Source organism: Dreissena polymorpha, chromosome 11 (genome assembly GCF_020536995.1).
Source record: "Dreissena polymorpha isolate Duluth1 chromosome 11, UMN_Dpol_1.0, whole genome shotgun sequence".
NCBI lineage: Eukaryota > Metazoa > Mollusca > Bivalvia > Myida > Dreissenidae > Dreissena > Dreissena polymorpha.
In genome coordinates, this window is record NC_068365.1 from 30,351,311 (window position 1) to 30,452,245 (window position 100,935).

Here is a 100,935-nt window from a genome sequence, read left to right on the forward strand (position 1 = left end):
CGTGATATTCTATTAGTATTAAACAATTTATTAAATTCAATTAAAAATGACTTTGTAAATGGAAATAATATTAAGAAAATGATGACATATTATAATGTTAAAGTCGTAAGACAAAATTAAACATCTTAACTGCGATAATTTCCATTTATTAACTTGACAGCTTACGCACAAAGTGGTGCTTGGGCAACAATCAATTATTGACACCCGCCTTCGATTGTCAATAAATAAACAAATCAGTTTTCTTTTAAAGTGCTCCCTAAATGGATATTTGATTAACAGTCTGAACAGGTGTTATAAACATGCCATTCAATGCGGACAGCTTATCTGTTAGAACATTGCCGCTAATCCGATGTTGTTGCGTAATGTTATTTTAACTATCAGATAAAGATCGTCGTGTATTCGCTTCACAGTAAAAATTATTTTATAAAATGTCGTTTTTTAGGGTTATTATTATTATTTATTTATTTATAATGAAATGATAACTCAACTTGTTCTATTATGTACTTGATTTACTCATAAAACGATATACATTTACTAATTATAAAAAAGTTATTATATAATCCATCACTACCTGCGTGCTTGCGGAAAACTATACGGACCGCCAGACATGGAGTAATGTACGCTGTCGAACTCACCTATCTGCGTGCCTGCGGAAAACTACTGAAATATCGAATGTGTTCATCGCGTTGTTTTAAATTGTTATTTTATGCCAAATAAATAAACAAATAGACTCTACGGACATTTCTTCGTGTTGTCATACGCTGTAATGTTAATGTACTTCATAAAATATATAAATAAAGAATGCTTTCATTGTCGTTTTAGGTAACTAAACTACTGAATTATCGTATGTGTTCATCGCGATGTTTTACACTGTTATTCTACGTTATTTTATGCCAAATAAATAAACAAATAGACTCTACGGACTTTTCTTTGTGTTGCTTATACGCTGTTGTGTTTATGTACTTCATAAAATATATAAATAAAGAATGCTTTCATTGCTTATATGTACTTCATAAAATATATAAATAAAGAATGCTTTCATTGTCGTTTTAGGTAACTAAACTACTGAAATATCGTATGTGTTCATCACGTTGTTTTACACTGTTATTCTACGTTATTGTATGTCAAATGAATAAATAGGTCAGAAAAATTATTTCTTTTTAGTTTTTTGTTACTACTCTAGAGTCTAGATTATAAGTTTAATCATTGACGTGATAAATATCCTCTTATTAAAAATTATATAATGGTCACCAATTAAACTACTCAACTAGTGTTCCGCTAGTATGGGGGCGAAACGACCAGGTGCGAAACGACCAGGGCGGAAACGTCTTGGGGGCGAAATAACTAGGGTGCGAAAAAACTTGGGCGCGAAACGTCTGTAAATCTGTAAAATGCAACCCTGCGCATGTTGTGAGAATGTGAAAATATCAAAAGAAATGTGCATGTCTATATTTGCTATGGGGAGAAAGTGGCTGACTTCAGTACATTGCTTAGTGCGCTACCTATATAAGAACCACTTTCTTATATTAAATCTTAATATAATAAAAAATTGAGAAACAAAACAAAACACAATGACTCTTTATTGATAAACTTGTTTTGTAACGGAACATTTTATAATATTAGAAAACTACCATACCTTTTAGATTCGCATAATATATTTGTAGTCCATTGTGAACAATTTATACAGACGATACTGTCATTTCGGCATAAAATGTGTTTAAAATGCCACCATGAACAATAAGTCTTCCGACAACGCATTGCCCTGAACGTAATTGATTGCCATGAACTATGTCGTACACAACTGTCATGTCAAATCTTTTTTTTTTACTGGGGTCTATTTACGCTAGCTTTCTAAGCTCACTGTTGATCCCAATTTCTTTCGATAATCTGTACATCGTGGAAATAAACAAGCAGTCGTTAGTCAATTTGGCTTTTTTTCTAAATAAAGGGAATGACCACTCATCATCGTTATATCTTCGCCTGTGGTCCCATCTGGGCCGCCAACCAGCTTCTTCCAGGCATCTGGGTTCTGGGCGAGTCTCTCACGCTGCTCCCATGTGTGGCCCATCTGTTTAGCATCTGCATACAAGGCACGGTGCCAGGTGTTTCTAGGCCGCCCTCTCTTCCTTTTCCCTTATGGGTTCCATGTGAGAGATTGCATTTTCGTATTGGATGCAGGCTTGCGAAGGGTGTGGCCTATCCACCGCCAACGTCTCTGAAGGATGTCTTTTTCAACTGGCTGCTGTTCTGTTCTTCTCCATAATTCTTCGTTGGAGATCTTGTTCTTTCGATAATCTGTACATCGTGGAAATAAACAAGCAGTCGTTAGTCAATTTGGCTTTTTTTCTAAATAAAGGGAATGACCACTCATCATCGTTATATCTTCGCTTGTGGTCCCATCTGGGCCGCCAACCAGCTTCTTCCAGGCATCTGGGTTCTGGGCGAGTCTCTCACGCTGCTCCCATGTGTGGCCCATCTGTTTAGCATCTGCATACAAGGCACGGTGCCAGGTGTTTCTAGGCCGCCCTCTCTTCCTTTTCCCTTATGGGTTCCATGTGAGAGATTGCATTTTCGTATTGGATGCAGGCTTGCGAAGGGTGTGGCCTATCCACCGCCAACGTCTCTGAAGGATGTCTTTTTCAACTGGCTGCTGTTCTGTTCTTCTCCATAATTCTTCGTTGGAGATCTTGTTTGGCCAGCGGATCTTGAGGATCTTCCTGAGGCAGGTGTTGATGAATGACCACTACTGAACTATGTCTAACGCCTCTAAACAAGTGCTGCATATTTCCAAAAGGTTAAACACCATAATAAAACACATTGAAACGATGGGTATACGATATAACATGAAAGCGATTAGTTATCTTGTTCAACAATTGGCCTTTTTGAAAATGAAATATAATATAATTGTTCCAATTGAATTTTTTGACCGTGTTTGCCTTATTCGATTGGCACACTTGACCTGTTGAGTGAAAATTGTGAAAGCAAGATATACATGCAAAACGTGCTCCACGTACGTTTTTAAAATATCAGTGGTTTGCAGCAAAACACGTGGTTTAAGAATTGTGGGACACTTCCGGCAAATTTTCACGATGGCGGACGCAGGGTTTTTCAAAGTATTGATTCGTGTTGTTCTTTTGTTTAGACGAACACTAAATTCAGTTCATTTTGTGATTATTGTCTACATAATTATCATGTATTTAATAAGGGTAATGCTGACTTATGACATAACAATGCTAACAATCACCAGAGGCAGAGTTTTCAATCATCAAATTTCCTTGCGAACTTTCGATTTACCACTGGACTCGTAGTCGTAACACATATCGTCGTTCCCGTGCATTACTTTTCATATAGATATATACTGAATGTTAAGTCACATTTGTATTTGAATCTTTTTAAGTAGCATGTAAAACATTGTTACACACTTTGAGATCATGAGTACTCACTCCATAACACCACTGGGAGTCCATATGCACCCCTTCATAAACACAACTGCCTTTCTCTGCAGCTGATCAATGGGACATCTTTAAACGGTTTACGGAGGTTTCGTCACATTGAATTTTCTGTAGAAAACGGGTAGAGGGTTCATCACAATGGTAATATATAGGTGTGAATAATACCGGGAAACTTTAGCACCTTTGATTGACACCTTTCTTCTGTTATCAATCAACATGTTTTTTTTCTTTTCTGATAAATTCAATACATTGAAGTATTTAGTTAGTATACACATGCAATAAAATGACATTATACAATGTTGATTATGATTCACAAAAACCATTAATTCAAATACAACACAATATTACACAATACATTAACATAAAAATCTCCTTAATGAACGGTATAATAATATACAGCCTAACAGGGGACAAAAATTCCACTCGTCCGCTCGTATTGACAAGTGAAATCTTGAAAGGACGAGTGCATTTCCCTAAAGCTCTCGTTCTACAGGACGAGTGAAAAAAAGCTGATGTTAAAAAATAAATTTTCTGACCAGTAAGACTATTTTCCATTTAATAAAATCATTTTCTAAAAGCATATCTATTCCGAAAGTAGAATGCGAATGAACCGGAAATTGTAATTGTAAATTTTATACAGCAGGTGCGCGTTGTTATGCGAGACTTGTGTCCTGAGTAAATATTGGCTTTTTGGTGTAAGCTTTGCGCCTACATGTTGACAGGGAACCATGCGACTGCAGTCACTGTTAGTATTGACTTTTAAAGAATTATTTAAGCGCGAAGTACGGTTTTAAACCAGATTTAAACCAGTCTGAATTTCGTTTGAAAAATGTCTGACATACGATCGTTCTTAAAAGGGGGCGGGGGCGATGTTCAAACGTCCGAAACGGAAAGCACGCGAGCATTAGAAAAAATTATTTATTTTGTGTTCCTCATAAATAAAGTAACTTATTTCACTGCTTAGCAGTGATATACTTTAGGAAATTTTATAAGTCATATCAGCCCTTTGCAATCTTTATTTCACACATATTTGAAGGACGAGTGCGTGTGTTTGCTGGACGAGTGAAAATTTTAATGCACTCGTCCTGCAGGCAAGTGCAGTTTATGAATATTTTTGTCCCCTGATATACTTACCTTTACACAACACATACATTTATTTGCAAGCAATATTACACACACAAAAAATTGCATATAAAACAAAAAGATACAATCAAATACAAATCTACTCAATAAACGGTATAATAATATACTTACCTTTACACAACACACATTTATTTGCAAGCAATATTACACCAAAAATAAATATTTGCATATAAAACATAAAGATGCAATCAAAAACAAATCAACTCAATAAATGGTATAATAATATACATACCTTTACACAACACATACATTTATTTCCAATCAATATTACACCAAGCATAAATATTTTCATATAAAACATAATTAAATACAAATTTACTCAATAAACGGTACAATAATATACTTACCTTTACGCACCACATACATTTATTTCCAAACAATATTACACCAAAAATAAATATTTAATATTTCACAGATCCCAGCGGCAGGAAGTACAGCGTCAGAAACAATGTTGATTGCAAATCATCCAATGTTGTGTACGCGGTCAACTGTCGTAGCTGTCGCAGGTTGGTGTATGTGGGAGAGACCGGCCAGGGTTTTTTTTCCTTCTTTGGAACCCGCCGAAAATCGGCCCTTTCCCCTCGGATTTTTTTTCCCCTCAGCTGGTTAATTTTCCCCTAGATTTCATTTTCCCCTAAAAAAAAAAAAAAAAAAAAAAAATTTTTTTTTTTTTTACCTTTAAATATATAAGTTAACCTGATCCACTGTAGAAAATAGAAAAATCTTGCATATTTAAATTATCTGTTGCCTTGAATTTGTTTTAAAAACAGTAAAATATGTTAAATGGATTATTTTAGACTTTCCTTATTTTCCCCAAAATCCAGCTTTTCGCACAATTTTTTCCCCAAAAATTCGATGTTTCGCGCGATTTTTTTCCCCTCAAAAAAGGCCAGGCCCTTTCCCCAAAATCAGATAAAAACCCCTGCCGGCGGAACTCTGTACCAGCGACATCTATTGAATCTGTCGCGTGTTCGCACACAGCACAGTGACCCGGTAGCTGAACATTTCTACACCGACGGACATTCCATGGTTGATTTCTAAATAATGGGACTCGAAAAACTCAGCGGGTCGGACGAGTACCGCAAAACCATGGAACAATTGTGGAAGTCAAAACTAAGGACATACCGACCATATGGCATCAACGTGCAAGAATAAACATTAATAAAAGGGCGCGTAAACAACGTTGACGCCGGAAATGCACGACGTCATTTCCGTTCATAATAAAACATCTGAAAATAAAAAATGGCCGCTGATGAAGACCGTGAGGTCGAAAGCTTCGGCAAAAAATAATACAGCGTTTTTGTTTAAATACAACAAGGCTCATAGAGACTATATATATATATAACAGAATTACATCAATTGTTCTTTGAATAAAAGCATATCTTCAACATCGTTGTTAGTCCTAACTGTTTGTCTATAGACGCTCCAGTTCTCCAGCTTCCACATGAATCCACGTGTGCTCAACGTTAGTGACGACATTCAGAAGAATAAGCCAACCTGGAATAAGCAAAATTTATGACATATGCGTAAAGAACCTTTTAGTTATTGTATTTTTAACCAGGTTTTCCGAAGGAAAAAACTGGTTATTAGATTGGCGAATGCGGGCTGGCTGGCTGGCGGGCGGGCGGAACAAGCTTGTCCGGGCCATAACTATGTCGTTCATTGTCAGATTTTAAAATCATTTGGCACATTTGTTCACCATCATTGGACGGTGTGTCGCGCGAAATAATTACATCAATATCTCCAAGGTCAAGGTCACACTTTGAGTTCAAAGGTCAAAAATGGCCATAAATGAGCTTGTCCTGGCCATAACTATGTCATTCATTGTGAGATTTTAAAATCATTTGGCACATTTGTTCACCATCATGGGACGGTGTGTCGCACAAAAGAATCACGTCAATATCTCCAATGTCAAGGTCGCCACGACTAAAAATAGATTTTTTTAAAAACAAACTTACAAAGGGGGTTAATTTTGTTTTGTTCAATTCAAAAGTTCAGTTTCAGTTTTCTCCCTTTATCAGATTTTTTTTTCACAATGAAAACCTGGTTTTGTGACAATTTTGTCCTTTGTTTATAATATATAATGTTATTAACAATAGAAGACCATTGAAAATATGTGTATACCGTAAATAATTATGAGGTAAGTAATAATTATTATTAGTACCTCTTCAGCCTGTAGCATCGTCTGTTCGATTCGCCGTGCCGTATTCTGAAGCCTTGATTGGATTTTGTGGTTGCAATGAAACAACTCCCCTATTATATACTCTTGTTTAACAGACGTTATTTACTCTATATCAGGGTCTTCCCCAGGCCATTTAAGCGCCCCTTGCCGGGGCGCTTGAATTTCGAAATCAGAGTCCCCGGGGCGCTTGAAATTTTCCGATCAGTGTATTCTTCAGTAAAAGAAAGTGGAGATTGTCCAAAAAAATCAAGGTTTCCCTATCAGTGTATCAATATTCCCTGTTTTAAAAGAGCACTCGGTACCTACTTTCACAAGTAATCGCCATAAACACCACATGGGGTAATGGATAATCCACTGATAAGAGAATAGCATGACGCGCGTATCGATTATTCTAACATTACACGGTCATTTAAATGCTGACAAGGATGTATCATGTAACTTTCCAGTCGTCAAACTGTGAAGTTCATCGTCCAATCGGTTACGCGAATGCTTATGGGGGCGGGGTTTACTATCGACCATTATTTTTGATTGACGTCGGGCATGAAATAAGAGTTTATCGCAGCTTGATTAGCAAATAGTTGTACCATTTGAGTAATATAAAACCGGTAATTAATACAGTGCACAACATTAAAGACGGTTTCGGGCATCATCATCACACCTTTTTACTGTAAACAAGTGTTACCTATGACTCATAATTAATACGAGAAATTAATTGCAAGTGGTAAACAATTAATTATTATAGCGGTTACAATTATGTGATAACAATTTATTTAATTCCAGAACATGTATATTTCAACATGTCCATTTATAGAACTGATTCACCTCGTTTTTTTTACATTTATTCGACACGTAATGCGCTTTAACAAATTTTCGTTGAATTAATTACGCACACTTGTAAATGTTTCGTCCGATAATCGATAGTAAGAAGACTGATGATGGCAACCGGCCGTGATCCTCGTGGACAACGTGAATTTCATGCATAATTCCGTCAAAACATTTATTCGACTCGTAAAGTGTGTAAACAAATTATCGTTGAATTTATAACGCAACGGTTAATATTTGTTGAAATCTCAAATGGGAATAATTAAATTTGTAATCCGAAACCCATTACCGTAAGTCGATGTTAACGCGTTTTTAATCCGAAACACACTTCCGAATGTAAATGTTACCGCAACGTTAAATGTTTTTGCTTCAAATAAGCAGTGCAAATTTATTTTGTGTCGAATCTTTTTCTCAATTAAAAAGAGCGCGAAAATTATGCAGCATGTACAACGTCGCGTCTATTGCATACAAATGACGTGTATTGAGCGTTTTAACAAGCACACAACAGTTCAGGGGATTGACGCATATTCAGAGGCAATATTTCATCAAATCTATAAATAGTCACTTAAAAAATGGCAAGGTTTGTGTTAAAGAAATAACTGAAAGCTTTTATCGTAAATATTTACCAGAAAGAGATTGATAAAAACGGAATAAACGGGATTATCGGGTAATAAATAGAAACTTGAAAAATAGTAAGTATACAGTAATAGAGTCGGGTTGAAACGGATGTATTGGGGAATCGTTCGAGTCGGGATTTTACTATTTGTGCGGAAAAGTTTTAAAACAATTAAACAATAAAAAAAAATATTTTTAAATGACTGGGGGATTTTTTTGAAGAGTCATAGTGCACCAAATGACGTCTTTTGACGCTGTTTTTCTTTGAGTTATAACGCACCACAGAACGTGAATTGACACGTTAAATTAAAAAAAAATCAACGTCCGGAGGGGACACCCCTCCCGAACCCACCCCCGGGGCGCCTGAACAAATTCCTGGGGAAGGCACTGTATATGTATACAGTGCCTTCCCCAGGAATTTTTTCAGGCGCCCCGGGGCCAAGCGGGGGTGGGTTCAGGAGTGGTGTCCCCTCCTGACGTTGATTTTTATTTTAAATTTAACGTGTCAATTCACGTTCTGTGGTGTGTTATAACTTAAAGAAAAACAGAGTCAAAAGACATCATTTGGTGCGCTATGACTTTTCAAAAAAATCCCCCAGTCATTTAAAAAAAAATAATTTTATATTGTTTAATTGTTTTAAAAACTTTTCCGCACAGATAGTAAAATCCCGACTCGAACGATTCCCCAATACATCCGTTTCAACCCAACTCTATTACTGTATACTTACTTTTTCAAGTTTCTATTTATTACCCGATAATCCCGTTTACTCCGTTTTTATCAGTTTACTCCGTTTTTATCAATCTCTTTCTGGTAAATATTTACGATAAAAGCTTTCAGTTATTTCTTTAACACAAACCTTGCCATTTTTTAAGTGACTATTTATAGATTTGATGAAATATTGCCTCTGAATATGCGTCAATCCCCTGACCTGTTGTGCGCTTGTTAAAACGCTCGATACACGCCATTTGTATGCAATAGACGCGACGTTGTACATGCTGCATAATTTTTGCACTCTTTTTAATTGAGAAAGATTCGACACAAAATAAATTTGCACTGCTAATTTGAAGCAAAAATATTTAACGTTGCAGTAACATTTATATTCGGAAGTGTGTTTCGGATTAAAAACGCGCTAACATCGACTTACGGGAATGGGTTTTGGATTACAAATTTAATTATTCCCATTTGAGATTTCAACAAATATTAACCGTTGCGTTATAAATTCAACGATAATTTGTTTAAACACTTTACGAGTCGAATAAATGTTTTGACGGAATTATGCATGAAATTCACGTTGTCCACGAGGATAAGGCCGGTTGCCATCATCAGTCTTCTAACTATCGATTATCGGACGAAACATTTACAAGTGTGCGTAATTAATTCAACGAAAATTTGTTAAAGCGCATAACGTGTCGAATAAATGTCAGAAAAACGAGGTGAATCAGTTCTTTAAATGGACATGTTGAAATATACATGTACTGGAATTTAATAAATTGTTATCACATAATTGTAACCGGGAGTCATTTGCACAACTTACTCGCTATAATAATTAATTGTTTACCACTTGCAATTAATTTCTCGTATTAATTATGAGTCATAGGTAACACTTGTTTACTGTAAAAAGGTGTGATGATGATGCCCGAAACCGTCTTTAATGTTCTGTACTGTACTAATTACCGGTTTTATATTACTCAAATGGTACAACTTCTTGCTAATCAAGCTGCCATAAACTCTTACCTATACTTCATGCCCGACGTCAATCAAAAATAATGGTGGATAGTTAACCCCGCCCTCATAAGCATTCGCGTAACCGATTGGACGATGAACTTCACAGTTTGACGACTGGAAAGTTACCAGATACATCCTTTTCAGCATTTAAATGACCGTGTAATGTGGCTAGAATAATCGATACGCGCGTCATGCTATTCTCTTATCAGTGGATTATCCATTACCCCATGTGGTGTTTATGGCGATTACTTGTGAAAGTAGGTACCGAGTGCTCTTTTAAAACAGGGAATATTGATACACTGATAGGGAAACCTTGATTTTTTTGGACAATCTCCACTTTCTTTTACTGAAAAATATACTGATCGGAAAATTTCAAGCGCCCCGGGGACTCTGATTTCGAAATTCAAGCGCCCCGGCAAGGGGCGCTTAAATGCCTGGGGAAGACCCTGGTATAAATACACACAGTTTGTATAATCCACGCCGCCAATTTAAGCCAACTTCTTTAATTGCCAATTAAAGGCGTGTGTCGCTAATTGATTGTTTGCAATGCACTAATTAATATGTTAGCACTATCAAGTAATCAATAATTGAAATATCTTATAATCGTAGATTGGTAGTCAATAGGGTGTGGACGTGTTTTCATGTGCTCCACAAATATGTGTTTTATTCATATATTACGCGCACAGAAAAAGTTGATATTATGGTAGAAAAAAGGATAATATGCAAAGTGTAATGCAAGTGTTACATTTTTCGCATAAAATCAGCAGTAAAGACAAAAAAGTTACTTTTTAAAGCATATTTATTAAAATCATAGGACATTAATTATTGCCTGTTACATGTGAATATATTTCTATTTAACTATAAAATAACACTGACAAAATTTTACAGTTTTAGCTGGTACTACAACTACTAAAATAAATACGCTTCATTATAACAAACAGTACGCTGTTTAACCTAAGTCAAACATAAATCATTTAAATAATATATACAATTAAAACCATCATTTGTTACAAAACTCAACTCAATAACGCTAAAAAATAACATAAAGAATCATATATCCCAATATATTTATTTACAACATCATATTCAATTGCAATATCATTTTAATCTATACAATATATCAGTGTGACGAAACCTCCACTGCCCTCCTTCATAATATCAGTGTGACGAAACTGCATTGTGACGAAACCTCCATCACCCTCTTTAAACAGACGTCGTTTAAGACAAATTGAGGAAAAGAAAATGAATAAATTTCATAAACACAGGACCTGAATGGCAACGTACGGACGTTACCTTTGCATGCACCTTAAAAAACATGACTAAATTTCAACACACTAATTCTTGTAACCATTTTTATGCTGAAAATGTTCAGCAGTGTTTTGACTTGGGCTACATCACAAATTAGATGTGCAAGAGATGTGTGTACTGCGACCTTACCCATAGTGACTCTCTAAAGCGATTGTTTTGCCCAATTGGGAAAAATACCGGTACCAGCCTAATTGGGTAAAGTTAGCTTGAGAAAAGTGGGAAATTTGCGTCGTGAAGTCTTTGATTTAGAAATTGGTGTTTTTGATTTATATAAAGATCAAAATCTACTTAAAAACGCACAATCAATGATTTGTTGGTTTTTCAAGTCTACCAAATTATGTCTCTCTTTTTCATGTGTTGAACAAATTTCAATTATCTTTGATTTGTGTTGTTCACAGAGATGTCTACAAACCTCTTGGCACAGCAGAATTAAAGATGCTGATGTGTGATGGGAAAGACTGCTTCTGTTTGTTGTACAAAGATTGTTTGTGTAGCAAAACTTTGTCATTGGAATGCATCTTTGTGACTGAATACCAGAGTTCCCTCTGGGCTTTAAAAAGTTGTCGCTACTTACTTTCGCCAAATTTAAAAAGTTGTCGCCACACTAGGGCTACATTTGGGCAATGAAGATCATGTTATTATAATACAAACAAAAACTGAGCAATTTACAGTATGTTAAATGAACTGATTTAATAGCAGTATTATTAATAATAACAACACATTTAACATTGATCATTTAATAAAGGCACATTCAATCAGTTGTAAGTCTTGTTGATTGACACCTTCTTAGCAGCCTGAATATGTTACCACAGTTTGGGTGCTTCAGCAGCTTTCTGGTGATCTGAAAATTCAAAAAAGAAAAAATATAATACTAATAATAATCAATTAATGTGTAGCATATAAATAATATAAATGTGTGCTAGCATATGACCTACTACATAGAGCCCAAAGCACAACAGTCAAATAAAATAAGCATGTGTGTACATCAAATGTGTCAAATTGATTTTCATGTGCTTTACTATTTTTATCTTTTTTAAAACAGTACATGTAAATCCGGTAGTGAATGATTTGATTAGTTTTGAGGATATGAAGAGTTCACACAGCATAGATTGTGTGTTGGAAATCATATTGAAGGAATGGAAATTCTGATTAACAACTGTCTTTGTTTTGTTTTTGTTTGTTTGCAGGTGAATGTTAACGGGGGAACGTTTGCATTTTTGAATGAGTCTCAACATAATCAGAATTTAACATTCACTTTCTAAAAGTCTTTATACACTCTAAACTTGCCATTTAGACGAGTAAAACAGAAATATCATGTCATGTTTAAATAGAACCAATACATGTTAAATGTTTAATTATTTTCAATATTACTATAATTACACCGATTTTTCTAAAAAACAATCAATACTTAATACCTTTTTGATTGTCAACGTAACGGTCTTGAATAGACTTCAAACACTGTGACAAACACTTCACATTTAAGCGCAAAGTCGTTATATTTCAATGTTGTCTTATCTCTGAAGCAATAAAACTGCCGGCCAATTAAGATAACTTGTAACAACACCCCAGATAATCACCATTGCATGCCACTTTGCGACAGTCGCATGCTCCGTTGATTTCAGCAGTGTGGCTTACATCACGGAAATCGATTGCATAACGACTGCCATAAAGCGGCTTGTAAACAGAGCGTCTTATGTCATTTGGAGGAAATATAAAGCAGAAAAAATTAGGATTTTCAAAAAATCGCCATTTGTGAAAATTAGTGGCCAGAATATTTATTTTGGCGCCAATGGCGATCGACAGCGGGAACCCTGGATGACCACTTCAGTGCTCACACTGGCCTTCAGAAAATAATAGCCATAATTTTTTTCCTTTAAAAAAATAATAGCCAAAACAGACGCGGACTTTTCCGCAAAATGGTACTGAAGGCAAAAATAAAAAAAACAATGAATCTCATTTTATCTTTATTTTATCAAATGTATATCTCTTGGATTTAATTTATAATATATACTTAAAACAAGCATAATATCGGTGTCATTTTCTTATAAAATATTATCATGGCTTTACAATAAAGAATACAATCAAGGTTGTGGGTGTGACTTAACAAACCAGACATCAGCTACAGTTACATACAAATATACTTTAAAACAAAAAGATAAATACTTTTATTAAAGTACTATTAATAAAATAAAAACTGCCTTTTCAAATTGTTCAATTTTTAAAGACCGTCTAGGAGCAAGTTCTGGTTAGTACATGTACCAAACAAAATATTGTCAACCAGACCATTGGTAACACCGCATATGTATTCGTCATTCTATACAAAAAATGTTATAAAGAACGCCGAAAATAAATAAAAATGGACAAACAGTACCGTATCCGAAAACGCCTGTGTCCGAAAACATGTCGAGATACCTCTTTTGCACATGCAAATAAACTGACTGCAGAAAATAAAAACCCGTAACCTTGCAAATATGCAATCAATATAGGTCGAAATACTCATTTGTACATAATTTAAAATTTCGAGAAGGTGGACATTTAATTTGCAACATACGTAGAATGGTACGGTTTTCAAAAAGTAGCGAAAACGTGAATAATTGCAACATTGCAAAACTCAAGTTTACTTAATACCTTTGAGAAGTGTGGAATGTTTTTAACGTTAATTAGTATTTTGAGCGACAAAAACACATTAAAGAAAAATAACAAAATTGGCTTCTTTATAATAATTAAAGCAGACGACAATAAGCGCCCGCTGACTAAAGCAATGACTGTATCATTTGAGCAACGTAAACAAAATAATTACAAAAAAAAATTGAAATCATTATCACACATCAAGAAATATTGATGCAGACAAGAGATAGCGGTAATGACGGGGATAATAAGTTGATGTTGATTAAACAATTATTTTATCAAGAAATGTTCAACGTAATCTAATTGCAGAAAAAAAAACGGCGTGAAAAACTAAACCAGCCGACATTATTTGCAGTGATTTTCAATAATGACGCTTAAATAATAATTGGCAAAAAAATAACGAAAATCTAACAGTTACCGATAATTTGTAAAGAACTGGGAGATTAAAGACGTTTTTTTTCCGAAATATATCACTTCTGTTGGACACTGATTCAGAAAAATGCTCTAGGTGATGTCACGGAGGATATTGACACGCGTATGACTGTACACCGGGTCGAGTGTGTACACAGGTAATCGCGTTATCGATTTTTCCTGCTTGATGGCCCGATTTACAGGCGTTTCGTATCGCCGATAAACTTGTAAAGGCAAATTTATTTTTGATGTAAAAGATTAAATAATCGTCATTTTTTCTAGACAATTTTAAGAAATAATAGCCAGTTGGGTTAAATAATCGCCATTGGCAATAATGTCTGGCAGCAGCGTGAGCACTGACTTTTATTTTTTTTCATGTAGTATTTTACTATTTAACAGTCTTTTCTATACCGTTGGTCCTTGGATTTTTCTGGTTATAATTTGGGAAATCTGGATATTATACTTATATTGCAGGACCTTGTTGCCGGTAATAAAATTATGGCGAAAATGGAATTCCGTAAGCTATTTGCAGAAACGTTTCAACGTTTGTAAAGTCAAGTTTTTAAAGCTTCATTTCGAACCCATAGATAATCATGGGCAGCAAACAGCATAAAACCTGAACAGGCTGTGAGTTATTCACAGGCTGTTCTGGCTTTATGCTGGTTGCAAAAGCCATTTTCACTTTGCTTCTGATGGGGAAAGGGTTTAATAGTTTATTTACAATAAAATATTGTTAAAAAATACATTTTTGTCTTAAATGATCATTTTTAGCTCATCTATTTTTTGAAAAAAAATTATGAGCTATTGTCATCACCTTGGCGTCGGCGTCGGCGTTGGCGTTGGCGTTGGCGTCGGCGTCCGGTTAAGTTTTGCGTTTAGGTCCACTTTTCTCAGAAAGTATCAATGCTATTGCATTCAAACTTGGTACACTTACTTACTATCATGAGGGGACTAGGCAGGCAAAGTTAGATAACTCTGGCGTGCATTTTGACAGAATTATGTGCCCTTTTTATACTTAAAAAATGGAAAATTTTGGTTAAGTTTTGCGTTTAGTTCCACTTTTCTCAGTAAGTATCAATGCTATTGCATTCAAACTTGGTACACTTACTTACTATCATGAGGGGACTGGGCAGGCAAAGTTAGATAACTCTGGCATGCATTTTGACAGAATTATGTGCCCTTTTTATACTTAGAAAATTGACAATTTTGGTTAAGTTTTGTGTTTAGGTCCATTTTATTCCTTAAGCATCAAAGCTATTGCTTTCATACTTGCAACACTTACTAACTATCATAAGGGGACTGTGCAGGCAAAGTAATGTAACTCTGACTGGCATTTTGACAGAATTATGTGCCCTTTTTATACTTAGAAAATCGAAAATATGATTAAGTTTTGTGTTTAGGTCCACTTTATTCCTACAGTATCAAAGCTATTGCTTTCATACTTGCAAGATTTATGAACTATCATAAGGGGACGGTGCAGGCAAAGTTATGTAACTCTGACTGGCATTTGGACGGAATTATGGGCCCTTTATACTTAGAAAATTGAAAATTTGGTTAAGATTTATGTTTTGGTCACTTTACCCCTAAAGTATCATAGATACTGCTTTCATACTTGGAACACTCACAAACTATCATAAGGGTACAGTAAAAGGACAAGTTGCATAACTCTGGTTGTCATTGTTACGGAATTATGGCCCTTTTTTGACTTAGTAACTTTTAATATATGGTTAAATTTTGTGTTTCGATCCACTCGAAGTATCAAGGCTATTGCTTTCAAACTTCAAATACTTACATGCTATCATGAGGTTACTGTACCTGGCAACTTGAATTTTACTTTGACCTTTGAATGACCTTGACTCTCAAGGTCAAATTATTAAATTTTGCTAAAATTGCCATAACTTCTTTATTTATGATTAGATTTGATTGATACTTTGATGAAACTACTCTTACCTGACATACCACTATAGACTTCACCCAAACCATCCCCCGTGCCCTCCCCCCCCCCTCCCCCCCTCCCCCCCCCCCAATTTTTTTTAATTTTTTTTTTTTTTTTTTTTTAAGATCATCTCACAAATGACCACCACACCCTCACACTATACCCCCACCCCACCCCCCCACCCCACCCCACCCCCCAAATTTTTTTTTTTGATTCTTTTTATTTTTTTTTTTTTTAAGATCATCTCACAAATTATCACCACACCCTCACACTATACCCCCCCCCCCCCCCCCCCCGATTTTTTTTTTTTTTTTTTTTTTTTTTTTTTTTCGCTTTTTTGGAAGATAATGTAATAAATGTCCACAACCCCACACTATACACCCCTCTTCACTCCACTCCTCCCTCCTTTGTGATTGAAAATGAGAGTCCCTTCACCTTTAAAAAGAAAATAGATGAGCGGTCTGCACCCGCAAGGCGGTGCTCTTGTTCTTTTTGGGCTGGAAATGATCATGAGTCAGGGCCGGCAAAGACTGCATGATTATAGGATCTCCTGGCTGGAAATAAATTTTAATTTTAGGAAGGACTGGTATTACTATCATGACTCATTTTAGTTAAAACAATAATCGGGTTAGAAAACGAGAACTGAAATCAATTGTAAAATACACCTGAAACGGAAACAGTTCTATTGATTGAATGTGCTGTTTAAAAAAAAATGGAACTAATTATGCGCTTGGTTACACACAACTAACTGATTTGAACTGTTCACTCGCTTTGAGTTTGATTTTAGACCTAAACCGTGGCAACTTACCTTCACTTTAGGAATTTCTTCTGACACAAAGTGAGAGATTTAGCATTGCTTGATTGGGAAAGTACTGTTTACTGGTACTCAATAAGGACATAGAAGAAAATGCTGCATGATTAGTGTATGTCTTTTCTGATTTTTTCCTGTTTGCTTGTAAAACATAGTAATTATTTTTCAGGGCACAAGTGCAGACCAAGACAACAGATTTGCTGACAAGAAGAAGAAGTTAATGAAACAGATGAAATTTTCAGAAAATGTTGAAACAAAGGTTGGTAAAATTGACAATTTTTTACTTTTTTACTCTGCAGGGCTGTTTACAGAACTATTTGAGATGTGGCAACACATGGATATTTTTTGATATAGCACTGAAGACTCCCACCTAAACATTTAAGTTACGGAAAAAACAATATTTTAAAACACTTCTCTTTGTCTGACTTTGGATTGTTAATACTGTTTGTTATCTCACAGCCTGCAACATGTATGCTTTCATAAGCCTCTGTTTCCTTTACAAGTAAGTTTAGTTATGATTGCTGTTAATTTTTCAACTGCTACCTGTGAGTAACTTTAATACTTTTATTTGGAGTTTGAAAAGGATTTCACCTAAAGAAAGTCAGAAGGTGTTGTCAGCAAAGAATGGTAGTGGTCGAATCTGACCTACAGGAGCCGTTTATAGTGTTAATTAAACAAAAGTCTGTCTCATTTCGAGTGCAAATACAATATCTTAACTCTACATATTCTCTGCCATCTGTTAGATGAAGGTTTAAAGGTTAAAGAGGTTGATTTTGATCTCTTGCTTAAATGCATGTATTAAAGATCATAAAGCGCAAGCATAAATCATTAAATATTAGTACAATTTTTAATGTTACAAAGTTTTCTATAGTAATGTCATCAGTAAACAATTATTTTGGTTATTAAGTAATATTTATTTCTTAATATGGTTTAAAAAGATTTGTTTGTGTTGTTGATGACATTCCATGTGGTAACTCATAGCACTTGCATTTTATTGCGTTGGCACTGAACTTAAATAAGCCTCTGCAATGTATGTTGCGTGAACAGGTTGACATGACCAAGGTGAATGTGGACACCATGAAGCCATGGATTGCCACAAGAGTGACAGAACTTCTAGCTGCGGAAGACGATGTGGTCGTCGAGTTTGTTTATAACCAGCTGGAAGCAAGGGTAATACAATATAGTCCTGTTGCTTAAAGTTTTTAGTCACTTATGATTTGTGAGATATGAAACTGTGTGCATTTAAGTGAATGTTGTTGTTCATACTTACTGGTATATTTTATGCTTCATGAAATTGCTTGGTGAAGTACATTTTAATAGGAAAAGACAAATTTTGCAGATGTATTTAAGATATTTTTTTTACAAATTCTTGTTTATGTTTCTGTATATGTGCAAATACATGTACATTGTATTTGCAAGTATGTAACAATATATGTAGTTAGTTATGAAGATGTAGAGTACATGTTTCAGACTTTGTTTGCTCAGATTTCTCTGTTGATATCTGCCAGAAAATTGTGCTTATGATCAGATGCTGTTTCCCTAATAAGAATTTCTAAAGATTGAGCACCTTGTAGTGAGTTAACATTGGAATTTTAAATGGTTTTATTCTTTGCGCATAAATGAACCATTGTCGGTCAGTATAGTATTTTTCAATGTGAATTCAATAGAAACATTATATTATATTCCAAATCTTTCTATTTGTGCCTACAGTGACTTTCAATAATTGTGTTGCTAACTTGCAACAATATATTAGGTTGAAAAAAAGAATAGAAACAGGTTTATTGTGCAGTGTGTCTATTAATACTTACTAAAGAAAATATATTGATATCATAAAACAATTGTAAAATTTGTAATTTTAACAACTGACATTTGTAGAATTGAAATATTTTGTAACTCTTTCATGGACCTTGTACTTATTTTTGACTATTTCCTTTAATATCAGAGCTGATCTTTAATAATCGATCGCCTTGATGAATTTCGAGCCCATGGAACATTGATCAAAAGCAAGGTCCAGATAAAATGAAATATCAAATTTGGAGCATCGCTTGAATGCCACCCTTTCGTTGGTTTGTATTCACTTTATTAAATTTATTTTCTGTAATCGTGTCTTCTGTTGTAGTGAAAGTGTGTTTGACAAATTGAAGGCAACGGGATTGGGAAATTGGGAAACTTCTATATTAGAGGGCATTCACTCTTGTCTCCTGAACAGCTGTTTTAATTGAAAAGAATATCTAAGAAATATCTTATTTGAAAATCTTTCGACAATAAGTGCGAAAATATGGAGAATAAAAACAAACATACAAGTGTCTTATATAAGTAGTGTAAACTTTAATTACTCCTTATTGTCTGGTATTTGTTTTAAAAGGTTGTGGCCCTAGAATTGTTGTGGTGATGTGCATCTAGGGTCTTCAAGCATGAGGTAAGACTTGAGGAACGATGCCTTTCTATGGGCATCATTTGCCCATTGTTTGGTGGAAAATGTGACGCTTATTTTGATTTGACTGTATAGGAATATAAATATGCTGCATCGTAACAAAACTGTCAAATTTGGTGTGTGATTTTCATGTATCTCTTTATATAAAAATGAAATAAGTAAAGGAACAAAAACATTAATTTGCTCTCAATTTCTCTCAACCATTTAAGCATTTTTTGGGAAAAATGGTAAATGTATGCTTATATTGATAATTATGCTTTTGTTCAGACTAATCTGTCAAAACGATTGCTCTTATCAAGTTATTTGATGTTTGGGTTTGCTAGCTATTTGTATTCTCACAGTACAAACCTGGTCAATTGGTTGATTATGTTTTACCTTTAACAGTTGTCTCTAAAAACACTTTCTTAGCCTTTAGCTCCAAAGAAAAGGCCAACCTGTTGCCATTACAGTTACTTATGCATGCCATCTTCCCATGTTTCGTTGTAGTTTCCCAATGCAAAGGAGATGCAGATAAACCTGACGGGTTTCCTGAATGCCAAAAATGCAAGGATTTTCATGGGCGAATTGTGGGAGCTGCTGTGCAGCGCGCAGGAGAACATTGGCGGTATCCCAGCAAAGTTTGTCGAGCAGAAAAAGGAGGAGATTAAAAAGAGACAGGTTGATTTCAATGTTATTGAACAACTCTTGCAGTGTATCTTACGCCCTAGTTTGAAGATGCATAAGCATATGAACCATACTGTATTGACTATTTGATGGTAACCTTATGCTCTGTCTTCCCTTTTGTTTGTCTCGGGTTTGCAGCTTAATGCATGTACATATAGTGTTGACCCTGATTAGCCTGTGCAGTCCTCACAGGCTTATATCAGGGATGACACTTTCTGCTTTATGCAGGGCTTGCACTAAGCGGCGTACGGCCGTATATTACGCCCGATAATTGTTTCCATACGCCGATAAAAAAAAGCCATGACGTCCACTGTACTTCCTTAAAATTGGTCATACGCCGAAAATAGCAACTCGTGACGTAAGCTGTCGATTAAAATAACACTTCAATCAACACTTCTTTCTGCCGACTCAATGTGTTTTGCACACGTCTCGATCAGTCTAAACTCCGCCTCCTTATATTTGCTACCGCCCGCAGGTGATTAGCAAGTTTATTGTTTATCTAACGGTTACACAATTTACCCCCCGCGCGGATCGCAAATTGACCGTGTCAAAGCAGTCGCTTAAAATTGGTTGCTTTAACAACACACTCGTGTCTCTTCGCGTGTCATATGTTGTCTAATGATTAGGAGATAATTGCTGGTTTTGGGCAGACGGTACGGTAAAAGAAAGACGGCAAAAATAATTAAAGAAAAACAAAATTGATCAAAGTTTAATTAATTACGTAGATTCACTACCGTAGGTCCCGCGAGTTTTCACAGTTTGTTAATCCACCGATAATTACGAGTAATAACCATCTTATATAAACTGGAATCACAGTTCATTTTCTATACTAACAAGTCATTTTACTAGTAAGAAACATTCAGAAAACACATTTCCTTGATTAGATATAAATTATCCGAGTAGAATTAAATTGCTACGTCATGATTTTCGACATTGCAAATGGCTGACCTGTTGTAACATTCAACCTGCGTTCAGTTCAAAGCTGGCGATTCAAATTACAAGTAATGTTGGTTCAATAATGGAGAAAACATTAAATGGATTTACAAAATGTAACAAATAGTTGATAAGGTTTGTTAAACCAGATAACAACAAGGAAAGTTTGGATTATTGAAGTTTAACTGGTAAGGCATTTATTAAGTGTACATATTTCGGACATATATAGTATTCGGATAAACAGTAATTGATATACTCATTACTAGATGCTCCATCATGACCATTCATTAAGATTCATCATTGTGTTTTGTTGCAAATGCAGTCATAGGAATGAGGATAATAAAATGACAATAAATATGTGATGAAAATGTGCAACCGCACATATCTCAAATTACTTAAATGTGTTGAATGACTTAAATGTGTTATGATTACATAGATTTTAATGAGAATTTATTGTTTTTACAAATGAACATAGTAAAATGATGGAAATAATCAAAGTTTTGAAATTAACATGTTTTGTTTTTTAAGTCGATATTGTTTGCACAAACTTATACCCTGATTTTCCAAACTTCTCCCTATTTTTAAAGCCTAGGGTAGTCTCCGCCTTGTTGTAAGATATACATGTATCTAGTTACTTCCACAGATGTACAGTGACCCAAAATGGATGGGAAGAGTTTGTGATCATTTACGCAGTTGACATTCCGTTAACATCAACATTAAAGTTGTTTGGACTTCCAACATTTTTGAGTGGGACTTCCATAATTAAAGGGCAGGAAGTCAGGACTTCCAAAATTTATTTCTTAGTGCAAGCCCTGTTTATGGATTTTTTTGTTTAAAAGAAGTTTTATCTAAGTGGAAATCCAGTTCGAGCAAAAGGGTTTTTCCTGCTTTGCCTGTGCAGTCGCCTAATTACTATTTAATCAAGACCAGTCTTATGTCAAGAAGAGCTTAGCGTCAGCCAGGATCTTATATCAGATGCAATTCATAATAGTGTTATAGTTTTTATGGCCCCCAAGGAGGGCATATAGTGATCGCACTGTCCATCCGTCTGTCCTTCTGTCTGTCACACTTTGCGTTTAAGTTTTGTAAAATGTTCATAACTTCTATATCGCTTCAGATGTAACATTCATATTTGGTATGCATGTGTATATGTACAAGGCCTTTCCAAACGCACACAAGTTTTGACCCCTTGGACCTTGAAGTTAGGGTCCGCGTTTAGGTTTCGAAATATGCGTTTAAGTTTTGAAAAATGCTCATAACTTCTATCAAAGCGTTTATTGGGGGCATATGTCATCCTATGTAGACAGCTCTTGTTTATAGTGATTTTATGGGTTGACAAGTGATTTATGTATTATTGCAGAGCTTAAATTTGTTGTCCTTTATTTTCACATTTTTACTGATAAAAACGAAGGCAGGGTAGCACGAAGAGCAGCAGGGCGTATCCATAATGAGAACCGGTGTTACACCCTGCTTTTTACAGCTAGCTGGAGAAATGATATTCTTATTTAGATTGTGCTATTATGTTCAGAGAAATATTTTAGTTGTTGTTGTTCTTCACCTCTCAAATATTCTTTCAACTTGCTCACCCTTACATAATTGAACAAATGTTATCTAGGAAGTTTTTGAATTTCCATAGTTTCAATTTTGAAAGAGTTGTAGTCAAAACTAGCCCTAAATTTGGCCTAAGTGTCTTTTAATGCAGTACCCCCTTCTTGTGTACATTTCAGGAGGAGCAGGAGAGGATTACAGCCAGTCTGAAGGTCTCCGAGGAACAGATCAGAGCTGCCATCATGAGAGAGAGGGAGAATGCTGAGAAAAGGTATTCAGCACTTACTGGCCTCTATTGTCAAGATTTCTTTGATGTTTGTAAAGGGGGGGGGGTATGCAACAGATTTATCTGGATAGGAGCTGTGATTTAACGGCACTGTAGTAAACTTGAATTAATGTTATGACCACACCAAGGATTGCTATTGAAATATACTGTGTCAGTGTGTTTTTATTATAGAAAATTCCTCTAAAGAGAATACCTGTGCACAAACTTCAATTGTGATGTAAAATATTCTGTTCTTGTGTAATTTGGCTTGTATAGTGAAAGTTGATGTAAAATTTGACCTTTATAGTTGTATTGTGCTTTTAAAGATTATGTGAACAAAGCATTGAACCCCAATATGATGATACTTATGAAATGAGGTCGGTTGCTGGTGGCCCAAGATATGAGCTTTACTTTGCAAAAACAGGTTTAAATGCATGTGTATATTGTGTTGTCCGAGAAAAGCCTGTGCAGTCTCCATAGGCTTACCAGGGACGGCACGTTTGGCTTGTACGGTATTTTTCGTTAAAAGGAAGTCTTTTTGATTGAAGTGAAAACCCAGCTGAAACGTAAAGTGTTGTCCCTGACACAGGCTTACCAGGGACAACACTACGCAAAAGAATTAAAACCCGTTTTCCCTGAGCAAGACTCGTGACCTTACTTAAACTATTTTTTGGTTCAATCAATACAATTTAAAATTATTTTCTTCTCCAGGGAGGGTGAAGGTGGCCGCAGGGAGAGGTCTAGATCCCCTAGACGGAGCAGATTTGACAAAAGTGCATCCAGATCTCCTAGGTCTGTGTGGCATGACTTCTATTATAGTACATTTATTATTGTATAGTGGCTGAAATAGTAATAAGGCTAAAATGTGCTAAAAAATAATAGTGCTGAAAAAATTGTGAGTGCCAAGAAATAATGCCAAATAGATTTTTAATTGTACTGGCTCAAATTGTGTGCAGAATGGTTTATATGCATGTTCACTATCCTGAAAAAAAGGGGATGATACATGTTCTTGTTATGATAAATGCTTACAAAAGTGTGTACATGTGGCAAACATAATTCTTACATCAGAAACAGTGAGCACTGCCAGTTTCCCCTTTTCAGACGAGAGTCAAAGAAGAATGGTGCAGGTGATGGGAACACTATAGACGGACACACTGCTGTACCACTAGTACCTCTACAAGACAAAGAAGTTTCCTCCAATGCTGAACAACTGCCCACAGGCGGAGAGGAAAGAGTGAAAAATGGCGAAAATGATGCCAGCATGGAACGTAGCAAGGAGGGCATAACCAACAGACCATCGAAAGAGAGGGACGACAAAAAGAGGCGTTCTGGTTCTCGGGACCGACGCAAGAGGTCAAGGTCAGGGGATAGAGATAGAAAAAGGTCAAGGTCACGAGATCGAGACCAAAGAAGAGATGGTGAAAGAGACAGAAAGCATGGCAGACGATCAAGGTTGGTGTAAAGGCCAAATGTTGCGAGCAGATTGCATGACATAAGTGTGCGTAAAGTTTATTTGTATAAATATTGAAAAGTTCCAGAGAGTAGTAGGTAAGACAACCAATTAATTTATCCTGCAAGGACAGTGACAGAAAAACGTATTTCTATGATGTGATGTTTAAAGTTATGATTTTAACAGCTTGGCTAGCGCCTTTGTTTTTATGCCCACCTTGAAGTAGGCATCATATAGCAGTCACATATTTCTGTGGGAAATTATTTGTCTCAGTCATAATTGTCCCCTACCGGTTTCACCGGAGGGGACTTATGGTTTGCGCTGTGTGTGTCTGTGAGTCTGTCTGTCACACTTTTCTGGATCCTGCGATAACTTTAAAAGTTCTTCATATTTTTTCATGAAACATGGATAGATGGCAATATGGACATAATGCACATCATTTCATTTTGTTCCTACGTCAAAAATTCTGGTTGCTATGGCAACAAATAGACTAGAAATACTGCTGAAAATGGTGTTTTTCTGGATCCTGTGATAACTTTAAAAGTTCTTCATTTTTTTTCATGAAACTTGAAACATGGATAGATGGCAATATGGAAATTATGCACGTCATTTCATTTTGTTCCTATGTCAAAAATTCTGGTTGCTATGGCAACAATGATTTTTTTTTTAATCCAACAATGGTGGAATTTCTGACAATGGTGGAGCCGGTAGGGGACATTTATTGCTTGGCAATAGTCTTGTTTTGAAATGTTTTGCTGACTTCCATATACAGTCCACTCTAGTTATCTCGAAATCGGCGGGAACAAGAACAAATATCGAGATAACGAGAGTTCAAGATATCTGATTTGGCGTTTTCAAAGAAAAAATGAGACGAAAATTTAATTTGTTTTTAACATCTATATACCTGCTAAGTGGTATAACTAAAGCCGGCACTGTTTGGCATAATACTCTCTACTACCCTATCTATTACCTAATATCTTATACCTAATATATACGCGTTTTTATGAGACATGATTAAATAAATGCTTACAATGACGTTTTAAGTGTTACAGAATTGCATGAACACATGCGGTTATCATTTTTCTAAACTGTCGAGTAAACATCTAGTGTTTTTTCCAGGCCATTTTAGCGTGGCGAAAAGCCACACCGCCCTCCTGGATCGCCACTCTGCCCTTTTCAAAGGCAATTTCGCTACGCGCCCTTTTTTTTCAAAGGCAAATGTTGCCACGCGCCCTTATCGATAACATCTTTATTGCCTTACAATCTAACTTGGTCCGCAAAATCAGCTTCCTTGATTGTCTGTGACGCTCCCACTGTGCTTGATTTACTCAAGAGACGTCAACGTCTAATCGACTATATAAATTGAGCAGATTTAATCTATAACAGTGCTCGATTTATAGGTAGGTCTTACTGACTGCTCCAAAGCTGTGAATTAGTCATGCGTGAATAACCTCGTGTCAGTATCAATCGATAATGCCGAAGGCTATGTTATACCAAGCGCACTTTTCGGTCGGCAATCTGTACTCCTCCACGATAAAATCATTTCTTCGGAGACTTTTGATGAAAAACTCGATGTTATTCTCGTGGCAATTGTGCATTGCATGCATTATTTAGTTATATCAAAACATATATTTTTACGCATAATTACATTTAAAATCACAAACAAATTTATTCTTTATCGTTTTCGTCTTGAAGATAATTAGATCTAATTATTGAAATAATTACTGAGACGTATACTAATTTAACAAAATGCGAATCGCGTATACGATTTAACGTTGCTATGCGCACCTGTCGCTTACATCATTTTACATTTTATCAACATGGCAGACTATACAGAATTAAATTGTGACTCGGCAAAAATTGCAAATATTGTCGTAAACGATTGTATTAACGATGGAGATTATACATTAAGAAGTAATTAATGAAATGTCTGTGATAATCAACGATGCATAAAAATGTTTTAGATAGCAACAACATTATTTATTTATTTGTAATCTACTCGGTGGATGTATGTCACGGAAACGAGTGTTTGCATATTGTTAGCGATCAATTTACTCGCAATTTTATTTTAAACATCTGTCAAGATTATTGTTAGAAAATGGGACAAACATGGTTTCATTTATATGTTAGTGGATCTGTGTATAATCAGATTCATATGCATATATTGCTTTATTATGTTTGTCGTGCTGTACAGTTTATTGAAACAGCATGGAACTTAAATGTACATTGCAAGGTAAATATATTATATTAATATAAATCATAGTAAGTTAAATACATCTATACATCTATATACATAAATACATCTATTACCATTAAATGTGCTTGTTTATATTTTTTCCACAACTGCCTCTAATGCGATTACATGTTTCTCCCTAATTCAGGTATTCACGAAACGTTTTTGCCCTTTTTTGCCTAAACTGCGCGCTAAAATGCCCTTTTTGAAAGTAATGGGCCATGCCCCTTTGCCCTCCTCGGAAAACACTAACATCTGGTAATGTTGCTATTTAAAGTTATGATGCAATTCGGTACAAGTACAGGGCTCGAAATTAACACTCGCACACTCGCAAAATGCGAGTAAAAAATACCGATTGCGAGTTAAGTTTAAAGCCACTAGTATTTTTTTGCGAGTAAATAAATGGTGAAAAGAAATGAGTAGGTATAATGCTGCTCGACGTCATGATCGCTAAATCTTAAGTCAATTTATAGAACGCCCAAGTACCCTTATGCGTAAGCGCGCACCTTGTATGTAGACTGGTATATACAGATACGCCGATGGTATTGGTACAAAGGAATTGAAACAGTCGACCATTCACTTTAAAACCACAGACGGAAATAACACAAAATATACATAATGCAAAAGATTAAGCAAAGTTAACCGTTTAGTTAGAAAAAACGGATTTTAAATCCTTCTACGAAAACAGTGAATTAATGGGAAAAATACCTTAAAATAAGACTAAAACTTGTTGTAGATGAAGATAGTCAATCAACCTGATGTGGGTCCTTATGGTCCAAGGAACTGATATCTTTGTATGGTTGCAGAAATAAAATGTGTATACATGTTAAGTACTTTTATTTTGTTTAAATAGTACTAAACTAATGTCCAAGGTTTTTGTATGTTTCCATCAAATTTGCAAGAATGCTTTTGATTTTGCGAGTTGGTATTAAAGCTGCTCGCAATTTTTTGCAAGTAGAAAAAAAAGTTAAATTCGAGCCCTGAAGTATGCTCCAGAGTGAGATTAGTACATCACATGAAAGAAGAGTAATTGGCGTCCAATCAAGACGAGGGTTTTCCATCTGAACATGCGTAAATCACGTTCCGGAATACTGAACTGTACATGTACATTTTGTAGTTCTGCAACTTTGCGACGGTTTATATTCGCAAAAATATAACTCAATGAATTATGGAATGTTGTTTGTAAAAACAATTAGTCTTTTTACAGGCTGTGTATTAATTGCAGTTAAAGTGACAGGCCTTACTCAAGTGTTAATGGCTAACGGCATTACACACATGTGATCATTGATGCAATTAACGGATCAATTATCTACCGCACAGAATCGGGAGCAGCCGGGCGAAGATGGTCGGTGAAGTTTCAAAGAAATTTTTCCTCACCTTTGCCGACTCTGGGACAGTTATTCGCACTTCGAGATAAACCACAGTAAATACACGTAAAATCGGGACTCGGGACACATTATTATATCGAGATATCGAATTATTCGACATAGCGAAAATCGAGATATGCGATGTTTATTAATATAGATCAAGAAGGAAAAAATTTGGGACATTGAGCTTACTTCGACATATCAAGAAAATTGAGATATCCGATGTTGAGATAACGATAGTGGACTGTAATGATGAATTTCAAAATAATTTGGCACACAGTTCTAAAATTATAAGACGATAATAAAAATCATGTTGTGTGTAACACATGTCTCCTTACCTCAAAGATCAGTGTCACACTTAAAATTTTAAGAATAAATGAGGTCTTATAACTGCTTGAACATTCTTGTCTTTGGTATAACTGTGCCATATATTGATGGAATTTACCATAACTTGGCTCAAATTCAATCCGACATGTTTAGCGCTCGTCTCCCTTAGAGGTCAAGGTCAAGCTGAGAGTTCAAATGTCAAATGTGGCGATAACACAACTTGTCTGGACTGTACTTTTTTATATATTATGCTATTATAAGATAACTGACCATAAATTACTACCATGAGGAGACTGATTGTTATCTGTTTCACCCGTCTCAGTACCTCAAAGGTTAAGGTCACACTTTAGATTGCAAAAGTCAAATTAAGCAATATAGAACGCTATAATTAGACAAATGTGGAATATGGGGTGTCCTTTCCCTATCTACACATGTATTGTTTTCTGTATAATCAGTAATGTTTTCTGTAGCTGTGTACTAAAAATAGTCTTTTCTCTATGAATGCAATTAATGCCTAATAGTTATGAACATCAAGTGTTCCTTAATCTTGTAATGCGTGTTGGGTGCAATATTGTTGTATTGTAAACATCCAGACTTCAATCTTTCACTATTTCCAGATCTCCTCGTAGATCACCCCGTCACACATCGCCACGCAGACGGTCGCGAGACCGCCAGGAGAGGGGGGTGAGGGAAAGGTCACCACAGAGGCCAAGCCCATCAGCTCGCCGACGGCGATCACCGCCACGACACCGCAGGGAGGACAGCAGGGGGAGGTCACCCATACCAGTGGCTGCCAAGAAACCAGCCAGGTATGGGATCTGTTTTGAACCTGGCTTGCTAGCTTAGATCAGGGGATGCAGGATCAACGAGGTTTACACACAGGCTTGACAGAATGTAAACACATTGTTAACAATCTTTTTTGTGTGCAAATATCTCAAGTTATTGAAATACATTTTCAAAAATCTTTAGTTCATAAAAGACGTTTTTTCTTGCATTTTGTGACGATATCTTATGATTTAAGAATTATTCATTGAATACGTCTGAAATTGGTGCCAAAATTTCACGTTGCATGCAACATAACCATGCACATAAATGAGTTATGCATCAAATTTTTTGTCAAGAACACAAGCTTATTAAATAAAGAAATTTGGATGTATTTCACATTGCCATAAGCAGCATAAAAAACTGTTATTGTTTTTATGCACTAGTTGAAATTCATACCGGTGTGTTTACAACCATTAACATTCAATTATGAACCCCACAAAGTCACGTGATCCTGCACCCTGTAGATGGTAGAGCACTGAACTACTAATCCAAGGATTGTGGGGCTCAATTCTCTGTCAGGAGTCATCAAATGTTAGGGGATTTTATCTTGAAATAATTTCAATGTTCATTCTCAACACACATGTTCAAAATGGCAAAAACACGAACCAAAACACTTGTCGGTTTCATGGGTGAAAGTTTTCCAGGTTAAAACAGAATTCCTGTTTTTGGATACCCTAGGTTTCCACGTATAGCGCGCACCCGTGTATAGCGCGCAGGCTGTTTTTTAAATGCAAAAATGGAGAAAAAAATATTTAAAGACAATAAAACCACCAAATCAAACCGAAAATGGCCGCCATTTTACTATTGCACAATCCAATAATCCGGGGCATTGGAAAGCTTAATTAAGCATTGAAAATAGGAAGCGTCATTATGATTAGGAGCATGGGTTGCATAGCACTATACTTTTCTGACAATTTTGTAATTTTCTAGCAAAAGATTAACAGTCCACGTGCATTTAGTGAAAAACGTGAGAAAATTAGAATTAGTGTACACTGTGTGATTTTTCCTTGGGGGAAAGCGTGGGCATTACCGGTAAATTTGAATGTCGCATGGGAGACAGGGATACAACCCGCATGGGAGACAGGGATACAATTGTTGAGGTATGCGGGCGTAGGACTATATTTTTGACAATTGTTAAGACTATTCTTTCGAGAATATGGGTGGCCCTGAGAAGGGCCGTTGTTGTCTTTGTCGTTTCTCCGCGGTCGTCTAGAGTGGTCTTCCATCGATGTCAGATGCGTCAAAACCTTCAAATTCTTCTTCGTCGCTGTCGCTCACAAATAACTTCTCTATCTGTTCGTCTGTCATTCCGGTCGGTGTTTCCTCGTAGTAGTCTTGTAGTTCGTGGTGGTCTTCTTCATCTGGAGTTGTAGAGCAGTCGTCGTTGGATGTCTTCTTCGTCAGGTCATCCCAAATAGGGTCGTCTTCAGTCCCATCTAGGTTGTTAGAAATGCAGCACTTCTTAAAGACCTTCACAATGATGTTGGGGTCCAGTTGTTGCCATGTGTCTACTATCCATTTGCATATCTCCTCCAACTCCGGCTTCCGCATGCGCCCGGTGGTTGTAAAGGAGTGGTCGCCCTTGCTGTACCACTGGTTCCAGCGTCTCTGCAACAGGACCTTCATAGGCTTATTGATGGACACATCATGTGGTTGCAGGACGCTGGTCAAGCCACCCGGAATGATGGCAAGAGTGGTTTTGTAGTCCTCTTTGAGTAGGCGCAGCAGAGCCGGGGAACGATGGCACTGGAAGGCGTCGAGGACAAGGAGGCTTCGTTTGGAAAAACCACCTGGTTTCCCAGACTGTTTTCCCCAGTCTTTAACCAGGTTGTCGTCCATCCACCCCTTGTCCTGTGTTCTCAGGATGATTCTGGTGGGCCATGTGACACCCTTTGGAAGTGTCTTCCGCTTGAAGACAACATACGGGGAGAGCTTTCCACCGTCTGCTGTGCATGCAAGCATGACGGTGAAGCGATTCTTTTCATTTCCCGTAGTGTTGATGGTCACCGTCTTTGACCCCTTTGCTGCAATGGTCGTATGAGCAGAAAGATCAAACGTCAGCGGGGTCTGATCAGCGTTGCCAATCTGTGCCATGTCAAATTCTAAATTCGTCCTCTTCTTTATGATATAGCACTGAAACTCGATCAACTTGTCCTCGAAGTCGCTCGGTAGCTTTTGCGCTATATGCGTTCTTCTTCTTATAGAGAGTAGGTGGCGTCTCAAAAAGCCGTGGGCCCATCGAACTGACACTTTTAAGTCTTTTGTGGACTCGCTCAGACTAGCGAGCCGACGAGCCTCCATACGTAGCTCAACAGTGGAAACAGCGATTTCACTGTCGCGCCTCTTCTCTACCCAGGCGAGCAGCTGTTTTTCGACATCTGGGTAGTGAGCAGACGACCCTAGCTGAGCCTGCTTTGAACGCGGAAGTTTCAGCAGACTGGACTTGTTCTTACGCCACTCCCGCACCGATGACTCGCCGACAATGAACTCACGGCCAGCAGCTCGATTACCATTAGTCTCGGCGTACTTGATAACATCAAGCTTTTCTTTGGCTGTATGCGACTGACGTACACGACCCATTTTGACAATCAAGATAAATCTTGTGTTTATGGACAATTTCAAGACAATTTCAAGATAAATCTTGTGATGGTAGACAATTTCAATTTGGATGATGTTCTGTATGACGATGTCAATTTCTCTCTGTATTGTAGTTCAGGCGATTGCGATTGCTAACGAATGTTTGAAACACCACTGTTGAACGTTCAATATTTATACACACAAAATGCAATTGCATATTGTCACGAGTCGTGGCACATATTACTCAATAACATCTGCCAATTACGAAGTGCAAAATGACCCCCTTTCACACCTACCGTTACCCTCAAAAGACCTCGTTCGCACCTACCCTTGCCTGCTCTCGACAACAATCCCCATCGGAATTTATCAATAAAGAAGTGTAAAAACACAAACAAAGAAATATCCGCAAGTTTAATCAAACAAATTTATGTTGACAAAACTTCTGCTACCGCGTTCATATCTACCAGTAGCGACTTCTTGTTGTTTCGAAAATGGCCCCTCAGTCTGTACGATTATAGGGTGGTGGTTTTCTGGAAAAAAACATGGCGGCCATTTTGATTATTTACGATTACACAACATATTTTTTACCAATTTAGCTGCCAGGATAGCGTTGTATCAATGTATAGCGCGCATCAGCTTTTTAATTTGAATTTTGGAGGTAAAACACTGTGCGCTATACGTGGAAACCTATGGTAGCCGCAGGGGCCAATTTCTAAATAGGTTAAATCCATTGAGAAAATTTTAGGGGGGTACGGTGGTAATCACTCTATAGATAGCAGGCGAACATTTAAGTAACTAAAAACAATGCGCCAATGTATTCTAATAAACCAGATCTTCAGTTTGTAGTTTACTGCAGATCTGGTTTTTTAGAATACATTGATATTGGTGGTGGTGGTAACAGGAAATTCATTTTTATGCCCCCGAATCGAAAGATCGGGGGTATATTGTTTTTGGCCTGTCATTGTATGTGTGTCTGTGTGACCCAAAACTTTAACCTTGGTCATTACTTTTGCAATATTCAAGATAGCAACTTGATAATTGGCATGCATGTGTATCTCATGGAGCTGCACATTTAGAGTGGTTAAAGGTCAAGGTCATCCTTCAAGGTCAAAGGTCAAATTTATGGCTTCAAAGCGGCGCAATAGGGGGCATTGTGTTTCTGACAAACACATCTCTTGTGTAACCATGTTTTAAGCATGTTTTGACCTGTGATTATGCAATGGAGGTAAATAAGATGCATATTGATTTTTAGGTCACCTGGTCAAAGGTCAAGGTCACACTTATTTAGAAATAAGTTCCTACATGTTGTCTCAAAAAATGCTTTGATATAGGATTATCTACCTTTGTATGCTGGTTACCTGGGAGGATGGACTGAGGCCCATTTATTTTGAAGTCAACAGGTCAAAGATCAAGGTGATTTCCCCTCAATACCCTGAGAAGGCTTTGATTTAATATTATTAACATTTGAAGGGATAGAAAGGTAGGTGCATGCTCAATTTAAGGTCATAATGCATAAAAAAATCGCCCTACACTTAAATTCTTTTTAGGATTACTGTGAAACCATTTATTTTCGTCAGCACGAAATTTCGTCCTTTTTAAAAAGTGACTATTTCGTCAGCACTTAAATTCGTCCATTTCTGGTTTTGAAAAAAAATGCGTCCGATTTGTTTGTAATGTTTGTAATACATGTAATACGCGGTTGCGAAAAAATCGTGCTGGGGAAAGAGGGGTGACGCTTGGTAGTCACTTGCAAGAGGTGGGCCTTGTTTGGCATATGCCAATTAACAAGTCTGTTATTTCAGGTGATAGTAACTGTCCCTTATTATTTATGTCATTGACACGTTCTTTGTTATGATAAGCGGATAAGTGGGACTTAATAACCGTTAACGAGTGTTTTAAACAACGAAGCCAATTGCCAATTAGTCTTTTTCCATTACAATCACGGACAACCAAACACAAATCAATATGTTCTTTATTAATTTGTAATAAAAGTGCAGAATATATTTCAGTCAGGTGTTGATCACACATCGTCATATTTTTATTGCGTTTAATAGTATTGTCTTTAATCCAGATTCGCTTCGTGTTGGCTGTATAATCTGCAACACCCCTGAGAAACACAATACACACAATGGGTAATAAAGTGGGTAACAATTAGCGCAAATCAACACTATTATACCTATACGAAGTCGACGCATTCGATACAGCCTTATTGCATTCGCGTTTTACAGGAAATGTCAGTTGTCAGTACACTGTATAATGTACACCCCTTTGTGTCAAAACCGGATTTAACTTGAGTGTGAATAGTCGACTGTTTCATGTTCTTTGTATCAATACCATCCGGGTATCTGTACTATAAGTATACCAGTCTACAAACAAGGTGCCCGCTTCCGCATATGGGTATTCGGACGTTGAAAAAATTGACATACGGTTTAGCGTTCACGCAGTCGAACGCATTTAGCAATAAAACTTGTTTTTTTTCACTAATTCTTAACTTGCACAAAATACTAGTGGCTTATAACTTACCTTGCAATCTTTTTTTCTTGCATTTTGCGAGTGTTAATTTCGAGCCCTGTGTATATGCGTGGATTACGCTGGATTTAAATGCCTCATGCCTACGTTAATTCAGCCTTTGTTGTTTCAAATATGGGACATGATTGTTCGTTAGGATCTTGAATTCGTCCATCGGTCAAAGGACGAAAAAGACGAAAATTAATGTCTGACGAACAATAATGGTTTCACAGTATACCATATATCGAGGGATTTGCACCAATCCATAAACAAATTTAATTTGGCGGGGGATATCAATTAAACGCATTTGCTTGCTTATAAGGCTTGTGTTGTACTTATAGATCTGACAGCAGCTCTGGAAGTGACAGCGGCAGCTCAGATTCTGACCAGGCTCCGGGCAAACGGCCCCCAAACACCAGAAAGGTAGGAACTATAGCAACTATAGCGCTAAAACGCTATCATTAACTGTCATGGGTGAATAAATTTAATTTCTTGTAAGGATAATACATTTGTTTTCTTGCTGAAGTTGTTAAATAGATAAACAGAATGTCCCATTTACTTTTTGTTATAATGTTATTAATCTATTGAAACACATACATGCACGAATGCAAGAGTCAATATAGTACACAATCCAAGCATGAAGATGAAATGAATGCTGATAGAGGTATATCATCTATGGTGTCATTGTGATATGAAAGAAAATCTCTTAAAACTTTCCCACTTAGAAGTAAAGTGAAATTGGCTATATGCAGGGGTTTTGCTCATTGTTACCTTAGGCTTGGAGACAATCTTATTCTACTGGTATTAAATTTACTCCATGTACCTGCCCATACACAGCCCGCGATGGGGGACAGCGATGATGATGCAGGGGACAGACAGCCGGGGGTCCAACAGAGGCGTCGCTATCGGAAACAGCAGGAGGCAACCAATGAGGAGACAGACTCCAGTAGCTCTTCATCGTCGTCAGAGGAGGAGGAGGAACAACCACCTCCAGCTGCACGTAAGAATTAGGCTTAACAAGTTTAATGAGCTGCACTGTGGGAAAACTTGGCTTAATGCATGTATGTAAGTTTCATACCAGATAAGGCTGTGCAGTCTTTACAGGCTGACCAGGGATGACACTTTCCACTGTATTTTCGTAGAGAGACCACCTGTAAACAAAGAAAGTAACGTCGTCAAGCAAACTCTAGAACTTCATAGTTAAGAAGATAGTTAGATACACTGGCACTCAAATATAGCACGGATGACAGGGTTCAAGCCACAAGTCTGCGTGCCACGAGTGAAAATATATTTTTTCTATGATCACAAATTTTCTTTTTATTTTATGCTTTTTTTTCACCGTTTATATACATTGTTAAAGAGTTCAACTAAAGAATTTCGCTGGGATAATGAGTCATTTCGTCAAAAAAATGACGTCATTTCACAGTAATCAATAATTTTCACTGATAATTTTCATTGTTTGAAACAGTGAAATTATCAGTTTTAATTCACTGATATTTCTCTATAAACCACCAGAAAGCATAAAATAAAAATGGATTTGTATACGTTATGAGCTCATTTATGACTATGATGTGTTGTAATTCGCCAATACATGAATTAAACCCTACTGTATCAAGTACTGTATACAAACCACTTTTCTAGTGTGTATATCTATCCCATAATCCCATTATACATACTGTTAGGAGAGAAAATGAATCTTTGTAACATATTAATTAATTCTTCAGGTCGTTTTCGGGAAGACAGACAAGAACGCATTCGGGAACCATCTCCAAGAAGGGAGCCCGGGGGAAGGGGTCAATACCGCTCACCGCCCCGTTACCGAGAGGACCGCTACCATGACGAGAGGGGCCGCGATCGTAACTTTGATGAAAGGGGCCGCGATCGTAACTTTGATGAACGAGATCGTTACCGTGACAACCGTTATGATGAGAGGGATCGCTATAGGGAGGAGGTGAGACGGGACGATATGAGAGAGAGGAACCGTTACCAGGACGACAGGGATCGTTATGCGGATGCTAGGAGACAAAGGTACAGAACCCATGACTGCAATACATACAAAGTTTAATCTTTGACAAAGGACACTATAGCTGTTGCAGCAGATGTGTATTGATAATAAGATTACAATGGTTTTGCACTGTCTGTAGATATGCTAGACATTTTTCATCCCAGTGATCACATTCCTGAGTTATTTTCCATTTAATATTATAAGGCAATGTTTGGTATTGGTCTTGTTTGTGACAAATCTTTAGTTTTCAATCATAAACAAATTGCGCTTAAATTTCCAAAGTAAAACTTTCAATAAGCATTTTCTCTGGTCAATATTTTATGTTGACATGTATATCAGTAGGGTCTTGGCACTTGTTTCTCAACTTTAATTAAAAGATGAATGCATAATTCAAATGAAATGTACTTGGAATCTGTTATTAAATAATTAAGTTTTTTTTTTATACTCATTAGGTTATAGAAGATATTGTCTTATCCCCACAAGGTTATAGGCATTAAGCATTGCAAAAAGTGTTTTTCTGTATGTGCATACATACAAAAGATTGTGTTGTCCTCTCCTCCATAACTGTTAGGTTGATCTAACTCAAACTTTCTATGTGAAATTCCCTTAATTTGTAGTTAATTGTTAGAAAAGGGTTTAGTTTTGGCTGCGACAGGTATTCTAAGAATTATGCCTGTTTAATTTTTCCAATATGAAAAATATTGTCCCAACATTTTGTGTTTTTACACCCCCCCCCCCCCCCCCAAAATTGTGAGATTTTAACCCTTCAACTACTGTGGAGATCTCGCTCAAACTGTTACATTTAATGACTTTAATGTGAAGATTAACATAAAGAGTTAAAGCAGAATTGTGGCTGTTTTTTAGTTTCTCCTATAAGGAATGTATGCTCCCAAAATTCTTGGATTTCCCTTAAACTGTCACAGCTGATTTGTCTTACTTATGCCCATTTTTCCACTATGTATAGTTGATACATTCGAGTCCAGACATTATTTTGTCACGTAGGCTTCAGTATATGACACATTTCTAATTATATTTTATGTCCAACGGTCAGTTATGCCAAAGTTAGATATTAAAATTATTGCTACGGTTGTGTCAATTCTTATATAGACAAAAAAGCTTAATTGGGAAGTCTATGGGCCCACCACAAATTCGAGGGAAAAAGGTGGACACAATATGCTTAAAGATTTACTCCACAATCAGATTTGGAAAAACACATTAATCTGTGGGAACAAACAATTCTGACACTTTTAAATCCTTTCAAAATCATATGCCATATCAACAATTTTTTATGCTCCCCCAAAAATTTTGGGGAGAGCATATAGTCGCCGCTTCGTCTGTCCGTGTGTGTGTCCGTCCGTCCGTCCGTGCACAATTTTTGTTCGGGCTATATCTCGGCAATTAATGACCGGAATTCAATTAGACTTGATAGGAAGCTTCACTACCAAAAGGAGATGTGCATATTATTAGCCGGTTCTGGTCGGATGATTTTTCACAGAGTTATGGCCCTTTGAAATTTTCCATTAACTGTACATATAGTGCAATTCTTGTCCCCCCAACTACTGACTGGAATTCAATGAAGCTTTATGGGAAGCTTAACTACCTTGAAGAGATGCGCATGTTATTTGTGGGTTCTGGTTAGATGATTTATTTAGAGAGTTATGGTTCTTTGAAATTTTTAAGTTGCTAAACCATCCATCGTATTATTTTGTCCAAAGTTATGGCCCTCAAGACGTTTCCTTTTTTCTGAATATATAGTGCAATATTTTGACCAAAAAAAAACTTTGGGGAGCATCACCCGTCTCCGACGGTTTCTTGTTAGCGAGGCTGTTTTCGGAGAAAAACCCAAGCTATTGTCATAGCCAGCTCGTCGTCCGACGTCTGCCGTAGGTGTCGTGCTAAAACCTTTACATTGGCCATAAACTTTTTATGCCCCTGTACAGTAAAGTTTTGCAATAACTTTTGAAATATTGAACATAGCAACTTGATATTTGGCATGCATGTGTATCTCATGGAGCTGCACATTTTGAGTGGTAAAATTTCAAGGTGAACATCATCCTTCAAGGTCAAGGGTCGAAAAAACAAAGTCAAGGGAAGTACTAAACTTTAAATGGACATAGTTATCTGACCTGCCCACGTATATTTTTTTGTTAAATAAATCAAAGCGGCGCAGTAAGCGGCACTGTGTTTCTGACAAACACATTGTGGTAAAAGGTCAAGGTCATCCTTTATGGTCTATGGTAAAAAATACAGATTTAAGGGAAGTAATAAGCTTTAAAAAGGGAGAAAATTATTCAATATTGAACATAGCCACTTTATATATTTGGCATGCATGTGTATCTCATGGAGCTGCACATTTTGCGTGGTGAATCTACAGTCACAGTATAGTGGCTTTTAATTATTTGCTGCTAAAAATAGAGATTTGTTACAGACAATTATTTTCAAGGGAAGTAATTTATATAATTATAAATCTCATATTATATATTTCCTTACTAAGAATTGAAGTTCTTTTCACAGTTACTGTACAGATTTATAATTTTGATTATTTATAACCCAAATGATTGATTTTTCAAAGGTTTTTTTTTAATGATATAATTATAATTTCTTTGATGTATTACATACTTGTGGTCTTATATCCATAGAAACATGATCAACTCTGGTTATGATCTCTTTTAAACCACAGGCCTTGGTTGTCAGTGATGTCTGACATGGTCATAATTGACTGTGAGACCCTTAAACCCCCCCCCCCCCCCCCCCCCCCCCCCCCCCGGTTGGATTGGACTGAAATCAAGGGAAGTAATAACCTTGAAAGGGAGATGATTTCTAAACCTGCCAAATAATAAATAGAAATTTTATTTCAATGCAGTGCAGTTGGGGGCATTGTGTTTCTGACAAACACATCTCTTGTTGGGTCACTAGGTCAAGGTCACTGTGACCTCTTAAAAAAAAATATTAAAAAATTCTGACAAGCTTTCGCAGCCGAGCGTGGCACCCGTTATGCGGTGCTCTTGTTTTTAAATAAAACTATAATTATGAGTAAAAAATTGGTCAGCTTTTTATCAACATACACATGAGATCGTTTTTTAGCTCATCTATTTTTTGAAAAAAAAATATGAGCTATTGTCATCACCTTGGCGTCGGCGTCAGAGTTGGCGTCCGGTTAAGTTGTGCGTTTAGGTCCACTTTTCTCAGAAAGTATCAATGCTATTGCATTCAAACTTGGTACACTTACTTACCATCATGAGAGGACTGGGCAGGCAAAGTTAGATAACTCTGGCGTGCAATTTGACAGAATTATGTGCCCTTTTTATACTTAGAAAATTGAAAATTTTGGTTAAGTTTTGCGTTTAGGTCCACTTTTCTCAGAAAGTATCAATGCTATTGCAATCAAAGTTAGAACACTTACTTACTATCATAAGGGGACTGGGCAGGCAAAGTTAGATAACTCTGGCGTGCATTTTAACAGATTTATGTGCCCTTTTTATACTTAGAAAATTGAAAATTTTGGTTAAGTATTGTGTTTAGGTCCATTTTATTCCGTAAGTATCAAAGCTATTGCTTTCATACTTGCAACACTTACTAACTATCATAAGGGGACTGTGCAGGCAAAGTAATGTAACTCTGACTAGCATTTTGACAGAATTATGGGCCCTTTTTAACCAGGTTTTCCGAAGGAAAAAACTGGTTATTAGATTGGCGAATGCGGGCGGGCTGGCTGGCTGGCGGGCTGGCGGAATAAGCTTGTCCGGGCCATAACTATGTCATTCATTGTCAGATTTTAAAATCATTTGGCACATTTGTTCACCATCATTGGACGGTGTGTCGCGCGAAATAATTACGTCGATATCTCCAAGGTCAAGGTCACACTTTGAGTTCAAAGGTCAAAAATGGCCATAAATGAGCTTGTCGGAGCCATAACTATGTCGTTCATCGTCAGATTTTAAAATCATTTGGCACATTTGTTCACCATCATTGGACGGTGTGTCGCGCGAAATAATTACGTCGATATCTCCAAGGTCAAGGTCACACTTTGAGTTCAAAGGTCAAAAATGGCCATAAATGAGCTTGTCCTGGCCATAACTATGTCATTCATTGTGAGATTTTAAAATCATTTGGCACATTTGTTCACCATCATGGGACGGTGTGTCCCACGAAAGAATCACGTCAATATCTCCAATGTCAAGGTCGCCACGACTAAAAATAGATTTAAAAAAAAAAAAAAACTAACAAAGGGGGTTAATTTTTTTTGGTCATTTCAAAAGTTCAGTTTGAGTTTTCTCCCTTTATCAGATTTTTTTTTCACAATGAAAACCTGGTTTTGTGACAATTTTGTCCCTTGTTATACTTTGAAATTTGAAAATTTGGTTAAGTTTTGTGTTTAGGTCCACTTTATTCCTACAGTATCAAAGCTATTGCTTTCATACTTGCAACACTTATTAACTATCATAAGGGGACTGTGCAGGCAAAGTTATGTAACTCTGACTGGCATTTGGGCAGAATTATGGGCCCTTTATACTTAGAAAATTGAAAATTTGGTTAAGTTTTGTGTTTTGGTCCACTTTACCCCTAAAGTATCATAGATATTGCTTTCATACTTGGAACACTCGCAAACTATCATAAGGGTACAGTAAAAGGACAAGTTGCATAACTCTGGTTGTCATTTTTACGGAATTATGGCCCTTTTTTGACTTAGTAACTTTGAATATATGGTTAAATTTTGTGTTTCGATCCACTTAACTTCTTAACTATCAAGGCTATTGCTTTCAAACTTCAAATACTTTCATGCTATCATGAGGTTACTGTACCTGGCAAGTTGAATTTTACCTTGACCTTTGAATGACCTTGACTCTCAAGGTCAAATTATTAAATTTTGCTTAAATTGCCTTAACTTCTTTATTTATGATTAGATTTGATTGATACTTTGACAAAAATACTCTTACCTTACATACCACAATAGACTCCACCCAAACCATCCCCCGTGCCCTCCCCCCCGAACCCCCCCCCCTATTTTTTTTTTTTTTTTTTTTTTTTTCAAGATCATCTCACAAATGACCACCACACCCTCACACTATACCCCCACCCCACCCACCCCCCCCCCCAAATATTTTTTTTTTGAAACTGATAAAAAACACAAATATTTATTTTATGTTTGAAATACCGTCCAACCATCGCACCCAAAAATCCCCCCACCACCACCCCCTCCCCCCACCCGAATCCCCCCCCCCCTAATTTTTTTTATTTTTAAGATCATCTCACAAATGACCACCACACCCTCCACCCCAAATTTCTTTTTTTTTTATGGTTAAACCCCCCCCCCCCCCCCCCCCCCGATTTTTTTTTTTTTAGCATTTTTTTTCCCATTTTTGGAAAATAATGTAATAAATGTCCACATTCCCATGCTATACACCCCTCTTCACTCCACCCCTCCCTCCTTTGTGATTGAAAATGAGAGTCCCTTCACCTTTAAAAAGAAAAAAGATGAGCGGTCTGCACCCGCAAGGCGGTGCTCTTGTTTCCCATAGATGTGGATATCCGGATTCCATTTCAATTTTTAACATCTAAATACATTTTTTGTTGTGTATGTGTCCTCAGCTGTGAACAAGAAAATATCTAAATGCTGTCTCTATAATTATGCCCCCCTTCGAAGAAGAGGGGGTATATTGCTTTGCTCATGTCGGTCGGTCTGTCGGTCGGTCCGTCCACCAGGTGGTTGTCAGACGATAACTCAAGAACATTTGGGCCTAGGATCATGATACTTCATAGGTACATTGATCATGACTCGCAGATGACTCCTATTGATTTTGAGGTCACTAGGTCAAAGGTCAAGGTCATGGTGACCTGAAATAGTAAAATGGTTTCCAGATGATAACTCAAGAATGCATAGGCCTAGAATCATGAAACTTCATGGGTAGATTGATCATAACTCGCAGATGACCCCTATTGATTTTGAGGTCACAAGGTCAAAGGTCAAGGTCACGGTGACCCGAAATAGTAAAATGGTTTTTGAATGATAACTCGAGAACGCATACGCCTAGGATCATGAAACTTCATAGGTAGATTGATCATGACTTGCAGATGACCCCTATTGTTTTTGAGGTCACAAGGTCAAAGGTCAAGGTCACGGTGACCCGAAATAGTAAAATGATTTTCAGATGATAACTCAAGAACGCTTTTGCCTAGGATCATGACACTTCATAGGTACATTGATCGTGACTCGCAGATGACCCCTATTGATTTTCAGGTCACTAGGTCAAAGGTCAAGGTCACAGTGACAAAAATCGTATTCACACAATGGCTGCCACTTCAACGGACAGCCCATATTGGGGGCATGCATGTTTTACAAACAGCCCTTGTTTATATTTCAATTATTGTTTACCATTCAGAAGTCCACCTAGACGCTCCTTTGAAGAAGAGCCAAGGTATCCCAGGGATGACGGAAGGGACCGTGCCAGCAACTACCGTAGAGAACCTACCCCACCTGGAGTCGACAGACACTCGTTTGATCCCTTGCCTGACCCCACTCCTCCTCCAGCCATACGGGAGAGGCTTGGGGTACGAGGATCAAGGGATTCACAGACTGATCGTGGGAGTGAGCAGGTGGAGGGAAGACGAGGGGATAATAAGCAGGGAAAAGGTAGGGAACCAGTCAAAAAGGACTCAAGTGATGAGGAGTCATCATCTGAGGACTCGAGTCCAGAACGGGAACTAGTGGTGCAGAAATCCAGCCGCGGCAGGCAAAGGAGCCCTTCTCCAAGTGCTAAAAGACCTCGTGAGGTTGAGAAATCAGCCCAGCGCAAGCAAAAAAGTAGCTCTGATGAAGACTCTGATGTTGGTGACTCTAGACAAAATGTTAAAAGTTACTCAACCAAGGTTTCAAAACAGCCAGATTATTCACCATCTCGTCCCAAGGAATCTGCCAGCAGGCAAAGATCTCCAGAGCTCAAACAACATTCCAAGAGGAGGGAGTTAAGTGAGGAACAGTCCCCGCCGCATGAACGTACGGTGAGAAGCAGTCGATCAAAAGAGGAGTCAGAAAGAGAAGTGACAATCAGGCAGTCTAGAGACAGGGACGCGGCTCAAAAGCGTAGGATGCAATATAGTTCTAGTCCAGAAAATGTGATCATCAAGGCCTCCCGGTCATTTTCTGGCAGTTCCGAAGAGGGAACAAGGAGGGTTGTGGTGGTGCGGAAAGGTTCTGAGAGTCAAAAAATTATGAAACCTGCGTCATCAGAGGCTGAGGAGGAGGAGGAACAGAGGTCAAGAAAGCGGAAAGTTCAGTCTGAATCTGACAGTGAGGTAAATACACTGCTATTTTTTGTACACTAATATTTGTGTACACTTTGATTTTAAAATGCAAATGCTTTCCTGTTCCATACTTTTTTAGCTCACCTGAGCACAACTTGCTCATGGTGAGCTTTTGTGATCGCCTTTTGTGCGTCGTCCGTCGTCAACATTTTGCCTTGTGAACACTCTAGAAGCCACATTTATTGTCTGATTTTCATGAAACTTGGTCAGAACATTTGTCCCATTGATACCTCAACTGAGTTCTAAACTGGGTCATGCTGGGTCAAAAACTAGGTCACTAGGTCAAAAAAAAGAAAAACCTTGTGAACACTGTAGAAGTCACATTTGATGCCCAATCATCATGTAACTTTGTCAAAATGTTTGTCTTAATGATATGTTTGTTGAGTTCAAAAATGGTTCTGGTCCATTGAAAAACATGGCCACCAGGGGGCGGGGCAGTATTCCTTATATGGCTATGGAGAAACCTTGTGAACACTCTAGAAGTCACAATTTTTGCCCAATCATCATGAAACTTGGTCAAAACACTGGTTTCATTGATAGCTCGGAGGAGTTCGAAAATGGTCCAGATCGGTGAAAAAACATGGCCGCAAGGGAGGGGGGCAGTTTTCTCTCTCTCTATTTATATAATATAGTGAAAACATGTGAACCCTCTAGAAGTCACATTTTTGGTCCAATGTTCATGAAATTTGGTCAGAACATGTGTTTTCTGGATATGACGGTTGAGTTCGAATTTGGTTTGGATCGGTAAAAAAGCATTGTTGCTGGGGGGGGGTCATTTTCCTTATATTTATATATAGTAAAGCAGCTTGTGAACACTCTAGTTTAGCATGTCAAGGGATGTAACTGCAAAATGGCTTTTGAAAAATTATGTTGAATTGACAGAGTTGTCTCCCTTTTTATTTTTTTTATTTTTTTAAGCACAAGAAGATTAAGTGGAATTAACTATAAATGATAGTTTTGCATTCTGGAAGATAGCAAACTTTTGAATATGTTTTTTATTGTTTGATGATTCTGTACAATATGGCATTCTTTTGTCAAACGATTAAAGCAAGACCATACGATTTGTATATGTATTAAATTATAATATATTGATAAATGCATGTTACAATAACACAAAGTAGGCAAGACATTGAAGACGAATTTCATAAAATACAGCAAAGACAAATAAGCGCCCTGAGCCGATGGTGACGAAGATATTTCGTACATATTTTCCTACAATAACCGAAGAATTCGTCTTTTTATTACGATCGGAGTTATTGTTTGTGTGTTCATCTGCAGCGATGGATAGACATTGTTGCAGAAATTTAAAAACAACCATTAAACTAAATTAAAATTGACATTGTACATGCATGATATACATTCTCGCAAATTTGACTTTACAGACATTTTCAATTTCAGAATTAAATATCTGGCTTATTTCGCATTTTTCGACACATGTTCTTCTCAACTTTAATTTTAAATTATATTGAAATGTATGACCTTGTTAACACTCTAGAGGTCACATTTATTTTCCGATCATCATGAAACTTGGTCTGAAGATTTGTCCCAATGATATCTTGGATGAGTTCGAAAATGGTTTTTGTTGCTTTAAAAACATGGCCACCAGGGGCAGGGCATTTTTCCTTATATGGCTATATATGGCTTTAGTAAAACCTTGTTAACACTCTAGAGGCCACATTTATTGTCTGATCTTCATGAAACTTGATCAGAAGATTCATCCCAATTATATCTTGGACGAGTTGAAAAATGATGCCGGTTGGTTGAAAAGCATGGCCGCCAGGGGGCGGGGCATTTTTCCTTATATGGCTTTAGTAAAATCTTGTTAACACTCTCTAGAGGCCACATTTAATGTCCGATCTTCATGAAACTTGGTCAGAAGATTCATCCTGATAATATCTTGGATGAGTTCAAAAATGATGCCAGTTGGTTGAAAAACATGGCTGCCAGGGGCGGGGCATTTTTCCTTATATGGCTATAGTAAAACCTTGTTAACACTCTAAAGGCCACATTTATTTTCCGATCTTCGTGAAACTTGGTCAGAAGATTTATCCCAATAATATCTTGTTATCTCAGGTGAGCAACTTTGGGCCTTTCAGGCCCTCTTGTTTCAAGGTATTATTGGATTGAATAATGCTTAATGTTTAAGAGTGTTGTGCTTTTTTAGGCTTCAGAGTCTGACCAAGAGAAGACAAAGAAGAAGAAGAAAGAAAAAAAGCAAAAGAAACAAAAGAAGCACAAGAAAAATAAGAAAAAAGACCAAAAGGTGACAGTTGTCTGTTATATGCCTTATTTCATGCCTTTTTATGCCCCCCTTCGAAGAAGAGGGGGTATACACTGCAACGCCGATATATCGCGGTTGTTGGGATCCAAAGATCGCGAGCGCGATATATCCGGCGCGCGATATAATTCGAGAAATGTCTAACTAAATTGAATTGCGGCTAATTTGTCAAATTTCCCCAATGTTTTTATTTTATATACGGCGATGCTACATATTTTTATTGTAATAATTGCAAACCAATTATACAATAAACATTTTTCATAGCTACATACGTATCTGTATTTATCATAAAAACCAAAATGTAAATTATATTTTTCATTTTCTTGTACGATCGCTCGCAAAACAGTTCAAAACAAAAATTCTTGCCTTAAAAAATGTCTAAAATATAATTGTGCATAGATTCGAATTTACCCTTATAAATAGTCCTAATGAAGGAACTGAAACAGCGTAACGGTAACGATACAGCGTGTTTGAATTATATTTTATTAAGAGGAAATGTCAATGCCACATAATTCGCGAGATACCGCGGTACTTTAGTTGAAATTTACAACGAAACTTAAAATGGAAATTAAATTATCTCAATGTTGTACCCGCTACGAAACTTTTATTTACAAATAAATACACCCACGCCAATGTTCGCGCGCTTTTTATTAGAACAAAGAAATTCATGACCAGTACCGAAATTAAACGATTAATATACCAGTAAACTGCCATTATTACCTTTGAAATGACACTAATTGGTTATTTGTTAAGTGTTAAAAACAATCCCAGCCGTGTGTACACAACACTGTCATTTATCGACTGTTTTTCACGCTTCACTGCGTTCTATAGTAAGCCGCGACATAAAGGGTGTTAATACTTGCTAGAACCGGTTTTTTTGCTTAAGTTAGCGAATTCTCAGATTAAAACATGACATTTAGTGATCATGCTTGTCGGATTTTTGGGAGCCATAGCCAAAGCGCGATATATTGGACAGTGCGATATAACGGTCCGCGATATATCGGCGTTGCAGTGTATTGCTTTGCTCATGTCGGTCAATTGGTCTGTCGGTCCGTCCACCAGGTGGTTGTCAGACGATAACTCAAGAACGCTTGGGCCTAGGATCATGAAACTTCATAGGTACATTGATCATGACTCGCAGATGACCCCTATTGATTTTGAGGTCACTAGGTCAAAGGTCAAGGTCACGGTGACCCGAAACAGTAAAATGGTTTTTGAATAATAACTCAAGAACGCATACGCCTAGGATCATAAAACTTCATGGGTAGATTGATCATGACTCGCAGATGACCCCTATTGATTTTGAGGTCACTAGGTCAAAGGTCAAGGTCACAGTGACCCGAAATAGTAAAAAGATTTTCGGATGATAACTCAAGAACGCTTTTGCCTAGGATCATGACACTTCATAGGTACATTGATCGTGACTCGCAGATGACCCCTATTGATTTTCAGGTCACTAGGTCAAGGGTCAAGGTCACAGTGACAAAAAAAGTACTCACACAATGGCTGCCACTACAACGGACAGCCCATATGGGGGGCATGCATGTTTTACAAACAGCCCTTGTTCTGTCTATTTTGGGGAAAAGTACCTAGCAAAATTGGGATTTTTCTACTCGCAAAATCTTCCAAATTGGGAAGAAGAAAAAATCTTCCAAATTGGGAAGAATTTTCATCTACCAAAGCATTATTTGGGAAATTATTTTTCTGATTTTTTCTTATTAAAGCTAATGTTTTCATACATAGGTATTGCCCAAAAATGCTAACAAAGGATTAAACTGTTTTTTTAACATTTAACAGTCGTTGTCTACTGCTAACGTAAGTATGTGTATGATAATAAAAAAAAACACAGACTTTGTTATGCTTGCAGTTCAAATAAAATACATAGCTTGATATGTCATTAAGAATTTTTTTATGAATATTCACAGTCGAAGAACCTGCATCCAACATATTTTTATTCAAATTCAAGTTGCCAAATGTCTGAAGGCAACCATAATTTGAAACACAAAAGTAAAGCTGAACATCATAAATGTACATTATTGAAATGTTAAGAAGCTACAAAGGGTAGTGACTCTGAATCTGGCAGAGGCAAATGTTCATCACTTGCTTGATAATGGGCGAGTAAGATTCTGGGTTAACCGTGGACTGACTGGCGGTAGTATTTCCCCACAAAACATTCAGTTTGTGTTTGCCTTTCGAGTCAATATTTCGTATTTTACTTCAATAGTACTTAGAATTATGCGACATTTTTAATACTGCGTCCGATTTCCGTTTTTTGTTACCCAAATTTACTGTTTTGAACCACAGTAAAGTTAAAAGTGAAACTAGTGACTAGTCCACATTTATTTACCTCAGACCATTGATATCGAATCTCAACCAATTTACAATAATTAATGCATACACATGGTTATCACTTGTTGTATACATACCTGATAATTCTGAATAATCCAGCACTTCAATATTTAAAAGCTAATTCTGACCAAAAATGACCGTAAATGTGTCTTAAGAAATGCATAGACACAAGCGGCCGCCATTTTGTCTGAAGTCTCAAGATCGCAAAATTGCATTGTGGGACACTCGATACGATGATGTTCTACGCATTGGCACGTTTATTTAAAACACGGTACCTACCGGGAAACGCATTTTTTAACTTCGATTATTTCGATCGGAAATTGGGAATTTTTATTTGATAAATGGGAAAAAACATCCATATTTGGCATTGGGAATGGGTCCGACTATCAGACCAGTGAGATAGGCAGAAAAAGGCCTGAATTATTTACAGTCAAAAGTCACAAAATTAGCAGTTTGGTAAAATAGAACTGAGTCAGACTGCAAGTACAAGCACAGAAGACATGCTTCTGTGAAGTTGAGAATAGGAGCAAGCCTTTACCCCCAAACCAGTTTATGACTTATGTGCAAATTTTTACCAGTCTCATCTATGTAATACAACTTTCGTAGTTGTCATTCGATCACATAACATTCTCTGCTGTATAGAGTTTTTCTAAATTGTATTTGTATTTATTTTAATGACATGATCTTCAACATTTGTATTTTAAGTGCATTAACAGTCCTTTTATAGTCAGATGCTTTCTAATATCAAAATATTCACAATACCAGTAATTCTTAATCAGGGGGATAAATTGGGGACTGCATTTTACAGAGCATAAATTATATGAGCTGCGATTCTGGACATCAGTGTCATCCCAGATTAGTCTGTGCAGTCCACTAAAACTATCAGGGAAGACACTTTCTGCTTATTATAATATTTTCTTTTTAGCTCACCTGAGCACAACGTGCTCATGGTGAGCTTTTGTGATCGCCTTTTGTCTGTCGTCCGTCGTCAACATTTTGCCTTGTGAACACTAGAGGCCACATTTATTGCCTGATCTTCATGAAATTTGGTCAGAACATTTGTCCCATTGATACCTCGACTGAGTTCGAAACTGGGTCATGCTGGATCAAAAACTAGGTCACTAGGTCAAAAAAAGAAAAACCTTGTGAACACTGTTGAAGTCACATTTGATGCCCAATCTTCATGTAACTTTGTCAAAATGTTTGTCTAAATGATATATTGTTTGAGTTCAAAAATGGTTCTGGTCCATTGAAAAACATGGCCGCCAGGGGGCAGGGCAGTATTCCTTATATGGCTATAGAGAAACCTTGTGAAAACTCTAGAAGTCACAATTTTTGCCCAATCATCATGAAACATGGTCAAAACATTGGTTTCATTGATATCTCGGATGAGTTCGAAAATGGTCCAGATCAGTGAAAAAACATGGCCGCCAGGGGGGCAGGTGGTTTTCAGTACATTGGTTTGATTGATATCTCGGATGAGTTCGAAAATGGTCCAGATCAGTGAAAAAACATAGCCGCCAGGGGGGCAGGTGGTTTTCAGTATATATCCATAGTAAAACCTTGTGAACACTCTAGAGGCCAAATTTATTGTCCAATCTTCATGAAATTTGGTCAGAAGATTGGTCTTAATGATATCTTGGATGAGTGTGAAAAGGGTTACGTTTGCTTGAAAAACATGGCTGCCAAGGGGTGGGGCATTTTTCCTTATATGGCTATATATGGTTATAGTAAAATTTTGTTAACACTCTAGAGGCCACATTTATTGTCTGATCTTCATGAAACTTGGTCAGAAGATTCATCCCAATAATATCTTGGACGAGTTGAAAAAATGATGCCGGTTGGTTGAAAAACATGGCCGCCAGGGAGCGGGGCATTTTTCCTTATATGGCTATAGTAAAACCTTGTTAACACTCTAGAGGCCACCTTTATTTTCCGATCTTCATGAAACTGGGCCAGATGATTTGTCCTGATGATATCTTGGATGAGTTTGAAAATGGTATCGGTTGCTAAAAAAATATGGCCACCAGGGGGCGGGGCTTTTTGCCTTATATAATTAGATATCATGCTTTAGTAAAACCTTGTTAACACTCTAGAGGCCACATTTATTGTCCGATCATCATGAAACTTGGTCAGATGATTTGTCCCAATGATATCTTGGATGAGTTCGAAAATGGTTCAGGTTGGGGGAAAAACATGGTCGCCAAGGGGGCGTGGCATTTTTCCTTATACAGCTATAGTTAAACCTTGTTAACACTCTAGAAGCCATATTTATTGTACGATCCTCATGAAACTTTGTCAGATCCCAATGATATTTTGGACAAGTTCGAAAATGGTTCCAGTTGCTTGAAAGACATGGTCACCAGTGGGCGGGGCATTTTTCCTTATATGGACTTATGAATCTTCATGAAACTTTGTCAGTATATTTGTTTAAATAATATCTTGGATGTGTATGAAAATGGTTCTGGTCTGTTGAAAAACATGGCTGCCAAGGTGTTCACTAGTCATGAAAGTTGGTAAGAACATTCTAATGACATCTTGGGCTGCACAGAACAGGTCAGTTCCTTTGAATCTCAGGTGAGCGACTTTGGGCCTTTTAGGCCCTCTTGTTAAGGAAGTCTCTTCTGAACAAAAATCCAGTTTAGGGAGACAGTGTTGTCCCTGCTGAGCCTTTACAGCCTGCACAGGCCAATTGGGATGACACTTAAATCTCATTAGCCATGGTCTCCCATAACGTGGCTTATTATCTTGACATTTCACAGGAGGATTCTGACAGTGATGAGGCTGAGGGTGAGGAACTGGAAAGAGCTCTGAGAGAAAAAGCCCTGAGGTCCATGCAGCAGAGACAGGAGAGCGGGAGAAGTGAGGAGGACTCGTCTGATTGACCTACTGACCTCTCCATACTGACACTTTGTCCACGAAATCCTCCCATCAGTTCAGAAAGAATTGTTGAAGTCGAGTTTGTCATGTTTTTTGGTGTATTGAAGAAACATGTTGGCCATATTGGTTGTTTTGTGTGCTCTCACTAGTTTTATGTCAGTTGTGAAAGTGGTTAAAAGTTCGGGAAATATTGGTATTTGAAGGTCAACTTGTTTGTGAATGCTGAGCTATTTCAGCTTTGATGTACCTGTTGGAACATTGACCCCACGTTCACAGCTTGGGTATTCTTAACTTTTTTCAGCACAGAGTTTGAAATACTAAATCCTGTTAACGAATTTATGTGTAAATTGCTACTCACATAAATTGTTTGCAGGTTGATCTTGAAAGTGTTTGTGGTTACCTTCCAGACATTGGTTTAAATATGAAATTCAACATATGTAGTGCACACAAATTGTATTACTTGTTTATTATTGAAAGCAATTGTATAGTTATATGTGAAGTAGTGTTGACAGTGAATAATTGTGAAAAAGATGAGCTTAACATTTTATAAATTAAAATGTTTGTGTAAAGTTTAATATACATGGATTATGTCTAGAACTTGTGCATTTTGTTCTTATCTTGTTACTGAGATAGTTATTATTTTATTATCAAGTTATGTGGTTTCGAATTTATCCAATAAATATTACTTTTTGCTTATTACATGATGTTTTTTAATTGGGACACAGAATTTGTTTCATGTATGAATTTATTTTTTTTATCTGAAAACATGTGCTTTTGTAATCATTATCAATTTGCGTTGTTGGTTAATTTATAAAACTCATGCAAGTATATTTAAAAACTCTTCAAATATAGATACAAGCAGTAAACTTTAGTATTGTATAGAATAGTTCTTGATGACTTTATTATTAGAAAATGAGAAAAAATGGATAGAAAGATTGTAGTTCTTGATTGTATTTGATGTTAAACAAATTGGTTAATAATATCCACCATTTTGAAATACACAAGTTTTTTGAATTGCCAATATGATTTTCCTTTTCATGGTTTTATAGATTCTACAGCTTAAATGTGTGTTTGAAATATGTGTAAATTTAATAAGAGATTTGTTTCTGGTATCAAATACCATAAAAATTGTGTCAATGTGTGTGTTAGGAAGTGTACACAGTCCAACCTTTCTCTGCGGTCATCTGAGCTAAGTGGCTGAAGAGGCCATTCACACTGAAAGCCATTTTTCACCTGTGTTAAATGGTAATGGGGTTTGCCATTTCCCTATTGTGAAATATTAACTCTCACAGCTGTACTAAGGTGTTTAGAAGGTTTGTTTAACTGGAAGTATTACTGAGAAATCTTTGAAACAGATTCTATTGCTAACTCGTTCTTTACAATAATAAGACCGTAAATACATAGATAAATTATGAAGCAAAAATCACATTGATCATTCTTAAAGTGAGATTTCTATAGTTGAATTTTGCATGCAATGAAATCAGTTAATTGCGGATGAGCTTGCAATCCAATGACCGTATGTGAGAGGAACTGTATACCGCTAGCTTGTATTTGTAGAATTTCATTTAGACTTGTGATGATATGTAAATGTTTTGATAGTCTGGTATGGAGAATTGCATGAAACAAACTTATACTGGTGTTTGTATTTCTTTTCATTCATTAAAAAATAATGTATTTGGCAGCTAACGTTTATTAAAGAATTCTAAAAATAGTTTCATTTAAAAAAAAAACTTTTCTTTTCACTTTGATGCTTATAAAAAGTGCTTGTATTCAACATTATGAGATTGAAGATATCAAAAGATTTCAAAGTTAAAATAATTGTCCCGGTGGTTGTCTCGCATCATTTATAGACTTAATATTGAATCAAACAGTTTTAAATGAGGATAATTTTTGTTTATATGTTATTGAATTTGTTCTGGTTTATAATGTACATCATGTTTTTAAGCAATCACAATGATTTTTCATACCGGAAAACTTTCACTACTTCTTACTTAGTGTAACAATCCAATATATTAAGTTAATGGTAGCGAAATAGTATATTTTCTGAATTATGTTTTAACTAGAGTGTTCCTAATATGAATTTAATAAAAATAATGAATTGTCAAACGAATAATGGTTATTGGCTTCAATTTCTATTGTAAACATGTATTTTGAGAAACGTGTATCGTTATTTTAAATGTTAAAACTATTGCCGAGTTGAGCAAATGCCAAAATAATTTTATATCTTCTATAATGGGATAGTTCTTGTTCAGTTCAATACTACTGTTACTTCTAACTTGGGGAATCGTAACAGAATGCAATTATTACAGTTTTCTATTGCAGTTCAATGTTAAAACTATAAAATACTAAGTAAATGTACTGTTTAAATGAATAAAACCTTATGCAGAAACAATGCATTACTTGTGTTTTGAAAGTTGCCTTAACAGTAAGATGCGTTATATTATCTTGACGTAGGAGACGTGGTTAAATTGATCAAGACATTAATGAAAATGTTAATATCATAAACTCAGATATGCCTTACAATTCATGAAAAATATTTGTTATTGCTTATTAATATAATTACCCTTTCTTAGTAGAAGCAGTATTAAAATAACAGGTGAACTGTACGCGTCTTGTCCAGCCGTTGACAAGAACGCACACGTGTAAAAATATGTATTTAACACCGTTACCTTGGAGATTGAGTCACCAACATGAAGCGCAACATGGCCTCTGAACAGGATGAGGCGAGATTTATTTGAAATTATCTTTTCAATTTTAAGTACAAGACGACAAAAGCTGTCCGATCCGTGTTTTGGGCATTAGCCTCTAATTGTGACTTAGACTTTTTATGTAAGGATATGGTTGTACAAGCAACCTGCTTCTGAACACCTATGGTTTGTGTTTTTAAACTGCAATATGGCGTTACTGTCCAGGCAAGCTCTTGACAGGCTCATGCACGCGCGCAATACGCCGAGGGGCCATCCGAAATGCTTTTCTTTATGTGCGCACTTGCAGGTTGTCACATATGCACATTATAGCCTCTATTTTCGCACATGCCGGTCTTCTAATGTAATAAACCAAAATTCAATATGAAAATAAAATACTTTATTAGCACGAACGAAAAAGGGACAACATAGTTAAATTGTCATACAATAATTTAAATCCTGCATTTCTCATAGCTGGAGACAAAACAGTAGTACTTGTTTATGTACTATGTATGAATCATTTATATATAATTAAATCATTGGAAACAAACGGCAACTGCAAAACGTTAGCATTTGCGTTTTTAAAGGGGCCTTTTCACAGATTTTGGCATGTTTTGAAATGTGTCATGAAATGCTTTGTATTGATAAATGTTAACATTGGATCTAAAAAGCTCCAGTAAAAAACATGAATACAATTAAAGAAGTAACTCTCAACTGGTCTCGAACCACTGACCTCTGGAGTAAAAGTCTATCGCTTAGACCACTCGGCCATGCTCATGCAATGTTAAATGTATTTTATAATTTATATAAGGAATCCTCGTAGTATCACACAATATAACGACAACAACAAAACTCTCCACATTATTCAGTCGTTTCGCGTTGCAGCGCTTAAATAATTTGCAGGTTTTTAAATCGTCAAAAGATGCATAAAAATGGATATTTTCCTCATAAATATCATAAATACAACCATAATTTGCGCATCTGAAACAATTTTTTTAATTTGGTCAATTTAGCAAAACGTGAAAATGCCCCTTTAAAGGGTCGCATATTGATTTCACGGGCACCGGATATAACAAACCATAAAAAAAAAACTGGCACCGGCTAATGTCAGGAAAAGGGCACTGGATAATTCACGAAATCAAATGATACACATGAAGATTGAGAAGTGTATTCAACATGTGTTATAAAACAATGCATATTGCGTGTGCAAACGTTTAGCACCGTACTCGACGTTCAGGTGCATATGTGTAGTCATCTCGCATTGAATCCATGTACATTCGCATTTTTTTTATTTCAACTGATTCGTGATAATTGTACTATTAAGATTTGTATCGAGCCGCTTGTTAAAAAGCTCGCTATAGCAGCAGTAACACTCGTCGATTGTATGTGCGTGCGTTCGTTCTATCTAGCTTGTCCGGACTATAACAATCTCATTCATCGTGTAATTTATTTTTTAAAAACATTACTTTGTAAAAAAAAATTGCAGGTATTGCACTTTGGAATTCAAGTTCCCATGAAATGTCTCTTCACAAGTACTTGCCTGGTATTTAAATTCCAATTTACCTCTAGCAGTCTTAGTTGCTCCATTGTTTATTGGTCTGGTGAAAAATGAAAACTTCAAGCACAGAATTGTGAAAAAAGAACGCATCTAAAAAAGTCAATTATTTTTAATATGATCTCATTCTTGTGCCATTTTACATTAAAGCCGGTAACAAAGAAATGTTTTAGGTACTATCCGTTTACACGCCGTGCATTATGAACGTAGAGTTATCTCCTATAATTGTAACCGGCCATGTTGACAGTGCTCAGATTTAGCTCGGAATTGCTCTCATTAGTGGCAAGAAAGCCACAAGAAGGTAAGTTTTCACTGTATTTTATGCACCCCGAACAATAGTGCATGCTAAAACTGCGAAAAAAACATAGAGAATTGCATAATTTTCCGTGGTTTAAATCAACCTTGAAACTGCATGTCATTAGTTATTCACAATCACAGTGTATAAACGTGTAGGACATCACCCGGATAATGTGATTGCGATATTAGTAAATGCCTGACTAACAGCTGTCGCATTTTGAGGGGGATACATATAAAACTGCTTTTCGTTTATTTAATGTATATATAATGTTGTAGTTTTTGATCTGCACTTGAGTTTTAAATCTAGTGACAAAATAAATCGTATATATAACAAGACTGCATACTATCAACTTGCATTGACTGAACATCAGTTCGGAAAAAGTATTAACTAAGTGAAAATATCAACACCATTTAGTAGCAATCACAATGAGTTGTACAATGATTCTATGTATGTCGTAAATTATTTTGATTTACATTTTCTCTAAAAATCAAACATTAAATGCATTTGCACCATACATTTGTTCAAGTTTTTAATACATGTTAAGTAAACATTTCTATGTATCCTACATTTGAGCAAATTGACTGAATGAAAGCTGTGTTGATACGTGCAAAGTGGCTTGCATTTTTTGTATGACTTTCTTACCCAGATGTGTCATTATATTTTACAATCAACAGTTAATAGAAAAGCCACGTACTTAAATACAATATATAGAATATATTCAATATACAAACCATCGTTAAGCATGTAGGCCTATCATTAAAACTTGCGATTTCATGTAAGTCAGCATGTTTGTTTCATATATATTTACCACGTCGGCTATCACAACATTCGGTTAATTTGCAAATCGTTTCTACGCCGTAAACTGTATTATTTGCATAATCGAAAATGATTTTGTCACATTTTTAGTTTGCGTGCAAACTTTTTGTAAAAGAAATTAGTAAGAAATATACTGAGATTTTAAAGATGATTAAGTCAATGCTTAAATTAAATGCGAAGTGTGAACATTCATTGTAAATTCTGTTTGTCAAATGTAACCGTGTTCGGACTGCTTTCGATTTCGGACAAGGGGTCATCATACAAGACATGTTAAGTTTGTATAAGCTTCGGCCTCGGTCTGACAGTTTCAGAGCTTACACATCGATAATAAGAACATACGAAGCAATCCATATTTCATTTCAGTGTCGGCATGACTGTGGCTCCATAATAATATAGGGAAATAAAGGAAACACACAGTTTCCATTTAATAGTTATATTAACACGGCCGTTAATCACGCGCACCACCTCTTTTATTACTTTTATTCTTGCATTAATAAATGAGCCAATGCAACTTCATTTTTTTTGTGATTTTAACATCAATTTGCAATTTTCTTGTGAATGCAAACACACACAACACTGCATGCCTAGCTTCATAAACTTCAGAACCACTAAAATAGGTCTGTTCGAAGAACGCGCGTATACACATTTTAAAGACGTACGCATGATTCGTGTGTGGTCGATTGACTTATTATTATGTTTTCATTTCCATTCTTTTTGTCTATTTCTGTTCTGTTCTATAGAGATATGATCAATAATATATATTAATGCGAAGTAAGCCACGAAAACTGGCGCAACACCTCGTAATTTATTTGCGTGTGATGCAGCTTAGAACTGCGAAGAAAAGGCATTCGCTATCTTTGATCTCATTGATATAACTCTTCATCTTTCATCAACACTAACCACACTCAATGCCGTATATCTTTTTAAAGATATTTCGTGTTCCAAATTAGATCAAGATCAATATAAAAATGTGGTAGGAAGATATAAGTAGAGAGGCAAAATGTTATAATTATGTTTTCATAAAAAAATGAATTAAAGTGCGAATCAAATGATGTAACAAATATGACGTCACGACGTTTTGATTTCAGAGAAATTATCCAGTTAAACGCAATTAAATCTAAATTTACGCTGGAAATTATTAAATAGAAATAAACTGTGTTGGTTGCCGGTAAATTATTATTATTAATAATAATAATAAGATGTAGGACATATATCTTATATTCCCTAACCACTTGTGAATTAAAATCCTTATTGCATCAACTGAGACCAGTAGATGTCATCAGCCTCTTGCTCAAATTAAGAATAGAAAACACATACCGTAAGCCGTAAAGATGGGTTCCCACTGCCGATCAGATCAACTCGATCAAGCCCGACCAAGCGGTCGGGTACTGGTCTGGTTCGGTCGGCATGAGTGGTCGGGAGCGGTCGAGTAGGTCGGCATTGGTCGGGCTTCCTACCCGATATTTTTTGACATGTCAAAAATATCGAGTAGCGGTCGAGAAGGAAATGGATCGAGAAGCGCTCGGGTAGTGATCGTGTATAGGTCGAGTAAAAGATCGAGTTGATCGTGAAGCAATCGTGTGGCGATCTGATTGACATCCTCTACACGATATATACCCGATCCGCTCGACCTCTACCCGAGTTATTTTAGATCGCAAAACGATCCACTCGACCCTTATTCGATTTGATGTACAGATTTACTTTACTGCTACCCGACGGCTACTCGATCGTACACGATCACTTTCCGATTGATATTCGACCATACACGAGCACTGTACCCGATCCGCTCGACCTCTACCCGAGTTATTTAAGATCGCTTTGTACGAATGTAGTACGACCATCACAATCTGGCCGTGTGAAGACCTGGTGGCAATCGAGCTGAGGTCCACTTGGTCGAGCTGAGATCGTAAAGGGCTCTCGTATAGGTCGAGATGATCGAGCGGAAATCGGAAAGATGGTTGAGTGGACGTCTTGAATGAGTCGTGTGGGGTCGTGTGTTATCGACAAGAGGTCGAGAAGAAGTCGTTTATACCCTTTTAGTCGAGCTTGGTCGGGTTTGGTCGGGAAATTTCGGTGATCGGGATGATCGAGTTGATCGGATCGGCAGTGGGAACCCACCTTAAGGAACGTATAATACGAGATACAATGTAGAGAATTTGAAAAATATAGTATCTGAAATGAGTTGTTATTTTATGCCATATTTATTAACCCTTTCCCCGCTAAGAAGCAAAGTGAATATGGCTTTTGCAACAAGCATAAAACCAGAACAGCCTGCGATTAATGCGCAGTCTGTTCAGGTTTTATGCCGTTTGCTTCTCATCAGTATCTAAGGGTTGGAAATAAAGCCTTTAAAACTTTAATTTAGTAAGAAAGGTTTTTAATTCAATTTAATTTTCTAAGGGACTATGAATTCGTCAAAATACGTATCTAAGTAGTATGGAAATTCAGGAAGTTCAGGAAATTATGAAATACCAGTATGTTAGCCTTGGAAGTTTTTGTTTCAGAGACAGCGAAGAATACGGATGTCTTGTACAGCGCTGCTACTCAAGTAAGTCTTTACGTTTCAATAGTAAATTTTAGGCCGAAATTTGGCTCCATTCTTGTGCAAAGAAGTATATGAAGTTAAAAGTATATAGTTGATAAAGTACTTTCTCAGTTATATGGTTTTAAAATCGTATTAGTGTTTAAAAGTATAATTAAATTAAGTGTAATTTAAAAGTGTTTGTCTTTTGTGTAATACCACAAATATTGTCACTATAAAGGGGACGATTTGCACATTTTTCATTCTCACAAAACGAAAGTTTAATCTATACCTTTCCAACGATGGTATTGTTTTATCAAACCGAAAAAAAATCTCTTTAAGTACAGTCACTGAAACGTCAGCGATGTCCATTTAACTTATACCACAGTCGGTACGTTGTGCATGCCGTCAGCGACGTTAATTAACCATACATCTCACGTTCACATCAGTCCATACGCTGTCGGTGACCTTTTACGCCACATTTTACTTTCAGTACTTTCCATACGCGATCAGTGACGTCAAAGAGGGCGACGTCAAATATTGGTGTCGCTGTGGTCTGAGCAAGGACCAGCCATGGTGTGACGGTACGTGCAATGGCGTGGTTTGATGGCGCTTTTGATGGTACGTGAAGCGTTAAGGTGACGTTGGGCAGTCTTATTTTATAGGTTTACGACAGTATATCAAATGTCCTTGATTGACGGTTCCGAAATTTCTACAATATTCTAACTGTTTAAATATAAACCGGATGTATTTCTAATGAGACGTATTTTCCCTTCGCCATAAAACTTCATTGTCTCGGTTTAAGAATGAAATTATTTTTGTTATAATTATACTCCGATCGTTTCTATATCTATATTCAAGTCTATGTTTAAACACACTACGTCAGATATGAAGCAACGTCTTCTAATGCCTTGGATATCTGTTGTCGTCTGCTTGCTGAAATCTTTCAACGTCCATTTACTCATTGCTTTTCTGTCTCCTAATGTAGTGTGTCTACTAATATCATCTGCTTAATAAATGTCGTCGCTCTACTAATGCCGTATGCCTACTCATGACTTCAGTTTACTTACGTAGTCTTGTCTTCCAATGTCGCCTGCCTACTAATGTCGTCTTTTTCATGTTTTCTGCCTAAAATGTCGTCTGTCTACAAATGTCTCTTCTCTACTATAAATGTTGTCTGCCGACCAATGTCGTCTGCCTATAAATATCGTCTGCCTACTTATGTCGTCTGTATGACATATAATGCTCCCGCTTATTTAATTTATTGATTCCATCCACATAGTTGATGAACCTATCTCATATGTTATGCAACATAGTATTATTTCATCCCCTAATTGCAGGCTCCCATAAAGGAACCGGAATAACGCCCATGGCCTGGAAAGTCCCTGCCGGCAGGGCACCGGCCGAAGTGGCCTACATCTGCGGCTGTAAGCACACAAAAAACCCGCCGTTTTGTGATGGCACGCACAATGGGCTGAAGGAAGTGGTGGAGACGCGGCAGAGCGCATGCGCAAAAAGGGATGGTCACGCGCAAGACTGCAAGCTGTGCACAAGATGTGGTTGGGTACCGGACTTTTAAGAAGCTTCAAATCTACCGATAAATAATGAGGCATTCAGTGTTGTAGAAGATTTGGAATGTGTGTGTGTTGTATTACACAATACTAATTTGTTTCGTATATATGGTCGTGCTTTTATACTTATATTAATTACAAAGAAACTCAGTATTCTCCACTATTCAATCGGTTCATTGCAAAAGCATTTAATTTCCACGATGCCTATATTTGCACAATACCTAAAAGGACAATTTATGCAGACATATATCTGCACTTGTATTTATGGTCCCGATACCTCGTTAAGATTCCTTGAAAAAATAGTGTTAATAAACTTCTCTGCTTGGACAAACGCAAATGCTTTTACAATAGTTGTAGCTAAGACTATTAATTTGCCAGTATTATAATAATTATAGGTCTTACAGTTGGAGGTATATGATCAGTAGTCAAATTATTGATTTGTTTTCGTGTTAATAAAAAACCGAGCGTGTATCAAATGTGTATGTAAATTATGAGTATTTGTGTTTCTTTAAAGGTGCGTGTTCATTTATTATGTGTTAAAAATTACCTTAAACAGGAAACGGTTGTTATTAAAATTAAAATACGTCGTTTTATTGTTTCTCTGAAATTTATTTGTCAAGAAATCTCAAACCTACATTATATTGATGTTGATTTAAAATGTAAAGATAATTTCGTTTCGTCCGTTCGTACAACAGTAAACATCATACCATCGACCGTATTATTTCATGCAGGTGAACTAAGTTTCGAGAAAAGATGAAAAATTACTTTTTTTCAACAATCTGTAATGAGCAAAGGAATGTCATATGAAATAATAACATAGATACCATGTTGTACTTATTTGTTGTTGTTGTTTTTGTTTTTGAGGAAAAAAAACTATTTCAACATTTAATAGTTGTCACTGGTGAAAAAAAGCCAGGCTCTTTAAATAGTTAAATTTATTGGACGTTAAAGCAATAATGAGAATAATACCTTCAATATAATATAACATGACTATTTGACGGCTCTTGTTTTTTAGCTCATCTATTTTTTTGAAAAAAAATAATGAGCTATTGTCATCACCTTGGCGTCGGCGTGGGCGTTGGCGTCCGGTTAAGTTTTGCGTTTAGGTCCACTTTTCTCAGAAAGTATCAATGCTATTGCATTCAAACTTGGTACACTTACTTTCTATCATGAGGGGACTGGGCAGGCAAAGTTAGATAACTCTGGCGTGCATTTTGACAGAATTATGTGTCCTTTTTATACTTAGAAAATTGGAAATTTTGGTTAAGTTTTGTGTTTAGGTCCATTTTATTCCTTAAGTATCAAAGTAATTGCTTTCATACTTGCAACACTTACTAACTATCAAAAGGGGACTGTGCAGGCAAAGTAATGTAACTCTGACTGGCATTTTGACTGAATTATGTGCCCTTTTTATACTTAGAAAATTGAAAATATTGTTAAGTTTTGTGTTTTGGTCCACTTTACCCCTAAACTATCATAGATATTGCTTTCATACTTGGAACACTCGCAAACTATCATAAGGGTACAGTAAAAGGACAAGTTGCATAACTCTGGTTGTCATTTTTACGGAATTATGGCCCTTTGTTGACTTAGTAACTTTGAATATATGGTTAAATTTTGTGTTTCGATCCACTTTACTTCTAAAGTATCAAGGCTTTTGCTTTCAAACTTCAAATACTTTCATGCTATCATGAGGTTACTGTACCTGGCAAGTTGAATTTTACCTTGACTTTTGAATGACCTTGACTCTCAAGGTCAAATTATTAAATTTTGCTAAAAATGCCATAACTTCTTTATTTATGATTAGATTTGATTGATACTTTGACAAAACTACTTTTACCTGACATACCACAATAGACTCCATCCAAACCATCCCCCGTGCCCTCCCCCCTTCCCCCCCCCGAATCCCCCCCCCCGAATCCCCCCCCCCTAATTTTTTTTTTTTAAGATCATCTCGCAAATGAGCACCACGTCCTTACACTATACTATACCCCCCCCCCCACCCCACCCACCCAAATTGTTTTTTTTTGAAACGGTTAAAAAACACAAATATTTATTTTTATTATTTTATGTTTGAAATACCGTCCAACCATCGCACCCAAGAATACCCCCTCACCCCCCTCACCCCCCCCCCCCCCCGAATTCCTCCCCCCCCCAAATTTTTTTATTTATTTATTTATTCATTTTTTTTAAGATCATCTCACAAATGACCCCCCCCCCCCATTTTTTTTTTGAAACGGTTAAAAAACACCAATATTTATTTTTATTATTTTATGTTTGAAATACCGTCCTTCCTACCATCGCACCCAAGAATCCCCCTCCCACCCCCACCCCCCCCCCCCCGAAATTTATTTTTCGTATTTTTGCAATTTTTTTTCGCATTTTTTGATGATAATGTAATAAATGTCCACGCCCCACACTATACACCCCTCTTCACTCCACCCCTCCCACCTTTGTGATTGAAAATGAGAGTCCCTTCACCTTTAAAAAGAAAATAGATGAGCGGTTTGCACCCGCAAGGCGGTGCTCTTGTTTTAATTATGCATTAGCCTTAAATTTGGTGCAGGTGTAACTCGTTCGAATATTGCGTATTGGTAATACAAGTGATGTGTGTTGAAGAATGGATTCAAATGCGCATCGTTCGAAATTGTGTGCATTTTTGTTGCGGTCTTTAAACCATACGGTCGTTTAACACAGTGCAAGTTGGAGTATATGAAGTGCATTAGATTTTATGTGAAATATATTATTTAAGATGATACATTTCTTAGTTTAGTGGCATGTAGGACAGTTTCATTAACATTTTATGAAAGCTGAATTTTCTTTAATGAATACAGTCGACGGAAGTGACGTGGTCTCAAACAATTGATCTGTTAATTGTTTGTAGTGTTTTGAAAACTTTGGAAAACGTGTTGGAAAAATATTTTCAATCGAGGAAAAATATTTTCAATCGAATGCATTTGATTATATTATATTGTGAAATGCTGATAGGCCATCACACTTTTCGGTAAACAGCCCATAACCCTTGTGTTGCTGCAACAACATGGCAAAATCGAAGCCTTAAACTCCGGCGGCTACATCTCTAAGTCAATAATAGAAACCTTGAAATTTAGAACTTTATTCAGAACGGTACTGAATATTAATCAAACTGACTAGTTTTTAAACCGCGAACATGATATTTAGAACATTATGTAGAACGGTATGTATTTTAGTAATCGGAAAGGGAAAGTTAATCGTACTTCGCGTGGAAAGTTTTTACAAACTCCTCGCTGTGGTTACTTCCCACAGGGATCTATACAAACAAAAGATCCCAGGTTCCCCATACTTGTAAATAACATGGAGTTATTCTGTGCTTGGTGGTTGGTGTTTCTACTTGTTAACAAGTTATATATTCCACTAAACAACGCACGCGTGTCTGTCCAAAAGCCTCATAGTTGTTACCTCCCCTGGCGGTTTAACGGTAGTCACTGCATTCACACATTATCTTTCCATTCTGCAATCTATTCGTTTCAATGTAAATTCGTGGTATTGGTTTATATAATTTACTTTTTATCTATGGTTTAAAGTTAAAAATCTGAAACAAAGTAAAAATAACGACTAAAAATTACATACACATAATTATTATATTTAAAGCGGTGTTTAATGGCAGCAGGGCCGGGCAAGTGATAGAGCTATGCTCGGAACCAGTCATATCTAGGCGAAAAGTTGATTTTCTCCTGATGATATCTGTGTTTAATCGGTGAATTGATCGAATATTGTGTTCTTTAACATTGTTAGCATTTATGTCGCGTGCTTTGGAATATATGGTGTTCACTGTGACAGGTTGCTGTAGATTTTATTTATAAATATATTCATGATTATGGATTAAGTTGACTTTCACATATACATGGGGGCGTATTCTGAATACACGTGCTTAGTTTGATACCGATATTCATTTATATGCTAGCGTATATATTTATAGTGAAACGAAAATCTTCGTACTTGAAAATTCGATCATTTGATTTTTCCGACTGTGTTGTTACTATCACGAACAGTCATTATAGTTTTACTGAAAAATTAAATCAGTCTGAAAAGATTAAGCAAGTTTTCACATTCGAATACGGAATACCGTTAGTCCATCGTGGTTACACATTAAAATCCAGAGGGCGAGAATGCGAGAACGCGACAATACGATGACGACAGTGCGACAATACGATGGCGAGAATGGGTGAACGCGATTGCGAGAACGCGACAATACGATGATGACAGTGCGACAATACCATGGCGAGAATGCGGGAGTGCGATGACAAGAATGCGACAATACGATGACGACACTGCGACAATACGATGGCGAGAATGCGATGATACGATGGCGACAGTACGATATGACTATCGTATTGTCGCCATCGTACTATCGCACTGTCGCCTTCGTATTGTCGCACTGTCATCATCGTACTATCGCGTTCTCGCATTCTCGCCTTTTAATGTGTTACCACAATGGCCCTTAAGGTATTCCGTGCGATAACTATCTTGAACAACCCTGCACAACGACTCGCACCCAGTGCGCTGTTTTTAGCTCAACGGAGCAAAAAGTGCTCAAGGTGAGTTATTGTGATAAACCTATGTCCGGTGTGCGGCGTATACCTTTATTTCGTTTTCTATCTAGATGACACATGTTTCATTGAATCTTGGTGCAAGTTTGTCTAAATGCTAATCATGACAATAGCTAGAACGAGTTTGAATCGAAGTCGCATGCACATGCAGCAGCATATAGGTAAAAAATAGGCCAACATGTACAACATGTCTTATATCTTTGAACAATGTGTTACCACGCATGAGGCAAGACTAAGATTAAACTTGGTCTGAATGTTTTATTTATTTTTAGGTCAGGTTCGAATCGGGGTTACGTGCGTCCAAAAACTAGTTAAATGTTGGATAAAATGTAAAAAAAACTTGTTACCACTCTAGATGCAAGATTTTTTACTCAATCATAATTAAACATTATTAGTTTGTTCATCTTGACTTAATTTGACCGATTTTTGAGTGTAATACACGTTCGTACAAAAACAAGATCACCAATTTAAATGTTACACAATTTTTGTTACCACACAAGGGGCCATATTTATGGATCAATTTTGAATAAACACCAAGACCGAATGTTTATCTTGAAAATTTTGAAAAACTAGCTCACGATGACAAATCTTAACAATAAAACCCATATTGTTACCATTCTTAAAAAATATCACTTGATCTTGATGAACTTTTACACTAATTTTTACCTTAACATTTTCTATGCTGAATTTCAATCTGTGTCACCTGCGTTCAAAAACTAGGCGACATGGTAAAAGGCTAAATAGCTTATTTTCTCTCTAAATACCACATGGTTGTATCTTAAAGAAACTTGATCAGACTGTTCATTTTTAGCAATACCTAGGCTGTATTGGACTTATGGTCACGTGGGTAAAAGACTTGGTCACGAGGTCAAATCTTAGAAAAACCTTGTAACCGCTTTAGAGGCAACATTAATGAATCAATTTTGATGAAACTTGGTCAGATTTGTTCTCTGGTCAATATCTAGGCTAAGTTTGAATCTGGGTCAGCGTCTACGGACTATTTTTATCTTGACAATATGTAGGCCGTGTTCCAAATCTGTGTCAAATGCGGTAAAACCTAGATCAACTGGTCACGTCTTCAGCAATGTGTGTCTCTACATTAACTTGAGAATTTAATGACCACCATTGTCCTCTTGTTTTCAGAATATGGCAGAATCTAAGACGTTGTATCCAGCAGTTGGCTCTGTAAGTTTATATTTAGATTTTATTTGCCGTTTTAAATAGTGTTTCAGTCGTAACAAGGTTATAAGTTAACCTAAGAATACATTTTCTGAGCTATAGTTGCTATTTAAAGATTTGCTGTTTTTCACAAATTTGAGAAGTTCGCGACGCAAATTTAGTTAATTTACACAATGTTAAGAAGTTCGCGACTCTTTTTTTCACAATTTGAACAGTAAGCGACACATTTTGGCAAAATTTTGAAAACTAATCGACTCTTTTTCTTCAAAATGAGGATGCGAATGCCGCTTCTCAAAGATGGGAAGAAAGCTCCGACATTGTACTAGTGCACATGCTATAAATGACAGTCATTTTTTAATTAGAGGTATGTAAAAAGCTGTATAAATAATTGTATTACCCATCCCCACACATGTGATTTAACCGGTTCGAGAAGTGAGTTGAATTGATAAAACAGTATTATCATTCATAAATGCAAATGTGAACGTTATGACTGTATGCACTTTTTGATAAGATTATCAGTCGTGTTCATGAATTTAGTTAAGATGGTCTCAACAGTGCGATGTTAGATGCACATTAACCCAGTATTCTCCGTTCGACGATTGCATTGTCGTAGCTTCATCCAATACATTTTTCTTTATAACGGCCGTTATGGGGACTGTTATTGGGTCACCATGTTCCAGCTTCTGTTCCATCACCTCCTTTCCAGCACGACCCATTTGTTCGGGAAGAGGACAACAACAATGAGCAAGACATTGTTAAGCTAACCCTAACCCGAACCCAAACCCGACCCCTAACCCTTACCATACCCCTTACCCTTACTCTCTACCCCCTTCCCCCATGCGCATTACAATACCATGTCTCGCTCGTTGTCGTTGTCTTCTTCCCCATTTTGTTCAGAGCGGTGTTTAACCAGTTATCGCATGCTTGCTATCTCCTCAGTACGGTTTAAATTTCTCCATGTATAGCTTCTCTTACTACATATCTCAGTAGGGTCCGTCTTTTATTTCGTTATTTCCCTTTCAACCTCGTGCGTACGTAACCTGTAACACATTCTCTTACATGTACTTTTTTCTCTATCTGCACGATCGGTGTACACAACCAGTTATAACTCTTTAATCTCATTTCTCTTTTATTCGGTTTTATATTTTCTAAATTCATTTCTCGTCTGCACAATTTGTGCGTCACCACGTAATGGTCATCTTACATCATTTCTACTTTAATGTGGCCAATATGACCCAAGCGCCATCAGTGAAAAATGTTTCTAATGCAATCTCCACGCAGAGTTGCAATCTGTAGCACGACGGTTACATTACGTTCACGTATGTGAGAGCATGGTACGACAACTCTGCGCGGAGATTGGCAGAGTTGTCGTTCCATGCTTTCATATACAATCACTGCAATCAGTTAATTCAGCAGCTATTGCTCAACTAGTTGTTATTCTATAACTTCATTTTTCTTCAAGTCTGGTCAATGTGTCATCATTATGGTTGAAATCTCTTTTCTGTCCCTGTATGGTCATAGTGTGTTTAGTGTAGTAATTCCTCACTTCCTTTATATTCAGTACAGCACGGTCCGTGCGCAACTAGTTCTTGCTTCGCTGACTTTGTTCCTCGTCACGCCCATATGTCACAAGTTACTTGATCTTTCTCTCTGCACGTACAGCGCTCCATCCGTTATAGGTTGTCTCGGTTTTCTTTTGTCTTCAGTATGTTTATTTTCACTCAGTTAAAGCATCTTTAACGTCGGAAAAAATATTAGTACATGTACTGTCAACGAGCCACCATTCGTTTATTTCATTTCTCTGTATAGCTTTCTAAAGCTGCATTCGTCGCTTCATATGTTTTGATCATTCCTCTTTTAGTACGGTCCGTGTGCCGTCAAAGGTCTGAAAGTCGGGGAGACCAAGAAATGGTGTACCTGCGGTCTCAGCAGCAAGAAACAGCCCTGGTGTGACGGTAAGTACGTTGATGTTGCACCTTTATAACACATACGTGGCTACAGATGCGCCAATCGGAAGTCATGAAGCACCAATAGTTGAGTGCACAATGCATTTCATTGTTATACTTATATTTAGCCTCACAATGTTGTTTTTCTGATCAAAACAGCATCTTCTATGCCACCAAATGCTGATGCGTGATTTCTAAGTGAAATATTTAAAGTTGCAACACATATACTCTTTTTAATACGTGGTATTTTTAGTGTAAGGCTTCTCGTTCCAGTCATGACTGCTCATGTATTGGAAAGTAGCTTGGTCATGGGGAATATTGACATAAAACATGGCAAACTTTATACAGATCAAATAAAGAATTTATTTACGCGTTTCTATCATATGATCATACTTTGTATAGCCCTCCTTTTGAAACAATTAACATGGTTTTATTGCACATGTTATATACGAAGAACAATTCGCAATAATAACGACGAAAAGACACAATGGTTGACTTGCAATTGGCGATTTATTAATGGCATCTTCAGCAAATATCATCATATACGGATATATCCATATTAAGCAACAATATGACTACTAATGTCTTAGGCCCACTACCATCAAGTCGCATGAAAATAATTTCGCCTCCAGGCTTCTGCACTTGAGTAAATACTATGTTTGACAATTGAGGCAACATATGTCGCTTCTATTCTGACATGTATGCTCATGCGCTTTGCATGACGGGAAGAACTATTTTATTTTCCGCCATACTATGCAAAAGGAGTTTCCACTAAAACTTTGCGAAAGTAGCCATAATGTCGTTTAAGACGTAACTTTGTTCATACATTCACTGTGTTCAAAATTGAAATCGGTTTTATATCGCTATACCTCCCGACTTGATGAATAAACAAACGTGTTTCGGAAGTGAAAGTAGAGGTCAATAGAATATATAACACGCATTTTATAACATATTCGTGTTTAATAACACTGTTTCGAGTGTTTGAAGTTAATACAAAAATTAATATGCTTAGTTGCCTGTCAATGTCGTACCTTAACTCATGGTTCCTGTCAAGCGATGCCGTCTTTCTTTCTATATTTTAGGCTCACATAAAGGCACCGGTTTCAAATCCATGAAATTTACGGTGGAAAAAGAACAGGAAGTGTTATATATCTGCAACTGCAAGCAGACGAAAACTCCGCCATATTGTGACGGCTCACACACCAGCGCACCAGAAATAGTCGAGAAACGCAAGAACGCATGCGCAAAGAAAGATGGTCATGTGAAGGATTGCAAACTGTGCACGAACTGCGGTTGGGTGCCCGACTTTTAAAGGGACCGTGTCTCTGCAAATGTGTGACCCCGCCGTGTGACAACATGGACGTTTTATAGAAAAGGGTTAATGACAGTACAGCATCGGTTCCGAATTGAGTGTTTAAGTGATATATGATGATATAACACCCTCTTATCCAGATTGCTATTTTACGGACGTGTGTTTAAATCAGTATGTTTATAAGCAATAATTACGCACAGTGTTAATATATACATTCAACCATAAACCACGTCCTTGCTTAATCAGTTATCACATCTCATCATTAATAACATTTGTTATTAATCAAGGAATTACCCCTCTGTGCACATTGATGGTGGCCACAAATACGTAATACTTTTCTTGTAAATATGGGAAGCTGGAACCTTTTATAAATAAAGAAAAATCCAATGTCGCGTTATAGTACTGTAAGTAAGAACGCAGAGTAATTTTTACAGCAATTGAACCTTCTTTTTTGCAATTTACGGAGATATACGAATACAATTCATCAGCAGTTCATATTGTGAACATTCAATTCATGTGAATGCATATCAGTGACGCCTTATACGTGAAAGAAGTGTCGCAGTGTAAGATGCAATACAATTTTAATTACCGGTACTGGGTACCATTTTACTAAGCTACTTACGCAATTCGTAGACTTACTAAAACGGTACCCAGTGATCTTTATTTCTGATAGATGTTACTGTTAGTTTAAACCTATTTATATTAGGGGAGATCTTAAATATGCTACCACGGTGGGGATCGAACCCGTGACCTCCCGGTCGCTTGGCGGACACCATATCCATTACACCACGGCGACAACGTGTTGTTGTTGAGTACATACGCTTATTTGAAAAAGGAATCTTAACGTACGTTTTTCCTACATACGAGGTTTATTACAAGGATCCCTTTATGTTCTTTTTTATAAAGACCTATAAGTATTTCTCTTTACCACTTATTTCACTTATGTAATACTTAGTAGCTCGTCAGTTAGGTATGACGTTGTAGTAGCTTATTTTCATGTACGACTTTTTTGGCAGCCCGTTGCTATACATGATGTTCAAGCCACTTATCAATTAGTCGAGTACTTATCCAGAATTTAACCCAATTACTCTATATGAATGCCATCAAACATATGCGGAAGTAATTCGATATTTTAACCATGTTTGAGGTGACTGCAAATCATAAATAAGTTTAGTGCTTATTTCCCAACAGATTGCACGTGATGCTTACTTATAAGTACATATATGAACATCGTTCTGGGAAAATTGGTTTTAATGTATGTGCGTAAAGTGTCGTCTCAGAAACGCCTGTGCAGCCCGCATATGGTAATAATAAACGACACTGTCCGTCTAAATTGGATTTTTGTTTAAAAGAGGCTAATCTGGGAAGAAACTCTACGCACATGCATTAAACCCAGTTTTCCTAGAACTGGACTTTCTATTACTAGTATAATTATATTACCACAATGCGTATGTTTTTTACGACTAATCTAACCTATATCTCATCGTAATTGTTCTTGAATGTTTTGAGCTTTCATGAGTGCATGCGTACAGCTCAAAGCGACCGGAGGGTAACTAGCTGGAGTTGGATTAAAAAAAAACAATATGTCATCGCTTCTCGCTGAATACGAAACATGTTGTACAGCGTATGTCATACAATGGTAGAATTTATTGCTATACAGGTGTATTACCAGAAAGCATTGAAGATGCGAAGTATCGAAATAGGTGCAATTTAACAGTTAATATTGGGGAATACGTAAGATAAAAATAGGCGTGACCGAATATAATGAAAACGCTTTGATGTGCGAAAGTGAATTATTACTTGATCAATCAACATATTATGGAAGAACATTGTAGATTCTGACATGTATTTGCCCTTATACGATAACCATATCAATTACAAGAGCTAATAAAAGTACACAAAACCGGTATCTACAGCAACTAGTTCGGTTCGTCAAATTGGCTGTACAACACATTGATTTTATCCAAGGCACATACACCAATGTATGGTCGCTTTAAATGAACTAGTACTACCTGCCGTACCTGGCTGTCTGCTTTATAGATTAAAGCAGTCATGGTCACGGCGCCTAAACGAAACGGATTCTACCGTAAACATTTGTGCGCTGCCGGCTAATTATCGAAACGGCTGCGGCCCATATAAGAAAATAGATATTTAAAGAACCAATTCACTATTTAACATTTTAAATCAAGTTTGAATGACCGTTTTAGAGTAGTAGGGACAAGAACATTTCATATAGGTTTAGACATATGCTCAGGACTGAGAGACGATGAATTAAAAATGCATTTGAAGAGCGTGCAACCGGTTTTAGGTAGTTATAGTGGTTGAATGGGCACCTTATATGTTGTAAAGTATTTTCCTTGATCTAAAAACATGAAATTCTTGTAATTGTCACCATATAAGCAGCATCGAATATAAAAAAATTACCGTAATATACTTATGTCCAGTACTTTCGGCTATTACCCGGTTCCTAATTCATGTATTATCCGGTAGCAGCAATCGACACTTAAACTACTTATTTCTACACACTTAACCGGCACACATCATGACAATGACTTCACCAGACTTACGGGGGCTTTTTTTTCAACATCAACCTAGCGCAGTAAAAATATGAATTACATTGTTTTTATGGACCAATATCTGTTGTTGTTTTTTATCGTTTCCACAGGTTGTGTGCATTAAAGGGATCTTTTCACGGTTTGGTAAATTGACAAAATTGAAAAAAGTTGTTTCAGATTCGCAAATTTTCGTTTTAGTAATGTTATTTGTGAGGAAACAGTATTACTGAACATTTACCATAGTCCAATATAGCCATTATATGTACCTTTTGACGATTTGAAAACCTAAACTTTATAAAGCGTTGCAACGCGAAACGATTGAATAATTTGGAGAGTTCTGTTGTTGTCGTTTAAATTTACGATACTACGAAGATTGCTTATATAACGTATAAAATACTTAAACTGTGCATGTCCGGCGGAATAGCCGAGAGGGCTTATGCGTTTTTACCTCAGACTAACTCCAGGACTCCGGGGGTCACTGGTTCGAGCCCTGGTACCGGCTACTTTTTTTCCTTTTTTAAATTTTATTCTTGATTTTTTTACTGGAGCTTTCAAGATCCAACGTTTACATTTATCAATATAAAGCATTTAATGACAAACTTCAAAATATGCCAAAATCTGTGAAAAGGCCCCTTTAAGCTTTCAGCAAGCGGCTCGCAAAACAATCTTAAAAGTGTCAGTATTTTCTCTTGTTTTTAGTTCTTTTGGATGGAAAATTCAACAAAACAGTACATGGACGCAATACGAGATGACAACCCATATTCACGTGAGCACCACGTTCAAGTACAGTGTTAAACGTTTGCACACAGGCTATGCCATTTTGTTGATAAAACGTTCTGAAAAACACGTTTTTGATGTTCATATGCATCATTCGATTTCGTTTTTTGTATCACATTCCGTTTTTACAGACTTTGTACGGTGTAAGTTTTTTTTATGTTTTCGTCTGTGATCCGTTGCCCGTGAAATCAATATGCGCCGTTTTTAAAACGCAAATGCAGTTGCCTTTTATTTTCTAACAATTTTATAAAAATGTGAATGATTCTTACAACATTGTTAAGTAGCAGTATTTTCTAATGTAACAACACAATGTCAAATATCTCTTAAAGCAACAGATGTAATGCGTCTTCTGATTGGCTAACACTCAAGAGTCGGTAAAAACTGTACCTCGAAGTACAAATTTTGTACGTCGATGTACATTCCTCTTTTTACCTTGTAGGTCTTGTTGACTTTCGACCAAAATGGTACGCCATCTTTACAAGGTGCCTGAACCACGTGACTTTTTCGGCTATGTGTGGGACAATCGGATGTAAACAAAACGTCGCTTCAGGTAACGTTTTTGATTATTTCTTCATTATTTCAAAACCATTTTCAAAAAAACAAAGACGAGTGCCCGGTCATTGTAAAAAGACACAACTTTGTAAAGTTTGCGCAATGTTAATTAAGTATTTTTTTCCAAAAAGTGCAACCGCGTGTTTGAAAACACATGAAGTGAAATGCTATGTGTGGTATATTTTTTTGTTCAATCAACAAAAACATTGATTATAATATTGTCGAGGGTTTAAAAAATAGGGCGGACATTGTTATTCTTCATAGATAAGCTACTTACATTGTATGTTTGCGTAAATACATCTAATTCGGAGTGTGTGTATATAAATGTTATACTGCTATGTGTGGGACACATTTTTTAAATGCTATGTGTGGTATTCAAGAATTTGCCCGTCAGTTCTGCATTTAATCTGAACACAGTTTTGTAAGAATCTAGAACATAAACTTTAGTCTGTCCTGAAAATATATCAAATTATGTGTGTTAATAAAACAGGTGTTTCATAACAAATAACAATTTAAATCCAATGATGCTTGTTTGTGGTCTATTCCAATATCATCTCCATATGAACATCTTCGAATCCAATAATGCTTGATTGTGGTCTATTCCAATATTATCTCCATATGAATATCTTCAGTATATCAAAATAAACACGTCATTAATAATAACATTACTTTATAACTAGCATGCACATGTAACAATAGAAATAAACGCACCAAATACATAAAGAAGTACATTAGTATTCACAAAGAAATTGTAATCAGGCAATTTATGAATTTGCAAATCTTGCTATTCAAACATATGAATGCTCCAATTAAGTCATAACAAATGGTCATCGCCAAAACGTCTTGACTTGTGGGGGTTATTATACCAACAAACATATTGAATTGCATCAGTACTTCATTAACTCAAATTCAAATGAAATCTGAATAACTGACAATAGTTTGAGATGTTTAATGAAAATACTCATTCGCCCCGGTCATGAAAGGGCGCTGCAAGATCTTGTTACCACTGCACAAAGTAATTAAAATTAAATCATATAATGTTGTTCAATTTGTTGAAATGTCAAATTTTTATGTAATGTTTACTTTCATTGTTTTCTTTCCCTGCAATACTTGCACCATCTGGTAATAAAACAAACAGTCATTTAAACTTTGGAACATTTACTATACATGTTTGTATATGACAACTTTTCATTGATCAAGATATCACTACGTCTCTTGAAGGTGCTTCCAAAAATACTTAAATCTCCCTGAAAAGAACAAAATACAAATGAAATACACTGTTAAACTTAAAAAAAAGCATGCGTGATATATCAGATAGCTCAATAGGGTATAGATACAAATACATGATTTTCCAGAAAAAAATGTTTTTGATGATCCTAGTGTCTATTTGTTTAAAAATGCTGTATGATCTCTTTATGCTTATTTAATAACTATCGTTACAGTCAAAAATGCCTACACATTCCTGCTAAAAAACACACAACTAGCACTTTTTGTAGTTTTGTTGCAATAATATTGACATGACATCTTTCACAAACAATCCTTACGATTTTGTGTATTACACAAGTGCATTAGTTGGCAGTAACAATTCACTGAACATTCAACACTTTGTAACAATTAATTTTAAAGAAACAAACAAGAAAAAGTTTGCCCAACGGCACTATTTTCCTGTCCGTGCGTGGGTGGCTTTGTGTTAGGAGATCTCCGACCGTGTTTTGACCTCTCTGCCACACTGTTCGCAAACAAATGGCATTCTAAAAGTAAACAAAATATGAATATAAGTTATCGACAATTATGATAATTTTGAGTAACATGAACGTAGGATTATCATATTTAAGGCGCGTAAAACACTACCAACAATGTTTATTGACCAACTTTTGTTATTCAGACAGACTTTAAATATTATTGACGTTAATGTCAATCTTTCGATTCTTTAGTTTAGTTTGTATACCACACATAGCATTTAATAAAAATTTGTCCCACACATAGCATCATTACATTTTCATACACACACTCCGAATCAGATGTATTTGCGCAAACATACAATGTATGTAGCTTCTCTATGAAGAATTACAATGTCCGCCCTATTTTCAAAACCCTCGACAACATTGTAATCAACGTTTTTGTTGATCGAATAAAAAATATACCGCACATAGCATTTCACTTCGTGTGTTTTCAAGCACGCGGTTGCACTTTTTGGAAAAAAATACTTAATTAATTTAGCGCAAACTTACCAAAGTTGTGTCTTTTGACAATGACCGGGCACTCGTCTTTGTTTTTTTGAAAATGGTTTTGAAATAATGAAGAAATTATCAAAAACGTTACCTGAAGCGACGTTTTGTTTACATCCGATTGTCCCTCACATAGCCGAAAAAGTCACGTGGTTCAGGCACCTTGTTTATGTGCTGATATGGCCCGGTGCCGTTTCGCGTATAAACTGGTAACGCACAAAATGTTTCCGGTGTTTTCCGTTTTGGTTATGTGCCGTGATCGTGTAGTTGTAGGTCATATGATGTACACACACTGTGCAGTTTTAATCAGTAAATCTAGGGTAGTATTAAGAATAGTATATTGCTATTACACATGATAAGTGTTAAACAAAGGTATTGGCATATCCGTTGCTTAATCGTGGTTGTAGAGATGTTTATTTAAGATAAATGCTCTTTGGACACTTGTTCAAGTCAATTGCTTACTATTCGTGTATTTATGAAACGGAGTTATCTGGACCAGTTGTTAACGTCAATAGATAATACATATTTGTAACGTGTGGAATATTATGCGCGTGGGATATTTCAATTGTGCGTCTATTTTAGCTCATATTTTTGCATCCATTCTATTTGTTTTCAGCGGTAATGGCTGATGCTGAGACTTTACACGCTGCCGTGGCGTCTGTAAGTAGCGGTTGATCACTGCTGTATGGCATACATTGCAATAACACGGTGATAGGGCGATTACCACAATTATTCCGCTCACCGTCGAAATTTAATACTTCTGACTAAAGCTCCATATCCTTCTGACGATAAGAAACGTAAAGCCACTCAAAATTATTTGTTCCTTTAACATTTGCAATATAGGGTGGCTCTTTACTATTCAAACGTCTAAGTCAACGCAGTGTAAGCTCCCCTTTGGGAAATGCTGGGCACCGCATGACATGTACAATCCTTCCATGTCTGGTATGATTTCGTGGTTGCAAATTAATTACTTATTGTTTGGCTAATCCGTGTCAGTTTCTGCATTATTGAACTATCAGTTTCTGTCAAAACTGTAAAAAATAAAGCAACTTTATATTTCGTTTAACATATAAATAATTGTATGAAAAGGTATGATACAGCTTTACTCGGAACGAAAGCACGCATATTTTTGCGCGGAGGTTGCACACAATTTATTTCCCACTTTAAGAATGATGTTTAATGGCATCATTTTTAGCTCATCTATTTTCGAGGGGTTAAAGCCAGAACGTGATAACTCCATTTTTCAAATAGTGGAGAAAAACGCAAAATTAAGGTTTGACAGACTACAACTTTTAAATGAATATGAATATCAGCATAATATTTGGTTATAATATAGGTAATAGTATTGTTATGACATTGTAAACATATTATATGATTGCATACAATATTTTAATGCTTTTGTATTCAAAATAGCACTTACTTCATTCTGGCATAAACGTAAAACATATATATTTTCAGAGTACAACTGTGTTAAGTGCACTTGGTGCTATTTTGCATAAGAATTGAACGCTGCTTTTCCTATGCCATACAGGACTTAGTGCCATTAAAGCAAAAAAAGCCTTGTGCTATGCATCTATTTTACGAGACTAAACGAAACATGTGCACTTAAAACAAGTTTATTTTAATAATCATAATGGCAATTCTTTTTGTAGAAGTACATACTTATTTTCTTTTGCATAGTAGATTTGAACAGGACATGCAAATGTGTCTTAAACATTAACAATGGAAGAAAGTTAAGATTCAGATATTCTATTCCACATCTGCATCTTATCTATCTTCTATTGTATCTGGGTCTGGAATATCCTTGAAATACTGGTGATATTCTGAAGGAATTATCCCTTCAGAGCAAAGTGATGGCAGGTCTTTCTTCTTTGTTGCTGTAATTGGAAGTTTGGAATCTACAAGGGTTGTATGTCACATTTTATAGAATGTCCTTTGATAGAGGATTTGATTTGATTTTATAGAGGATATGAGTTTACCACACTGAAAACTGGTGTCATCAAAACTGCACTAAGTCTTAAAAAACATACACCCGGATCACAATTGTAGTTTTATCAATTTTATTTTTGTCCATATAACCTTTTGTCCACTTATATTTACAATATTTGGCTGCATTACAGTTTAAGCTACATGCTTGATATAAAAAGCGTCATAGTATTTCATAGGCACAACAACATACGGAGTTCTCTTTGGTGTAACCCTCACAATTGGTTCCCATTAGTAAATATACCAATGTAAATTTCTTTGCTCATTCTATGGAAGAAGGTACACTATCACACTCCATCTGGGTATGTCCACTTTCTAAATACTTTTGTTCAATGGTGTCTATGTTTTTACATTTTTCGATGCAACAGTAATAACCTATTTTCGATTTTGACCACTACAACAGTCAGAATAAAAACAGACATTCTTTACTGTGATGGGAAGGGATTTTATGTAAGTCAAAAGACAGGTACCCACTTCACAGCCGCACTTTCCTTCAGTTTCGTTCCACAATAAACATGTCAAACTTGTGTTTTGTAAACAGTAAAATAAATATTGAAACTTTTTCTTTTTCTTTTATAATAAACTTGGCTCACACGAGAACATGGAATCGGTAAAACAGCCTCTAGATCAAATCTTAGTTTACCATCTTAGTGGGAGAATAATGTCTTTTAGATAAGCACCGATAAAGGCATATTCTCCCTATCTAATTACAAATTAGCACAATAGTTTGTGTATTCCTGTTTAAATAAACAAGATGCAATAATTCCTTAACAAGGTAAGGGCTTCATATTTTGTTTTTTCCTTAAATTATATGCACAAATGGCTTATGTTTAAATGATTTCAGTGCACTTAAATCCTTTTGGCACATGTTTTTCCTCTCAATATCACGCCGGGTATGCGAATACTTCGTTTACGGATGGCACTTCACTTACAGAGAACAACAAACGCCACGCGCGAGAGGTGAGTTCTTCAGCTTTTTTGTATTTATGTTCTGTTTATATGGTTTTTAGACACAGAACATTGTTTGGGTGATTAATGGTAAAGCACTTCGTATTGCGAAGAAAGAAATTCTCGAAAAACGGTGAATTATTAAAAAAAACGATAAAAGTCCATCGATAATCAGCATGAATTGAATGATCAGTACATATTTAAACAAAATAAACATACTTGGAAATAAATCAAGAACGTGCTTACTATTCGAAATAAAAGATCAATATATCCAGTAATGTTACAACATGTTACATTTTAGTTTACTAATATATTTGAGAAAATTCAAATGTTTTAAGAGTCGCATGCACATTTTTCATCTGCACTTCGTTTACCGATCATCTAAAAAACAATGGCACTTCGTTTCCCGACATCTAGACACTTTTTTCCAGATAAAACACACTCGTTTTTTGTGAATCAAAAATGCAGAATTCGCTGTGGAATACTGTTAAAGTAAGCAGGCAATAAATAAAAATGTATGTGCTTAATACGCAAATAAAAAACGAATTACCGAAGCATGTTCTTATCCCTTTGAAATATGATTATGATTTGGTATAAATGTGAAAGATAAATGTTAAACAAATTGGATATGTCTAATGAGTAAAATCTATATGACCATATATTTTAAATTACGTTCTAAGCGGTTGATCTAAAGCATTTATCTTTATGTCCAAATGAAGGTACTAAGGCTATTTACTTATATATTAGATAGCATGTCATGAATAATCACTCTGCTTAAACTGCCTCTCAGAGATTAATATCAGCAGCGATGCAGGTTCGAAATTTTATTGGAACTTTTTGGCTCAATGCCAATAAACGAAAATAGCAATAAAAGAACGGGCGGGGTTGATATAATCACACGACAGTGGTGTAAAAATTATGCATATCCGTCTTTGTTTTTAATATAAACACAACACATGCTGCATATGAAGTTCTATCCAATTATAGCACCCTAAGCTTCGTTTGTGGGGGTATACTAAGTACTGACTCCATAATATGACATTTAAACATTTATGAACGCATTCCTTTTTTCCAGAATCAGTTGTTTTTACGATTCAATTTTAACCGTGATTCTTAAAACTCAACCAATACAGTGATTTAGGGTCAGGTGAATCGCACTTCGAGCAAACGTTAGCGTTGCGTAAAGGGAAGTGCTCCCTATAAGCAGGGCTCAAAATTAAGGGAGTTTTACCATTCTCTTTTTAATTTTGTTGCTACGCATAAGTATCGTCTTGATGATGCGATTCAAATAAGCACAACCGACATAGGATTTTATGAAGAACAAATGTGTATTTGCCTCATAAAGACCCATTCACTACCGTTATCTAGAGCCCTGCTATAAGTAAAATTAAACACGATTGTGTTGATCCGCATTATCCGTACACATTTATTTAATAATAAATATTATCTTATTTGAAAATTGCAATTATAATAAACATAGAATAAATTAATAGTAATGTGATTTTTGAAAAATATATTTTCAAAATGTTTCGTATGAATAGCTATAATATAAATAAATGCATTTAAGATAGAAGATAAAACTCAGTTATTAGAGTGCCCGCTTTGTTGAAAGTCTCCGTAATCTGAAGTGCCCTTTATCGGTAAACAAAGTGGCTGCAACTTAATGTATGCCACCTATTACAACATGCACTATCTTTGTTTATATTTCATTGAATGCTATCAAAATTTCAGTATTTGAAGCACAGTGATTACTCTACATGCTGGAATAGCAAACAATTTCTTGCAATAATTCTAAGTAGTTTTATTTTGTTAAAATGTTTACTGTTCATTCAGTTTATGCTGTTTTCCGATCGAATTTTCTATTTTTTGGGCAAAACTGTACCATTCTTCCGTGAAATTGTGTATTCCCAATACAAAATGATACACCATTTATCAACTCGACCATGTGTCTTGTCTTAATAACTAATCTTTAGGATATAACTTTAAATAAAACAGAGGAACTTACCTCTAGCGCGTGGCGTTTGTTGTTCTCTGTTAGTGAAGTGCCATCCGTAAACGAAGTATTCGCATACCCGGCGTGAATATGTATGAAAATTTATTGTGCCAAAATGACTTAAGTGCACTTGAAGCATTTTGGCATACACCAGATTTGTCGATAAGCACTTAGTGCACCTTGGTTCTGTCGGATAAACTATGTTGTATTCAAGATGTGATTCCAGGGAATCGTGCATATTGTAGAGCGTTGGAATAACTTTATGAAAGTGCAAAAAAGTGATTTTTGATAAAAAGTGCACTTATCACGTTCTGGCTTTAACCCCTCGTTTTGTGAAAAAAAAATGAGCTATTGTCATCACGTCGGCGTCGGCGTCCGGTTAAGTTTTGCGTTTAGGTCCACTTTTCTCAGAAAGTATCAATGCTATTACATTCAAACTTGGTACACTTACTTACTATCATGAGGGGACTGGGCAGGCAAAGTTAGATAACTCTGGGGTGCATTTTGACAGAATAATGTGCCCTTTTTATACTTAGAAAATGTCATGTATTGTAATGTAAGGGACACAACTCGTATTGTCTTGTTAAAGCATGCAGTCATGAGTTACTTGTATTGAGATTTATATATATGTGAATCTATGAATAAAGCCAGTTGAGAGTTACCCATTGACGAGTTCAGAGTTATTACATGGTGTCAGAAATCTATTAAAAATCGGCGCAATCAGGCGATTGCATGACAATCGTACGTTGCAAATCTGTTGTTAAAGGTTCATTTTATACAACATCGAAATGGCTTCGAAGGGAATCAGGCCATTACCGGAATTTAACCCGTCAGAAAGTGCATCAAGTTGGGAAGACTACAAACGGGACTTCATAATTCATTTGGACGCGCTAGGTCTGGACGACAAGCCTGGAAAAAGAAAGGTTGGTGTCCTACTTGCTAACATGGGCAGAGAGTGCGTAAAAATTTACGATTCGTTCGCGTGGGCGCCGGAAGTTGTTGCCAATCAGGATGCTGGAATCGCGGCAGTGCAAGCCGAGGATAAATACCATCTAGAAACAGTTTTCACAAAATTTAACAGACATTCCGGAGTGCATAATTACCGTAACATTAAAAGACAAGAGTTCCTCAACACAAAGCGTGGTAACCTGTCAATAATGGATTACATTTCGGAATTAAAAAGAAAGACCGAACACTGTCAATATGGGGAACAAAAAGAAGGGTTAATATGTGACATGATCATTAATGGCGTGAATGACACAAAGTGTAGTGAAAAGCTAATGGAGATACCGGTTACACAACTTACCATCGAACGTGTCGTGCAGGTGTGTAGGCAAATAGAATTGACCACATCTCACATCAAATCACTGGGCGAAAGCCCTCACGTAAACATCGCTAGAACGCATCAAAACTCTCATAAGCAACAAAAATACTGTGCCAAGTGTTGCAGAAAACATGAAGTAAGGAAATGTCCCGCCTATCAAAAACAGTGTGACAATTGCGGTGAGTTTGGCCATTTCAAGGCATCCAAATTATGTCCTGCAGTCGGTGGGGCATCGCATCAACAAAAGGGGATATCACACAGCGGGGCACGTGGCTATGGACGTAGACTGCGTCATCGCGGAAGTGATTGGGGAATCCACCGTGGATATCGGGGCCGTGGAGGTCAACGACGTGTCAACTACACAGAAGCCCAGGAAGACCAGGTCGAGGAAATGTTTAACCAGTTTGAACATGCGGATGTGAACGACGTATTTATCGCAACATCGAGTGAAGATAATCATGAATGGTCCGCTTACTTGAAAATAGGGTGTAAAACGGTAAAATTTGAAATCGACAGTGGCGCAATGTGCAGTGTCATGTCATATGGAACAGCGAAGCTATTTGAAAAGGTTGCACCAATCACAAGGAGTGATATTATTATTAGCGGTGTCAATGGGCCAGCAGTGAAGGCGTTAGGAATGATTACATTGCTGTGCGAGCAAAAAATATCAAGCGTTCGGTTAATTTCCAGATTATGAACACTCCAAGAGGCATAAACTTGCTTGGAAGGGATGATTCAGTTGATTTTGGGCTGATCATGAAAATACACACCGCAAGACTTGAAACAGAATCTATCATTGAGAAATATACTGACGTCCTTGGGGAAGAGATTGGGTGTATACCGGGCGAGTACGAGATTAAAATCGATAAGTCAATAGAACCAGTAGTTCATGCACCAAGACCGGTTCCAGTCGCGATTCGTGAACAATTGCAAGCTGAACTAAAACACTTAGAGAAATGCAACATTATTGCTAAAGTAACAGAACCTACGCAATGGGTCAGTAGTTTGGTGTGCGTAAGGAAGAAAAACGGAAGAGTGCGAATATGCATTGACCCTACAGATTTAAACCGCGCAATCCGAAGAGAACATTATCCAATGAACAGTTTTGATGATGTTGCCAAAAGATTGAATGGGAGTAAATACTTTACAACGCTAGACGCGAATATGGGTTATTACCAAATGAAATTAACTGAAGAGAGCTCGAAGCTCACAGCGTTTAATACTCCGTTCGGCAGGTACCGATACCTGCGGATGCGATGGGCGTGAAGTGTTCGAGTGAAGTGTTCCAACGGTCCATGGAACAGAACTTTGGTAACATTGACGGGGTAGAAATAATTGTTGACGACATTTTGATTCATGGTAGAACACTGGAAGAACATAACAGGCGCTTGGAAACAGTGCTTCAAAAGGCACGTTCAATTAATCTGAAGATGAATAAGAAAAAGTGTATGTTTGCCAAGCCGGAAGTGGACTATGTAGGTCACAAACTGACTGGAGACGGAATTAAACCGACAGATCAAAGAGTGAAGGCGATAGCAGACATGAGAGAGCCAGAAAGCTTCAGTGAGCTGGAAACCGTGTTAGGCATGCTATCGTATGTGTCTAAGTTCATCCCAAATCTCAGTGAGTTGAATGCACCACTGCGCGATATGAAAAGGCTAGAAACGTGGAGCTGGGGTGACGAAGCGAAGCGCGCGTTCAATAAAATAAAAGGAGCTCTTGTTTCAACAAAAGTACTTCAGTACTACGACTTGAAAAAACCTGTCACACTCACAATAGACGCATCAATGAAAGGCATGGGAGCCGCGATAATCCAACAGGACCGTGTTGTGGCATATGCGTCACGTGCGCTCACACCAACAGAGCAACGGTACGCTCAGATCGAAAAAGAAATGCTAGCCGTTGTATATGGCTGTGAAAAATTTCACAAACTGCTATATGGCCGAGATACTTTCCTAGTGGAATCTGATCACAAACCGTTGGAGTCGATTCTAAAGAAAGAAATACATAAAGCTCCGCTAAGGATTCAACGAATGATTTTGAAGCTTCAACCGTATGACTTCAACCTCGTGCACAAAAGCGGCAAGGACATGGGTCTAGCAGACTGCCTCAGCAGATTACCGTTAGAAAATCAAGATGAGAAAACTATCGATGAAGAGTTGATGGTTTTGAAGCTCGACACGCTGTCGTGATCAAACCGTGACAACATAGCACGCGCAACACAAGCGGATGAACAATTCCAAGTACTGGCAAAGGTTATCATTCGAGGATGGCCAGAAACGAAGTGCGAAGTTCCAGTTGAAGCCGTTCCATTTTGGGATTACCGCGATGAAATATCAATCTACAATGGAGTTCTGTACCGAGGAGAACGCGTGTGTATCCCGAAAGAAATAAGAACAGAAACGTTGAAAGCGATTCATAAGTCGCATTTAGGGGTAGTAAACTGTAAAAAAGAGGGCGAGAGAGTTAGTATTTTGGCCCGGCATGAGCAAACAAATCGAAGATCTTATTGGCAAGTGTAGTGCGTGTTTAATGCATCGCAAGATGAGCCAAAAGGAGCCAATGATCAACCAGTACCTGAGCTACCCTGGAGCAAAGTTGGAATGGACTTATGCGAACTAGAGGGTAACAATTACCTAATCATTGTAGACTACTTCTCCAACTTCATTGAAGTAGCACCATTGCAAAGAGACACTCGAACGAGCACCATCTTAAAACACATCAAGCAAAACGTGGCTCGTTATGGAATCATGGACTCAATCATCTCGGACAACGGTCCACAGTTCACCAGTGCTGAATTCCGAGAATTCATCGAAAAATATGGCATCACCCATATTACGTCGTCGCCTTTGCGCCAACAAACAAACGGCCTTGCTGAAAAGGCTGTACAAACCGTGAAAAATCTAATTAAAAAGTGTAGCGAAACAGGGGACGACATCTACTTAGCCCTGTTAGAACTAAGAAACACACCACGCGATAACATCGGATCACCGATGCAACGTTTGATGGGTCGACGCGCAAAAACACTAATACCTATGAAACAAACATTGCGACAACCAGAATCAACCAGTAAAAATGTCGCACCGAAGTTGTTAGAATTTCGTGAAAAGCAAAAATTCTACTACGACCAACACGCGAAGAGCAAGGACAATCTTCAGCCAGGGGACGCAGTACGAATTAAAACCCCATCTGGCTGGAAACCGGCAGAGTATGTGAAACCGTCCGAATACCCGCGATCACATATCGTTAAGGCATGCGAATCGGGGCGCGAATATCGCCGAAAAACGGACATGCTAATGAAAACCAAGGAAAAACCACACATTATCACAACAAACAATGACGTGTACATACCGACACCCACAGCGCCAACAGAGACGGTAGCAGAACAACCATCAACCACTCCAAATCACGAAAACAGTGCTAGTGCGAGATCGAGCGAAACTCGAGACAAACCGGGGAAAGAGAGTGTACAAGACACTGTTAGAAAGAAAACGAGGTCAGGAAGAGAAGTTCACAAACCGATACGGTTAAATGACTATGTGTAAGATGTGAAGTGCTAAACATGTGTCATATGACTGCCTTATTGTAGTGCAAAATAAACTTATTAATAAACTGTTTCATAACTATCATTCGGTAATATTGGTATTTGTATAAGTAAGATGTTTTGTGGTAGTAAATGCATAATGTTCTTGAAACTGTAATATCATAACGAGCAAGGAACAGTTTGTACGCATTTATTTTTATCATATCAAACTCTTGGTTAATGTTTAAAGATTCAGTGCCTTCAGCGCTTTGATTTTTCTCCAGACAACAAAATGTTCATGAAATTTTCACAAAAATCCAATACTTAATTATTTTGGTTTTTCTAGTTTGTTTTGGGCGTAAATACAGTTTGTTATCATATCCCAGCTAAAACCCGACATTTACTGTATCTGGCATTTGTCATTTTGTCCTGAACAAGCTTGAATCCGAGATAACAGAGACAATTTTTTTGGAAAGTTAGCAAACATGTATTTTAGTGAATAATTTTGTCTTACATGTTGTTTTATTGTTAATTTGATTTTATGAAGTTCAATTGCATATTTAATTTATAAGAAGTTCTTCATTACTTAGAGTGCATTTTATTCATATAGAATATTCTATTTTCAATAACAATTTAACACTCAGAGGTTTAAAAGAAATTCCCACTATGGTTTTATAAAACGAACAGTTTATAATGTGTTACTACAGGTTATGTTATTTGCTTTCTTTCATAAACCTCTTCGCATATGTAACGATAGAGTAGTTGATGTATCATGTGTTTATATTTTAAAAAAAAAGAAAGAAAAGGGGATGTCATGTATTGTAATGTAAGGGACACAACTCGTATTGTCTTGTTAAAGCATGCAGTCATGAGTTACTTGTATTGAGATTTATATATATGTGAATCTATGAATAAAGCCAGTTGTGAGTTACCCACCGACGAGTTCAGAGTTATTACAGAAAATTGAAAATTTTGGTTAAGTTTTGTGTTTAGGTCCACTATTCCTAAAGTATCAAAGCTATTGCTTTCATACTTGCAACACTTACTAACTATCATAAGGGGACTGTGCAGGCAAAGTTATGTAACTCTGACTGGCATTTTGATGGAATAATGGGCCCTTTATACTTAGAAAATTGAAAATTTGGTTAAGTTTTGTGTTTTGGTCCACTTTACCCCTAAAGTATCATAGATATTGCTTTCATACTTGGAACACTCACAAACTATCATAAGGTGATAGTAAATGACAAGTTGCATAACTCTGGTTGTCATTGTACAGAAGTATGGCCCTTTTTTTACTTCGTAACTTTAAATACTAGTATATGGTTAAATTTTGTGTTTAGATCCACTTTACTTTTAAAGTATCAAGGCTATTGCTTTAAAACTTCAAATACTTTCATGCTATCATGAGGGTACTGTACCTGGCAAGTTGAATTTTACCTTGACCTTTGAATGACCTTGACTCTCAATGTCAAATTATTAAATTTTGCTAAAATTGCCATAACTTCTTTATTTATGATTAGATTTGATTGATACTTTGACAAAACAACTCTTACCTGACATACCACAATAGACTCAACCCAAACCACCACCCCCCCCCCTCCGAATCCCCCCCCAAAAAAAATTATTATTATAATTTTTTAAGACCATCTAATAAATGACCACCACACCCTCATACTATACCCCGCCCCACCCCCCACCTCCCAAAAAAAATGTTTTAAACGGTTAAAAAACAAATATTTATTTTTATTATTTTATTTTTTAAATACCGTCAAGAATCCCCCAGCATTTTTTTTCATTTTTGGAAAATAATGTAATAAATGACCACACCCCACACTATACACCCTCTCCACTCCCTCCTCCCTCATTTGTGATTGAAATTGAGATAGGTCCCTTCACCTTTAAAAAGAAAAATAGATGAGCGGTCTGCACCCGCAAGGCGGTGCTCTTGTTCTAAATTGTATTGCAACATACATTTCTGTATGTCTAAAAGTTATGAGAATAAGTTGTGTTGTAACAAAAATTATCGAAAACTTAACCTGTAGTACAAAAGGTATATGGTCGGCTCCAAAAGTTAGGGTCGGTCGGTTTCGTGGAAACAAGCAACTTGTAATATTAGGCTTAACCGTTGCAGACGCTCGTCAATGTACAGTATATGTCGATAGTGATATATGGCACGCCTGAACCACAAAAAAGAGAAAAACTAAGTTTAAGTAACTTAAACTTAGTTTTTCACTACTTAAACTCAATTTAAGTAACTTAATTCGAATTAACGCTACTAAATGCATTAAGTAGTTAAGAAGAGTTATTTTCTAGAACTTAGTTTAACTCGTTAAGTGCGCCCGAACAACAAAAATTGATTTTTATTACCGTTAAGTTACTTAAATTGCATTTAACGCTGCTTAAAATTAATTTAAGTGCTTTCGCATCGTTAATTGTATTTAATTATTACTTAAGTAATAAAATTTTTACTTAAGTTGAATTATTAATTATCGTTAAGTCAAAACTCGCGTCCGAAAATAAGCATATGAAACAAGCGTTTTGATTGGTTGTCAGGTTTGTTAATAAATTCATGCCCGAGGTCGGAAGAAAAAGATTGCCATGTGGTACGAGCAAAAAATACAGATATTATAAATTTGGATTAGAATCTTAAGTCAGCTAAAATTTGTTTTAGTCTGGAATAACATTCAAAACACCCTTTCATCATCAAATTTTGCTGACAGTCAGTAACTATGCAATAAACATCAAAAACGATCCGCCCGTCTATATATTTCCGGGTCATATCGCATTTACCTGTAGTAATAACTTGTCTTGTATACGAGTAGTCATACCAGCTTGTATGTAGAAACTGGGACTATATTATATGTCAAGAACACTGTCAGCTGTAGGTAAATGCGTGCGTTGTAACCGATCCATTGCAAAATTGTAAATGGCGGTAGAAGAAAATCCTTTCCTGTTTACGTTTGTTACGACGTTTCTGATTGGCTTAGGTCTTCCGGATCATTAACTGACCAATCAAAACAATTCGACTTTACAACTTAAGTAAAATTCCTTACTAAAGTTGAATTCGTGTAACTAAAAACATATTTTAAGTAGAAAAACCTATTTTAACGCAACTTAATTGAAAATAGTACAATTGATAGAGAAAATCCTTGTTAAGTTGAATTAATTCAACTTAAGTAAGAAAATTACCATTAAGCACCGTTAATGCATTTTCGGTGTTTTAATTAGCGTTAACGCCGCGGGAACCACAAAAACTACTTAAATTCATTTTAAGCAGCGTTAATTCGAATTAAGTAACTTAAATTGAATTTAAGTAGAGAAAAACCTAGTTTAAGTAACTTAAACTTAGTTTTTCTCATTTTTGTGGTTCAGGCGTGCCATAGTGATAATTGCCACTTTTAATTAATTTAGTTTCGTTTATAAATCTTTTACAAAATTTTAAAACGTGTACATTCGTCAATATTTTAAACAGCTCTTTTTAAGGCTTCTCTCAAACTTTGGTTCCCGATTCAGTACGGGCCGTGTGCCATCAAAGACCTGAAAGTTGGGGAGACCAAATACTGGTGTCGCTGTGGTCTGAGCAAGAAACAACCCTGGTGTGACGGTATGTGCGATGGCAAAGTTTGGTGGCGCTTGTGACGGTATGTGGTATGACATTTTGTGGTGGCGGCAGCAAGACTGCTTTATGTTAATAGCCGTACCAAAAATGCACTATCGCTATGAGAAAACGGAGCTCAATGCATGTGCGTTAAGTTTCGTCCCAGATTAGTATGTGCTCTGCAAAGGCTAATCAGGGACGAGAATTTCCGCTTTAATGGTATTCTTCGTTTAAAGAGATTCTCGTCTTTGCAAAAATTCAGTTAAGGCGAAACGAGTCTTTCTTAATTAGCCTGTGTGAACTTCACAGGTTAATCTGAGACGACACTGAACGCACATGCATTACAGCCCGTTGTCCCTGAGCGAGGTTCAATTTTCTATATGTTGAAACTCTTGAAACCAGCTTTCTGTTTTGGATAGTTAAAAGTTGTAAATTTACTGATTGTTGATTTTTTATATAGAAAATCGTTATTTAATATAGAAAGAGGTGTGCAGATTTCGATAATTATACTTTACATGTAGTTACAATATTTCGATAGCGGAGATTTCTGAATACGGCACAGGTGGTTAGCGTGTGGCTATGATATTAATTAGAGAAAACATCATTTTGAATGATAAATTATCATATTATAACGAAAAATCAACTTTTCTGGAAAAAATTCTCTATCAAATATATATGCTATTTTTCAGCTAGCTGTGATCTGCGAACAAAAATATTGTGTTTCAAACGCGACACAAATTCTAGACATGGTTGTCGTTTTTAGTGTGATGTTATAAAAAATGATTTATTTTAATTCAGAACCGACAGCGATGATTTATGCACATATACTTTGTTTTGTCTGCCTAATACCACCATGTCTCGAATAATGTCGCCTCTCTTATAACATCGCTATGGGCTTTATATTTCAACCTGCTTTGGTTAGTTACTCTTACAGATTAATTTGACATATGCCGTTTGACTTTGACTTGCTTATTACCTCGTCTGTGTATTAATATACAAGTATATTCTGCCTTCTTCTGAACGCTGTCGTCGATTATAATATTGATAAACTTATGATGTTTGTCAAATAATGTGGTATTTCTAATAATGTCCTCTGCCTAATAATGATTTCTGCAAAACATTGACGTCTGTCTAATTATTCAGTTTATGTCTTACAATGCCGTAGTTCTGATAATGTCCTAAGTCTAATAACGTCGCCTGCCTAATTATGTCGCCTGGCTAACTATGTTCGTCTGCGTAATAATTTCATCTGTGCAATAATCTCATGTGCCTAATACTGATTTCTGTCTAATCTTGTCTACGGTCTAATTCAGGCTCCCACAAAGACACGGGTATCACGCCTATGGCCTGGAAGGTGGACAAGGAGCAGACAGTGTTCTACATGTGCGCGTGTAAGCAGACGAAAAATCCGCCATTTTGTGACGGCACTCACACCAGCGCACCGGAAGAGGTCGAGAAGCGCAAGAACGCCTGCGCGAAGAAAGACGGTCACGTGCAGGAATGCAAACTGTGCACGAACTGCGGATGGGTGCCAGACTTTTAGGTCCAGAGTAGTCAAGAGGATAATTTTGAATATCGCTCTGTACAGTTGTCCTACACGACACATTATAATATACAATATATTTTATATAGTCATTTTGATTAAATGTTTGCTTTATTTGTGTGTAGCTGTTGTCAATAAATTATCAAAGTAATTGCTTTTCTAAATTAAATTTCTTGAAAATGGTCACCTTAATCAATTTTCTTTAATATTATTATCATTTTTACTATACAAAGGTGTTCATTTTGAGAACTGTCGCGAGAGACATTACATAACAGTGATCAACCCAGAAGTGTTATATCGCTAAAAACCATTCACAGTGGCCTCCCCTGATTCGTAACTGTAAAGTCGTACACCGTGATATGATTGAAAATTATGTTGGAGCCACTTTAAGAAATTGAATGAAACGAAAAATCTCCATAAAATCGAAATTGTTTAAAACCGTGTTTTCAAAATTTACCATTGAAAGAAACGGCTATTCATCCCGTGGCCAATTGTTGAATGTCGATCAGATATACCGGATTCCTTTCAATAAACTATTAAATTGTAAAACTCTGGCCACAGATCATTTGAGTTTAGCATGTGCGAACTGATTCCATCTGTATGATTCGGCATGAACTAGTAAAATTAGCGGGTCCAGGGCGCTGTCTTATCCGATATTTTTCGACAAGCCTTAGTTACGACAGAACTGTATAGCTACGAAAACATAAGGAAAGACAATACATGGACTAAAGTAATCATAGATGTGGGTGCACAGAATGTAAGTGTATTTCAAATATGAATTGTGACGATTTGTTTTACCACATTTAGAAAGACGGTTTCGAAATGCTTAATCTTTTCCAAGTTATGAAACATAAAAAACAACTATGAGTTCAAGTTAAATACCTGTTATCAAAATCATGCAATCTTAAATTAGCCGTTTATATATTTTAGCCGTTTTGAGAAAAAGTGTTGTCAACGATATCACTCAAGGCAATATTAAAAATAGTATACTCCCAGTCCTTCATAGCGACTGTTTGCATTTCTCCGAAGCTCTCCTGACCTGTATCCATTCGATTCAGCCCCAACCCATGCATTCGCATACTTTCTCAAGGTCTTGCTGCAGTTTCTATGGTGCGATATCCAACATGTCTTTCTTGCAGGTCAATACGATATCAAGCCATCTAATTATGTTGTTGTAACAACCGTTTAAAAATGTATGAGTTGGCAATTACATTTTAAGCTTTTTCTTTTATCTCGATAATTTCAATTAAGCGCAATTTAATTACATATCTTTTTATACTCTTTCCGCACGAAATCGTTTGATAAGGTTTGACCGAATAAAACAAAAAGATTTCTGTGTACAGAACTGCAAGTGAGTGATTACGATTGTTGATGCAGGACGTTTAACATACACAATTATACTAGTGTGTTATTGAAATCCATTTAAAATAGGCGTCGATATTCTTAAATATCAGTCCCTCTGTCCGCATTTTAATCCGCCAGTTCACACAATCTTCAATCCAACCACTCACGCCATCCATCCTCCGTCCTAACATCTATCCATTAACACCACCCTTGCTCCTTCATTCATGTTCCATTTACACATCATCAAACACGCATCATTTATTCATACATCATCATTTTCATCATGATCATCATTCAACCACCCATTCGCTCAAAACACTCATCTATCCAGCCACATCAGTTATCTCTAATCGATATATCCACATAATACTAGTAATCTCATCCTACTCACTCACTCAGTCCCTCCGTTCCTCCTTTCTTCGCTTCTTCCATTCTACACTCAGACATCTCAAACCATTATTCAACTTTAAAAACCAAGCGACAGTACACTCGTGCTAGGTTACAGAAGAAAGCAGATAAATTATGGACGCATACATACGATTTTCTTAAAAGCATATCTTACTATAAATCGTAACCGTGTGTTAAAGTTAACCATTAATTTATAACAATATAAAGAGGGATATATCAATCGAGTAAAAGGGGACATTCAATTAAATGTAAATATTTTATATAGCAATGATTTCATTAATTGTCGTCACGAAATGAATAAGTTGAAATTGGAAGTCACACGTGGAGGTACTGAAAAAATATTTAAATTTGTGACATATGTCGGAGATCTGTGGTTTCGGCTTGTTGTTGTGTTGTTGTTTTTTTGTTCTCAGGGGATATTCATCCCGAAACAAGGCGACGTAAGGAATAATGAGCGTGATGTTGTTGATACTATGTAAAGTAATTTGGTGTAAAAATATTTATTAGGATATTATAACATCATATATAATTACAAGGGAAACATTGGAAAGGGCTTAATCTTGATTCCTATTGGAACATGCCTCTCACGAGGTAAGTTATTTATCTGCTGAAACTTACAAGTTGTGATACATAATCACGAATAAACTTACAAGTTGTGATACATAATCACGAATTGAATCAGCTTAAATAATGTTCACATAATAAATTAACTAAACATATACAATTTATTTTACTTCTTAAAACTGCGTTCATACTAGGATATAATTTAAATGTGCACATGTTTCAAAACAGTAATCAAAGCATTTTTGCCATTCGCATTAAGGTGTTTGTCTAGAAATTAGTATGTCAATAACATGTTAACCCATTTATGCCTAGTGGACTCTCCCATCCTTCTAAATTGGATCAATTTATTTCCAAAATTAGGGACGTCTAGTATATTTATTTCTATATTTAGAATATTTCTTACAGAAATTCCTTTCAGAAAACAGCGCAGACCCTGATGAGACGCCGCATCATGTGGCGTCTCATCTGGGTCTACACTGTTTGCCAATTCCTTTTTTCAAGACGCTCGGCATAAATGTGATAAATAAAAAAGATGATAATTATGTACTTTTAAATGTGTTTTATTGTTAATGCATAGACTTTGCTTCCTTTCAAAGGTTTCAGAAACACGATATATATTTGCTGATCGGCACGAATTATAAAACATCGTACGAAATCGATTTCAACACAATGTGAACAAGTGAATCACGAACGTTTTTTGTCTTTGCTTAAACGATCGGAAATGAACAATTTCTTTCGCTGATCTTAAATTACCAAATCGCCCATACCGGCCAATTTACAGTAATTTATAGACATTGATTTTTCTTATATCAATCGAACAAAACAGTGAAATGGTTTATGGATGTGGCACTTTAATACCAAGTGTGCGCATATCTATAAGGTATACAACTAGAATATCAAAGCGGAATGCCTTTATATTATCAAAAATGTGAACGCGTCAATTGCACTTCAGCATTAATGTTCGCGGTACTACACGAAAGGTCATATTTTATGTATCTCGTACGATGTTAAATGTAAAACCTGTTATTTTAGATATTTAAGTGAGATAGACAGATTGTGATTTTGAGTGTTATAAAACTTAAATGTTTAATATTCATTTAGAGGAAAAACTATTGGAAGGATGAAAGTTTAAATCGTAAGTAAAACAATATAAATGTTGAATGCCACATTATGTGATGCTAAAATAATGAGATATAATATCGACATATACGTATTAACTTACATGAAAGTAACACATTTATTGTCGAAAAAAAAGACTATTAAATAGACTATGCATGTATTATAAGATGATAATATTGTATAATTTGGTAATCAGGTAGTGAATTATACTGATATTTAGACACACTGTCGTTAACCACACTGCTGTTGATAAGTAAGGTTATTGCAAATGAAGTGTAGTGTATAATAGCGTATGTAGTTTGAAGTTGTATGTAGTTGTTACGTCGTATAAACGCTATGTGAAGTTTTACGTTGCATTAGGGGGTATGTCAAGAGTGGCGTCGTATAAGCGGTATATAAAATGTGACGTCGTTTATGCGATATTTAAAGTGTGACTTTGTATGAGCGGCATGAACGTTCTACGTAGTGTAAGCGGTACATAAAGTGTGACGGCGACATGCAAGGTGTTTGCGGCGTGATGGGTGTGATATGCTCAGCGCTGAGTTGTTATGTGATGGTTTGAAATATAGAAGTGTGTGCATAAATATCGCACTGAAAATAAAACTTTATAACAAAGTGGAACGCATGCCAATGTTCTACATTTGTCATTAGATAGTCTAAGTACATCATGTCGAAAGCAAAACACTAATTGAACAAAATCATTGAAAACATACATGCTTTAAAACCAAATTTGACATCAAAACTTACAGATTTACGTATTTAATATTTAATGCTGCGACCATTCTCTTTAATCCCTGTGATTTCGATATTCGTATTATTGTGAACATGTTATTTACGAGGATTAAAAAATATAAAAAGACTGGCTTTCGCTATGTGATGCGAGTCACGGTGTTTTTTTTTTATATACGAAGAGGACACATCAAAGGAAAATCCGGCGACTTAACCCTTTACCACTTAGAAACGTATTTTGACTCATGTGGATCCCTTAGAAAGTTAAATTTAAATGACCTTTCTTACTAGATTCAACTTTTAAAGGCGTCATTTCCAAACCTTAGATACTGATGAGCAGCAAACAGCATAAAACCTGAATCGACTGCCAGTTACTCACAGGCTGTTCTGGTTTTATGCTTTTTGCCCATAGACATTTTCACTTTGCCTCTGAGTGGGAAAGGGTTAACTGAGCTGGTAAATATTTTTGCGGCTTAACGTAAAGTTAATGGACTAGTTAGTACATTAAGAAAATGTTTGTGTTTCAACAATCAGTCAAGTGGATTTTATGCAAACACTGGCAAATATTTGTTCTTCATGAAGGCATGATAATGGCCATTGTCGAACCGATTGTGTACACATCGCATCAGCAATTATAACTTGAAGTACATGGTCTGTATTACTAGCGCAATTAGTTTATTTAATTGAAATGAAGTACTCGGCGTAAATTGTAACTTCTATATAAATATGCATGTTTTTTCAACAATAAATCTTCCGTGTTGGTGCCTTTTAAAATATCATTTTTAACTTGGTTAAATACTTCTATATATGATCAGACACGCGCAGACTTAAGTTATCAGGTTAAATATACAAATATTTTTACACGTAATCATAATTCAAAAAATATTTTGAAGTTTTTAACGTTAAACAAACAAAAACAAATGATAAATTTCATGCATAAAGGTCATGATTGATAAGAAACTAGCATGAGTAACGTCTTAAAATATTATCATTTACAAATAGTATAGTCGATTTTCATGCTTTACATAGTTTATCGAGATACTACATGTACTTTATATGTTGTCGTTTTAAGAAAACTTAGTCTACGGTATGTTCTGTTTATAAAAAAATATTTGTATTTTTTTATTTTATATTCACAACTGTGAAGTGGTAGATAATCTATGGATTACCACAAGCATTTAAAATACAGACGTTTGGTTTCTATGCGAGTGTTATACCTGTTGCATACTAAGAAGGGTTAAAGGGGCCTTTTCACAGATTTTGGCATTTTTTAACTTATTCATTAAATGCTTTGTATCGATAAATGTAAACATTGGATCGTAAAAGCTCCAGTAAAAAATCAAGAATAAAATTTAAAAAAGGAAAAGAACATTGCCCGGACCAGGTTTCGAACCAGTGACCCCTGGAGTCCTGCCAGAGTCCTGAAGTAAAAACGCTTTAGCCTACTGAGCTATTCCGCCAAGTACACACACTTGACGTATTTTAAACCTTATATAAGCAATCTTCGTAGTTTCACAAAATTTAACGACAAAAACAGAACTCTCCAAATTATTCAATCGTTTCGCGTTGCAACGCTTTATAATTTTTAGGTTTTAAAATCGTCAAAAGATGCATATAATGGCTATATTAGACAATGGTAAATGTTCAGTATTACTGTTTCCTCACAAATATCATAACTAAAACGAAAATTTGCGAATCTGAAACAACTTTTTTCAATTTTGTCAATTTACCAAAGCGTGAAAAGATCCCTTTAAGGAATTGTTAATGATTTACCTGACTACATAAGTCACTATTTAGTACGGACTTAACCCGTAGCTTAACAACGGTGAACTACACAGAGCTAGACCGATGATCATGCCCCGATAAAGAAAGTAGTAGATTAACAAAATGTGAAAATCAACAATGTTATAACAAGTTACAAACTTTTAGTTTTGTTTATAATGTGAAGCCGAAACGGGAATACCGGTAAAAACTTAATGAGATTGTGGGATTTCTCCTTTCAAAATAACAATTTAATTAAAATCGATCGAGGTCGGTTAATCACCGTTGAAGGATAATTATTTTAATGATGAAGAAATATGTAAAAGTCATCGACAAAAGCATACAATATGCTAGTGAAATTAATGTACCCGCCAGTACAAAATGGCATTGTATCGAAATAGCGTTTATCAGTGTGGATCGTTTAATGTCAACGCAAAAAACGCTTGAAAGAGAACTTGTACGATTGGATAACACTCTTGTAAAAGTGTTTAATGGTTTGTTTTCAGGGTGAAACCCATCCAGATGTATTTGAAAAGTTTCAAATAACATTTAATTCAACAGCACGAGTCAATTGCACCGAATACCTGGCATTTTGGTTCCGCTTGTATCGTTCAATCTAAAAATCGAAATCAATCACTACAATCTAGCCTTTTGTAGTGAATCATTATTTTTCAATGGCGAAACGGGGTTGTGTTTATCATACGGATGATTTTGTATTTACTTAACACTTCATGAAAAATAACGTGCTTTTTTATTCCAAACCGAGACGATGGCCGCGATATCGCGCGTGTAGAAACTTTTGTTCTCATTAGATTTGCATTTCATATAAAATATTTTCACACGTTTTTCTAAAACATACCCTCCTTTTCACATGATATTTTTAACACACATTTTCACAAGAAATAGCTTTAACGAATCAATTTGTTCATACATAATCACTTTCGATGCTCTTTGAGACATAGGAACTCATATTGTGCCATTTTAAAATGTTTGTTTTTTATAGCTTATTTCTGACAATATGCCAATTTTCATAATATGTATGTGAACGCAATGACGAAATATATGTATGAATAAAACATTTACATAGTCATATGTTTGGGTATTTACATGAAACACCAGTTACTGAGATTACAACTACATCATAATGGGAAAAACAAACTTTTCATTCATTACATAATAATATAATTTATTTTAACGAATTATATGAAAATAACATGTTTATCATTCAATTGGGAGAATGTTGGGATGTGTTGGAATAAGCGAAAACATATGAACGATATCTCATTCTTCAAACGCTTTTAAGACTTTTTATTTTAAATTTTCGAAAATTCGAACATGTAGAACATGTATGGACAATATAACCATTAATATGTTTGTGAACCTAAAGTTGAATTTTTCGGAGGGAATAGTCTAATTGAGCCGTTCTCTGTGAAAATGTGGTTTAATGCATGTGGGTAAAGTGTCGCACAATCCGCACAGGCTAATCAGGGACGACACTTTCTGCTTTTATTGTAATTTTTGTTTACAGAAAGAATATTGTTATCAAAATCCAGTTTAGTCTAAAGTGTCGTTCCTTCTTAGCCTATGTCGACTGCACAGGCTGATCTTGGACGACACTTTACGCACTTGCAATAAACAACCTTTTCACAGAGCACGGCTCATTTGTTTTATTTTAATGTGAAGTCAGCATTTTACATGACACTCCCTACAAGTGATGTTCGCAGCGAAGTTCATTCTGTTGTTTGTATTCAATGCCACGAACACTCCTCAATCGCTTAAACTCAGATAATAATCAATTTTAACTAGTGGAATTAACAGCAAGATTTAGTACATGTCGTATGTTAAGTATTAGGTCAGAATTAAGATGCTTTCTGAATTCAGTCCCTGATCATCGGTATAGGTCTTGTATGTTTATATAATATCAATTCGATATATACTATACTATATAACAATAAACATTTATGTTATACTTCAAACGTGAATACAATACTTTGTTAAATAATATCTCAATTTAATACTTATTCCATTTGTTGTTAAACACTCTAAATTCAAATCTAACAATTTTAAAAGGGTACACACTCTCAAATACATTCTTCTTTTCTTTTCGTTTCTTTTCAGGGGACAAAACATGGAATAACGCTTCGAAAACATTACATCAAAATATGCCACATGGCGCAATGAAAATCAGTAAATAGCACAGTGCTTTTATAATTTTCGCCCAAATCGGATTAAATTAAGCATTCATAGAGCTTTCATATTGAACGCTCGAAGCACGGAGCTTTAACATTTATATAATTGAATACACGAGATTAAATGCTAAAGGCGACCCGTAATTCCCATGATTGGTAGTTAACCATGTAAATAGGCTTTAAAATCATACTTAAATAGTCATGTCATTGAAAGTGCGAAGCGAAAATATCGGAAAAGTTGGTTCCAATAGAGACGCGTTTGGACTTCCTGTCACTCCGCGGAAAAATGGCGATACGGTCGACAACTCGCCGAGGGCTAAATCATATGGGGTAGGGGTTCGCGTCCCGAACCTGAGAGAGCTGAATGGGAAATACGTGGGACGAGAAAAGCCGTCAGCTTGCCGTTTTGACATTGTAGAAAGGGTGACAACGATTATCAAGCCCGGCTCCTACGGTGACGATAGACACGAAATGATCGTAGTTGGTGCACAACAGATAACGTCTGAGGAACCCAAGACGACCGGCGTCTCGCGTCAACCGACGTTTATGTCGACCGTTTCGACTACACCGCGAAACGCGGATTCGAGCATCCTGGACCGTATAGGACCTTACCACTGGGATAAATACGTAAAAAGCGCCAAGGAAAGCGACGCGCGGGACGTGCTATACAGGAACACTTACTGCTTAGATCCGCACAATCTCAGATATAACTCGGTAACTCTACCTCGGTTGACGACCCCCGGTACCGGCGACAGACCATGGACGGTTGGTGGCGACGAAATAACTCCAAAAAATAGTGTACCCGAGGCTGATCATAGTGGAGAGTATTCGAAAGTTGTGTATATTGAACCGCATAAACCGCGCGGGACGGTCGTGAAATTCAGGGAGTGCATGAAACCGTCTGTGTATGGGTCGGATGGGAAGGCGTTTGAAGTTCGGAGGTATAACAGTCAGAGAAACGGCTCTAGGAACGTGTTTCCGCTTATAAAACATGACTTCCGGAGGTCACCACGAATTCAGGAACGACCATTAAAGTTTGAGAGCTCGAGATATTTTCGAGAAAGCAAGGGGACACTATTTACGAAGCATATATTACCGGCGTATAAGCGTGCTTTCGACAGGGACTATAGTTCGGCAGAAACGTTTAAAGAGTATCTGGAATCTCTGCAGCAGGCTCCGCAATCGAACATTCCCGGCATGCACCCGTCGACTGGTTTCCGTTTTAATGACAATAGAATGTCAGCGGATTATAACCGAGTACTACAGTCAGTGATGGACGTGAACCTGCCGGCAGAGAGTCAAGAAGACGCTTCTTCGAACCAGGGAAGGATAACAGTCGAGATTAAGCCTTCAAGTCGGAACACGGATCGGCCAATAATGCCACCGAAGGCACACACGATAGATAATTTGTCGTCTGTTCACGGGAGCGTGATAAACGCGCGTTCCTACTCGCAAGGTAACATTCAGCCCTTAAGCAGCAGTATCAAGGACGGCGACTTCATGCCAAAAACCCACGGTATTGTGCTCGAGCCTAGAATAGAGGAAAACTCTAGCGCAGTAAAAAGCTATACAACCGTACACACTAAAAACAATGCAGACGATAACGGCGTTCACGAAAACGACGGGAGCGTGGTTTCCAATAAAAGTCTGAAAACTCCGGTGGTTTTGCCGACGGTAGAGATGCGCGCAGACGACGCCGACGACGATAATGATGAGTCTCCTGCAAGTCAGGTTCCCGCCAATTCCCCCGTCCACTCATGAACCTCTTAACACGGAATCGCCAGATGCTTAGTGGTGGGAGTCAGCGGCGTGTGTTTCTTTAACATTAAACTATGATATCTAGTAGTGATATACACTTAGTTTTTAAACATAGCAAAAACTAATTCTCGTCTTTCTGACATGTTCCTTTCTTCAAGGGAAGACAACTATGTTATGCACAATCGGATATATATTATGTAGTCAAATTATATGAAAAAAAATTTATAAACACTTAAGGACAAAATCTTAGAAAGAACGAGAGAGGGTTTATTCGTGTTACAAAATTAAATAATTTATTGTTAATGCATTAAAATGACGGGTGTTTTATAATAAATGCGAGTTCCAAAGAATTGAAAATGAATAGATAAAACGCAACTGATTGTATTACTGTATCAAATGATGAAACTTTCTTATGGAATGGAAAATGCTGAAGCAAAAATATCGCTTTGTTTGCAGTAAATACACATGAAATTTAATCAAACACACACAAAACAACAACAATTTCTTAGGAAGAGTTGTCACGTCTTAAATAAATTGTGTCTTTCAAGAACATGTTTTTCTATCGTCAGTAAAATTCAACCGACTCC

General features: G+C 36.6%; 4 protein-coding genes across 8 annotated transcripts; all 4 read left to right on the top strand.

The window, feature by feature from the left end:
* The first annotated feature begins 3,054 nt into the window (after positions 1-3,054).
* LOC127851264 (serine/arginine repetitive matrix protein 1-like) lies at positions 3,055-53,370 on the top strand. The gene is made up of 14 exons (XM_052384908.1): positions 3,055-3,113; positions 17,204-17,293; positions 18,082-18,204; positions 19,955-20,125; positions 22,792-22,883; positions 23,589-23,669; positions 23,979-24,329; positions 28,872-29,063; positions 34,506-34,587; positions 35,002-35,164; positions 35,889-36,192; positions 42,550-43,462; positions 45,636-45,734; positions 50,861-53,370. The coding sequence occupies exons 1-14, from the start codon at positions 3,090-3,092 to the stop codon at positions 50,981-50,983; spliced, it is 2,808 nt and encodes a 935-aa protein (XP_052240868.1). The 5' UTR covers positions 3,055-3,089; the 3' UTR covers positions 50,984-53,370.
* Positions 53,371-55,383: 2,013 nt separating this feature from the next.
* Positions 55,384-61,260, top strand: LOC127851271 (uncharacterized). Its single transcript, XM_052384918.1, has 4 exons — positions 55,384-55,518; positions 58,836-58,879; positions 59,346-59,436; positions 60,193-61,260. The coding sequence occupies exons 1-4, from the start codon at positions 55,455-55,457 to the stop codon at positions 60,429-60,431; spliced, it is 438 nt and encodes a 145-aa protein (XP_052240878.1). The 5' UTR covers positions 55,384-55,454; the 3' UTR covers positions 60,432-61,260.
* A 2,695-nt stretch (positions 61,261-63,955) lies between these two features.
* Positions 63,956-69,836, top strand: LOC127851272 (CDGSH iron-sulfur domain-containing protein 3, mitochondrial-like). Of its 5 annotated transcripts, XM_052384920.1 has the most exons (5): positions 63,956-64,242; positions 64,909-65,000; positions 66,156-66,197; positions 68,053-68,146; positions 69,220-69,836. In XM_052384920.1, exons 1-5 carry the CDS (start codon positions 64,203-64,205, stop codon positions 69,447-69,449), a joined length of 498 nt encoding a protein of 165 aa, XP_052240880.1. In that variant the 5' UTR covers positions 63,956-64,202; the 3' UTR covers positions 69,450-69,836. The 5 variants fall into 5 exon arrangements, with proteins under 5 accessions (XP_052240880.1, XP_052240884.1, XP_052240883.1 ...); XM_052384924.1 differs by lacking the exon at positions 64,909-65,000 and having other exon boundaries at positions 63,960-64,192; XM_052384923.1 differs by lacking the exon at positions 64,909-65,000 and having other exon boundaries at positions 63,960-64,159.
* A 6,204-nt stretch (positions 69,837-76,040) lies between these two features.
* LOC127851273 (CDGSH iron-sulfur domain-containing protein 3, mitochondrial-like) lies at positions 76,041-90,627 on the top strand. Its single transcript, XM_052384925.1, has 4 exons — positions 76,041-76,059; positions 76,178-76,221; positions 88,849-88,939; positions 90,247-90,627. Exons 2-4 carry the CDS (start codon positions 76,183-76,185, stop codon positions 90,474-90,476), a joined length of 360 nt encoding a protein of 119 aa, XP_052240885.1. The 5' UTR covers positions 76,041-76,059; positions 76,178-76,182; the 3' UTR covers positions 90,477-90,627.
* The last annotated feature ends 10,308 nt before the right edge of the window (positions 90,628-100,935 follow it).

Excerpts from the sequence above, each read along its gene's own strand:
- LOC127851264 (XM_052384908.1), top strand. The coding sequence starts at position 3,090 with ATGGCGGACGCAGGGTTTTTCAAA. Across the intron at positions 20,126-22,791 it reads AGGAGATTAAAAAGAGACAG|GAGGAGCAGGAGAGGATTAC; the intron begins GTTGATTTCAAT and ends TGTACATTTCAG. Across the intron at positions 36,193-42,549 it reads GCGGATGCTAGGAGACAAAG|AAGTCCACCTAGACGCTCCT; the intron begins GTACAGAACCCA and ends TTTACCATTCAG.
- LOC127851271 (XM_052384918.1), top strand. The coding sequence starts at position 55,455 with ATGTTGACAGTGCTCAGATTTAGCTCGGAATTGCTCTCATTAGTGGCA. Across the intron at positions 55,519-58,835 it reads GGCAAGAAAGCCACAAGAAG|AGACAGCGAAGAATACGGAT; the intron begins GTAAGTTTTCAC and ends TTTTTGTTTCAG. Across the intron at positions 58,880-59,345 it reads TGTACAGCGCTGCTACTCAA|TACTTTCCATACGCGATCAG; the intron begins GTAAGTCTTTAC and ends TTTTACTTTCAG.
- LOC127851272 (XM_052384920.1), top strand. The coding sequence starts at position 64,203 with ATGTCGCGTGCTTTGGAATATATGGTGTTCACTGTGACAG. Across the intron at positions 65,001-66,155 it reads CGGAGCAAAAAGTGCTCAAG|AATATGGCAGAATCTAAGAC; the intron begins GTGAGTTATTGT and ends TCTTGTTTTCAG. Across the intron at positions 66,198-68,052 it reads TGTATCCAGCAGTTGGCTCT|TACGGTCCGTGTGCCGTCAA; the intron begins GTAAGTTTATAT and ends TTCCTCTTTTAG.
- LOC127851273 (XM_052384925.1), top strand. The coding sequence starts at position 76,183 with ATGGCTGATGCTGAGACTTTACACGCTGCCGTGGCGTCT. Across the intron at positions 76,222-88,848 it reads TACACGCTGCCGTGGCGTCT|TACGGGCCGTGTGCCATCAA; the intron begins GTAAGTAGCGGT and ends TTCCCGATTCAG. Across the intron at positions 88,940-90,246 it reads GAAACAACCCTGGTGTGACG|GCTCCCACAAAGACACGGGT; the intron begins GTATGTGCGATG and ends GGTCTAATTCAG.